The sequence below is a fragment of the Oncorhynchus keta genome, chromosome 35, assembly GCF_023373465.1.
Source record: "Oncorhynchus keta strain PuntledgeMale-10-30-2019 chromosome 35, Oket_V2, whole genome shotgun sequence".
NCBI classification, from domain to species: domain Eukaryota; kingdom Metazoa; phylum Chordata; class Actinopteri; order Salmoniformes; family Salmonidae; genus Oncorhynchus; species Oncorhynchus keta.
The window spans coordinates 55,423,248-55,567,426 of NC_068455.1; the positions used below are offsets into that span (position 1 = coordinate 55,423,248).

General features: G+C 43.3%; 3 protein-coding genes and 1 non-coding gene across 11 annotated transcripts; 1 reads left to right on the forward strand and 3 right to left on the reverse strand.

Moving 5' to 3' along the window:
• Positions 1-29,930: 29,930 nt before the first annotated feature.
• LOC118368646 (CAAX prenyl protease 2) lies at positions 29,931-79,314 on the reverse strand. 4 transcript variants are annotated; one of them, XR_004822399.2, is made up of 10 exons: positions 78,944-79,314; positions 76,949-77,051; positions 69,919-70,002; positions 69,765-69,843; positions 69,278-69,445; positions 68,874-68,945; positions 68,679-68,741; positions 68,057-68,453; positions 37,183-37,354; positions 29,931-30,990 (listed from the first exon to the last, which is right to left on the reverse strand). XR_004822399.2 is itself a non-coding variant. In XM_035752914.2 (8 exons), exons 1-8 carry the CDS (start codon positions 79,111-79,113, stop codon positions 68,224-68,226), a joined length of 969 nt encoding a protein of 322 aa, XP_035608807.1. In that variant the 5' UTR covers positions 79,114-79,314; the 3' UTR covers positions 64,735-68,223. The 4 variants fall into 4 exon arrangements, 1 of the variants encoding a protein (XP_035608807.1); XR_004822398.2 differs by lacking the exon at positions 37,183-37,354 and having other exon boundaries at positions 29,935-30,990; XR_008093199.1 differs by lacking the exons at positions 29,931-30,990; positions 37,183-37,354 and adding an exon at positions 39,478-40,652.
• trnaa-ugc (transfer RNA alanine (anticodon UGC)) lies at positions 46,615-46,688 on the reverse strand. Its single transcript has one exon. It is a non-coding gene; the product is annotated as a tRNA-Ala (tRNA).
• On the forward strand, positions 78,798-107,214 carry LOC118368645 (E3 ubiquitin-protein ligase pellino homolog 1-like). Of its 5 annotated transcripts, none has more exons than XM_052497102.1 (8): positions 79,811-80,436; positions 80,985-81,104; positions 94,263-94,463; positions 95,615-95,744; positions 96,007-96,108; positions 96,820-97,071; positions 101,658-101,846; positions 106,381-107,214. In XM_052497102.1, the coding sequence occupies exons 3-8, from the start codon at positions 94,291-94,293 to the stop codon at positions 106,981-106,983; spliced, it is 1,449 nt and encodes a 482-aa protein (XP_052353062.1). In that variant the 5' UTR covers positions 79,811-80,436; positions 80,985-81,104; positions 94,263-94,290; the 3' UTR covers positions 106,984-107,214. The 5 variants fall into 5 exon arrangements, with proteins under 5 accessions (XP_052353063.1, XP_052353062.1, XP_052353061.1 ...); XM_035752913.2 differs by lacking the exons at positions 79,811-80,436; positions 80,985-81,104 and adding exons at positions 86,247-86,602; positions 92,200-92,242; XM_052497103.1 differs by lacking the exons at positions 79,811-80,436; positions 80,985-81,104 and adding an exon at positions 78,798-78,947.
• Positions 107,215-108,663: 1,449 nt separating this feature from the next.
• Positions 108,664-119,887, reverse strand: LOC118368647 (ras-related protein Rab-1B). The gene is made up of 6 exons (XM_035752915.2): positions 119,563-119,887; positions 118,142-118,214; positions 117,912-118,007; positions 117,255-117,350; positions 116,276-116,407; positions 108,664-113,199 (listed from the first exon to the last, which is right to left on the reverse strand). Exons 1-6 carry the CDS (start codon positions 119,574-119,576, stop codon positions 113,005-113,007), a joined length of 606 nt encoding a protein of 201 aa, XP_035608808.1. The 5' UTR covers positions 119,577-119,887; the 3' UTR covers positions 108,664-113,004.
• Positions 119,888-144,179: the final 24,292 nt, after the last annotated feature.

Below are 144,179 nucleotides of genomic sequence, written 5' to 3' on the forward strand. Positions count from 1 at the left end.
GAGCCCTGAAACAAAGTATTGATGAACTCTTTGAACCTGCTTATTTATCCAAAGTTCAGAGTCTGCACAGAACTGCCAGGACCTAGGATCAATGGAGACACTCAAGTTTTTTAAAATCCTGTATCTATTGACACATACATGAAAATAGTCATAGCCTCTAAACCCCCAAGCTGCCTACTGGATGCTATTCCAACTAAACTACTGAAAGAGCTACAGGAGTATGTTGAACATAATAAATGGCTCCCTATCCACCAGGTGTACCAAACTCACTAAAATTGGCAGTATTAAAACCTCTCTTGAAAAGGCTAAACCTTGAACCAGAAAATGTAAAAAACTGTTGGCCTATATCGAATCATCCATTCCTCTCAAAAATGTTACAAAAAGCAACTCACTGCCTTCCTGAAGACAAATAATGCATACGAAATGCTTTGGTCTGGTATTACACCACAACATAGCAATGAGACTGCACTTGTAAAGGTGGTAAAGTACCTTTTAATGGCGTCACACCAAGGCTCTGCATCTGTCCTCGTGCTCCTAAACATTAGTGCTGATTTTGACACCATCGATCACCACATTCTTTTGGAGAGATTAGAAACCCAAATTGGTCTACATGGACAAGTTCTTGCCTGGTTTAGATCTTATCTGTCGGAAAGATTTGTCTCTGTGGATGGTTTGTTCTCTGACAAATCAATTGCAGGTTCTAGAACCACTATTGTTTTCACTATATATTCTACCTCTTGGTGATGTAATTCGGAAAAACAAGGTCAACTTCCACTGCTATGTGGACGACACACAGCTGTACATTCGAAACATGGTGAAGCCCCAAAATTGCCTACCCTGGAAGCTTGTGTTTCAGAAAAGGAAGTGGATGGCGTCAACTTTTTTACTTTTAAGCTCGGACAAACCAGAGATGCTAGTTCTAGGTCCCAAGAAACAAAGAGACCTGCTGTAATTAATATTGATGGTTATACAGTCATCTAAAATAAAACTGTGAAGGACCTCTGCGTTACTCTGGACGCTGATCTCTCTTTTGACGAACATATCAAGAATATTTCAAGGACAGCTTTTTTCCATCTTCGTAACATAGCAAAAAATCTGAAACTTTTTGTCAAAAAATTATGCAGAAAAGCTAACCCATGCTTTTGTCACTTCTAGATTAGACGACTGCAACGCTCCACTCTCCGGCTACCTGGATAAATCACTAAATAAACTTCAATTAGTGCCAAACACTGCTGCTAGAATCTAGAACCCAAAAAATGAATGATATTACTCCAGTGCGAGCCTCTCTACACTGGCTTCCTGTTAAGGCTAGGGCTGATTTCAAGGTTTTACTGCTAACCTAAAAAGTATTACATGGGCTTGCTCCTACCTATCTCTCCGATATGGTCCTTCCGTACATACCTACACGTACGCTACGGTCACAAGTCATTTAGCAGACGCTCTTATCCAGAGCGACTTACAAATTGGTGCATTCACCTTATTGCATCCAGTGGAACAGCCACTTTACAATAGTGCATCTAAATCTTTTAAGGGGGGTGAGAAGGATTACTTTATCCTATCCTATGTATTCCATAAAGAGGTGGGGTTTCAGGTGTCTCCGGAAGGTGGTGATTGACTCCGCTGTCCTGGCGTCGTGAGGGAGTGTGTTCCACCATTGGGGAGCCAGAGCAGCGAACAGTTTTGACTGGGCTGAGCGGGAACTGTACTAATGTTTAATCAAACACAACAGAACACTGGAACAAAACAATAAACGTTAATAAACGAAACAGTCCCGTGTGGTAACAAACACTGACACGGAAGACAAACACCCACAACTCAAAAGTGAAACCAGGCTACCTAAGTATGATTCTCAATCAGGGACAACGATTGACAGCTGCCTCTGATTGAGAACCATACTAGGCCGAACACAGAAATCCCAAATAATAGAAAACCGAACATGGACAACCCACCCAACTCACGCCCTGACCATACTAAAACAAAGAAATAAAGGAACTAAGGTCAGAACGTGACAGATTAATTGACTTGGAGTTTGCCAAAAGGCTCCTAAATGGCACCTAAATGACTCTAAGACCATAGGAAACAAGATTCTCTCCTCTGATGAAACCAAGATTGAACTCTTTGGCCTGAATGCCAAGCATCAGGTCTGGAGAAAACCTGGCACCATCCCTACAGTGAAGCATGGTGGTGGCAGCATCATGCTGTGGGGATGTTTTTCAGCAGCAGGGACTGGGAGACTAGTCAGGATCGAGGGAAAGCTGAAAGGAGCAAAGTACAGAGAGATCCTTGATGAAAACCTGCTCCAGAGCACAGAGGACTGGGGTGAAGGTTCACGACCCTGAGTACACAGCCAAGATAGCTCAGGAGTGGCACGTCTCTGAATGTCCTTGAGTGGCCTGGAATTGAACTTAATCGAACATCTCTTGGAGAGACCTGAAAATAGCTGTGCGGCAATGCTCCCCATCCAACCTGAGAGAGCGTGACAGAATTGAGGCTCATGGCTGTAATCGCTGCCTAAGATGCTTCAACAAAGTACTGAGTAAAGGGTCTGAATACTTATGTAAATGTGATATTTCAGTTTTTTGTTTTAAATAAATTTGCAAACAAAAACCTGTTTTTGCTTTTTTTATTATGTGGTAGAGTGTGTAGACCGATGAGGGGGAAAATGATTTAATACATTTTAGAATAAGGCTGTAACGTAACCAAATGTGGAAAAGTCTGAATACTTTCCGAATACGATGCATAGCCTTGTTTAAAAAATATATATTTTATTTAACCTTTATTAAACCAGGTAGGCCAGTTGAGAACAAGTTCTCATTTACAACTGCGACATGGCCAAGATAAAGCAAAGCAGTGCAACATGGGATAAACAAACATACAGTCAATAACACAATAGAAAATCTGTATACAGTGTGTGCAAATGAAGTAAGGAGGTAAGGCAGGCAATAAATAGGCCATAGTGGCGATGTAATTACAAGTTAGCAATTAACACTGGAGTGATCGATGTGCAAATGAGGATGTGCAAGCAGAAATACTGGTGTGTAAAAGAGCAGAAAATATATATATATGGGGATGAGGTAGGTAGTTGGTTGGATGGGCTATTTACAGATGGGTTGTGTACAGCAGCAGCAATCGGTAAGCTGCTCTGATTTGATGATGTTTAAGTGTTTAAGTTGAAATGGTGCAGGAATAGTGCTCCTGTTGTCTTTGTGCTTGCTGTAACCCTGTGGTTCTAAATTAGTAGTTGTTTAGTAAACGGTTGAAAACATTAACTTGCTTGACCATGCTGCAGGTCATATAGCTGTTTATTACATGCAATATTTGCTTTGTGGACTTTACCGGACAGATGTTGCTCTCCGGTTTTGTGATGAAAGAAACGTATGTGCAGTTGAATTTATTCCTCCACTGTGTGACTGTTGTTTTTTTGTTGTCTCAGCCTTATTGTATATCATGGTGGGTATGAACGAACGAGTTATCATAACATAGGTTGTAATATGGATTTTTTTACTGGCTTGGCTTGCCCACTGATTTAACCCACACACCGCTACTGCCCACATGCTCAGTAAGATTTATAACTCTTTAGCACCAAACACAGATCAGATCTCCTCCAGTCCTGAGAGAGGGCCATAAATCTTGCCTGTCTAAGTAATTAGTTCTCTCTCTCTCTGCAAGATGTTTATACATATACTGCTGTAAATGTGTATGCTGTTATGTGAATATCCCTGTATAGATGCTATGCCATTCTTTTTTGTGTAGATATTCCTATTGCATAGCTTAAAAACATTGTATATTTGTTCTTACCTTTCAGAACCACAAGTCCATCCTTTGTAACCTGAAGATTTCTGTGTGTGGGTGTGAATAATAGTGTGTGGTGGTAGTGAAGATAATCAAAGTCCTGGACTATGAAGCATCCATACTGTTCTTGCCAGACTGCCTGTAGCGAGTCAATACCAATTATATCAGCATTAACTTCTTCGATATAGGGGGCGCTCTTTTAATTTTGGGATAAAAAAACGTTCCCGTTTTAAACAAGATATTTTGTCACGAAAAGATGCTCGACTATGCATATAATTGACAGCTTTGGAAAGAAAACACTCTGACGTTTCCAAAACTGCAACAGATATTATCTGTGAGTGCCACAGAACTGATGCTACAGGCAAAACCAAGATGAAATTTCAAACAGGAAATGCCCCAGATTTTGAAGGCGCTGTGTTCCAATGTCTCCTTATATGGCTGTGGATGCGCAAGGAATGATTCTACACTTTCTGTCGTTTCCCCAAGGTGTCTGCAGCATTGTGACGTATTTGTAGGCATATCATTGGAAGATTGACCATAAGAGACTACATTTACCAGGTGCTCGCTTGGTGTCCTCCGTTGCAATTATTGCGTAATCTCCAGCTGCGTGTATTTTTCCATTTGCTTCAGAGGAGAAACCCAACTGCCACGAATGACTTATCATGAAATAGATATGTGAAAAACACCTTGAGGATTGATTCTAAACAACGTTTGCCATGTTTCTGTCGATATTATGGAGTTCATTTGGAAAAAAGTTTGGCGTTGTAATGACTGAATTTAGGTTTTTTTTTTCTTAGCCAAATGTGATGAACAAAACGGAGCGATTTCTCCTACACAAATAATCTTTTTGGAAAAACTGAACATTTGTTATCTAACTGAGAGTCTCCTTATTGAAAACATCCAAAGTTCTTCAAAGGTAAATGATTTTATTTGAATGCTTTTCTTGTTTTTGTGAAAATGTTGCCTGCTGAATGCTAGGCTTAATGCTATGCTAGCTATCAATACTCTTACACAAATGCTTGTGTAGCTATGGTTGAAAAGCATATTTTGAAAATCTGAGATGACAGTGTTGTTAACAAAAGGCTAAGCTTGTGAGCCAATATATTTATTTCATTTCATTTGCGATTTTCATGAATAGTTAACGTTGCGTTATGGTAATGCGCTTGAGGCTATGATTACGCTCCTGGATACGGGATTGCTCGACGCAAGAAGTTAAGTACTAGCGGGTGAGGGCATTCACAGCCAACCGCTCAGACGGGCTCCAGCTAGCTATTTTTACATGATCCTTCAAGCCGGATTTAGAGAACAACAGTTTTTGCATGATCCTTCGTATCATCGGATTCTGACCTGGCTACAGTGAAGATGTTCCAATACCCAAATGAGGAGTCATTTCTGCGCAACAGGATGCAGACGAGTTATCCTGCAATCCTAAGCCGTATGGGGCTGCTGTCACCACCCACAACACACACACACACACGAAGCCGTTGCTTCCCAGAAGATGAGCTGCTAAATTTATGCACCTCTCTCATCCTACAATCGACCAGCCCTGCTCCAAGTCTACTCAGTGGTCAGGGAGTGACAACACCCTCACCAGTTTGGAGCTGCTGAGTGAATAGGAGTACCTGAGCAGCAAGAGATCAGGAGGGCGTACTCTAGGCCCTCCAGGCCTGAGTCACCGCTGCGGGAGCACCGGCACCGCTGTTACTCTCCTGACCACCACCGCTCTAGGCCTCCCCGGCTAGAGCCATCATCACCGCCACGGGAGCGCCACCATAGCCGATATTCCCCAAATCGGCCCGTGTACTCCCTTGAGATAGAGTACTCCAGCCTGAGCGTTAGCGACCCCCCTGGAGCTTACGTCATACCTACCAGAGGGTCGGGAGCGCCACTGGACCACATGGTCCCTAGCCCAGGTGGATCATCAGGCTCCTTCCCACTAGAGTCAAAGATACCAGTTTCTCCAGTAGGCCCAGAGCTCTACTCCTCTCCTAACCCTCATTTAGTTTCCATGTCAGGTCCAGAGTTAGTTTTCCTATCAGGTCCAGGATCAGTTTCCCTGTCAGGTCCAGGATCAGTTTCCCCTTTAGGTTCAGAGTCAGTTTCCCTGTCAGGTGTAGAGTCAGTATCCCTGTCGGGCCCAAAGTTATCAGCACTAGGATCCCAGCTTTCAGCCATTCTAGTTTTGCTGTCTCCAGCTCTAGTCAGCCCTCAGTCCACTGCTCCGCCAGGCTATAGGTTCTCTTCCTCATTAGGTCTGCAGCCTCTGACCTCAGTTGGTCCACAGCCCCCAGCCTCAGTCTGCAAACAGTCAGCTCCCTCAGTGCTACACGCCAAACCAGCCTCCCACCATACCTGGATTGCAGTCCTCAGTCTTAGCCCTCAGCTCCCTAACCATTCCTTAGCCGCCCGCGTCCTGCCCTGGAAGAATCTGTCCACGCACCTGGGGAACCACCTGACCTCGTTACCTTCCCCTGCCTTCAGATCCCTGATGGGCCTCGGCCAGGGGTCCCCACCTACTCCACCAGGGGAGCCGGCAGTGATGAGAGAGTCACCAACCCGAGAGAGAGAGTCACCAACCCGAGCAGTAGCCAGTGAGCTGTTATAGTTGTGGCAGGCGTGCCACATTCCTCCGCCACATTAGGCTAGCCACCTTCTCCAGCCGTGGCCAGCCTCCAGCACCCACAAATGGGCCCCAGATGCCCTGTACCAGCTGAGCCAGAGGATCCTCCACCACACCCATGGCATTCCCTGGGGCAGCCCAGGACTGTCCCGACGTCTCTGTGCACCCTCTTAATGGTGCATCCCCTAAGCCCTTTATGTGGACCAGAGCCAGCACCCTATTGGCCATCTAGTTCGGCCAGATGCACAGTAGGACTAGACCTCACGTTGTCTGGTCCCTTCACTGCTCTGCCCCTCTGCCTTGCCTGTACTGCTAGATAGGACTCGGCCCTTTCAGGACTAAGCCCCCATTGAGGCCTTTTAAGATGTGTGGATTTCCGTAAGAAATCCAGCGGTGGCTGTAAAAAAGGCCATGCATGTGCACGTGACATAGTACCACTTTAAGCTGTACACTCCACAGAGCTGGGCTTTATGGAAGAGTGGCCAGAAAAAAAGCCATTGCTTAAAGAAAAGAATAAGCAAACATGTTTGGTGTTTGCCAAAAGGCATGTGGGAGACTCCCAAAACATATGGAAGAAGGTACTCTGGTCAGATGAGACTCAAATGTAGCTTTATGGCCATCAAGGAAAACTCTATGTCTGGCGCAAACCCAACACCTCTCATCACCCCGAGAACACCATTCACACAGTGAAGCATGGTGGTGGCAGCATCATGCTGTGGGGATGTTTTCATCGACAGGGACTGGGAAACTGGTCAGAATTGAAGGAATGATGGATGGCGCTAAATACAGGGAAATTCTTGAGGGAAACCTGTTTCAGTCTTCCAGAGATTTGAGACTGGGACAGAGGTTCACCTTCCAGCAGGACAATGACCCTAAGCATACTGCTAAAGCAACACTTGAATGGTTTAAAGGGAAACATTTAAATGTCTTGGATTGACCTTGTCAAAGCCCAGACCTCAGTCCAATTGAAAATCTGTGGTATGACTTAATTAAGGATTGCTGTACACCAGCAGAACCCATCCAACTTGAAGGAGCTGGAGCAGTTTTGCCTTGAAGAATGGGCAAAAATTCCCGTGGTTAAATGTGGTTATAGAGACATAACCCAAGAGACTTGCAGCTGTAATTGCTGAAAAATGTGGCTCTACAAAGTATTGACTTTGGGGGGTGGGGGGGGATAGTTATGCACGCTCAGGTTCAGTTTTTTTGTCTTATTTCTTGTTTGTTTCAGAGGGTAGATGTGTCTGCGCGGAAGTGCAGACCCTGGTAGCAGGTCGATGGCACAGTCCCAGGGGCGATGAAGGAGAAGAAAGGTGGCACAGGTCTTGGAGAATACCTCCCCCAGGTCCTGGTATACCTCCGGGATGTTGGGCTGAAGGGAAACCGCATGACTCTCAATCGATGTGGAACCACAGGGGATGGGGAAGTAGGTCCTCCGGCATTCGGGTGACCAGTCTGTGATTCTCATCCTCGACCATGAGATGGTGGGGTTACGGCATTGAAGCCAAGGGAGGCCGAGGATGATCTTGTGACCTGGTGCACTGGTGATGAATGGGATGTTCTCCTGATGAATGGACTCCACGGTGAGGGTGAGTGGTTGGGTGGTGTGTGATGGTTCTGGATCCTAGTGGCCGATTATCAAGGCCTTGAACCGGGAAAGGAGAGGAGAGCTGGTGTGAGATGTTAAGAATGGAGGCAAGGGGCTGGTCAAAAAAAAGTTCCCCGTGGCACCAGAATCCACTAACGCTGTAGTCACAGTGCTGTACATGAGGGACAGTCAACTAGTGCGATGGACACAAAAAAGAGTTTAGCAGAAAGCGATGAAGATGGAATACTCACTCCTGCCCTATGAGGTGGAAGATCACATAACCGTCCCTCTGCTCTTGTGGATCCCGGATTAGAAAGAGCCGGACACCGCTAAAACTGGTGCCCTCTTTGACCACAATACAAACATAGCCCCAGCTGTCTACGTGAGACCCGTAGCTACATTGGTTCAGGCTCTGATCCAAAGTGTTCCCTGTGGGAGGGGGAGGGAGGGAAAGTGGTAAGAGTACCAACGCTCCCGTAGTAGGTTATCCTATCAGGATAAAGGTAAGACCCAGATGCAGATTGTGTCAAAGTAACAATGTTTATTACAGCAACATGAGCAAAGGTACAGGATGGCAGGCATGCTTAGGGTCAGGGTCAGGCAGAGTGGTCAGGCGGGCAGGCTCAGGGTCAGGACAGGCAAGGGTCAAAACCAGGAGGACGAGAAAAGAGAGCCTGGGGAAGGAGGTGATACAAAACGCTGGTTGACTTGACAAACAAGACGAACTGGCAACAAACAGAGAACACAGGAATAAATACACAGGCGATAATGGGGAAGATGGTTGACACCAGGAGGGGTTGGAGACAATCACAAGGACAGGTGAACCAAATCAATGCGTGACATATCCAGACGGATGGCCATCGCAATGAGTGCATTCAAAGAGCGTACTCGGCAGCAGGCTGGTCCCCCTGCCGGAGTAGGCGCTCACCCCCTTCTCTGCCCGCCGAGGGATGATCGAAGATGCATTTGAACAGAGCCATGAACCCCTCATATGAATCTAGCTTCTCCTCTCCTCTCTCCCAGATGGCTGTGACCAATTCCAAAGCCTGCCCAGTCAGCAGAGAAATAATCGTGGCAACCTTGGACCTCTCGGTGGTGGGGGCTCTCTTCTGGTGCGTAAAGTAGAGGGAGCACTGAAGTAGGAAGCCACGGCAGTTAGATGGGGTGCCGACATATTTATCCGGGAGGGACAAACGGGCATCGCTGCCCTTTACGGGTTGCTGAATTGGCTGTTGTGCTTGCTCGCTGGGTCGACTGGTTATAGAGTATCCTCCACTAGTTGACGGTAACGCCTCCCGTGTATGTTCGAGATGTTGCACACTGCAAAGAACCTCTCCCATAGCCGTCCCCAGTTGTGCCAGCTAGTCCTGGTGTTGATGTAGAATGTATCCCTGCTCGTCAACCGTCTGGGAGATAGTTTGTTCTCCTGCTGATTCCATTGTTTGAATCAGTATTCTGTAACGAAGATGCTGTGAGTCGAAAAACAGGTGCAGAAGAAATGTTTAATAAAACAACAAACATGGAACGAGACAACTTGACAGAAGCGTCTTTGCATAAACACAGGATCAATACTGACTGGGGAAGGAACCTTTCGGGAGTGCCAGATATAGGGGAGGTAATAAGTGAGGCAATGGAGTCCAGGTGTGCCTCATGATGACATACATGTGCGTGTAATGATTGATGCCAGGTGTGTGTAATGATAGATCCCAGGACCGGTGGTTAGTGTACAGGCGACGGTGAACGCCGGAGAGGAGGATCGGGAGTAGACGTGACACTACTGTTAAGCAATGGGGAGAGATTCTAGAAGTTTCATAGACTGTCCTTGATGCTCCCGCATGCGCAATAATATTTATGACTCTGTGGCACCTGACATAAATCTTGCCTGTCTAAGTAATTAGTTCTCTCTCTCTCCAGCGAGATGTTACACACATACTGCTATAGATGTGTATGCTGTTATGTGAATATCCCTGTATAGGTGTCTATGCAATTCTTTCCTGTGTAAATATTCGTATTGCATAGCTTACAACATATTAGTTCTTACCTTTCAAAACCACATGTCCATCCTGTGTAAACTGAAGATTTCTGTGTGTGAATACTATAGTGTGTGTTGGTGGTGAAGATGTCCTGGTCTAGGAAGCATCCATACTGTTCTTACCAGACAGCCTGAAGAGAGTTAGAACCAATTATAATAATTATAATGAACACAAATATAAATGCAACATGCAACAATTTCAAAGGTTTCAGTTCATATAAGGAAATCGGTCAATTGAAATACATTCATTAGGCCCTAATCTATGGATTTCACATTACTGGGCAGGGGTGCAGCCATGGGTGGGCCTGGGAGGACATAGCCACATCACTTGGCAACCAGTCCCACCCACTGGGGATTCAGGTAAGCCAATCAGATTGAGTTTTGCCCCACAAAAGGGCTTTATTACAGACAGAAATATTCCTCAGTTGGAAATACTACCAAATTCTCTAAAACGTCATTGGAGGCAGCTTATGGTAAAGGGGGATACCTAGTCAGTTGTACAACTGAATGCATTCAACTGAAATGCATCTTCTGCATTTAACCCAACCCTTCTAAATCAGTGAGGTGCAAGGGCTGCCTTAATCAACATTCACATCATCGGCGCCCGGGGAACTGCCTTGCTCAAGAGCAGAACGACAGATTTTTACCTTGTCAGCTCAGGGATTCGATCCAGCAACCTTTGAGTTACAGGTCCAACCCGCCAGGCTACCTAGAGAAATAAAACATTACATTATCTGGCAACAGCTCTGGTGGACATTCCTGCAGTCAGCATGCCAACTGCACTCTCCGTCAAAACTTGAGACATCTGAGGCATTGTGTTGTGTGACAAAATTGAACATTTTAAAGTGACCTTTAACTGTCCCCACCACAAGGTGCACCTGTGTAATGATCATGATGTTTATATGCCACACCTGTCAGGTGGAAAGATTATATTGGCAAAGGTGAAATGCTCACTTATAGGGATGAAAACAATTTGTGCACAAAAATTGAGAGAAATAAGCTTTTTGTGCGTATGGAAAATGTCTGGGATTTGTTTTGTTTCAGCTTCTGTGAAACATGGGACCAACACTTTACATGTTGTAAAGTGCTCTCACCTACCAAGTATTAGTAGGTGAGAGCATTCACAGCTGACCACTCAGACGGTCTCCAGCTAGCCGTTTTTACACGTATGTTCAAGCTAATCAAATCAACGTTGATTTATGATACAGCGCAGTGTCAGCTACACAATACAATGAAATGCCTACTCACAACTTAACCTCTACCGTCGAGCAATCCCGTATCCGGGAGCGTAATCATAGCCTCAAGCGCATTACCATAACGCAACGTTAACTGTTCATGAAAATCGCAAATGAAATGAAATAAATATATTCAAACACAAGCTTAGCCTTTTGTTAACAACACTGTCATCTCATATTTTCAAAATATGGTTTTCAACCAAAGCTACACAAGCATTTGTGTAAGAGTATTGATAGCCTAGCATAGCATTAAGCCTAGCATTCAGCAGGCAACATTTTCACAAAAACAAGAAAAGCATTCAAATTTGAAGAACTTTGGATGTTTTCAATGACAAAAAAGGACCGGCGCCGACAGAGATGGCCGCCTCGCTTCGCGTTCCTAGGAAACTATGCAGTTTTTTGTTTTTTTACGTGTTATTTCTTACATTAGTACCCCAGGTCATCTTAGGTTTCATTACATACAGTCGAGAAGAACTACTGAATATAAGATCAGCGTCAACTCAACATCAGTACGACCAAGAATATGTTTTCCGCGACGCGGATCCTGTGTTCTGCCTTACAAACAGGACAACGGAATGAATCACATGCAGCGACCCAAGAAAACGACTCCGAAAAAGAGGGAAACGAGGCGGTCTTCTGGTCAGACTCCGAAAAAGGGCACATCGCGCACCACTACCTAGCATTCTTCTTGCCAATGTCCAGTCTCTTGACAACAAGGTTGACGAAATCCGAGCAAGGGTGGCATTCCAGAGGGACATCAGAGACTGCAACGTCCTATGCTTCACCGAAACATGGCTCACTGGGAAGACGCTATCCGATGCGATGCAGCCAACGGGTTTCTCCACGCATCGCGCCGACAGAAACAAACATCTTTCTGGTAAGAAGAGTGGCGGGGGCGTATGCCTCATGACTAACGAGACATGGTGTGATGAAGGAAACATACAGGAACTCAAATCCTTCTGTTCACCTGATTTAGAATTCCTCACAATCAAATGTAGACCGCATTATCTTCCAAGAGAATTCTCTTCGATTATAATCACAGCCGTATATATCCCCCAAGCAGACACATCGATGGCTCTGAACTAACTTTATTTAACTCTTTGCAAACTGGAAACCATTTATCCGGAGGCTGCATTCATTGTAGCTGGGGATTTTAACAAAGCTAATCTGAAAACAAGACTCCCTAAATTTTATCAGCATATCGATTGCGCAACCAGGGGTGGTAAAACCTTGGATCATTGTTACTCTAACTTCCGCAACGCATATAAGGCCCTGCCCCGCCCCCCTTTCGGAAAAGCTGACCACGACTCCATTTTGCTGATCCCTGCCTACAGGCAGAAACTAAAACAAGAGGCTCCCACGCTGAGGTCTGTCCAACGCTGGTCAGACCAAGCTGACTCAACACTCCAAGACTGCTTCCATCACGTGGACTGGGACATGTTTCGTATTGCGTCAGATAAAAATATTGACGAGTACGCTGATTCGGTGTGCGAGTTCATTAGAACGTGCGTCGAAGATGTCGTTCCCATAGCAACGATAAAAACATTCCCTAACCAGAAACCGTGGATTGATTCGCGTGAAACTGAAAGCGCGAACCACTGCTTTTAATCAGGGCATGGTGTCTGGTAACATGTCCGAATATAAACAATGCAGCTATTCCCTCCGCAAGGCTATTAAACAAGCTAAGCGTCAGTACAGAGACAAAGTGGAATCTCAATTCAATGGCTCAGACACAAGAGGCATGCGGACCAGGATGTCTTGCTCCCAGGCAGACTAAATAACTTTTTTGCCCGCTTTGAGGACAATACAGTGCCACTGACACGGCCTGCAACGAAAACATGCGGTCTCTCCTTCACTGCAGCCGAGGTGAGTAAGACATTTAAACGTGTTAACCCTCGCAAGGCTGCAGGCCCAGACGGCATCCCCAGCCGCGCCCTCAGAGCATGCGCAGACCAGCTGGCCGGTGTGTTTACGGACATATTCAATCAATCCCTATACCAGTCTGCTGTTCCCACATGCTTCACGAGGGCCACCATTGTTCCTGTTCCCAAGAAAGCTAAGGTAACTGAGCTAAACGACTACCGCCCCGTAGCACTCACTTCCGTCATCATGAAGTGCTTTGAGAGACTAGTCAAGGACCATATCACCTCCACCCTACCTGACACCCTAGACCCACTCCAATTTGCTTACCGCCCAAATAGGTCCACAGACGATGCAATCTCAACCACACTGCACACTGCCCTAACCCACCTGGACAAGAGGAATACCTATGTGAGAACGCTGTTCATCGACTACAGCTCGGCATTCAACACCATAGTACCCTCCAAGCTCGTCATCAAGCTCGAGACCCTGGGTCTCGACCCCGCCCTGTGCAACTGGGTACTGGACTTCCTGACGGGCCGCCCCAGGTGGTGAGGGTAGGCAACAACATCTCCTCCCCGCTGATCCTCAACACGGGGGCCCCACAGGGTGCGTTCTGAGCCCTCTCCTGTACTCCCTGTTCACCCACGACTGCGTGGCCACGCACGCCTCCAACTCAATCATCAAGTTTGCGGACGACACAACAGTGGTAGGCTTGATTACCAACAACGACGAGAATGCCTACAGGGAGGAGGTGAGGGCCCTCGGAGTGTGGTGTCAGGAAAATAACCTCACACTCAACGTCAACAAAACTAAGGAGATGATTGTGGACTTCAGGAAACAGCAGAGGGAACACCCCCCTATCCACATCGATGGAACAGTAGTGGAGAGGGTAGAAAGTTTTAAGTTCCTCGGCATACACATCACAGACAAACTGAATTGGTCCACTCACACTGACAGCGTCGTGAAGAAGGCGCAGCAGCGCCTCTTCAACCTCAGGAGGCTGAAGAAATTCGGCTTGTCACCAAAAGCACTCACAAACTTCTACAGATGCACAATCAAGAGCATCCTGGCGGGCTGTATCACCGCCTGGTACGGCAACTGCTCCGCCCTCAACCGTAAGGCTCTCCAGAGGGTAGTGAGGTCTGCACAACGCATCACCGGGGGCAAACTACCTGCCCTCTAGGACACCTACACCACCCGATGTTACAGGAAGGCCATAAAGATCATCAAGGACATCAACCACCCGAACCACTGCCTGTTCACCCCGCTATCATCCAGAAGGAGAGGTCAGTACAGGTGCATCAAAGCTGGGACCGAGAGACTGAAAAACAGCTTCTATCTCAAGGCCATCAGACTGTTAAACAGCCACCACTAACATTGAGTGGCTGCTGCCAACACACTGTCATTGACACTGACCCAACTCCAGCCACTTTAATAATGGGAATTGATGGGAAATGATGTAAATATATCACTAGCCACTTTAAACAATGCTACCTTATATAATGTTACTTACCCTACATTATTCATCTCATATGCATACGTATATACTGTACTCTACATCATCGACTGCATCCTTATGTAACACATGTATCACTAGCCACTTTAACTATGCCACTTTGTTTACTTTGTCTACATACTCATCTCATATGTATATACTGTACTCGATACCATCTACTGTATGCTGCTCTGTACTATCACTCATTCATATATCCTTATGTACATATTCTTTATCCCCTTACACTGTGTATAAGACAGTAGTTTTGGAATTGTTAGTTAGATTACTTGTTGGTTATCACTGCATTGTCGGAACTAGAAGCACAAGCATTTCGCTACACTCGCATTAACATCTGCTAACCATGTGTATGTGACAAATAAAATGTGATTTGATTTGATGACGAGACTCTTTGTTAGATAGGAAATGTTCATTTTTTCCAAAAAGAAAAAGTCACTTACAACGCCAAACTTTTTTCCAAATTAGCTCCATAATATCGACAGAAACATGGCAAACGTTGTTTAGAATCAATCCTCAAGGTGTTTTTCACATATCTATTCGATAATCTATCAGTGGTGGCAGTTGGCTTCTCATCAGAAGCAAACGGAAAAATACTGCAGCTGGAGATTACGCAATAATTGCGACGGAGGACACCAAGCGACCACCTGGTAGATGTAGTCTCTTATGGTCAATCTTCCAATGATATGCCTACAAATACGTCACAATGCTGCAGACACCTTGGGGAAAACATGGAAATGTAAGCTGACCCCTAGCTCCTTCACAGCCATATAAGGAGTCATTGGCATGAGGCGGTTTCAAAAAATGGCACTTTCTGATTGGATTTTTATCTGGGTTTTTTCTGTAACATCAGTTCTGTGGCACTCACAGACAATATCTTTGCAGTTTTGGAAACGTCAGAGTGTTTTCTTTCCAAAGCTGTCAATTATATGCATAGTCGAGCATCTTTTCGTGACAAAATATCTTGTTTAAAACGGGAACGTTTTTCATCCATAAAATTAAAATAGCGCCCCCTATATCCAAGAAGCTCTCCTCGCAAAAAGTGCAATGATATTAAACTATATGTAGGCTATTTGCATTTACATTAGGCTATAGCCTACAAATAGCTGTACCACGTAGTCGTAGGTCTCTTAGGCTAAACTGCAAATTGTTTTGTTTTTCTTGAACTGGCAAAATAACAGATCATTCCGCTATAGTTCAGCACTACAAGTTGGTTCAACTTCTTTAACATTGAATGATCCTGACACTGTACTTTCAGAATCACGAAGGGCACTCCAATCATTTAAAATGTTGCCTATGCCTAATACTCCTACTCATCACTTAATAATAATAATAAATAATATTACAAATAGAATATGATCACTTCTCACAATGGTGCTCGTTTTATAACATTAGATCAAACGTGAATCAATGTGTTGCAATATCACATCATGATTAATTTGTATTTTGCATAACAGAACCAAATACGTAGAATGTATGCACACATGACTGTAAGTCGCTTTGGATAAAAGCGTCTGCTAAATGGCATATATTATTTATTATTATAATGGCATGGTAGCTCTTTAACGTTACTGTTACACCAAAAACATAACATTTAACATTACATTCAGATTTTGTGATGGTTAACTGAAGCTGAAAAGTCTTGTGTTTCTGTTTTTTGTTTCTCGTGCAAAAACTCAACAGAATGAGCGACTAGGCAGGATACATGCTTTGATTTGAAGCAACATACAAGAAAGACGTTTTTTTTTAAAAACCATCTGCTATAATTCGCTCATGAAACAGTAATTCAAGAAGATCAAAATGCATAGGCTATTTCCATGAAACTGATTTGAGATCAATCAAATGATTGTCATGCAGATGCAGTATCACGGGTAAAACTTAAATAATTATAATTCACGATTGAAAGTGATGATGACCTATTTTGAAATGAGGTATGCCTAACTTGGTGTTTGAGGGTATTAAAAATGTTATTGATAAAATATGTGTGGGCAAAAGCAGACATTGCAATTGAAGGATGCATTTTATGCATATTCTATATAATGATAGGCTATTCAATAGGCTAAATCTGTCGGTACAACCTTGGATTGAGGAAATGCAGACCTCATTTTTTTTTATGCACTCCCTCATCTAAAACAGTAGCACTACACCACTGGCCATTATAGGTTATTGCTGCCCAATACCAGTAATCAGAAAACATGTATTGATTGGATTTGAAATTATAGATTTAACCTTGAATAACTTAGAGAGATTCCATGTTTCTCATCATGTCTCAGATGACACATGATATGTTAAGGTTGTCACCAAAGCTGTTGTCATGATTGTCCTGTGAGGATCCAAATAGGTCAGATCAGGTATGCAATGATTTCAACCAGATCCCCTCTCTTAACAACTCACGCCCTGTTGTAAATCAAGGTAGACGATTCAGGTCTCCCTCTCCAATGTTCACCAGAGGAATGTTCTTGGTTTCACGCACGCGAAAACTTTAACAATATTTCTAACATAGAACGTGGACAGTGGGAAACGTGGGGAATGGTCAGAGGTGATCTATAGAACATTAATGTAATTTCGTTTGTTAATTTGTGATGTCATTGAAAATGTTACAATATAAATACTGTAACTTGGAAAGTATACACACTACATGTATGACGTGTCCATCCTATGCACTGTGCATGAAATAAACAATTATGAAAGTGTTTTTGTTAAGAGAGGGATGTGATTTTAGGAGCCATGAGAAATCATTGTTTTACATAAACTTTGCACAGTGACAAATCACTCCCCTGAGTGAGGTCAGAGAGCATGTCAGCCTGATGGAACCGCCTCTTTTGAACAAAATGTATAAAAATTATGGGTTAAGAATTAACATACCAGACCAGAAAAGCGTTGAGCTGCAACTGCATGTTTAAAGTGGTCTGAACTTTGAATCTCAACACAAGGTAGAGACGATAAAGTCACCTCACAGACAATCACTGGCACGGCTGATTAGCTGTCCTAAGTAAAGTGTCTGGAACTATTCTACTATTCTGCTCAAACCATCATATTACGCTCCTCTCATCACCCCACTGGGAACCATCGACACGGCTGACTAGCCTATCTTCAAAGAGGCATCTTCAGGAGCAAATGGAAGGAAAACCACTGGATAAGGGACAAGCGCAGAGGAGAACAACAGAACTTTCTGGAACACCCTTTTGTACAATCAGATGCTTATAAGCATGCCACGAAAATGCCCAACCTCCTTTCCAATGCGGCCTGGTTCCGAGAGAGATACATGGCAAACCAAGGCATTTCATGTAAATCCATTCATGATTTCTTTTTTTTATTTCTTTTCTTTTTCTTTTCTTTTTTAGAACTTACTCCAAGCGGGCGGCGGTTTTGTGTGCAAAGTATAGGAGTACTGTAAGTGAGAGTAGTTTCTAAATGTACCAACATTAAGTTTGTGTCTGTCTCTCTCTCGCCATTTAATTAGATGTGAAATAAATTAAACCAATTTGTGTAGTACTAAATCATAAGTAAGCCTTGGGTTTGTGCAGATGCAAAGAGGTTGCAAACGTTCAGAATGATGATATGATACGAGGTTATGATTAATAAGTTCACTGTTTACAGATGTGATAGGTAAATACCTTTTGTCACGCCCTGACCGTAGAGAGCTTTTTATGTCTTTATTTTGGTTTGGTCAGGGTGTGATTTGGGTGGGAATTCTATGTCCTTTTTCTATGTTTTGTATTTCATTGTTTTGGCCGGGTATGGTTCTCAATCAGGGACAGCTGTCTATCGTTGTCTCTGATTGGGAACCATACTTAGGTAGCTTTTTCCCACATGGATTTTGTGGGTAGTTATTTTCTGTTTTGTGTTTCTGCACCTGACAGGACTGTTTCGGTTTTCATTCATTCTCTTTGTTAATTTTGTTATTTAGTGTTCAGTTCAAATAAAAGTATGAACACTTGCCATGCTGCACCTTGGTCCTCTCCTTTCATCAGCCGTTACACCTTTAGAGTTTAATTCGGGAGATGGTAACTCTTTAAAGAACCACTCTCGTGCTGCCCCAGATCCTAAGGAGTTAATTGTTACATTATTAAATTACTCGGGTAACAATTAAACATATTTATGTAATTAGATAAACAACAGTCTTCAGATTCATGTTCAAGTCACGACACTGTCAATCATTCTAACTCAGCTTTGCTGATCCTAAGGGAGAAGGTAAGGAAAGTGAGCAGACATTTTGGATCTCATGATGAGTGATACATGGACACTTTCAACTATAATAATAATAATAATAATTGAATGGGTGCTTATATTTGTCCTATTTATTATACGCATTAAATATGTTTTTTGAATATCCCACTCCCCTTGAGACACCCTTGGAGAGTGGGGTCATGGCCAGGGTCAGCCATTATCAACGGCGACCCTGGAGCAGTTAGTGTTAAATGCGTGGCTCAAGAGCACATTGACAGATGTGTCAACTTGTCTGCTCTGGGATTCAAACTAGCGACTTTTCGGTTACTGGCCCTACACTCTAACCTGCTAGGCTACCTACAGCTTTCAACAAGTCAACACTGACTATACTATCAACTCTCATGTTCCCACACTTTGACAGGATTTCAAAACACACAGGTCATGATAATGGCAAACACAGCCTAAGTACTGGCACCATTTACCAAGAGAACTAAAAGATTTTCAAAACCACAACAAGCCACTGATCAGTCTTTTATCTTAGTGAGTGTGGATATTGGCCCTGAAGTCATTTTTGTCCCTGTTCTTTAGAGCGACACATAATGGCAATCTCCGTTCATTAGAGTCATTATGACTTAAAGGTTGATCGGAAAACAGAACCGACCGACTCGTATCTTGGAGAGGACAGCTAATGAATGCAGATGTGTCTACCACAGGACTTTTAACAAACCGTGGCAGTCAGCAACAGCTGTTTGTACTACGGAACTAAGTGTTGACGTGTTTCCAACGAAATTGTACACACTGTACGCCATTACCGTTATTACCAAAACAGTAGATGATTTATGGATTATCATGACCTAATACGGATGGTGCATAAAATCCATTAGCCATTCTCAAAAATGTATTGCTTAATTCACCAGATCTGAACATTGTATACATAATTCATGATAAAGCGGGTAATGAACCAAAATGGAGACGCAGTTGGAAGATTTATGCCTCATTAAAGGAGAAACTTACAGCATATGCTACCTTTGTCATTACACTAGAGCAGTAGTGATATATATTTCCAATATATTGGTCTTCCTTATGCATTTGTATCGGTCCATAGGGAGCAGTGACAATGTAATAAGAAAAACACTGATTTACTGGAAAATACTGCTAGGGGACTTACCTCCCCAAAAGCCATTGAAAATCTCACAGAGAAAATATACTCTCTCCGATACAGGCGACAATAACAACAGGGAATGAATCTCCCCAAGCAGAGGAGGAACCTATTCAAATCAAAATAAAAAATATAAAAAAATTACCACATACACATGGTTAGCAGATGTTATTGCCAGTGTAGTGAAATGCTTGTACTTCAAGTTCTGACAGTGCAGCGATCTCTAACAAGTAAATCAACAATTCCACAACAACTACCTAATACACAAAAATCAAAGTAAAGAAATAAGAAGAAGATATAAATATAAATATAAATATAAGCAACGACAGAGCGGCATAGGCAAGATGCAATAGATAGTATAAAATGCATTATTAAAGTGACTATTGGTCAATATGAGAGAGAGAGAGAGAGAGATGCCGTACCAGGCGGTGATACAGCCCGACAGGATGCTCTCAATTGTGCATCTGTAAAAGTTTACAAGGGTTTTAGGGGACAAGCCTAATTTCTTCAGCCTCCTGAGGATGAAGAGGCGCTGTTTCACCTTCTTCACCACACTGTCTGTGTTGGTGGCCCATTTAAGTTAGTCCATCTTCTCCACTGCTGTCCCATCGATGTGGATAGGGGGTTGCTCACTCTGCTGTTTCCTGAAGTCCACGACCATCTCCTGTGTTTTGTTGACGTTGAGTGAGAGGTTGTTTTCCTGACAACACACTCCGAGAGCCCTCACCTCCTCCCTGTAGGCTGTCTCGTTGTTGTTGGTAATCAAGCCCACTACTGTTGTATCGTCTGAAAACTTGATGATTGAGTTGGAGGTGTGCATGGCCAAGCAGTCATGGGTGAACAGTGAGTACAGGAGGGGGCTGAGCACGCACCCTTGTGGGGACCCAGTGTTGAGGATCAGCGAAGTGGAGATGTTGTTTCCTACCTTTACCACCTGGGGGGCGGCGCTTCAGGAAGTCCAAGACCCAATTGCACAGGGCGGGGTTGAGACCCAGGGCCTCAAGCTTAATGATGAGCATGGAGGGTACTATAGTGTTGAATGCTGAGCTTTAGTCAATGTTCAGCATTCTTACATAGGTATTCCTCTTGTCCAGATGGGATAGGACAGTGTGCAGTGGGATGGCGATTGCATTGTCTGTGGACCTATTGGGGCAGTAAGCAAATTGAAGTGGGTCTAGGGTGACAGGTAAGGTGGAGGTGATATGATCCTTGACCAGTCTCTCAAAGCACTTCATGTTGACAGAAGTGAGTGCTGCGGGGCGATAGTCATTTAGTTCAGTTACCTTTGCATTCTTGGGTTCGGGAACAATGTTGGCCATCTTGAAGCCTGTGGGAACAGCAGACTGGAACAGGGAGAGATTGAATATGTCCATAAACACACCAGCCAGCTGGTCTGTGCATGCTCTGAGGACGCGGCTAGGTATGCCGTCTGGGCCAACAGCCTTGCGAGGGTTAACACGTTTAAATGTCTTACTCACGCCGGCCAAGGAGAAGGAGAGCCCACAGTCCTTGGGCACTGTATTATTCTCAAAGTGGGCAAAGAAGGTGTTTAGTTTGTCTGTAAGCAAGATGTCGGTGTCCGTGACGTGGCTGGTTTTCTTTTTGTAGTACGTGATTGTCTGACATGACTGACATTTTGCTTGTTTGATTACCTTGTATGATTGCCTTTTCTTGTTTGATTCCCAGTCACTTTTCCATGGTTAAATGAGGTGGTACGCGCTTTCAGTTTTGCGCAAATGCCACCATCGATCCATGGTTTCTGGTTAGGGTAGGTTTTTATAGTCACAGTGGGTACAACATCTCCTATACACTCACTCACCGAATCAGCGTATACATCAATATTATTCTCTGAGGCTACCCGGAAACATATCCCAGTCCGCGTGATCAAAACAATCTTGAAGCGTGGATTCTGATTGGTCAGACTAGCATTGAATAGTCCTTAGCACGGGTACTTCCTGTTTGAGTTTCAGCCTATAGGAAGGGAGGAGCAAAATGGAGTTGTGGTCATATTTGCCGAAAGGAGGGCGGGGAGGGTCTTGTATGCATAGCGGAAGTTAGAGTAGCAGTGATCCAGTGTTTTTTCAGCACGAGTGCTACATTCGATATGCGGATAGAATTTAGGTAGCCTTGTTCTCAAATTTGCTTTGTTAAAATCCCCAGCTACAGTAAATGCAGCCTCCGGATTTATGGTTTCCAGTTTGCATGAAGTCCAGTAAAGTTCCTTGAGGGCCGTTGTAGTACCAGCTTGAGGGGGGGATAAACAAAGATAATTCTCTTGGGAGGTAATACAGTTGGCATTTGATTGTGAGGAATTCTAGGTCAGGTGAACAAAAGGACTTGAGTTCCTTCTCCGTCTTCCTCTTCTCCGCCGGCGTTGTTTTGGGTCAGCCTCTGGAGACACTGTTTTATTGTTTAACTAGGACCCGGAATTTGTCCTGGTTAACTCATGTCCTGAAACAGACATTTCTCATCAGAAATATATCGAAATATAGACATTTAATCATAGTGGTTATACTTCACACCAAAATGACATATTAGTGATATGGCCAAATGTATGTGGACACCCCTTCAAATGAGTGGATTCTGCAATTTCAGCCATAACCGTTGCTGACAGCTGTATAAAATTGAGCACACAGCCATACAATCTCCATAGACAAACATTGACAGTAGAATGGCCCGGACTGAAGACCTCAATGACTTTCAACATGGCATCATCAAAGGATGCCACCTTTCCAACAAGTCGGTTTGTCAAATTTCTCTGCCCTGCTTGAGCTGCCCAGGTCAACTGTAAGTGCTGTTATTATGAAGTGGAAACGTCTAATAGCAACAACGGCTCAGCCAAGTGGTAGGCCACACAAGCTCACAGAACAGGACCACCGAGTGCTGAAGTGCGTAAAAATCATCTGTCCTTGGTTGCAACACTTACTGCCGAGTTCTAAACTGCCTCTGGAAGCAACATCAGCACAAGAACTGTTCATCGGGAGCTTCATGAAATGGGTTTTTCATGGCCAAGCAGCCGCTCACAAGCCTAAGATCACCATGCGCAATGCTAAGCGTCAGCTGGAGTGTTGTAAAGCTCACCGCCAGTGGACCCTGGAGCTGGAAATGCGTTCTCTGGAGTGATGAATGACCCTTCACCATCTGGCAGTCCGACGGACAAATCTGGGTTTGGCGGATGCCAGGAGAACGCTACCTGCCACAATGCATAGTTCCAACTGTATAGTTTGGTGGAGGAGGAATAATGGTCTGGGGCTGTGTTTCATGGTTCAGGCAAGGCCCCTTATTTCCAGTGAAGGGAAATCATTCAACACTACAGCATACAATGACATTCTAGACGATCTACTTTGTGGCAACAGTTTGGGGAAGGATCCTGTTTCAGCATGACAATGCCCCTGTGCACAATGCGAGGTCCATACAGAATAGTTTGTAGAGATGAATGTCTTCCCATACATATCCTGGACTTCACTTGAAACTTGAAATGATAGACTATTACTTATTACAGTTTTACTGTTGGGTGGTCTCACGGTTCTGAATCTGGTATAGATTTCAAAGACATATAAATGCATTGCTTATGTGTCAGCATTTCTGCTGAGAGCGGGTTAGGAGGGCAACTATTACCTCTGCAGACATCTCTATAGATTCTTTAAAACTAGGTTAGGGAGACATTCTGAAAACATTAAATCAACAGTCAGGAAATTCCTATTGAACTCTCTGCAAATATCAGCAGAAACAATGATTGGGGAACATTTGATGTAGGTTTGAGTTGTTTGTGTGCTGCTGTAAAAGCACACGTTTACAATCATCTTATGTTCAGTGTCTTAGCCTCAGGTTCAATTCAGTTATATCATCCTGTGCCAACATGTGATGGCCAATTCCATAAAGGGCAGTTATGTAATATTAGGCCACATCTGAAACAATGTTATCTATGTAATGCTATGTTTCCAACATGGATGAATCACATTCAGTTTTCCGACCCCATCACCATTGCGATGACAAAAAACGGCAGACATGACAGACATGTAGTACCCTATAATGTTCGTGTCATATAATATAATTGGAGGTCCGGGTCACATGCCCCAGCCTATCACAATAGCTACGATGAGGTCATCATCCTATCCACCAACCATCTAGCATCCTATGGCGATAAAAAAAATATATATATATGTTTTTCATTTCAGCTTAACAGAACCTCAAAGACAGCAGTACTCAAGTTCCTGTGCAGTTAGCAGGTGAGAACAATTTCAATAACACACCATCATTTAAAGAAACTGTCCAGTTTCCATATTTCTATTAATATTTCTATCTTTTAATTACAATTTGAGTGAAATACCAGTCAAAAGTTTTAGAACACTTACTCATTCAAGGGTTTTTCTTTATTGTTACTATTTTCTGCCAAGAGTGTGCAAAGCTATCATCAAGGCAAATGATGACTATTTGAAGAATTTGTTTTACACTTTTTTGGTTACTACATGATTCCATATGTGTTATTTCATAGTTTTGATGTCTTCACTGTTATTCTGCAATGAAGGAAATAGTAAAAATAAAGAAAAACCCTTAAATTAGTAGGTGTTCTAAAACGTTTGACCCGGAGTGTATCTTAAAATGCAGAATTTCGGTGTTAGAATGGTATGGACGTACCTCATCCACAGGATGGTGTGGGCATATACCAGTTATTAGAAATATTCATGCGATGAGATCATCCTCTATTAGAAGCATTTTTAAACAATCTTTTTGAGGTGGTGTTTTTTAAGTATTATTCTCCAATTTATGCTTGACCACAAATACTACAACAACATTATTTGGCTATGAGTTAACAGAATATTAACTTTCAAAAGTGTGATTTGGCATATATATTATTATTATTATTATTATTATATTATTTTCACTGGACAATTATTATAATGTTGGATGCTAGTGATTTTCTGTCGAGTGCTGGTATGTGCCCTTTCATAGATAAGGTGGGGATTCTTTCCATCCATCTCATTAGAGCTTTCAGTAGAGAAGAGGGTGATGACTGAAAGCACACATCTGGTTTTCTGTCAGACACACACACACAGGACCATCGCCGGGACCTAATCTACTCCAGATGATGATCCCCAGTGACCCCTTTCCTATACCCCATTTGCACCCCTCCCCAGGCACCCTAGGCTCAGGTCTGGGGAAGAACAATGTCACGTAGGAGTGGTAGGACACCTCCAAGCGCTACATTCCCCAGCGTATGGGGCCCCCACTCATGTTTTGTTTTTTTATCATCCAGAGTTTAAAGGAAGCTGCTGTGTTCACTCAGGGTTTGACCCAGGTGTCTCTGACCTCCATAAGAACAAGAAACATAGGAGGAGTGCACAACCAATATTAATTGGACTGCAGGCTGTCTTGGTGTGGTTGAGGTGTGAATACATAATATCTCCAGCTGACATTGACAGGTCGGATGTTACTGGAGAGATTTGGGTAGGTTACTTTTTAAATGTAATCCATTACAGTTACTAGTTGCCTGTCTAAAATTGTAATGAGTAAAGTAACTTTTGGATGACCTAAACCCAGTAACGTAAACTGATTACTTTCAGTTACTTTTGGATTACTTCTAAAACACATAAGAAAAAGAAGATTATTACCAATTTAATAACATTTATCGCAGAACATTGTGACCAAAATGTATTTAAGCCCTGTATACCTGCCTCTAAATTGTGTCCTTCATCCTGGTCTTGTCCATTTACACCTATAAGATCTGATTACATTCAGACCACAATGTGTCTTTTAATCATGAGAAATAGAAATATGAATTCTTCGTTTTAACATCATGCACAGTGTAATCACACATTTAGTCCATCAAGTAGTTTAAGTTTATGCAAAAAAAAAAGTGCAACTAGGTGCAATAAACCCACATGTCAGACATGGCATTGCAGTAGGCCTATTCTGAACTAGCCTACTCAGATGATAGAAGGCAGAAATTGCTGTGGTATTGCAGCAAGAGGACATGCTCTAGATGAGCATCAGACATCCTGTTTCGCTAAGGGGTAAACAGGTTTCCACCATAGCTGAAAAGGCTCTCAACTGGGGCACTGGAGGGCAGAGTTGTAATTCAGAAACAAGTCCTGGACTATGGGGAACGATTTCAAGGAGTCCAAAGACTTGTCTTTATCTTCGAGGTACTTCCTCACCTCGTCCTCTGCAGTGCCACTGACCCTCGTTGCACCTCCGAACACAAAAAAAATTGTCTTCTGACTCCCTTATCAAACTCTTCGGAGTGTGTGGCCTCCATAGAAGCTGCTTCTTGAACTAATGCTCTCCTCATCTCCTCTCTCTTTCCAGGGTTGGGCCAACACAGTTGAACATTTGGCACGGTAGCGGTTGCCATTTTTGCTTCATGGGTGCTTAAGCATAGGTCCAAACCGGTGGTCAATAGCCTCAATGGCCGCAGTGATTATGTGTGCAGAGAATGTCGCAGGAGGTATTTTCTCTGAGAGCTTAGACTTCAAGTTTAGGATTGTTGGGATAAGAAAGCCAAGAAAATACTTATTCTCTCCCTGAAGAAGATCAATAGAGAAGGATGGAAGGATGTCTATGGTGGTTTATATTGTTAGTCTAGAAATACATTTTATTTTATTTTAATAAATGCACTAATACAATATTATACTTTGAGTTATGCTTGAATAATACAGGCATTTATTTGGGTTGAAAAAACAATTGAACAACAGGAAAACTGCAGTGTGGCTTTATTGATTTTGGTAGCGTGTTACACGGAAACCAAACCAGCTGCGTGCGTGCGCCATCGTGCATAAATCAAACGCGATCACGACATGCAGGTTAAAATGTCAAAACAAACTCTGAACCAATGACATTAATTTGTGGACAGGTTGAAAAACATTAAATATGTATGGCTAGTTGGCTTGCACTTGCTAGCTAATTTGTCCTATTTAGCTAGCTTGCTGTTGCTAGGTAATTTGTCCTGGGATTTAAACATTGAGTTGTTATTTTACCTGAAATGCACAAGGTCTTCTACTCCGACAATTAATCCACACATAAAACGGCCAACCGAATCGTTTCTAGTCATCTCTCCTCCTTCCAGGCTTTTTTATCTTTGAATTTATATGGTGATTGGCATCTACACTTTTACCACGACAACCGGCAAAATATTTTGTCTTTCAATCACCCACGTGGGTATAACCAATGAGATGGCAAGTGGGTACCTGCTTCTATAAACCAATGAGGAGATGGGAGAGGTAGGACTTTCAGCGCAATCTGCGTCAGAAATAGAAAGGAGTTCTATTTCAGACCTTGGCATCGCAGACGCTTGTTGGCGCGCGTGAGCAGTGTGGGTGCAATAATTTAATTTCTACATTTATTTTGCGGCGGTCGTCTGGTCTGGCATGTTACTCTGAAACCATAGCTAGCTAGCTAACTAAGTTAGCAACAACCTTGACAGTGAACATCTTATGTTGGGTTATAGAGTGCAACTAGCTTTCAAAACATATTTTTTACTTTTGATTTAGCTAGCTAGGCTACGTAGCCCAGTGTATCTCACCCAACTATCTACAACTGATTTATCTTAGTTAAAATAGATTGAATTAGTGAAATTGTTAATAAATTAGCACAATAGCATACTGTGATATATTGCTACAGTAGCTAGCAACCGACAGAGCAACCTTAAGTGAGCCTCATACCACATAGTGTAGGAGAGTTGGCAAGCAAATGAGCAAACTAAACAGTCTAGCTAGCTAGACATCTGACTAACTAGCTAGCTAGTACCCTTTGAAATCTCTGACCTATGCTGGAACATTGGTAACATTGTGAAGACAACCTGTCTGTCTACAGAGACTAGCTAGCTAAGCAAGCTAACGCGCCACATCTGCCAATCGTCATCCTTACCTCCAAGTGTTTCTTCAGGTTCAAAGTTGTCTCTGGATGTCAACAGCAGCTTTAACTGTTACATTCCTGCACTTTTCTTCTTTGAACACAAATTGGTCTTTGAAACGGCATCCAAAAGATGCACTGCGTTGGTGCGCCATTCCTTTTTCTTTTGTGACTGTGTATGTTGCTCAGATGGGAAGATCAAAGTATCACTTTTTTGGTTAATGACTGATGTTAATATGACAGGTAATTAAGAAAACAGGCAATTGTTTCATGGACATTTTTTTCTACAAACATCCCTTTTCCAAAAGTCTATGTAGATCAATAATCTGATTACAATATTTTTTTGCTGGTAACGTAACGGATTACAGTTAGTATTTTTTAAATAATGTATTGCATGTAATCAGTTACTCCCCAACCCTGCATGCATATACACACAGCCATGCAGTGCTATCAGCGCTGAAAGGATCAACATATGGTGTTTCATAACGACAGAGTCCCGTGAATCTTAATACAAGCTGTCACGGTCTACAAAAGCCAAGCACTGATGTGAGAAGAATAAAGTACACAGAAGATGAGATAAACGCTAACACTCAAATGTCATATGGACTGTGCTTACAGTACATATTATCTCCTTTTGTGACATAGTGTGTTATCAAGTGTTTTGACATGCATCAGCACATAACGTTACAGGCTTGCTTCAGAGCTATACGAAACACTCTTTGCGCATTTCTGAGTGCCTCCAAGACGTATGATATCTACTAATGGTCTAGTTCAGGGATGGGCTCTGGGGGTGGGGGCCACAAAAAAACGTAATGAGGGGTGGTGGTGGCTCACGAAGAGAAAAAACATTTTAAAGTCAATTTCCTGCTATTCTAAACATTTTGCCTGGGGCCGAGAGAAGATTTAGCAATTCTATAACTAATTTCATGCAATTCTACAATTTTTTTTAAATTTACCTAACCTTAGTCGTTTCACTTAAATTATCCTAACCTGTTGTTTGTTCACCGTACCACCAATGTCAATTCTCCCCGTAATTCTCTTTTGTTGTTACGACACAAGTAACCTCGTCAAGATGGCAGAAATCAGCTAAAGAGGGGTGGGAACCCGGTGTAAATCAGTTACGCCTCGCAACACGTCAAACCAATCAAATCCCTCGCATGGACGGAGCACCGGAGGTGCTCACCAGATTTGTGTCGTAAGAGCAACAGTGTGTGAGGACAAAACATGTAAACAAAACAGCACGCTACAATGTTTGCAGCATGCTGGTTTTCACGGCATTTCTCTGTTATTTTGAGATGCGCTAAAGCAGCAGCTGGCCAAATTAATATTCTGGGGTGATGTTTGGCAGGGCAGGCTAGCATGAGGGACAAGAAGTAGATAGCCACAATGAGGTTTGTTTTGAGAAAGGTCAGCTAACCTTGTAAGCTAACTAGGTATAACTAGCTACCGTTACTAGCTAGTTAAATTTATCTCACGATTATAAAGCTAACAAACTTGGTATAAAAACAGCATATTATTGACCTAGAAGGTTAGTTGTATTTGCCCAGTATCTTAGCTTATCCAGGGCCTAGTGATACATAGATCAACCACGTACTGTCTATCTCCCTCAAACTCAACTCTGGACCTCGAAGTCAGTTAGTTTTTTTCATTATTCCCTTCAAATCAGGCACTGATTTAGACTTGGGACACTAGGTGGATTAATTATCAGGTAGAACAGAAAACCAGCAGGCTCCAGACCACGTAGGGTAAGAGTTGAATACCCCTGTTCTGTCTACTATGGGAACAATTGCAACCTTTTTGCAAGCAACATTGCTAAAATGATTCAAACAAAATTAACCTCATAATGTGTTATCTGTAATGCACATCTTCTGTAGCCTATTTGTCATCTCCTTATTTTCATACTATACTTAAATTAAAGGGTTAGATTTGCACTTACCAATTGTATATGCCTGCACTTAAAAGGCATGTACAAAATCTGGTATATGATTTGGCTCATATACATTGTCTACGGGTATCATTTTAAATCCAGAACAGATAGCTCAACATGTAAACAATGTGTGAATTTATGTAGCTTTTCTCTGCTTCAGATGACAGATCCCCACGAGGCCAGTAATGCCATCATACCATAGTCCTACGGCTGCACTGGCGATGCATGCCATATGATAAGCTGCAAAAATGAATTCAGTTAGCCCGATATACTGAGACAGAGTGACAATCAAATAAAACAGATCGGAGATCTTACAAGACAAAAAGGACAATATTCATTAGAGAAAACACAGAAACACAGACGCATTAGAGACAGAACCCCTTCCCCTCTGTATTGCAGGATTGTGATATGTGATTAAACAACATTGGCACTAGTTCATTTTGAATAGTTTGACAATTCAAACAAGTTTAGTAACTTCACTTCAAAGAATCAACACTTCATCAATTCAACGTTTACAAATAAGCTGACTGGTATGTCTAAACAACAGTAAATCATTGAGTAGTAACAAGTAGGCTATTATTACTAAAGCATGATTTAATAATAATAATAATATATAATAATAATAATATGATTTCAGGTAAGCAAGAAAACTCCATACCAGTGGTGGCCAACCTTGCTCCACTGATCCCTGATCTATTGGGTGAGCAGAGATTCTGTTCCAGCCCAGCAATAGCACACTTGATTATCAACTCATTAGGTTTGATAAGTTACATCGTGCGGTGTTATTGCTTGGCTGAAAGAAAGCCATGCACGCCCAGCAGACCTCCAGCGTGGTTGGCCTGCTCCAATTGTAATAGGTTTAGACATTGTGTGTGATGTTTACCTTTATTTGTGTATACAACATGTGCTAACATAGGTAGGCCTACACCATGTTAGCAAATGTTGTATACACAGTTTCTTTCTCAGAAGGTGTTAAAGTTCACAGTTAGCCATTGTTGTGTAAATGTCAGCTCAAAAGTACTAGTGGCCTGGCTTTGGACACAAGTGGGAGCAGGTCTGCCGGAGCCATGGCCCACAGAGACACGAGTGCCAGGCGGTGTTGATGGAAACAGAAAAGTCTGACCCTTTGAGTAAAACACTCGGGTAAATCCGGTATGAAAATGTGCCATTAGACTCTTGGGACATTCATTCGACCTCTCTCTTCATCTGCAAACACAGCTTTCACAGCTTTCACAGCTTTCCATATCTGAGGACAGAAAACGTCACAAAGAAACAGGATTCGATATACTCAAATTAGAAAACACTGAATATTATGCTGCTATTATTTCTCTCTCCTCAAAGTTTTTCACTATAGGGACTGGAACTGGAGAATCTTTTCATAATGTCCTCCCACAAAGTGACCTGTCCTATTCAGTAGCCTACACTCTCCCTTTACTGCCAGGTGGAGCTGCAATTTCACCCTCTTCCATGGTGTTATCTGCAAATGCGTTTGGAGATTGTGTTTTTAATTTACAGTGAACACATCAAAGATAGCAAGCTAATAGAAAGTTAGCTTGCTGATGGCATTTAATTCACTAAATTAAACCGTGTGTAAAGTTAGCTAGCAGCTCGGTTGAGTTAGCCAATAAAGTGGCCTACTAGTATGTAATACATCATATTTTATCCTAAATATATTTACTTACTTGAATAAGTTCTCCCACTGTGGATGAATGGAGACGAGGAAAAAAAGTGTGTTTGTCACCAGAGCGGTTTAGAACGTGTTGTGACGTTTGACTTTACCAGTGTAATCCTCTTTCAATGTCAATAAATATACATCTTAGACTGTCGGGCCACACCTGATAACTTGAAAATGAACTCTTGAAACTAATATATGCAACAACGCTCTACAAAATGTGTCCTACCCAGTGGTGTAAAGTACTTAAGTAAAATACTTTAAAGTAATACTTATGTAGTTTTTGGGTGCATCTGTACTTTACCATTTATATTTTTGACTACTTTTATTTTTACTTCACTACATTCCTAAAGAAAATAATGTACTTTTTACTCCCTACATTTCCCCAGACACCCAAAAGTACTAGTTACATTTTGAATGCTTAACAGGACAGGAAAATGGTATAATTCACACACTTATCAAGAGAACATCCCTGGTCATCCCTACTGCCTCTGATCTGGTGGATTCACTAAACACAAATACTTTATTTATAAATTATGTCAGAGTGTTGGAATGTGCCCCTGGCTGTCTGCAAAATAAAAAAAGAACAAGAAAAGTGTGCCGTCTGGTTTTCCTAATATAAGCAAATTCTAAATGATTTATACTTTTACTTTTGATACATAAGTATATTTTTTAAAATAGATTTACTTTTGATACCTAAGTATATTTAAAATCATATACTTTTAGACTTTTACTCAAGTAGTATTTTACCAGGTGACTTGACTTTTACTTGAGTAATTTTCTATTAAGGTATGTTTACTTTTACTCAAGTATGGCAGTTGGGTACTTTTTCAAACCCTGGTCCTACCTGGACTGAAAACAACAGTGATGCACATAGCACACAGCAACCCGTCTTTGGGCGTGTGGGGAGAGGGTTCTTGAAATGTAACATTCAATTCAAACCATTCGGAACGGTTCTGCCATACATAATTCTCCAGACCACTAAAGGAGGTGTGACGATGTGATTTTAGAGGTATGGCAACTCGAGACTGACACAATCAGCCACCTGGTCTCAGAGAAAGATGCATAATACTAAACATCCTCCAAGATGTACAAGTTGTCATCCAATTTGTATGCTATTGTATGGCCAGGATACTATACTTCCTCTAATTCGTATTATACTGAACAAAAATATAAACACAACACAAAGTGTTGGTCCCCTGTTTCATGAGCTGAAATAAAACATCCCCAAATTTTTTCATACGCACAAAAAGCTTATTTCTCTCAAATGTTGTGCACAAATTTGTTTACATGCCTGTTCATGAACATTTCTCATTTGCCAAGATAATCCATCCACCAGACAGATGTGGCATATCAAGAAGCTGATTAAACCGCATGATCATTACACAGGTGCACCTTGTCCTGGGGACAAAAAAAGGCCATGCTAAAATGTGCCCTTTTTTCACACAACACAATGCCACAGATGTCTCAAGTTGAGGGCATGCGCAATTGGCATGCAGACTACAGGCATGTCCACCAGAGCTGTTGCCAGAGATTTTAATGTTAATTTCCCATAAGCTGCCTCCAACTTCATTTTAGAGAATTTGGCAGTACGTCCAAAAGGCCTCACAACTGCAGACCACCTGTAACCATGCCAGTCCAGGACCTCCACATCCGGGTTCTTCACCTGCTGGATCGTCTGAGACCAGCCACCCAGACAGCTGATGAAACTGAGGAGTATTTCTGTCTGTAATAAAGCCATTTTGTGGGGAAAAACTAATTCTCAGTGAGTGCGCCAGGCTCCCAAGAGGGTGGGTCTATGCCCTCCCAGACCTACCCATGGCTGCACCCCTGGCCAGTCATGTGAAATCCATATTTTAGGGCCTAATTTATTTATTTCAACTGACTGATTTCCTTTATTAACTGAAACTCATTGAAATTGTTGCATGTTGCATTCATATGTTTGTTCAGAAGATATTGTACGACAGCGATTCTATTCATAATGTAACTTAACGTAACATATAATACTAATGAGTGTCACAGATTTACAGAATAATACGAACTGCCCTGAGACCATGTTGCAGCAAATGTTATGGAACTATACAGTTAAATGCTCTCAGTATTGACCCGTGCATCATAGCAATAGAAACAGACTAATATTGGAATTTGGACATAAAAGTTCTAACTTGTTCGGAGTTTGCACATATCTGAAGTGCACTTATTATGAGTTGTCTGTAATTAGATTAATATATTTTCTTTTAACAACATTTTGGACCAGACAAAAATTCATCTTTGTCCGCAGTGCTGACACCTGTGTTTTTCAGAGTGTCTGGGCGTTTGCCACTTCCATAATGAGACAAAGAGCCTTAGCAAGTACCTGTCGCTCTCTCTCTGGAATGTGAGTGTATCTCTAAAGGTGTGTGTGTGTGTGTGTGTGTGTGTGTGTGTGTGTGTGTGTGTGTGTGTGTGTGTGTGTGTGTGTGTGTGTGTGTGCACTTGTCACACACTGAAAACCTAACAAGAACATCAGGCTCCCCTAACCCAATACGTATGCATTGCATGTTCCTTCCTTCAGAAAAAGAGGAACATTTCAACATCAGATCTAATCCGCTTTAATACCGACTTCTCCATCTAAGCTGGAAGCGCTCGCCATGTTAGTCAAACATTTCACAGGATATTGAATCACCTCTATGCCAAATCTGCTCAAAGACATTTCTCTCTACATGAGTTTTGGATATTTCTTTGTAATGCACTTCCCATTGGCTGTTCAACCGTGGGTATGGGATGCCAATGCCAAGACAAAGGACTTTGACATTCTCCAGCGGCTTGGAGACAACACATGTAACTCAGGCTATCACAAGGCTGGTTTTGCTGTGTAGTGGGATTGCGAAAATAGAATCAAACAAAATACTGATCTAAGATGAGTGGTGACATCAGTTTGGCCTCCAGGAATATGTGCACTTGTGCATGAGATCAGCACTAAATGGGGGTTGACACATTAAGTACGTAGCTGTAGGTTGTACAATTTATGAATGATGGAGTGATTTTACAATTATCTCTAGTATTTGAGTTCCTATGAGACGAAGGGAAAGGAATGTCATCACATTACTGGCGGATGGTGGAACCATATTGCAAAGGAGTTTTAAGATTGCAGTGCGTGAGAAAGGCTAACATACACAGGCATGCATTATCAACTATGTGTGTGTGTGTGTGTGTATGTGTGTGTGTGCGGCATGCAGCTTCTGTTTTTCTGTTTATTTTCCTCCTGTCTTTCTTACAATTCATGACATTCTGTCATGAATTGCGCCTCAGGAAACGGACGTGAGAAAGGGATGAGTTATTGTCTGAGTTGTCGAGTACTGCCTGGATGGTGCATCTCCATCCCATATGAAACATTGGCTGTAACTGCAGCGTTCTACAGAGATAGTACATCCTCTTCATTGTGTCACACACAGACACACATTCTGATAGATGTCCTGAGACAGAAGTGTTTTCCTTCCTTGTATAGATAAATTATCTTTTTAGATGCTCAATAAACAAATACAGCTACTATCGCAGAGATGCATCTAAAACACGTCTCCACTCTGATGAATTCGCAAATTGTCTAAAATGACTTCCAAGACCAGGAGGAACAGTGTGCCCGGGAGAGTGTAAGAGACAGAAACAAACATATTGAGCTCCTGTATATTACTCCTAAGGCAGGAATCTATCCTGGAAAGACTACACAACCTATACACAACACTACAGACCTTAGACTAGAAATAAGATAACTAGGACATTTAAAACGGCATTTTTCCAGTCAGTTCACAAGGTCAGGGAAAACTCCTGATCCAAATCATTCCTTATGAAAAGAATTGCTGTAACTCACGAGTGGCGCAGCAGTCTAAGGCAGTCTACTGCATCTCAGTGCTAGAGGCGTCACTACAGACCCTGGTTTGATCCTGGGCTGTATCACAACCGGTCGTGATCGAGAGTCCCATAGGGCAGCACACAATTGGCCCAGCGTCGCCCGGGTTAGGGGAGGGTTTGGCCCGGGTAGAACATCATTGTAAAATAAGAATTTGTTCTTAACTGACTTGCCTAGTTAAATAAATGTTTTAAAATAAATAAAACAATTCCCATGTCAGCACTTGACCATCTTGACTGACCAATCACATGATGGAGAGATTCCATTCCCACAGAAGCTCCATTCTCCTGTCTTGCTAATTAAAGGTGGAGGTATGTATAGTGAATGCAAGGTATCTCCACAAAGTGAATGTGTAGATCCCATAGGAAAGTACTCTCCAGTTACTAAGGCTGTGTTTAGAGTTTGTTCACTCAGCCCTGGTCACTTATAGAAGGATATAATTGTCAAAATAGAACTATGCCCCATGAACAAGACAGGCTAAATGCATAAATCTCCTCTTAAGCGGGTGGCGGGCACATACTGTATCAACTGCTTCAAGGTCGTATTGGACCAGTGGGAGCGAGGGCAACAGAACTGCAGGAGGACCGTAAAGGGACTACTCGAAGAGGAAGTATGGTCTACCGCATTGCGAATGCATTACGGCTGGAAACCCCCGAAAGTAAGGAAGGAATTTAGTGCCACATGAAAGAACCGTGACAACAGCCTCTCAGTTCAGACATCACCCACTCCCCAATAAAACATGATTTGATTGGACAGGAATGGTTAAGCAGAATCTATGTAGCAGTTGTTGACTATGAATGAATATGGTCAAATCAACCAGGATCAACCACATTGCGTAATAGACATCGGAGGTCGGCTACTCTATTGGCCTTTATGTAAATGTAATCTAGCATGAAATGTATTACTGCAATTGAAAAGCAATGTGTGTGACTGCTTGTTAGGATAACACTCAAGGAGATTACCCCTCTTGGTGTGTGTAAATACCATGTGTGTGCAGTACCCATATGTTAGGGTATATAGTCTATGGGGTTAAAGGCCGTGTTTCATAAAAAAATGTAATAATAACAATAATGAGTAGTGAATGTATGTATGAATCTGATATGTCAATTCTTTTTCAATCTGACATTGTAAATTGGAGATATAATCAATTATACATTCTGGTCTGCACGCACACCATAAAAATATGAAATAAAAATTTTCCCAGGCTTGACATAGATTGAGGTGAATACTTTTGGAACGCTGAGCCATTGACTGCACCTCATGGCTGTATGCGAGTGGGTTTCTTTTGACAATGAAGTACCGGACTACAGCCATATCGTTTTGAACCTCGAAGACGGTCGGGAGAAGGTAAGTGGGATTCAGCTGAGATTGGCTAAAGTAATGTGTGGTTGGTCAGAAAAGTATGGCAAGTTACCAAGTGAGTGACTTTGATAACTGCCTAGTTCGTTAGATAACTGCATTTTATACTTAGCTAGTTAGATAGCTAGATAATTAACCAAAATGCAACTATTATAAACCATTATTATCTAGCTAGCTACAGTGGCTAAATATCTGTCAGATGTAATGTAAGCAAGATAGTGGCATGTTAGAAACATTGATTCATGGCTAGCTAGCTCACGTTAGCTAGATCACTCTACTCTAATGCCTACAGATATAACTCGGAGGTGAAGCCTACTTTCTGAATTAAGTAATAGAGTTGATACATCAAGACAAATACACTTATAGATTATGATTTAAAAGGTCAAAAGTAAATGCAAGTCTAATGTCCAGAGTGAATACATTATAATTCATGTATGTCATACAGGTGTCTCAACTAAAATATGTGTCCCAGACAAGACTAAAGAATGGGACAACGTGAACATAAGTCGGTGCTTGCTTACGTAGCAGTTTGTATGAATTTCAGTGGTTACAAACAATACATGATGAGAGACTGTTGTTGTGCTCCTAGGTAGGGCCCTTGCTTCCGGAACCACTGAAGGCCCCCGTATTCAATCAGTCAGCTTGAAGGAGATGTGTGTCATCATCCAGGCTCATGTCACAGCATGCAGTGGCCTGATGGGGAGATGGCAATACATGCATTATGTACCTTTCATCACCAAAGCCATGTCAGCATTTACTGCACATGTTGATGAACAATTCCACCCTTTTGTTAGTATCATTGATATATGGAAGTTCACATACAGATATTCAATTCATAATCATGCACTGTAATTACCTCTAGGTTTCTGTGGTGAAAGATTGCTGTGCAAGGTAATGGGCAGCAGCTTTCTTCCCGGGCCCGTATTCACAAAGCGTCTTCAGAGTAGCAATATTGATCTTGGACCAGCTCCCCCTTGTCAATGTGATCATTCATTGTGATATAAAAGGCGAAACTGAACCTAAATCAGCGCTCCTACTCTGAGATGCTTTGTGAACACGGCCCCTGGTCTGTTTGCGTGCTGCTTTCTAGTGATCGCACTCCCTCTCAATCTGATATGCAGCAACGCCAAAAAACATTCAAAAAGAATTTGCCTCGTCAGTCAGTAACTGATGAAACAAGAATGCAATGTGCACCAGCCTATTCAGCCAAATGATACCAAAACAACACAGCCTATTTGCAGTGAAATCAAGAGGGGCATTTTTCTTGACAACTTTTTTTTATTCACCAATGCATCAATAAACAGGCAAGGGAACGAAGTAGTTAGAAAAAAAAGTGTTCACAATAGTCAGTAATAAAGCTAGCAAATATATAGTTGCTCTTTTCTAAAAACCTAGCTACAGTCCACTTAGCTATCTATCTAAGGTGGTGATAGTGGTAGTTAGGTAATGTTAGATAGCTTTCCCCCAGCAGTTTCAATCTAGCAAGCTAGCTAGGTAACTAATTTAAAAAATGTATCAATCAGGTGGATAGCTTATCAAATATAGCTATTCGTTTTACCCTCCAATCTAAAGCTGCCTGATACAGCTTGTCAGTTGTTAGTAAAGTAGCATGAAGAAGTCATAAGCCAACTTGCAATACCAAGTTCATGCCTTTTACCAACAAACATCATGTACACATATAAAAGTGAAAATTACCTTCAAGCAGATCATTTCAGTTTTATTCTAAGACTTCAGGCCCAGGAATAATAACTACTTGTTTGTAGAACTGGTGCCTTCACCAGTTGGATGTAAAAAAGTTGCTCTTATAAGGGCACAAGGCGAGACCCAAATGCAGACACAGGGGGCAGATGGTTGAGCTCCAATATTTATTACACCAAAAGGGGTAGGCAAAAGGCAGGTCGGGGACAGATGAAAGTTCATAAACCAGGTCAGAGTCCAAACGGCATGACCTGGTACTCATAATGGCCACTGGCTGTGATAAAGGCTGCCTTCCACTCATCTCCTTTGCGTATCCGAACCAGGTGGTAGGCATTCCTAAGGTCCAGTTTGGAAAAAAATGGTGGCCCCCTGGAGAGGTTCAAAGGTCGAGGAGAGGAGTGGTAGGGGGTAACAATTCTTGATTGTTATATCATTCAGACCCCGGTAGTCAATGCACGAATGCAGGGTCTTGTCCTTCTCCACAAAGAAAAACCCAGCGCCGGCAGGAGATGCAAACGGACGGATGCCTCCAGTAGCCAGAGAATCCTCAATGTACTCTTCCATGGCCTTGGTCTCCGGGCCAGATAGAGAATATAGCCGACCAAGAGGTGTTGTGGTGCCTGGGAGGAGATCAATGTCACAATCATAAGGACGGTGCGGGGGAAGAAAAGTAGCCCGTGCCTTACCGAAGACCTCCAGGAGGTCATGGTACTCAGTGGGGACGGCAGAGACATCCGTGGCTTTGCTTACGTCCTGAGGGGGACGTCTCAAGGACGGCTGTGCCACTTTTAGGTAATAAGGATGACAAAATGGGCTCCAACCCAGGATGGAGCTCGTGGTCCAGTCAATAACAGGATTATGTTTCTGGAGCCAAGAAAATCTCAAAACCACCCCAACATGCGGGAACCGATGAGGAACTTTATGGTCTCACTGTGGTTTCCTGATACCCGTATATGAACGGGCACAGTGCTATAGGTGACTCTTCCAATAGAGCGGCCGTCCAGTGCCCTTGCATCCATGGGAACAGAGAGAAGTTGAGTGGGAATACCTAATTCAGAAACCATGGTAGCATCCATAAAACGTTCATTAGCCCCAGAATCATTGAGCCCCCGAAGAGACTTAAATTGGTCTCCCCACATCAGAATCACAAAAAAAGGTGGATGGGTGATGGAAGTTACGGGATCTCCAGTCTGGCTCACCTGAGTACTTGTAGCCACTAAAAAGGGTTTCTTAACTGGGCAAGTGGCTATATAATGTCCCGCCCCTCCACAGTACAGACAACAGTTAGAATGCAGTCTAAGTGAGCGTTCCCCAACCGATAACCTAGCTCTTCCAAGTTGCATGGGCTCAGGAGTATCCAACTCACCCGTTGCCGATGATTCTCTGGGAACCTTGGGTGTTTTCGGCTCTCCTCGGAAATACCATCTTCGGGAATTTACGGATTCCTTCGGACGGGCACCAGCATCAGCAGACGAACCAGACCTCCTCCCACACCGGCGTTCTCGTAGGCGCCCATCAATCCTAATCGCCAGGGCGATGAGGGAATCGAGGTATTTCCCAAGCTGGGAGATTGTAGTCGCAGTAGTTTTTGAGCCGCCTCCCTCCAGGGCACCGGAGAATCGAAAACCTTCTTCACTTCTGCCATGAATTCCTCCAGGCTATGGCACACAGTGGATTGCTGCTCCCACTGAGCGTGATTAAAGACGCTATCTTCGATCGGCTAGAGTAGGTAGGTTGAACAAATCCACTAGTAGTAGAAAGGTTACTGGGTGGTTGGGAGGTCTCAGAAGTGGCGGGCTGCCTATGAGCTAACTCACTGATTTGCTCCATTATAGCCTTGAACCCTTGGTCGTGACGTTCCGTCAGGGAACGAAGCCCTTCCTAAAGGTCCAGCAGTAGCTCCTCATGCCTCCCAATGGTGGCTTCCTGCAGGGAGACAGCGTAACGGAGCTGGTCCCAGTCTGCAGGGTCTGTCATGGCCAGTTCGTACTATAAGGGCCCAAGGTGAGACCCAAATGCAGACACAGGAGGCAGATGGTTGAGCTCCAATATTTATTACACCAAAAGGGGTAGGCAAAAGGCAGGTCGGGGACAGGCGAGCGTTCATAATCCAGGTCAGAGTCCAAACAGTACCAGGGAATAGGCAGGCTCGAGGTCAGGACAGGCAGGGGTTCAGTGAACAGGTCCGAGTCCAAACAGTACAGGGGTATAGGCAGGCTCGAGGTCAGAACAGGCAGAGTGGTCAGGCAGGCGGATTCGGCATCAGGACAGGCAAGGGTCAAAACCAGGAGGGCTAGGAAAAAACAGAGTGGGAAAAATAGGAGCTAGTAGAAACGTTGGTTGACTTGGCAAAACAAGACGAACTGGCACAGAGAAACAGGAAACACAGAGATAAATACACCGGGGACTAATGGGGAAAACAGGAGACACCTGGAGGTGGATGGAGACAATCACCAAGACAGGTAAAACAGATCAGGGCGTGACAGGCTTAAATGCTAGGTCGGGCGTAGCTACGTCCGACTTTGGGATCAGAATTTACACCTGTTGCACCAATCAAAAAGTAGACTAATCGTAGTTAAGTCCTGTGTAGGCAATACACGTTCATGAGAATGGATGTTTCATAATGATGGTTGCTAGAAAGCGCCCGTTACTAGGCTGTTACCATCCTCATGGCAGTTCTAAACTTTGCGAAGCATGTCCCATCACTATGCATGCGCATAGTACCCTAGGCTATATATATCCTGACTGAAAGCCCTCGACTTGTCTGATAATCAATCGATATGATTTTGTTTATTTTACGCCGAACGTAGAGTTACGACCCACTGATGACTAACTGGTGCAACTGGCCCAGGTGTTGTCCCCAGTCATCTCCAGCGTCTTCACCTGAACAAACGTCACAGCCAATAATCACAGGCTGTGTCATGCACTTGCTCACTGGCACACGTCCTTCACAATGATTTTATTTTTTGCCATCTACAAATGGTGTATATTCTATTTATACTGGCAAATTTAACTTGCAACGTGGCCTTCAACCTTTCATATCAGTACAAGAGGAAAATGATACAATTTGTGGCACCTATAGCGGAATAATATAACACTAGCTCATTTCTAATTAATGAACGACCTTCTCCCTTTTTGTACAGTATCTCAATATTTGTTCAATGTAAAAAAAGCCACTTACTGTGTACAATCATTCCTTACTGCTCCTGTGGGGATATGTGTGCATGTGTATGAGTGAAAATATGTTCCTGTATGCAGGTGTGAGTGTATGGGTGCACAGACCCCATGTGTCTCTTCAGTCGAGATGGTTGTACTCTGTAATGCTGTCTTATCCCAGGCAGTCTCTTCTTCATGGCATATGGTGGTCTTTCTGCATATCGTATTTTAATGGGCACTGAAGCTCTATCTCCACTTATTTGCATCCTATTCTGTGTCGTGATTGGATTAATAATGAGAAGGAGATGTGGGGAACACAGCCATTTCACCGAGACGTGTGTGTCATCGGTGTGTGTGAGTGAGCGTGTGTGCGCGTGTGGAGAAACGTAAAGCTCCCTCCTTTTTAGGCTCATCGGAAACGTGACTGGCAGAACAAAATGGTTGTTCTATCGCCCTACTTCTCACACATTGTCTTTCACACTCACTCACACTCGCATGCAGACACAGACACTCTGATGGGCCTTGAGTTGGTGTCTTGTAATTAATTTCTTTAGGTTGAAACTGAAGTGCAAGGTTATGAGGTTGTGTGTGGGTGTGCGACTGCGTGAGTGTGTGCATGCTACCATGTGTATGTGTGTTTAATTTAGTATTTGTTTGCATCCATATACAGTACCAGTCAAAGGTTTGGACACACCTACTAATTCAAGGGTTTTTCTTTATTTTTTACTATTTTCTACATTATAGAATAATAGTGAAGACATCAAAACTATGAAATAACGCATATGGAATCATGTAGTAACCAAAAAGATGTTTCAAAAGTAGCCACCCTTTGCCTTGATATTCAGCTTTGCACACTCTTGGAATTCTCTCAACCAGCTTCATGAGTTAGTCACCTGGAATGCATTTCAATTAACAGGTGTGCCTTGTTTTTTCCCACTTTTATTTAACCAGGTAAGCTAGTTGAGAACAAGTTCTCATTTGCAACTGCGACCTGGCCAAGATAAAGCAAAGCAGTGCGACACAAACAACAACACAGAGTTACACATGGAATAAACAAGCGTACAGTCAATAACACAATATAAAAAAGAAAGTCTATATACAGTGTGTGCAAATGGCGTGAGGTGGTAAGGCAATAGATAGGCCATAGTAGCGAAGGAATTACAGCTTAGCAAATTAACACTGGTGTGATAGATAAGCAGATGATGTGCAAGTAGAAATAATGGTGTGCAAAAGAGCAGAAAAGTGTTTTTTTAAACAATATGGGGATGAGGTAGGTAGATTGGGTGGGCTATTTACAGATAGGCATTGTACAGCTGCAGCGATCGGTTAGCTGCTCAGATAGCTGATGTTTAAACATCGTGAGGGAAATATCAACTTTAGCGATTTTTGCAATTTGTTGAAAAGCACGCATTTGAACAGTTGAAAAGCACGCATTTGATTTTTACTAGCGTTTAAGAGCAGTTGGAGGACACGGAAGAAGTGTTGTATGGCATTGAAGCTCGTTTGGTGGTTAGTTAACGCAGAGCCTAAAAAAAGGGCCAGAACTATACAGAATGGTGTCGTCTGAGTAGAGGTGGATCAGGGAATCACCCGCACTGTTAAAGGTTAATTTGTGGAATTTCTTTCCTTAATGTGTTTGAGCCAATCAGCTGTGTTGTGACACGGTAGGGGTGGTATACAGAAGATGGCACTATTTGGTATGGCAAAAACAGCTCAAATAAGCAAAGAGAAACTACAGTACATCATTACTTTTAGACATGAAGGTCAGTCAATCAGGAACATTTCAAGAACTTTGAAAGTTTCTTCAAGTGCAGTCGCAAAACCCATCAAGCACTATGATTAAAACTGGCTCCCACCAGTTACCTCTGCTGCAGAGGATAAGCTCATTAGAGTTACCAGCCTTAGAAACTGCAGCCCAATAAATGCTTCACAGAGTTCAAGTAACAGACACATCTCAACATCAACTGTTCAGAGGAGACTGTGTGAATCAGGTCTTCATGGTTGAATTGCTGCAAAGAAACCACTACTACAGGACACCAATAAGAAGAAGAGACTTGCTGGGGCCAAGAAACACGAGCAATGGACAGTATATCGGTGGAAATCTGTCCTTTGGTCTGATGAGTCCAAATTTGAGATTTTTGGTTCCAACCGCCATGTCTTTGTGAGACACAGAGTAGGTGAACGAATGATCTCCGCATGTGTGGTTCCCACCATGAAGCATGGAGGAGGAAGTGTGATGGTGTGTGGGTGCTTTGCTGGTGACACTGTCAGTGATTTATTTAGAATTCAAGTCACACTTAACCAGCATTGCTACCACAGCATTCTGCAGCGATACACCATCCCATCTGGTTTGCGCTTAGTGGGACTATCATTTGTTTTTCAACAGGACAATGACCCAATACACCTCCAGGCTGTGTAAGGGCTATTTAACCAAGAAGGAGAGTGATGGCGTGCTGCATCAGATGACCTGGCCACCACAATCACCCAACCTCAACCCAATTGAGATGGTTTGGACCGCAGAGTGAAGAAAAAGCAGCAAACAAATGCTCAGCATATGTGGGAACTCCTTCAAGACTGTTGGAAAAGCATTCCTCATGAAGCTGGTTGAGAGAATGCCAGGCGTGTGCAAAGCTGTCATCAAGGCAAAGGGTGGCTACTTTGAATAAAATATATTTTGATTTGTTTAACACTTTTTGGGTTACTACATGATTGCATGTGTTATTTCATAGCTTTGATATCTTCATTATTATTCTACAATGTAGAAAATAGTTAAAAAAATAAAGAAAAACCTTTGAATGAGTAGGTGTGTCCAAACCTTTTACTGGTACTATACATAAGGAGTGTTATTTTCTCCATTCAAATGAATGACAACTTCCTTAAGAGTTTCATTAAGGCAATGACGACAAGAACAGCAATAAAGGGTATTTGCTCTACCGTTTTTACACATTCTGGGATTTTGCACAGGATGCGTCTATTTATTCTGCATCCACTGATACCAATCATTAGCATTTTTTGGGGTCAGTATTTTGTATGACGGACCTTATTTGTTTATTGACATTTGTTACTACAACTCATGAATGCAACTGTACTAAAAATTGTAAAAAACCTTGTGAGGCTAAATATGAGGGAAGTTTTGCTGTGGGAAGTTTGGTTCTAATGGAGTTAATGCCCACACACAAAACACCTTGCAATGAACCTCGTAGCTGAGCTAAAGAGTGTGTTAGCAGCCATTGAATCCATTATAATGAACTGGGATTGAAGGCCTTACATTTTTCCTGACCAGAAATAAGCTCTATGCCAGGGCTCTTCAACCCTGATCCTGGAGCACTGCCCTCCTGTAGGTTTCAGCTCCAACCCCAGTTGTCACTAACCTGATTCAGCTTATCATCCCGTTAACTGTTGGAATCAGGTGCGCTAGATTGCAGTGTAGACCTACAGGACCATGGCTCTCCAGGAACAGGATCGGAGAGCTCTGCTCTAGGCCCTAGTGATAGCCATCACTAGGGCCTAGTCTTTCCTGGCAGGCCACGTGTTCAGGACAAATGTATGGAAAGTCTGATAGATTTATAGTTCATTTTCCTGGTTGTAGAGAATTTGTTTCATTGCTTAGGTTAATGTTCACACTTTCTCTCGATACTCAGCAGTAATCCAGTGTTTCAGCTTTGGCCATGTGGATTATATTACTGCGTTAAGAAGCCGTCAAGGCAAGCCCGTCTTCTCCGTTTGTGTACTCAGGGCCTCCAGAGAATCACTGGAATTCGACCTTCAGAGAGGCTGCCCACCACTGTGTGTTCCGTTCCCCTCGCAAACTGCTCCCCAGCAATGCCTCCCGGCAAACATAACAAAAGGAAGCTAGGAATCATGAGTTCCTATTGGCTGAAAGACGACCTCGAAGAGACGACCAAGAGCGGGGTAGTAGGCCGGGCTAGGGGTCGTCTTACTGCATAGCTTCCCTTCAAATTGAGTTGGGAGGAATGAGTACACTGACCCAGGGAGCCCAAACATTGGTCTTTGTTTTCCCTCTCTGGTTACCATTTATTGGGCCTGTTTATTAGCGTGACTGGGATGACAGCTGGGGGGGATCACATTCTGCAAACCACTTAGTGTCTTTATCTCATTTCCAGATCACGGAAGGGTTGCGACGTTCCCGTTATCTATACTTTGACTGTTTTTTGTTGCGCTAATGTAATTCAGGACCCCATATCTATGTGGCCGTGCACATCTACCCAGCCATACAAACCAGATGGCTTTCACACAAAAACACACTGACAGACAACATGTGGCACATCCAAATTACACAACTACATCAAACCATACACATTCTGTGTGTTTTTAAAGATGTAATTATTTATTTAATATTCCCACTTGCAGAGTGAAAACCCTCTCTGTGTCCTTTAAAAGACCCAGTGCAGTCAAAAACATGATGTTCCTGTGTTTTATATACAGTACCAGTCAAAAGTTGACACGCCTACTCATTCCAGGGTTTTTCCTATATTTTTCCTATTTTCTACATTGTAGAATAATAGTGAAGACATTAAAACTATGAAATAACACATATGGAATCACGCCAAAAGTGTTAAACAAATGCAAATATATTTGAAAAATCTCAAAGTAGTAACCCTTTGCCTTGATGACAGCATGCACTTGTGGGGGGACCGAGGCCCTTAACCAAGCAGCAAGACATTCCTTCAACATATTTTTCACCCGGGGGGAGGGAGAGAACACTAGCCTGTCAGTAAGACACACAGAGAAGTCATGTGAAGCCTAAGGAGTTTGCAGACCCCCATAACAAAAGAAAGACTGACCTGACCCTATCCTGTCCCAGCTGAGAGATGAGGTCGGCATGGGGAAAACCCACACACGCATACACAATACCCACACACACACACACTTTAGTAGAGGCTCTTATCCAAAGCAACTTACAGTATTGTATTATATTTATTTTTATCCCAGGCCCCCATCCCTGCAGGAGGCCTTTTGCTTTTTGGTAGGCTGTCAATGTAAATAAGAATTTGTTTTTAACTGACTTGCCTAGTTAAATAAAGGTTAAATGTAAAAATAAAATCATAAACCGTGGTGAGTGCCAACGTTTTTGTACTGGTCCACCGTGGGAATCAAACCCACAACCTTGGCGTTGCAAGCGCCATGCTCTACCAACTGAGCCACACGGTACCAACATGTACCATCGTGATATCACTGATACATACATATTTTTTGTAACCCTTATTTTGCCAGGTAAGTTGACTGAGAATTTACAGCAATGACCTGTTGAATAGTTACAGGGGAGAGGAGGGGGGGATGAATGAGCCCATTGGAGGCTATGATGCTCAGTCTGTGGCGCTTGTGCAAAAATATATGCATCACGAGACATGACGCATAAGTCAATACATTGCATTCTTGTCTAAAGCTGCAGCGGGCAAATTGGTGATTCATTGGTGTCAGACAGATAGACAGAGAAAGACCGGGTGGCTGGAAGGCAGGCAGACTCCCTAACACTCCTTGGCTAAAGACCTCAATTTTAAGTCATCCAGGGCCATAGCCAAGTTCTGAGTTTTAGTGAGGGGTTCACTAAAAGTTGAAGCTCATTTACCGCGTTTCTATACAATTTAAAACACTCTAAAAATGCTATTTGGAGAACAGCAAAAACAAGCATTGGTTACTGTTGCTTCATTCACCTCAATCGATCTACAAACACACAGCCTGTTAGCTATAAAATTAAATGAAATCACTTGCGCCGAATACAACGGGTGTAGATCTTAACATGAAATGCTTACTTGTAAGCCCTTAACCAACAATGCAGTTCGAGAAATAGAGTTAAGAAGTGTTTTTATGTAACTTCAACAGATTTTTGTGAATTTTCCTATTTTGTGCTATGTCTACATATGTCTATATACAGGGGTACCGGTACTTAGTCAATGTGCAGGGTTACAGGTTAGTCTAGGTAATTTGTAAAGTGACTATGCATAGAAAATAAACAGCAAAGTAAAGTGGGGTAGAGGGGGGCAATGTAAATAGTCCAGTTGGCCATTTGATTAATTGTTCAGCAGTTTCATGGCTTGGGGGTAGAAGCTGTTAAGGAGCCTTTTGGTCTTAGACTTAGCGCTCCGGTACTGTCTATGACTTGGGTGACTGGAGTCTGACCATTTTTGGAGCCTCCTTCTGACACCGCCTAGTATATAGATCCTGGTTGTCAGGAAGCTGGGCCCCAGTGATGTACTGAGCCGTATGCATTAGTCTCTGTAGTGCATTACTGTCAGATGCAGAGCAGTTGCCATACCAGGCGGTGATAGAAACGGGTCAGGATGCTGTTCGGCCCTCGTTTTCCAATAGTCCACGATCAGCTACTTTGTCTTGCTCACATTGAGGAAGAGGTTGTTGTCCTGGCACCACACTGCCAGGTCTTTGACCTCCTCCCTATAGACTGTCTCATCGTTATCAGTGATCAGGTCTACTACCACTGTTGTGTCATCGGCAAACTTAATGATGGTGTTGGAGTAGTGTTTGGCCACGCAGTTGTGAGTGAACAGGGAGTACAGGAGGGGACTAAGCAGGCCCCCTTGTTGAGGATATGCGTGGCAGATGTGTTGTTGCCTACCCTTAGCACCTGGGGGCAGCCTGTCAGGAAGTCCAGGATCCAGTTGCAGAGGGAGGTGTTAAGACCCCAGGTTCCTTAGCTTGGTGATGAGCTTTAAGGACACTATAGTGTTGAACACTGAGCTGTAGTCAGTGAACAACATTCTCACATAGGTGTTCCTTTTGTCTAGGTGGGAAAGGGGAAAAAAACGCTGCAGCCCGTCTGGTGTTCAACCTTCCCAAGTTCTCAGGACACGTCACCCCGCTCCTCCGCTCTCCACTGGCTTCCAGTTGAAGCTCGCATCCGCTACAAGACCATGGTGCTTGCCTACGGAGCTGTGAGGGGAACGGCACCTCAGTACCTCCAGGCTCTGATCAGTCCCTACACCCAAACAAGGGCACTGCGTTCATCCACCTCTGGCCTGCTCGCCTCCCTACCACTGAGGAAGTACAGTTCCCGCTCAGCCCAGTCAAAACTGTTCGCTGCTCTGGCTCCCCAATGGTGGAACACACTCCCTCACGACGCCAGGACAGCGGAGTCAATCACCACCTTCCGGAGACACCTGAAACCCCACCTCTTTAAGGAATACCTAGGATAGGATAAAGTAATCCCCCCCTTAAAAGATTTAGATGCACTATTGTAAAGTGGCTGTTCCACTGGATGTCATAAGGTGAATGCACCAATTTGTAAGTCGCTCTGGATAAGAGCGTCTGCTAAATGACTTAAATGTAATGTAATGAAAGGGCAGTATGGAGTGTGATTGAGATTGCGTAATTTGTGGATCTCGAGGCGGTATGCAAATTGGAGTGGGTCTAGGGTTTCCGGCATGATGGTGTTGATGTGAGCCATGACCAGCCTTTCAAAGCACTTCATGGCTACAGACGTGAGTGCTACAGGGCAGTAATCATTTAGGCTGGTTATCTTGGGCATGCTTTCTTGGGCACAGTGACTATGGTGGTCTGTTTGAAACATGTAGGTATTACAGACTCGGTCGTGGAGGGGTTGAAAATGTCAGTGAAGACACTTGCCAGTTGGTCCTTGCATGCTTTGAGTGCATGTCCTGGTAATCCAATTCCGTATTGAGCGAGTCACTGGTAGTTCATGATTTAGTTTTTGCTTATAAGCAGGAATCAGGAGGATAGAATTATGGTCCGATTTGCCAAATGGAGGGCGAGGGAGAGCTTTAAGTTTGCCTGCATTAAAGCGCCTCCTCTGGATGAGCATTTTCTTGTTTGCTTTAGGCCTTAAACAGCTCACTGAGTGCGGTATTAGTGCCAGCATTGGTTTCTGGTGAGAAATATACAGCTACGAATAATATAGATGAGAACTCTATTGGTAGATCGTGTGGTCTACAGCTTATCATAAGGTATTCTACCACAGGCAAGCAATACCTCGAGACGTCTTCAATATTAGACATTGCGCACCAGCAGTTATTGACAAAGACACACACCCCCGCCCCTTGTCTTACCAGACATAGCTGCTCTGTCCTGCCGATACAGGGAGAAGCCAGCCAGCTCTATATTATCTTGGTATCGGTGACACATAAGACATTACAGTTTAATGTCCCATTGGTAAGTCTTAATCATAGATCGTCCAGTTTGATTTCCAATGATTGCACGTTGGCCAATAATACCGAGGGTATTGGTGGTTTACCTACTCCTCTGCAAATTCTTACACGGCACCCCACCCTCCTCCCTCTTCTTGTCTATCTTTTCTTCACGCTGATGGCGGGATTTGGGCCTTGTCTCGACAAGGCTGCTGCGCCTTCTTCACAACGCTGTCTGTGTGGGTGGACCAATTCAGTTTGTCCGTGATGTGTACGCCGAGGAACTTAAAACTTTCCACCTCCTCCACCACTGTACTGTTGATGTGGATAGGGGGGTGCTCCCTCTGCTGTTTCCTGAAGTCCACAATCATCTCCTTTTTTTTGTTGACGTTGAGTGTGAGGTTATTTTCCTGGCACCACACTCCGAGGGCCCTCACCTCCTCCCTGTAGGCAGTCTCCTCGTTGTTGGTAATCAAGCCTACCACTGTCGTGTCGTCCGCAAACTTGATGATTGAGTTGGAGGCGTGCATGGCCATGCAGTCGTGGGTGAACAGGGAGTACAGGAAAGGGCTCAGAACGCACCATTGTGGGGCCCCAGTGTTGAGGATCAGCGGGGTGGAGATGTTGTTACCTACCCTCACCACCTGGGGGCGGCCCATCAGGAAGTCCAGTACACAGTTGCACAGGGCGGGGTCGAGACCCAGGGTCTCGAGCTTGAGGGGACTATGGTGTTAAATGCCAAGCTGTAGTCAATGAACAGCATTCTCACATAGGTATTCCTCTTGTCCAGATGGGTTAGCGCCGTGTGCAGTGTGGTTACGTCGTCTGTGGACCTATTGGGGCGGTAAAGAAATTGAAGTGGGTCTAGGGCAGGGGTGTCAAAGTCAAATGGACGGAGGGCCAAATAAAAAATTTAGCTACAAGCCGAGGGCCGGACTGTTCGAATGTTCATTGAAACATTTTTAAATGACGCATATAGTCTAGTGAACCTAATTGAACCTACTGAAAACCTAACAAATATATTCCAATATGATCAGATAAATAAAGCAATATTTTCTTATGGCTCTGTCAGTAATCTTTAATTTTCAACAGACACAAAAGACAAATTTCCTTTATATAAAAATCCCCATAACATGAACATTAAATGAAAGAAACCGGTATTCAAGGCACCATCAGTAGCCTATATTTTCTATTTTAGCAAAAGTGGGCTAAATTTACTTCAAAGAAAAAAACAATAATAGCAATTTTCTATCATCCACTCAACTGAAATATTTTTAAAATATAATTGGATTGAAATACAATAAAATAAAGTGCAAAAATCTATTAATCAAAAACAACACTTTGTTTAAGGAGAAGTAACATGCAGTGAAAACAAATATTAAACTTTAACTTTTAAACTTGAACTGAGTAAAAACTCTAAATATGTGATTGCACAGTAATGTTCACTTGTTTGAGGTTGAGGGTGATACTTGGTGGTGTCCCATCTTTTCCACAAGTTCATCAATGTTCGGGGTAAGGCTCTGAGCTGAGGAAATCCTCAGAATTGAGTGGAGGTGTTCAGCAGTAAGTCGACTTCTGTGTGATGTTTTGTTCAAGTTCATCAAAGAAAACAGTTGTTCACACAGGTATGTGCTGCCAAACATAGACAACGTTTGAGCAGCCTGGATGCGCAGCTGGGGCATTGTGTCGGGAGGAAACGGGCGAACTCCGCAGCACCCACTGCCGCATATTTTGCCCTCAGTGCATCATTGCATTGAGGTCAATCAACTCCATTTGGAGGTTTGGTGGTGAGCTTTCCACGTCAACAGCAAATGGGTTACCGAGCAGTTCCAACCTGCTTTTTGTGCTTCAAAGTCAGCAAATCGCGTCGAAAGTCAGCGGCAAGCATACCTATTTTATCAGCCAACTGTGCGCTCGGGAACGCACTGGTAGAGAGCTTCTCTTTCATGGTCTGGCAGCTGGGAAAGTGGCTCAAATTTTCTTTCCGCATCTGCGTCTCCCACAGAGTCAGTTTGATTTTAAATGCCTTCACTGTACTGTACATATCAGAGATGACACGATCCCGACCCTGCAGCTGCAAGTTCATTGCATTCAGATGACTCGTAATGTCACACAGAAAAGCCATTTCACACAGAAACATTTCGTCTCGGAGTTGTGTTGTGTCTTTCCCTTTGCTGTCCAAGAACAGACAAATCTCCTCACGGCTCGAAACATCTTTGAAGCACCTTTCCCTGGCTTAGCCATCGCACCTCTGTGTGATAAGGCAAATCACCATGCTCCGTTTCTAACTCCGTCAGAAATGCCTTGAACTGGCGGTGATTCAAACCTTTGGCTCTGATAAAGTTAACTGTGCGCGTGATGATGCTCATTACATGCTCCATTTTCAAGGCTTTACCGCACAACGCTTCCTGGTGTATGATACAATGATAAGCTGTCAGCTCACCTGTCGCGTTTTCCTCTTGCATCTTTTCCCGTATCTTCGCCACCAGTCCGCTCCTGTGTCCACACATCGCAGGTGCTCCCGGTTGTCAAACCCACGAGTTTTTCCCAAGGCAGCTCCATCTCATTTACACATCTTGACACCTCTTCATACAAATCATGCCCCGTAGTTGTGCCATGCATAGGACGTAAAGCCAAAAACTCCTCTGTCACGCTTAGGCTGGAGTCCACTCCGCGGATGAAAATTGACAACTGGGCAATGTCAGAAATGTCGGTGCTCTCATCCACAGCCAAGGAATATGCAATGAAATCTTTTCCCTTTTTCACAAGCTGCTCTTTTAGATTGATGGACAACTGGTCTACTCTCTCGGCAATGGTGTTTCTGCTCAGACTCACATTTAAAAAGAGTTGCCTTTTTTTTCTGGGCAAACTTCGTCACAAACTTTAATCATGCAGTTTTTGATGAAATCCCCTCCGTAAATGGCCGGGCTGATTTAGCGATCTCTTCTGCCAAAATAAAACTGGCCTTGACAGCAGCCTGGCCTTGTGATTTGGCTTTTTTGAACAGAGCCTGTCGAGATTTGAGGCCTCGTTTTAATTCCTCTGCCTTTGTAGCCTTTGTTCCATGTCCATATTCTTGTTTTTGTCCGCGTGTTTCGTTTCATAATGTCGTCTCAGATTATACTCTTTCAGTACCGCCACACTTTCTCCACACAGAAGACACACAGGTTTTCCAGCTACCTCCGTGAACAAATACTCCGACTCCCACCTTGTTTGAAACCCCGGTTCTCAGTGTCCACCTTCCGTTTTGCCATTTTTGATGGGTATCTGAAAGTTAATTTTACTGTGATGCTGACAACTGCTGTGCCAATAAATATTGAAATGAAGCAGCCTACTGCTCGGTGCGTCACCGTTGCATTGTGGGAAATGTAGTATTGGTGCGTGTAAAAGATCTGCGGGCTGCCGGCTTGCTGCGGTCTGCGGGCCGGTTCTAATAATAAATCAAGATCATCCCAGGGGCCGTAAAAACCTTCTCGCGGGCCGGATGTGGCCCGCGGGCCTTGACTCTGACATATGTGGTCTAGGGTGTCAGGTAGGGTGGAGGTGATATGGTCCTTGACTAGTCTCTCAAAGTACTTCATGATGACGGAAGTGAGTGCTACGGGGCGGTAGTCGTTTAGCTCAGTTACCTTAGCTTTCTTGGGAACAGGAACAATGGTGGCCCTCTTGAAGCATGTGGGAACAACAGACTGGGATAGCGATTGATTGAACATGTCCGTAAACACACCAGCCAGCTGGTCTGCGCATGCTCTGATGGCGCGGCTGGGGATCCCGTCTGGGCCTGCAGCCTTGCGAGGGTTAACACGTTTAAATGTTTTACTCACGTCGGCTGCAGTGAAGGAGAGCCCGCAGGTTTTGGTAGCAGGCCGTGTCAGTGGCACTGTATTGTCCTCAAAGCGAGCAAAAAAGTTTGTCAGTCTGTCTGGGAGCAAGACATCCTTGTCCGCGACGGGGCTTGTTTTCTTTATAATCCGTGATTGACTGTAGACCCTGCCAACATACCTCTTGTGTCTGAGCCGTTGAATTGCGACTCTACTTTGTCTCGATATTGACACAGCTTGTTTGATTGCCTTGCGGAGGGAATAGCTACACTGTTTGTATTTGGTCATGTTTCCGGTCACCTTTCCCTGGTTAAAAGCAGTGGTTCGCGCGAATGCTGCCATCAATCCACGGTTTCTGGTTTGGAAATGTTTTAACCGTTGCTGTGGGTATAGCATCGCCGATGCACTTTCTAATGAACTCCATACGAGTGAGTCACTGGCTATATAAGTACTAAGCCATTTCATCTGACTCTGTAGTTTCATTTCAATAATAAATGGACAGATAATTATGTAATTACATCATAGGGCCAGGAGTTTTTCCTGACTTGACTATAATCCCTAGCAGGAAAAACTCTGGACATTTCAACTTAAACCTAATCATGACACAAGTTCTAAATGGCAGATGCTGAGACAACTGATAACATGGACTAGAATGTCACAAAGAGAATATGTGATGTAAGCATATTATACAATAGAAACAGAGGGAGGAAAGACAGCGTTATTACCTGAGTAGGAATCTGTGTCTTCCTTGATGCATGTCTTAATTCCCTTAACAGCTGTTGCCTCTGAGCCGATAAAAGATGCCAACACTCTCTAATGGAATCTCATATCCTCTGCATGAGGGAGGGACAGTGTGTGTGTGTGATAATATTTAATATCCCCTGCATGAGGGCACTGCGGTCAGCCAAATTTGGATTGCGCCTCGGATTAATGAGTCTGATTTTACAGTGAGCCGGTGTTGCCATTGTAATTAGCCAGCAGGTCAGAGACATCCAGTGTGGTGGATATGAGGCTCTATCCTCACACAGCATTTATCCCCAGGGAGAGGGAGGCGGGTGTGTGTGTGTGTGGGGGAGGGGGGGCTTGAAATGCCCCAACAACAATCCCTCTATTGCCCTATGGACCCTAGAGGCATTTGGCATAGGCTATGGATCATTTGATACGGAGTGGGAAGCCTGTCCACTAGCCTTCCATAGTACAGTAACTACTTGCGCCAGGAAGATAGTTCTAGTTGAAGTCAAAGTTAGACGTCACCCCCCATATTACAAACTATGTGTTGTGATAATTGCGTTGTTTGCTTTACAACCTGTTCATTCACATGCCTTGCGACCGTGATGTATAGGCCTCAAGGCAGACACAATAATACGACAGTGGCAGAATAAATTCAACCACACCTTTGTTTTATCACAAAAATGGATAGCAACCTCTGTCTGGTGAAGTCCACAACGCATATTGCATGTAACAGACAGTTGACCTACAGCATAGTCAAGCAAAGTAATGTTTCCGACATTTTCGGAACACTAAACAACTATTGATTTAAAACCACAGAGTGTTACCACAAGTCACAAAGAAAACAGGAGCTGCCTCAACTATTCCAGCACCATTTCAACATCATCAAATCACCTCTGCCCAGTCTAATACAGTCACAACTAAAAGATACCAAAAACAATTTAGTCCAAGCTAAATATGATGTGGCTGTCCAAGCTTCTGATTTCTGTTTGTGTGTGCGTGCAAGTAGAAAAACATGTTGATACTTTAACTTTTTTTTGTCAAGGGATGCCAAATGCTCACTGGCTTCTCTTGCATTCAATGCTACAAGTGAGGACAATATTATTAGGATTACATGTAAGTCAGTTTTTACCATCCCGTCTTATGAGATTTTTTGAGAGTTTCACATATTGTATCCGAAAATGGTGACATGCCAAATGGTGCTAACCAGAGAAATGTAATTGCTATTTCATTTCCTAATAGGCATAATCCAATATTTGAGTCTCCTGTTGTTCTGAAATCTCAAAGTAATCTGACTTGTATTGAAACTCCGTATGATTTTAAATGCAGAAAAGCTGACATTTTTACATGTTAATATTTGTAGTTTGGTGCAGCACCCCTTATTGTTGGCCCGGTAACGCACATTTTTTATTTAACATTGTTATCAGGAAATATTTAAAAAGCATGGAAATCTGCATATGTGCTGCCACTCCATAAGGGTGAGGATACAAATGATCTTGACAACTATCGCCCCATTTCAAGACTAACTTGTTTAGCTAAGATTCTTGAATCCTTGGTTAATGTACAACTTCGTTCCTTTTTATCTGATACTTGTATTCTTAATATAAACCAATCAGGGTTTAGGCCTGGGCATAGTACTACCACAGCAACCATGCTAGTTGTAAATGATCTTGTCAATGCCTTGTTCATTGACCTGTCAAAGGTGTGCTCATTCTGTTTTACTGGAAAAAAAATTCAAGAGTAGGCCTGAGATATACAACCCGTTTATGGTTTCAGATTTATCTTAGCAACAGAACTCAGGCCATGGTGATAGATGTTAAATCTGAATTTCTTGAGATTCAAAAAGGTATTCCTCAGGGTTTGATTTTGGGTCCATTATTGTTCACTTTGTATATTAATGACATAGGAAACACTTAATATTCATCTCTATGCAGATGAGTTTGGTATTCCTGTGCCACCTCAGTGCAGCAGGCCATTCGTGAACTTCAGCATGAATTTCATTCAGAGATCTTAAATTAGTGTTAAAAACAAGTAAAACAATTAGAGAACAACATGCTGTTCTCTAGGTCACGAAATGTTTACCCCGAGGACCTGCATATTTGCGCTATAAATGGAGCCTAAACTGAGCTTGTTTCTCAATACAAGTATCTGGGTGTCTGGATTGACGACAAGTTGTTCTTCACAACGCATATACAAAAATCTGACTAAGAAGCTAAGATCCAAGATAGTTTTTTTTATATCTAAATAAATCATGCCCTAGTATTAAAAATAGGAGAAAGATTGTTCAAACAACGCTTCTCCCTGTATTGGATTTTGGTGATATTGTTTACATGCATGCGGCACAACCTCTGTTTTAAAACCCTTGAACACAGTCTACCATTCAGCAATACGTTTTATCACAGGGGACTCATTTTAGGACTCATCTTTGTAGTCTGTACAAAAATGTGGGATGGACCTCTGTCTGCGAGAAGAGAGCTGAATTCTCTTTGATTTATTTACAAAGCAATCTGACAGAAACTCACTAGATATGTAACATCATTAATTAAGATAAAAATCATAATTTAACAAACCCGTTCACAGGAATGGACAACACTAGAGGTCCCTTCAGTCTCCACAGATTTGGGAAAATCTGCATTTTGTTTTTATGCCCCAAATTTGTGGAATAATCTGCAAAATTCACTGCAGCTTATATGTGCTGGTGCCACTCAGGCAGTTTACATTATTGAATGAGGACCTCTATGTAGTTGAATGTGATTGCTTTTATACATGTTTTATTTTGCTGAATTTTATTGTTTTATACACATGTATGTTGTTTTAATATTCTGTTTGTATTGTAATGTGTACAGGGCTCTCTTGTAAAATAGATTTTAATCTCAATTGCGACTCCCTGTTTTAAATAAAAGGTCAAATTTAAAATAAATCTTTATAAAAACAGGCGGCAACAATGTCGTACTCGTTTGGACCAGACAAGCCTGGCTTCCCTTGGCATCCAAGAATACACCACTCTTCAAATTATGCCCAACTGACCCAGATTGAGATGAATAAATGGGCCGTTTTTGTATTGCGTAAACAATAATAGTTATTGTGTGATGGCGGAGATGCAATGTTGTGTTCCAAACAAAACAACTACAAGTTCGCTTGCTCTAGTTCAACGGCACAGCTAGGAGCTAAAAAAAAAAAGCACCTTATCGTGGAGGACTCTTCGAGTCATGAAAGTGCATTGATATTACATAGGAACTGTGCACACTGAAGAGGTATGTGGCCACTTGCAGACGCCACTTATTCCTCTCACTCAAACTCGTGTAATTTCTGTGTCTTATGTTGCACACTACACCACATTTTCCATATTACTGAATGTGCCCAGAGTGTTTTCAGATTTCGTTATCAACAAATGCGGAGAAAAGTACAGTAAATGTAAAAGGCACATTACAATCAACAGTGTGATGTTCAAATTCAGTCTTGTGTCAGGTGAACTGTTGCGTCCTCAAATGTAGGTTTAATAATTTCCCCCTAATCTACAAACTGTTCCATTTCAATTGCTACCACGGTTTTGCATATGTTTTTTCATATTTCTTCTGTAAGAAACATTTACATGAAGCTCTATCCATACAGGTCAATTCCCACGAGTTTAAAAGGTTAACTTAAACAATCTGAATTCATTCCTAAACGTAACACTATTTTTTCCCCTATCCCAGGGAACTCCTCTCAAAAACATGTTGGTTTTGTATTTTTAACAATTAGTCCACTGTTGATACAGTACCAAAAATGTTTTGCATGTCAGCAGTCAAGTTTGATGAATTTTACAATCTCATAATGGTGTGGCCGGTGACACTTTGTTTCTTGAATGTCCAATATCTTGAAAACTTGACTGCTGACATGCAAAACATTTGGGGACTGTATCAGAGAACTAATGGAGAAACAAATATAACAAAAAATATATAGTTTTGAGTGGAGTTTCCCTTTAACCCTTGACTTAATAGATGTGAAACAGACCAACACAGAGTTAGGTAACAGTGTCTCAACTTAAAATGTTAAAAACCGACATTTACTTGACTTCACCCATAGACATTCGGAAAAACAGACAAACGTCAAATGTCGAGAGTCAAATTCTTTGTTGACCTGTGCATGGTCATGTCTCCTGGTCTCTCTTTTCAAACAGAGGGCTGACATTTTCCATTGGAAGAGAAAATCGTCCTCCCAGGCACTCATGATGCATAGCATTGACAGTGAGGTTAAACATTCATGTTTTCGGTAAACAGCTCCAGGTGCCCCTGAGAAGGTGAGAATGCACACACTTTCCATCACACACACACACACATTACAGTAAGCCCTCGCCCACACTATCTAATGCCGTTAATACTAAACATCAAACTCAAGCTATACCACAATAAACAAAGTTCAAATGCAGAGACTCCGAGACCATTGAGAGCTTTTGAAGTGACAGGTTGACGCAAAATCTCTAACCCAGGGGTGTCAAAGTCAAATGGACGGAGGGCCAAATAAAAAATTTAGCTACAAGCCGAGGGCCGGACTGTTCGAATGTTCATTGAAAAATTTTTAAATGACGCATATAGTCTAGTGAACCTAATTGAACCTACTGAAAACCTAACAAATATATTCCAATATGATCAGATAAATAAAGCAATATTTTCTTATGGCTCTGTCAGTAATCTTTAATTTTCAACAGACACAAAAGACAAATTTTCTTTATATAAAAATCCCCATAACATGAACATTAAATGAAAGAAACCGGTATTCAAGGCACCATCAGTAGCCTATATTTTCTATTTTAGCAAAAGTGGGCTAAATTTACTTCAAAGAAAAAAACAATAATAGCAATTTTCTATCATCCACTCAACTGAAATATTTTAAAAATATAATTGGATTGAAATACAATAAAATAAAGTGCAAAAATCTATTAATCAAAAACAACACTTTGTTTAAGGAGAAGTAACATGCAGTGAAAACAAATATTAAACTTTAACTTTTAAACTTGAACTGAGTAAAAACTCTAAATATGTGATTGCACAGTAATGTTCACTTGTTTGAGGTTGAGGGTGATACTTGGTGGTGTCCCATCTTTTCCACAAGTTCATCAATGTTGGGGTAAGGCTCTGAGCTGAGGAAATCCTCAGAATTGAGTGGAGGTGTTCAGCAGTAAGTCGACTTCTGTGTGATGTTTTGTTCAAGTTCATCAAAGAAAACAGTTGTTCACACAGGTATGTGCTGCCAAACATAGACAACGTTTGAGCAGCCTGGATGCGCAGCTGGGGCATTGTGTCGGGGAGGAAACGGGCGAACTCCGCAGCACCCACTGCCGCATATTTTGCCCTCAGTGCATCATTGCATTGGAGGTCAATCAACTCCATTTGGAGGTTTGGTGGTGAGCTTTCCACGTCAACAGCAAATGGGTTACCGAGCAGTTCCAACCTGCTTTTTTGTGCTTCAAAGTCAGCAAATCGGCGTCGAAAGTCAGCGGCAAGCATACCTATTTTATCAGCCAACTGTGCGCTCGGGAACGCACTGGTAGCTGGGAAAGTGGCTCAAATTTTCTTTCCGCATCTGCGTCTCCCACAGAGTCAGTTTGGTTTTAAATGCCTTCACTGTACTGTACATATCAGAGATGACACGATCCCGACCCTGCAGCTGCAAGTTCATTGCATTCAGATGACTCGTAATGTCACACAGAAAAGCCATTTCACACAGAAACATTTCGTCTCGGAGTTGTGTTGTGTCTTTCCCTTTGCTGTCCAAGAACAGACAAATCTCCTCACGAAGCTCAGAAACATCTTTGAAGCACCTTTCCCTGGCTTAGCCATCGCACCTCTGTGTGATAAGGCAAATCACCATGCTCCGTTTCTAACTCCGTCAGAAATGCCTTGAACTGGCGGTGATTCAAACCTTTGGCTCTGATAAAGTTAACTGTGCGCGTGATGATGCTCATTACATGCTCCATTTTCAAGGCTTTACCGCACAACGCTTCCTGGTGTATGATACAATGATAAGCTGTCAGCTCACCTGTCGCGTTTTCCTCTTGCATCTTTTCCCGTATCTTCGCCACCAGTCCGCTCCTGTGTCCACACATCGCAGGTGCTCCGTCGGTTGTCAAACCCACGAGTTTTTCCCAAGGCAGCTCCATCTCATTTACACATCTTGACACCTCTTCATACAAATCATGCCCGTAGTTGTGCCATGCATAGGACGTAAAGCCAAAAACTCCTCTGTCACGCTTAGGCTGGAGTCCACTCCGCGGATGAAAATTGACAACTGGGCAATGTCAGAAATGTCGGTGCTCTCATCCACAGCCAAGGAATATGCAATGAAATCTTTTCCCTTTTTCACAAGCTGCTCTTTTAGATTGATGGACAACTGGTCTACTCTCTCGGCAATGGTGTTTCTGCTCAGACTCACATTTAAAAAGAGTTGCCTTTTTTCTGGGCAAACTTCGTCACAAACTTTAATCATGCAGTTTTTGATGAAATCCCCCTCCGTAAATGGCCGGGCTGATTTAGCGATCTCTTCTGCCAAAATAAAACTGGCCTTGACAGCAGCCTGGCCTTGTGATTTGGCTTTTTGAACAGAGCCTGTCGAGATTTGAGGCCTCGTTTTAATTCCTCTGCCTTTTGTAGCCTTTGTTCCATGTCCGTGAACAAATACTCCGACTCCCACCTTGTTTGAAACCCCGGTTCTCAGTGTCCACCTTCCGTTTTGCCATTTTTGATGGGTATCTGAAAGTTAATTTTACTGTGATGCTGACAACTGCTGTGCCAATAAATATTGAAATGAAGCAGCCTACTGCTCGGTGCGTCACCGTTGCATTGTGGGAAATGTAGTATTGGTGCGTGTGGTTCTAATAATAAATCAAGATCATCCCAGGGGCCGTAAAAAACCTTCTCGCGGGCCGGATGTGGCCCGCGGGCCTTGACTCTGACATATGTGCAACCCATCTCCGCTAAACTGTATCAGCACAATGGACAGCGCCCTACACAGTAAAGCAATGCATATTCGGCAATGGATATTAGGTACACTACAAGATATAACGGGTAATTCACCTATTACAAAACAGCCTATGTGAATGCAGCATAATAAACAAGTTTTCCCCCCACAGTGCAGTGCATTTCAAATGCTACTTGCTTGATGAGTGCCTAGCGAATCCTTTGGTTTTATCAATAGCATGCTACCAGTTAGAATAACCGCCTTGGGCGAAGGCCTGGTCTACGTTATTCCAGCCACTCTTCCTATAACCAGTTGCTAATTAATTCAGTTTTTGGACAGAAAACCTGCGGCTGTAGGACTCAAGGCTAACCTGGGCTGGCTCCTCTCTTCCAAGATTGTCAGGAACATTCGGGGATGAAAGGAACTATGAAGCCATCATCCTGGTGGCACTTGTGGAAGGGGGGGGGTGTCTTCACGCCGAACTAGCAGAGCTCGACAGCGTCAACGCTGCGGTGCTTGGCGGCGGCCTTGGTGGTTTCATTTCCGATATCCATGGTGGCAGTGGCAAATTAGTTAGAGCTAAATAGGCCAATAACACGAATGCCTTTTATAGATAGCTAAGAAGCTAACTAAACTATGTAGTGGTGGGGCGAGGCAGAGACGAGTGAAGCAGCTTCAACTGTAAGCCTGACCCGTCCTTATAAATCAAATATTACAGGCGGAGGCGTATCCCGTTATTCACGGAGCCTACCATAGATGAGCAGTGTTCCCCCAGCGTTTTATAAACCCCAAAGGAGTCCTACCAAACCGCCCAGTGGTTTTCCATAACCCCCTACACACAAACAAACTCTGCAGCGCGCTCTTTCCATGGTACCGACACGTTGCAGCGGAGATACAGATTTGGCGCCAACCCGTCACTCATTCACTTGAATTTTTTTGCTATTTTTTTAAATAGGGACATAAAACTAAAACGGAGTTGGCACAAGTCTCAACTGAGAGAGTATTTTAACTTTTTGCATTATTTGTTGGTTTGGCAATGCCACTGTCAGCCAGAGAAACATGCTGAGAAGGATTATTACCACAGCAAGCAAGGTACTTGAAGTCAAACAGACAGGCCTGGATGAGATCTTTAAGGTAAGGCTCACAAAGTCATTTTAGACCCAAGTCAACCCCTGTACCTGGACTTTGAATTACTCCCCTCTGGGCAAAGGTATAGGGCACCCCTCAGCAGGAAAAACAGAACGAGACAATCATTTGTGCCAGGTGTGATATCCCTGCTAAATAGCTCGGGCGAATGTTCCTATTGACTCCGTAAGGCCAGCAGGCTAGTCTTTTCTTTGTTTTATTTCTTACTATTATTATTTTTATTGGTGCGTAACTGTTATTAAAGTGGTATTGTCAATTTTTTTGTGTATTTAAAAGCCACATGACACTGCAACAAAATTTACCCACAGGGACAATACAGTCAGTAAGTAAGTAGAGGGCTAAGGCCCCTTTTGCCCTCTCGTGGAACCGGGCACATCTCCCTCGCTCTTTCTTCTCACTTTCCCCAGTCTGTCTTCAACATTGTCACTAATAATAATAATAATATATGCCATTTAGCAGACGCTTTTATCCAAAGCGACTTAGCCACGGGCCTTGAAAGAATTGAGGAAGAGAGACATTGCGAAGGAAGGGATCAATAGGCAGGTAGTCTGGGTTGAAGAGGCCACTTTGTTTGGGGGGCAGAATGGAGGGATATGTTTCTGGTAGTCATCAACCCACACTGCCCCTGATCTAAACAATTCAGTCACAAACTGGAGGAACTTCATGAAATTTACTTTCAAAGCTGTATGTTTGAAGAGCCTGTAACACTAGGGTAGATTATCACATTTCCACAGATTACTTTATCTAACCAGGCCGACTAGTTTATTCACCATGGGATTTGAAGTACTAGGAACTTGGGTGTTATGACGGTTATGGGCCAATCTACAGTAATACTTCTCTGTGGTTTCTGAGCAACTGAGCTATCACCCTCTGTCTCACTGCAATAATCTGAGAGTACAGTTAAGAGGGGTTAGGATTTAGAGAACAAGAACCACCACATCTGGAAGCTGCAGAAGGAAGGCCCGTAAAATGTAGAAATAACCAGACCCATACATCAGTGTGAATGATAACCTACAGATGGCATTCCAATGGCTGCCAAGACTCAAATCATTGGTGTAAAAACCTTCAGTATTGATACGTCGTAATTCACGGGGTTATTTCATAGTCGTACCCATATTCTGGTGAGGAGGAATCTAAATGACAAACAGGCGAACATATCAAGCTTTATTGGAGTAATGCTGGCAACTCCATAATCAGCTCCTTTCATAAGAGACAGTATGTGGAATTGAATGTGACACAGACATCATAAAAATAAAAAAAACATGATGGGAGTCTCATGTAGGCCGACATCCACGCGTATGACACACACTCACTCTACAGCCAGCTAGCTTCGCCTCTAGCGCTAATTCATTTAGATGAAAATTAACATAGAGATCAACGTTGGAGGACGCAGTGCTGATTGCGTCAGAGAGGCTGCGTGCTTGCGCCCACACCGCCCCGTTCAGATCCGTTTAGAAAAAAATGTAGGGACCGAGTAATGTTCGCTCTCCCTTGAGACGTTTTTCCCGATGCCTGATTCACAGCCCTTGAACATGGGCAAGCCTTAGAGAAATAGAGTTGTGCAAAGTGTACGACAACAGATAAAGAAATGGGTGAGGCACAGTACGATAAAGGCCACGGGGGACTTGAGTGTGGCGCAGAAACTACGCAGGTGGAATAACTAGAACACCATCAGAAAACATCATAAGAATCCATGCTTGATGGATCCAGACCACAGAAATAAAAGATAGGGAATCCTCCTCCCAGGACATATTGGACATATTGTTAAATTCAAAATAACTGTGTGGGGATGACAAACTAAATAAATCAGCATACCGCACACACCATCACATACACACACACTCTCAGGGGAGCTACTACAGTATAATGGGTACTACTTTCAGCAAGCTATAGTTTCAGCCAACAAGGTGTCCTCACATCCCCGTTCTGCAATGGCTGATTACCATGCTCAAAACCTCAGGCCGTCTATGCGTCTACTCATCCCCAGGATGACTATAACAAAGCGACAACAACTTTCCATCGTGTAAAAGTGTCTGCAGCACCACTGAATTGGAGCCTGGCCTTGAACTAATGATTCAATCATTTGCTGGGCTGTTCTTGTGATGACACAAGTGTGTTATTAAGTATGCCAGGAACAATATACACATAGATATTAGTTACACAACTAAAGTATTTGTATAAGGACTGAGAGGAAAGATGTCTTACCTGGTCATTATAAGAAAATCAAGACAAATGAAATTTGATGATCAATACCATATGGACTATAGGTCTAGCTTATATGGTTGGCTAACTTTTAGCACCCAAAAGGACGTTTGGAAATCTGACATCAGAAACAGACTCAATACGATCATTACTCGGTACCTAGAGCACTCAACGACTTGGGACAGATATAGGAATTCAACCATTCAGTCATTGATTTAAGTGAAAAGCACAACATCGGGCACAAAAACACGACAAAACACCCAGAGAGGATTTATAAAATTAGCTAGTTTATTTCTGAATGGCTGAGATTTTTTTTGTTGTTGCAGTGTGCGATTTCTATAAGATCTCATAAAAGATTGTCATCATAAAAACACTGGCCATTCAAGATTGGTAAGTCTCCCCCCAAAAAAATGGCATTGCACACACAAAATACACATGCACATATCAGTACATTCAAGTCCATGTCACCAAAATAGATTTGATTTACAAAATAAAGTCTTCAATAAAAACATCTGAATATTGTTTTGTTTTTTGTGTGTGTGTTTTTTTTACAACCAGGTCAGAGTCACAGCACGTATTCGACGAGTGAAAAATCCAAGCTTCAAAATCATTCTGTTGTGTGGTTTTACTAAAATAGCAGAGCTACATATTCAGTTACAAAAAATATATATATATATATATATATATTCCTGTATCCACTGCTGTATTTCCGCTCTATGCATATACTCTAAGTCACTACTTAAGAGTACTGTTGATACGATTGTTTTGCTAGGACATTTGAGAGAAAAATGAAGAAAAAAAACAAATACAATGCGACAGTTTTTTCAGCAGGAAAGTGGAGTCAACATTTCTGAAGCCTAGTTATGTCTACCGGATTTCAATTCAAGTCAATGACAGGAAAAGGAAGTAAAAGCAGTGGTGAGAAGTAGCCTGAAGTGTGAATCCTAAGGCAGGATCCATACAATACGAGTCAGGGACAATCTTCACGAAAAATCTATTTTCCAAAAAGGGGACAATGTTGATGATGTGGGAGAATGATAAACAACGGTTGAGCGCAGATGAAACGTGATTGTATTGAAACATCTCTCTACGTGTGCTTCTTCTGACCCTACCGAATACAAATTCAACACAGCTTCGACATTGAGGCGTGAATGTGTGAATTTCGACAACAAAAGTAAATCTGTCAGCTACCTGAACCTGACAAGCCTGTCTCTGTAGGGGTAAACATCTCTGAGTCTGCGTACCGGTGATTGATTGAACTCCCAAAATGGTTTTGTAGGGGCTAGGCCAACGCCTCAGGCCAAAACATTCAAGGGCATCATTTTGGATGTGAGACAGACAGCAAGATAGTTTAGAGTTTGACTCGAAAAAGAAAGGCTAGAGTCTTTGTTTAATTTATCAGAGAGAATGCGCAACAGAGAGACAGGTAGCTATCTAAGTTCTTCGGGTCAAACTCCCCTTTCCTCTCTAGGACTATATCCAACTTCTCTATTGGGACGGGGAGCCGTCTGATGAGAGGAAGAGGAAATAACAGAATAAAAAAAGAACTGATTGGTTTTTCAAGTGACGGATGACCACCCATCAGAGTAACTTAATGAACAGATGTGCGAAGGGCCCAGGTTCCTGTGATTCACATTTCTACAGCACAACACCCAGACATGGTACTCTGGCGCTCTCTGGCGTACATTTTAGATCATTACAGCTGGTCTGGATGCATGCACCTTGCAGGTTCATTCAAGAGAATGTATTTTAAAACCTTCAACTTGGGGATATATGGCCCATCTGAGGTCGGCTTAAACAAACAATCTACTCAAAATACTGGCTGATCATTATTCTGATGTCAAAACCTCCGAGCACCATAGTATTTAACATTTCATCTCTAAACGACAGAAATGGGCATATATACTTTTTTATTCACATATATACAGCTATTTCAGATAATTCCCTGATTTTGGTCCTTTTCCATCCACTAAGTTATTGCTGAAGAGCGTAATGTAACTACTTCATAGATTATACAGTACACATGCTGACTGACAACTCCTCGCTGCTGTGGTAGAAAGCTTCACAGATCTATCTTTCTGTCAGTGAATGTTAAGAGCCTTTTGCAAGGGCCTCTTGAAAAATATGGATCCAATTTACACAGTGGAGTCGGTTTACAAAATGATTAGTTAATCCATTTACCTTGACATCACATTTCAAAACATTCAGTGTGATGCAAATCTTCGAGTTTATAAACCACTCTACACTTCTGGTCTAGTCAACTGGAGTTGTTACATAGTATTGCGCCGGGTTCATAAAAAGGGGAAAAAGTCCCCGTAAAAATCCACAAACCATCAAGCATTTCGTTACACCCGCAGTAACATCTGCTAAATAAGTGTAAAATTTGATTTAAAAAAAAAGAATAAAAGCAACATTTTCACCTAAACCAGCTGTCTATACAGTGAAATGGACTACAATGTTCACAGCCTGGTCAAATAAGTAAAGTATTTTTTTTTAAACTATGCAAAGTTTCAGTTGAGATGAGTGAGTAAGTGGATAAACATTGCGATGTAACACTGTCGGAGTCTGTACATTATCTTCTTTTGGAGTATAGCTCGGTGTGCGCGAAGAATGTAAACGCGCCGTCTTGTCTGACATCCGTATTGCACCATGGAGCAGCATGCTAAGTAGTGGGTAGATAGCATTCAAAACTACATATATATGAAAACACCTGAGTGTTCTAGAGGGTTTGAGTCCCTTGAGGGGGAAACGGTCTGTCATCGCACCCCAGCTTAAGGTAATTCCCCCTTTAAACACTCAAATAAAATTAACATGGATAACCCTGGGTAGAACTGTGTGTGAAGCGAATGGTAGGGGCCCAGAGTTTTTCCTGACCAGGTTCACATGGTCTGGGAAATACTCCTGGCCCAACAAATGAGCAATGGTATTGTTAGCTTAGTGATTATAGGCTTCTGTCTGCATGACTTGGAATGGATATTTGGAATGAGCGTCAACTAGAGTGAATGATTGAACACAGGGCTGGGTAAAAGACTGTACCCTTTGTGATATCGCCTAACACGAATTGTCTGGCGTCTTAAACAGTTGGATAGAAAGGCTTTGCAGCCAATTCACATATCAGCTTGAGCTAAAAGCTGAGAGAATCATGGCTAAACTGTCATAGAAGAGATAATGGGGGAAAAAAGTCTGCACGTCCAACCCTTTACAATAGTAACAATCCTGCCCAAACCTCAACATCCCCCACCAATAAAACAAATAAACATTACATTATAGAACATGCAGATGTGTAAATAAATACTCGTATACAGCATCTAGGACCTATGAAAACACGGATGTATTCACCACGAATCTCTAGAGTATTACTACTACAGCGCCTCGCGTCACAGCCAGATAGTGTTCCTTGTTGAGTCTACACTACAGACCACGTAGGCCAGCCTATTGACTGACTGGCTAACTGACTGACTGAAAGCCAATGCGACCTGAACATAAGGAATGGCTATTTAAGTTACCCTGCTCCCCCCCAGCAGCATATATAGTAGAGACAACCCATAGCATTGAGTGTCCATACCTGACATACCCTAAACCCTCACCTCTGCTCAGCTTCCCACATGCCACCAGAGAAATCAGACTCAAGCGGGCATGACCGAAGAGCTAAAACACCCCTCGTTCTTGGACCGCTCCTCCTTTCGGCTGGTGGTGGCGACCCGCTCAGTGGATCGGTCCATCTAATACAGAGGGGTGTTTGGTGGGGGTGGGATCAGGAGACGCAGAGGGAACTGGGGACGGAGGCCAGGGTGCAGACGGGGGTGGGAAGGCCGTAGAAGATGGGGTCTGTGAGGGGGAAGAGGAGAAGAAGGAAAAGGAGGACCCCCAGCAAGTAGCAGGACAGGACGGTGAGACGGTGGGGGTGCTCCAGGGCCATGCCAAGGGCAGGGAAGCCCATGTGGTTACAGAACGAGTGGCACAGCACCGGCCCCACCAGGTGACCTGATGACCAGAGGGGAAGGGAATGACAAGACTGCATATAATGCATACAGGTTGGTATTATACAGTACACAGTAGTGGCGGATGGGGTGAGTTAGCCCCAAACAATGTGAAGCACCTTGAGACACATCATTTATGTAGAGCTTTCACTACCTAAAATAAAATTAATCATATATTAGGCGTGTGTGTGTTTTCTGTACACCAGATAGAGAGAAGCTGTAGGCTCACCTGTCCTGATGAATATGAAGGCAGTGTAAGCTCCAAAGACAGCGGTGTAGGAGAACTGGAATACTGCAAAGCAAACAGCACAACAAGTCATTAACTAACCCCTCCTATACAATCTAATGGTGCATGGGAAAATAAAGGCAGAACAAACTAGCAGCACATGGAAGTGAAGGTAGAGGAACAATGAATATCGTATACCTGCAGCGAGAAAGATCCCTGACAGGGTGCCCTGTCTGAAACGCAGCAGCTCGATCACATGATGGAAGTGGGCTGCGAAGAAAACGGTTGATATTTTGCACAAGCAAAATAACCATTATATTTCAAATAGATGAGAAGGGCACATTATCCTATGAGAGTTCAGAATAGTGCAACTCAATTGATCGCATCCAGCAGTTTACAAAACACAGGTTCAATCGTATTCCCCTTATAAACGCTCATCTTCGCATATGTACACTGCAAATTTAAATGGAGTACATGGCACTGACATATACTTACATAGACACACAGTTTAAGAGCTGTTCTAATTGATTTGCTATTTCTTTCAGTTGGTATCAAGGAAAGATCTAGAAGATCCCCCTGTGCTGTTTTTAGGTGGGACTCACCAACTCCGAAGAAGAGGGGGCAGGTGAAGATGGCAGTGGAAGGACTGGTGCAGGGTACCAGCATGGGCAGCATACAGGCCCTGAACACCAGCTCCTCAGTCAGAGGGGCCACCACCTGGTTCCTCAGCCAGCGCATGTCACTGAGGCACAGAGCCCAGAACCACGGGTCTGTGGAAGGGAGAGAAAGCTTCAGAGATGATGATGATGTACGCGATAATGTGCATGTGAGAGAGATACTGTACACGTCCAGGAAAAATGGATGCACTAAGGGCTGAATCCTACTTTGAGATTGGCACACTGAACTTATAAATCATGCATTGGTGTCAGTGGGAGGTTTGAACAAAACTCAAGTTAAGCGTGCAAATCTTAGGTTAAGATTTAGACCATAATCTAACTTTGACATATAGCAGAAATGAATCGTCTCCACTCCAGGTTAACACAGTAATAGACATATTGGGTGAATAATAATCTCCAGACAGTATCTCACCAAAGGTCACCCGTATCCCATCTATGAAGCCCCAGGGGCAGTCCATAGCCAGCTGGATCAGGGGGCCAACGAATAGCACCTACCAGAGCAAATGTCAGAGGTCAACTAACGGTCTGACCATAGGCAGAGGTTGATCAAAGCGAGTTTCTATTACCATGGTGAGGAGCAGAGGTAGTATGATGGCTGGGATGAGGCCCTCAAAGCGAATGCCCATCAGAGCCAGCAACGAGGGACCAGGCTGTGGAAGAACAAAAGGAGACATACTGATGGAATTCATGGAATTGTTTTCATGTGCATTAGGGATGTGAACGTTTAAACGTTTTAAACAAAATTGGGATCCTTAACGTTAAGAAAATTCGCAAACCGAAAAACAGCTTTGATGTTTTTCTTCCCCCGAAAAATTAAAAGCACAGTGCAGTAAATCCCAAAACCTTATATTCTGTGTTATAGCCTAACTAGACGCTAGGCTATTAAGGCCTGGGGAAAGTTGTGTAATTTAAAGGTAGGAAGTAAACAGCATTGTGGGTAAATTTCCACAACAACTAACATTTCAGTATCCTCGGCCCTGCTTTACTGAGGTTGAGACATTACAAGCCAAAAGAATTGCAAGATACAGCGTTTGATTCATGATAGGACTAGCGCATGGTTTTGACTCCGTCTGCCTGGTGGCCGACCTGCCTATACTGTGCCCCTCTATCTCCGTCCCTCGCTCACTGTGAAAGATGCAAGTGTGTGTTCTCGGAAGTACGGCAACTAAATCAGTCGCCTCGGTTTCAAAAATACTGAATTCCTAGTGGAATCTAATATGGACACAAAGAAATGGGAGTCAATGTGCAAGGAGTCGAGGAATCAATTACTTGAGTCGACACTCCACCACTACGTCATCCAAAGTTTAAGACGCCAGTGCATCGGTTAGCGGGCGCCTAAACCAATCCATAAAAGGCATGCAGCCCTAAGAAAAATGATTCAAACGTTACAAATCTTTTTTTTTTTTTTTTAGATGACTTGAATCTGTAGTGACGGAATTGTTGAGTCCTCTCCTTCAGCCTAACATGTATGCATGTAACTGCATATGACAATGATCTACAAGTCAGATAACAACTGTGCCCACAGTGCGGGAGACGCAGCTGCTCACTCCAACGAGAAGGCGGCCTACCCTATCCCTGTTCTAATTAGAGGTCGACCGACTGATTTTTCAACGCCGATACCGATTATTGGAGGACCAAAAAAGCCGATGCCGATTAAATCTGACGATTTTATATATACACTGCTCAAAAAAATAAAGGGAACACTTAAACAACACAATGTAACTCCAAGTCAATCACCCTGTGAAATCAAACTGTCCACTTAGGAAGCAACACTGATTGACAATACATTTCACACGCTGTTGTGAAAATGGAATAGACAACAGATGGAAATTATAAGCAAATAGCAAGACACCCCCAATAAAGGAGTGGTTCTGCAGGTGGTGACCACAGACCGCTTCTCAGTTCCTATGCTTCCTGGCTGATGTTTTGGTCACTTTTGAATGCTGGCGGTGCTTTCACTCTAGTGGTAGCATGAGACGGAGTCTACAACGCACACAAGTGGCTCAGGTAGTGCAGCTCATCCAGGATGGTACATCAATGCGAGCTGTGGCAAGAAGGTTTGCTGTGTCTGTCAGCGTAGTGTCCAGAGCATGGAGGCGCTACCAGAAGACAGGCCAGTACATCAGGAGACGTGGAGGAGGCCGTAGGAGGGCAACAACCCAGCAGAAGGACCACTACCTCCGCCTTTGTGCAAGGAGGAGCAGGAGGATTACTGCCAGAGACCTGCAAAATGACCCCCAGCAGGCCACAAATGTGCATGTGTCTGCTCAAAATGGTCAGAAACAGACTCCATGAGGGTGGTATGAGGGCCCCGACGTCCACAGGTGGGGGTTGTGCTTACAGCCCAACACTGTGCAGGACGTTTGGCATTTGCCAGAGAACACCAAGATTGGCAAATTCGCCACTGGCGCCCTGTGCTCTTCACAGATGAAAGCAGGTTCACACTGAGCATGTGACAGACGTGACAGTCTGGAGACGCCGTGGAGAACGTTCTGCTGCCTGCAACATCCTCCAGCATGACCGGTTTGGCGGTGGGTCAGTCATGGTGTGGGGTGGCATTTCTTTGGGGGGCCCATTTCTTTGGGGTGCTCGCCAGAGGTAGCCTGACTGCCATTAGGTACCGAGATGAGATCCTCAGACCCCTTGTGAGACCATATGCTGGTGCGGTTGGCCCTGGGTTCCTCCTAATGCAAGACAATACTAGACCTCATGTGGCTGGAGTGTGTCAGCAGTTCCTGCAAGAGGAAGGCATTGATGCTATGGACTGGCCCGCCCGTTCCCCAGACCTGAATCCAATTGAGCACATCATGTCTCACTCCATCCACCAACGCCACGTTGCACCACAGACTATCCAGGAGTTGGCGGATGCTTTAGTCCAGGTCTGGGAGGAGATCCCTCAGGAGATAATCTGCCACCTCATCAGGAGCATGCCCAGGCATTGTAGGGAGGTCATACAGGCACGTGGAGGCCACACACACTACTGAGCCTCATTTTGACTTGTTTTAAGGACATTACGTCAACGTTGGATCAGCCTGAATTGTGGTTTTCCACTTTAATTTTGAGTGTGACTCCAAATCCAGACCTTCATGGGTTGATAAATTTGATTTCCATTGATCATTTTTGTGTGATTTTGTTGTCAGCACATTCAACTATGAAGAGAAAAGTATTTCATAAGAATATTTAATTCATTCAGATCTAGGATGTGTTAATTTTAGTGTTCCCTTTATTTTTTTGAGCAGTGTATATATGCTCCAAAATTACTGGCACCCCCGACTGGCAATGCAAACAATACTTAAAATAAACATTTTCATTATAGAGATAAACAAAAAAAATACCAACATGTGAGAAATACTGTACTTTATTAATGTTTCAATGGAACCCAACAAAATCCTACAATTATTTAATACAAAATACATTTCACCAAAATCAAGATTTCATAATTATTGGCACTTCTCATTTAGTACTTAGTGCCACCACCTCTGGCAAGATAACAGCATGGTCTTTTCCTGTAATGTTTGACAAGGTTAAGGAACACATTTGGAGGGATTTTGGACCATTCCTCTATGCAGATCCTTTCATGATCCTTCACAATCTTGGGTTTGCGCTTATTTACTGCCCTCTTCAACTCAGCCCACAGTTTTTCGATTGGATTGAGGTCTAACCCACCATCATATTAACCCACCACCATATTTCACTGTGAGTATGAGGTTCCTCTCCTTGTATGCATCTCTGTTTCGACGCCAAACATACCGATGCTGTATCTGACCAAAACATTCAATTTTGGTCTCAACTGACCAGAGCACCTTCTTCCAATCGTAATTTAAATGACGTTTGACAAACTCCAAGAGCTTGTGTCTGTGTCTTGTGATCAGAAAGGGCTTTCTTCAGGCAACCCTTCCAAAGAGCCTGTGGTTGTGGAGGTGGCGTCTGATGGTGCTTTTTGAAACCTGGCCTGCAATTCTTTCACAGTGATTCTTGAGGATTTTGTTGCTTCTCTCACGATCCTCCACCCTATCCTGTGGGGCAAAATGCATTTGCGTCCTCTACCCGTGAGGTTTTCAACTGTTCCATATCTATTGAATGTTTTAATAATTGCCCTGACAAGGCTCAGTGGTATATTCAATCGTTTGTGGATCTTCTTGTAGCCATTACCAGATTTATAAAGGTCTACAAAGTCTACGACCATGTGTCCCTTCTGAACTGCCAGTTCTTTTCTTTTCTTCCTGGTGTTGGATGACAAAGGGATATTGCATGCGTGTTACCTCATCTTAATACCCTAGTGAAAAAGGAAGTGATGTAATGGCTCAATGTAGTTCCTTAACACTTAGATCAACTTAAATAAAGTGGAATTTAATTCCTGGTTTAATTTTGGTAGATGTTATTTACAATAATAGTTAAGGGTGCCGTTATTTGTGAAACCTTGATTTGCAGGACATTGATTTTGAATTAAATCAATAAATTATTTTGCTGGGTTCCATTGAAACATTAATAAAGTACAGTATTTTTCACGTGTTGGTATTTTGAGTTTCTCTCTATAATTATATTGTTTGTGCATTGCCAGTCAGGGGTGCCAGTAATTTGAGCCCACTGTATATACAGTGGGGAGAACAAGTATTTGATACACTGCTGTTTTTGTAGGGTTTCCTACTTACAAAGCATGTAGAGGTCTGTAATTTTTATCAACTGTGAGAGACGGAATCTAAAAACAAAAATCCAGAAAATCACATTGTATGATTTTTAAGTAATTAATTAGCATTTTATTGCATGACATAAGTATTTGATCACCTACCAACCAGTAAGAATTCCGTCTCTCACAGACCTGTTAGTTTTTCTTTAAGATGCCCTCCTGATCTCCACTCATTAGCTGTAGTAACTGCACCTGTTTGAACTCGTTACCTGTATAAAAGACACCTGTCCACACACTCAATCAGAAAGACTCCAACCTCTCCACAATGGCCAACACCAGAGAGCTGTGTAAGGACATCAGGGGAAAAAAATTGTAGACCTGCACAAGGCTGGGATGGGCTACAGGACAATAGGCAAGCAGCTTGGTGAGAAGACAACAACTGTTGGAGCAATTATTAGAAAATGGAAGAAGTTCAAGATGACGGTCAATCACCTTCGGTCTGGGGCTCCATGCAAGATCTCACCTCGTGGGGCATCAATGAGCATGAGGAAGGTGTGGGATCAGCCCAGAACTACACGGCAGGACCTGGTCAATGACCTGAAGAGAGCTGGGACCACAGTCTCAAAGAAAACCATTTGTAACACACTACGCCGTCATGGATTAAAATCCTGCAGCGCACGCAAGGTCCCCCTGCTCAAGCCAGCGCATGTCCAGGCCCATCGGAAGTTTGCCAATGACCATCTGGATGATCCAGAGGAGGAATGGGAGAAGGTCATGTGGTCTGATGAGACAAAAATAGAGCTTTTTGGTCTAAACTCCACTCATGGAGGTGGCCGTGTTTGGAGGAAGAAGGATGAGTACAACCTCATAAACACCATACCAACCGTGAAGCATGGAGGTGGAAACATCATTCTTTGGGGATGCTTTTCTGCAAAGGGGACAGGATGACTGCACCATATTGAGGGGAGGATGGATGGCTTTAACAAGCTTTAAAGAGCAGCAGTCCCTCTGCAAGCACCCCCCAACATGATAAATGTTCATTTACATTTAAGTCATTTGAGGTCCTTTGGCCAAAGTTGGGATGATCTTTGTGGTATCAAATACTTATGTCATGCAATAAAAATGCTAATTAATTACTTTTAAAAATCATACAATGTGAATGTTTGTTTTAGATTCCATCCCAAGTGATACACACACACACACACAGTTTGCATACACCTTAGCCAAATACATTTCAACTCAGCTTTTCACAAGTAAAAAATCTTATGGCGGTTTTGGAACAATTAGTATTTGGCTTCTTCTAGCAAGTTTTTAGCCAGGGTCAGATGTTCTATAGGATTGAGGTCAGGCTTTGTGATGGCCCCACAAATACCTTGACTTTGTTGTTCTTGAGCCATTTTTGTGACCACGCTTTAACAAGCTTTAAAGAGCAGCAGTCCCTTTGTTTATGGTCATTTTGGCTGTGGATATGGCGGTTTTGGAACAGATGTCGATATAGGATTTGTTTTGCTGTGGATACAGATACTTTTGAACCTGTTTCCTCCAGCATCTCCACAAGGTCTTTTGCTGTTGTTCTGAGATTGATTTGCACTTTTCACACCAAAGTAAGGTCCTCTCTAGGAGACAAAACCTTCAGGTGTTTGGAAATTGCTCCCAAGGATGAACTAGACTTGTGATGGTCTACAATTTATTTTCTGAGGTCTTGGCTGATTTCTTTTATCAGAAGCTTCTAAAGCCATGACGTCATTTTCTGGAATTTTCCAAGCTGTTTAAAGGCACAGTCAACTTAGTGTATGTAAACTTCTGACCCACTGGAATTGTGATACAGTGAATTAAGTGAAATTATCTGTCCGGAAACAATTGTTGGAAAAATGACTTGTGTCATGCACAAAGTAGATGTCCTGACTGACTTGCCAGAACTATAGTATGTTAACAAGAAATTTGTGGAGTGGTTGAAAAATGAGTTTTAATGACTCCAACCTAAGTGTATGTAAACTTCAACTGTACATACATACATATATACACACACAAAGCCATCGATCACATGACACCACTCATTCCTATGTAAAGTCTCATTAGCGCATTGAAGCCAAATTAAGTCGGTTAAAATGGCGACTCATGGAGACATAGCATGTGCAGTTTGAGCTACTCCAGGGCCTTTTCTCATTTGGGCAAAAGTCAGTTTTCCCTCCGATGTGACCCATAAACCGATAAGTGGTTGAGGAGAGTGTCAATACATTAAGTAGGCAAATGGAAGACGGTCCTCCCCTCATGATAGTCTCCTTTTGGCAAGGAAGTGTTTCCAACCAGAGTCCTTTGCAGAAAAGTTTTGAAATCTGTTTTCTCTAACACTGAATATATTCTACTTATTCTTCTATAAAATGTATTTTACAACTTGCAATTTTATTTTTTAGTACTTTATACATATTTTGGGATTCCACCCTGTAAACGTTATTTGCCTGATGACACGCGATTGGAGAAGGGGAGTCTCATTTCCAACAAATGTATTTTCATCCACTTTCCCTCTCCTCAATTCCCTTTGACCTTTTTCAAAAGGTCAACAGGTGTATTAGAAGCAATTATTGGTACTATCATTCCTCCCCCATTATAGTGAAAAGAAAAATTGCAATCTTTGTGTATTTTTTTTGGGGGGGGGATTCTGTTTTCTGAAAACAATGCCTGCATTAATACGGTCGGCCCTGAACTTCCATGGACTCAATGAGAATGGTCGCTCTCCCCTGATTAAAACAGATCAAAGACTTTTTTACCAAATTCGTAGTCAATGCACTTTGCCTTTGTAGGGCAGTATATCAGTCAGCCTATAGCTGGGGTCCATAAAGCAGCGCACAATTGGCCCTGCGATGTCCGGGTTTGGCCGGGGTATTCCGTCATTGTAAATAAAAATTTGTTGTTAACTGACTTGCCTAGTTAAATAAAGGTTGCTGAGACAGTGCTGTGCTGTGACTCACCATCACGCCAGTGTACATTTTCCATGCCCACACGAAGACAGGCGACACGGCAGATACGATCAGGACACTCGTGAATCGCCTCTTGATAACGGCCGGGTGGTCTCTGGGGGGCAAGCATGTGATGGACACAAACAGACATGTCAAAATTACATTTTGTAAACAAACAAACCCCTCAAGAAGCTAGTACAAGAACACTGTAGTTCAGCAGGAAACAAAATAAATGTAGATCATCTACAAGTCCATGCTAGGTAAAGCTCCGCCTTATCTCAGTTCACTGGTCACGATGGCAACACCCACCCGTAACACGAGCTCCAGCAGGTGTATCTCACTGATCATCCCTAAAGCCAACACCTCATTTGGCAGCCTTTCGTTCCAGTTCTCTGCTGCCTGTGTGTGGAACGAATTGCAAAAATCGCTGAAGTTGGAGACTTATCTCCCTCACCAACTTCAAACATCTGCTATCTGAGCAGCTAACCGATCGCTGCCGCTGTACATAGTCTATCGGTAAATAGCCCACCCGTTTTTACCTACCTCATCCCCATACTGTTTTTATTTATTTTATTTTCTGCTCTTTTGCACACCAATATCTCTACCTGTACATGACCATCTGATCATTTATCACTCCAGTGTTAATCTGCAAAATTGTAATTATTCACCTACCTCCTCATGCCTTTTGCACACAATGTATATAGACTCTCCTTTTTTTCTACTGTATTATTGACTTGTTAAATTGTTTACTCCATGTGTAACTCTGTGTTGTCTGTTCACACTGCTATGCTTTATCTTGGCCAGGTCGCAGTTGCAAATGAGAACTTGTTCTCAACTAGCCGACCTGGTTAAATAAAGAAAAAAAAATGTAAAAGGGTTCTTAGATAACATCTACCAGAAAAAGTCTTAAGATAGGCCTATTAAAAACACATAAAAACAGAATAAATGTTGAAGTTAAGACCCCCGATAACTAATATCAACATGTATTTAATTTTGCTGAAATTATTTACATTCGGTAAGTTTAAGAACTATTGCCTAGTGTCTTGTCATTCTGTTCTGTCATCTTGAAGATATTTCCTAATTTCTCTCCCACATGAGATAGACCTACCAACTAGTATTTTTTCTAACTATCAATTTTGTTTCTGATTTCTTAAGTGATTCAAATGCGTCATTCTGTTACAAAATCCGCAACTGAATAAATCTTTAATAGAATGACAGTCACCAACCAGTTGGGTCACCTGCAACTGTCCTCCCTTCCACGGTGTTAATCCACTTCACTTACTGTAGTATATAACCAAAATAGTTTATTTTTTAAACACACGGTGTCATTTTATAGCTGACACCCTATTCTTTCTGCTGACATCTTTTAATCTTAATTCAGAGTAGATATTTAACAGAGGTTTTTTTTTTTAAATGTGGGTCACAAACTGAGGGAGATTCTGTAATTCTGTTACAAAACTTTGCATCTGCACTGTTCTTAAGTCAAATGTTTTTGTAAAATGTTCAGGGGAAATTGTTAAAAGCAGTCCTTGTGCATAGAGTTGTATGGCTTCTTTAAACTTTGGAATCAGTTATTGGTGTTTGGCATGCATTTCAAGGTGAAAAATCGGAGTTCGGCCATCGCTCATCCATATATTTTTATGACATATTCATTCCTTTACACTTGTGTGTATAAGGTCGCTGTTGTGAAATTGTTAGATTACTTGTTAGATATTACTGCATGGTCGGAACTAGAAGCACAAGCCTTTCGCTCCACGCGCATTAACGTCTGCTAACCATGTATGTGTATGTGACCAATAACATTTCATTTGACCCTCAGCGTCATTCTGTTACGATGGAATTTCCCCCGACTGCTGCACGAAAGTCATGCTAGCTATTTATTTCCCTAATTTAGCTAGCTACCACCTAACATGCGCTGACAGCCTAGCTTACTACAGCTCCCACATTCCTTTACTGCATTTTCTACGAATCAAGAAAGTAAAGAAATGTAATAAACTCAAGGCTTACCTGGGTAAGTCACTTCTCCATACGTATAAACTCCCGACGTAGGAGCAGGCAAGCAGCAAACAGGACAGTACAGACACCCAGCATATTCCGTCTGGAGGTACAAACTCGCCATTGCCGCGCCACACTTGGTTTGACATAAAATTTGGCGTTAAATCGTCATCCTCTACCATGGCGAGGGGACAGGGTCAATGGTTGTAAACGACGAGTTTATGTCGTGGTGTCGTAATTCCTTGAACACTTTAATTCGTGAAAAGATTCATAAAAGCAAGATAAGAAAAATGTCAGTTCTCGATCACATATCCTGGCGGTATAATATAACGTCATCACGTTGCGTCGGCTGCACACCTTCCCATGATCAATGCACTGAGGATCAATCATAGGGTGCGTTCGTAAATTCACTTTGGAGTGCTAAAGAGCGCTCAGGGCGCGCTCTGGGCGTTCGTACATTCAGAGCATTGTCAGATTGTCAGTTCGTAAATTCAGAGCGCACATTGGACGCTCTGGCCGAGGAGAAGGGTTGATCCGAGGGTTCTGATCTCACAACGGCAATCAAGCACCCAAGATAACTCCAGACATATATGAGAGAACATCTCCCTCACCCTGACCATTTTCCTCACCCTGGCAGAGCTGGTTAGGCAGTTTTCATGTTATCCAGAGCGTTGGTGACTGTAACTGTTCTGCTGGGAACACTTTAATTACGTTTTTTTGCCGACGTTTACTGACACCGGCCATATTCAACCGGTGTTGAGCGTTCATAAATTCATCAGTTATTCTGCGCTCTGGTACACTCAGACGAGTGCTCTGAAATCGGAGTAGATAGCCAGAGTGAATTTATGAACGAACCCATCGAGTCCCACAGAGGAATGCTGTGCTCGAATACCCATACTAACAAACGGTATACTACATACTTAATGAGTATTAGTTCATTTTGGTATACTGTAAATGAACGGTATCCTTTCAATTGAGCATACTAGCTTCTAGCTTCGCCTGTCTACCGGAAGTTGATGCTGTTGCTATGCAACCTCTTGCTAGCTTGTTAGCGTAACAAATTACTAGCAAGACATTTTATGACTGGGTGTGTTAGAAAAATTGAATTTACGAAGCACCGAGTGTCCATTGAGAACGCACGATGGCTACACCACTTAGCGAAGAATGACGGGAATAATCAAGTCAAACATTGGGTAGTTAATTAGATAGCATATAGTTAATATACTGGCAAGTTTGATGTATTAGTAGTCAACTAATGTTAGGTAGCTAGCTAACATACCGGTACATACTGCTGTAATGATATGCTAGGATGGTTCGCAAGGATAGCATAGCTAACAAATTGTCAGCCAACATATATATGCCATTTAGCAGACGCTTTTATCCAAAGCGACTTACAGTCATGTGTGCATACATTCTACGTATGGGTGGTCCTGGGAATCGAACCCACTACCCTGGCATTACAAGCGCCATGCTCTACCAACTGAGCTACATAAGGACCATAACATGTAAGGTAACTTATTTGAAAAGTCATTAATTTATTACATTGCTCAACATTTTCTTAACATTTTATCATAATTAATTAATACAATTGAATTCCTCTCTCGTTAGACTTCGGCTGCATATTTTTCCACATTTTCTTCAAATCTGAAAACAATGTGAAGCCACGCCTTTTCTGAAGAATTGTATTATGGGCCCTAAAAGCACAGAAATAGTGTCCACTGCTTGTGTACTTCATATTTTGGAGAATGAATTATGACATCTGGGAACTTTTGGCATACTAACTATATCCATTCTATGACCAATAAGCATACTATGTACTCAAATTACGTCAGACATAGCACGGTTAGTGCAGTTAGTATGAATATTCGAACACAACTGAGATGTCATAATACCCATAAAACCTAGCTGTCAAACGGAAATGGTTCCAATTGTTTTCCACCATTCATGTTTCCGACATGGTATTTTAGAAACACTTAAAATAAGGGCTGTGTCGAGTGTTAGGCTTCCCCTAAATGTGATGTTTTAATAACTGTGTAAATCTCTCTCGGACAAGGTGACTTTTATTTACTCTCAGATTCAAAAATGCTAATTAGCATCAAAGTAGACATCATGCAAAACTACAAATCCCTGCAAGCTCCTGCACGTCATCTCTAGCTGGCACCTTTGCTAACAGGTATTGTATCAATTTAAAACTTGCATAAGACACTTCACAGAATTGTCCATTTTAAAAAATGTAGCAAATGTGTTCATTGCTACATTTAGCTAACGTTAGTACATCCAAAGAGTCTTACCTTTTCCTCAATTTGGCAGTCTTGTCCAGATCATCATGGCATTTGTAGTTCTTTATGATAGCCACATTAGCAGCTAATTAGCGTTTCATTTTTTAAGAGGGCACGACAAAGCCCAGGAGAATGAAAAGATTTGGCATGGGTCCTCAGATCCTCAAAGGTTTTACAGCTACATCATCGAGAGCATCCTGACTGGTTGCATCACTGCCTGGTATGGTAACTGCTCGGCCTCTGACCGCAAGGCTCTCCAGAGGGTAGTGCGTACAGCCCAGTACATCACTGGGGCCAAGCTTCCTGCCATCCAGGACCTCTATACCAGTCGGTGTCGGAGGATGGCCCTAAAAATTGTCAAGACGCCAGCCACCCTAGTCATGGACTGTTCTCTCTGCTACTGCACGGCAACCGGTACCTGAGCGCCAAGTATAGGTCCAAGAGACTTCTTAACAGCTTCTACCCTAAAGCCATAAGACTCCTGAACAGCTAATCAAAGGGCTAACAAGGCCCCTGTTTTACGCTGCTGCTACTCTCTGTTTATTATCTATGCATATTCATCTTAACTATACCTACATGTACATATTACCTCAATTACCTCGACTAACCGGTGCCCCCGTACATTGACTCTGTACCGGTACCCCTGTATATAGTCTCTCTATTGTTATTTTACTGCTGCTGTTTAATTTTTTAATTTTTTTTTATTTACTTAACACTTTTTTAAACTGAACTTATTGTTGGTTAAGGGCTTGTAAGCATTTCACTGTAAGGTCTACCTGTTGTATTCAGCACATGTGATAAATAACATTTTATTTGTTTGTAGTCCACCTGTGGTAAATTCAATTGATTGGACATGATTTGGAAGGCACATACCTGTCTATATAAGGTCCCACAGTTGACAGTGCATATCAGAGCAAACGCCAAGCCATGAGGTCGAAGGAATTGTCCGTAGAGCTCCAAGACAGGATTGTGCCGAGGCACAGATCTGGGGAAGGGTACCAAAACATTTTTACAGTGCCAAGCGTCACATCTGGAGGAAACCTGGCACCATCACTACCGTGAAGCATGGTGGTGGCAGAATCATGCTGTGGGCATGTTTTTCAGCAGCAGGGGCTGGGAGACTAGTCAGTATCGAGGCAAAGATGAACAGCGCAAAGTACAGAGAGATCCTTGATGAAAACATGCTCCAGAGCTTTCAGGACCTCAGACTGGGGTGACGGTTCACATTCCAACAGGACAACGAACCTAAGCACACAGCCAAGACAAAACAGGAGTGGCTTCGGGACAAGTCTCTGAATGTCCTTGAGTGGCCCAGCCAGAGCCCAGACTTAAACCTGGAGTAGAGGTCGACCGATTATGATTTTTCAACGCCGATACAGATACCGATTATTGGAGGACCAAAAGAAAGCCGATACCGATTAATCAGGTTTTCTTAAATGTATTTGTAATAATGACAATTACAACAATACTGAATGAACACTTATTTTAACTTAATATAATACATCAATAAAAATCCATTTAGCCTCAAATCAATAATGAAACATGTTCAAATTGGGTTAAATAATGCAAAAACAAAGTGTTGGAGAAGAAAGTAAAAGTGCAATATGTGCCATGTAAAAAAGCTTGCTCAGAACATGAGAACATATGAAAGTTAGTGGTTCCTTTTAACATGAGACTTCAATATTTCAAGGTAAGAGGTTTTAGGTTGTAGTTAATATAGTATTTATAGGACTATTTCTCTCTATACCATTTGAATTTCATATACCTTTGACTATTGGATGTTCTTAGAGGCACTTTAGTATTGCCAGTGTAACAGTATAGCTTCTGTCCCTCTCCTCGCCCCTACCTGGGCTCGAACCAGGAACACATTGACAACAGCCACCCTCGAAGCAGGGTTACCCATCGCTCCACAAAAGCCGCCGCCCCTCTGCAAGGGGAACAACCACTCCAAGTCTCAGACCGAGTGGCGTTTGAAACGCTATTAGCGCGCACCCCGCTAAATAGCTAGCCATTTCACATCGGTTACACCAGCCTAATCTCGGGAGTTGATAGGCTTGAAGTCAGAAACAGCGCTGTGCTTGCTAAGAGCTGCTGGCAAAACGCACAAAAGTGCTGTTTGAATGAATGCTTACGAGCCTGCTGCTGCCTACCATCGCTCAGTCAGACTGCTCTATCAAATATCAAATCATTGACTTAATTATAACATAATAACACACAGAAATACGAGCCTTTGGTCATTAATATGGTCGAATCCGGAAACTATAATTTCAAAAACAAAACGTTTATTATTTCAGTGAAATATGGAACCGCTCAGTATTTTATCTAACAGGTGGTATCCCTAAATCTAAATATTCCTGTTACATTGTACAACCTTCATTGTTATGTCATAATTACGTAAAATACAGGCAAATTAGTTCGCAATGAGCCAGGCCTGCCCAAACGGTTGCATATACCCTGACTCAGCGTGCAATGAATGCAAGAGAAGTGACACAATTTCACCTGCTAACCTGGATTTCTTTTAGCTAAATATGCAGGTTTAAAAATATATACTTCTGTGTATTGATTTTAAGAAAGGCATTGGTGTTTATGGTTAGGTACAGTCGTGCAACGATTGTGCTTTTGTTAAATCATCCCCCTGCGTTGCATCGATTATATGCAACACAGGACACGCCAGATAAACTAGTAATATCATCAACCACGTGTAGTTAACTAGTGATTATGATTTATTGATTGATTGTTTTTTATAAGATAAGTTTAATGCTAGCCAGCAACTTACCTTGGCTTCTACTGCATTCGCATAACAGGAGCTGACAAGGTAAAAATCTGTCGTTCTGCCCCTGAACAAGGCAGTTAACCCACCGTTCCTAGGCCGTCATTGAAAATAAGAATGTGTTCTTAACTGACTTGCCTAGTTAAATAAAGGTGTCCAAAAATTAATCGGCCATTCCGATTAATCAGTCGACCTCTACTCTGGAGAGACCTTAAAATAGCTGTGCATCAACGCTCCCAATCCTACCTGACAGCGCTTGAGAGGATCTGCAGAGAAGAATGGGAGAAACTCCCCAAATACAGGTGTGCCAAGCTTGTAGTGTCATACCCAAGAAGACTGAAGGTAAATGTTGCAATTCTTCAGCCATTCCCGAACCTGAGACCAAAAACAAGCTACATACATTTTGGACAGTACCAAAACAAGACATTATCTAATGATTCTGTCTCTTCACAGCAAAATCTTCAGAACAGGATGGTTGTATCCCCCATATAAATAACATTATAATGTTTGCAAGAATATTGTATAATAATTCAATTGAAAAACAGCTATACATTTTGTGGTCCATAAAATGAAACTGGTATGCTTTTTATACAGTACCAGTCAAAAGTTTGGACACATCTACTCATTCCAGGGTTTTTCTTTATTTTTTACTGTTTTCTACATTGTAGAATAATAGTGAAGACATCAAAACTATGAAATAACACAAATGGAATCATGTAGTAAGCAAAAGAACCAGCCATGATCATGTTCTAAGTGCCCAAATCAGTGTGTAGCTTCGTTGGTTTATATTACATATCAAAATATGTTTCGCTTAGCCTTATCACATAGCTGAAGGACTCTGACCATAGCCTATTTATTCTGGTTAGGTGTTTGGCAAATGATGTTATTTGGGGAGGCCTGCTTGCTGAGAAAACAAAATCCTATATACGCATGATGATAATGGGGAACAAGATGGCTCACAACTCCCTCAGACTTTGGAGTGCAAGTATACATTGTGGAACCTGGAAGTGTAAAAATATTATTGAGCAGGTTTGGTTCCATTATGGCCTCTTGTCCAACAGACACAAAAATATATATAATTGTTTAAGATAAAATAAGCTGTATAGATAAAGATCTTAGAAATTAACAAAGGTCCCAGTCTAACAAATCTGTGTTAATTTGCTATATGCTATATTATGTTCACAGTATAACACAAACACTCACACACACACACACACACACACTCACACTCACACACAAATCAAATCCACATTTATTGGTCTCGTACACATATTTTGCAAATGTTATCGCAGGTTTAGTGAAATGCTTTTGTTCCTAGCTCCAACAGTGCAGTAATAGCCTACCGAACAATACAAAGCATAGACTTAAGAAATATTTAAAAAATATTAGAACGAACAATGTCAGAGTCTGGAATATAAATACAGTACCAGTCAAAAGTTTGGACACACCTACTCATTCCAGGGTTATTCATTATTTTTCTTTTTAATTTTCTACATTGTAGAATAATAGTGAAGACATCAAAACTATGAAATAACACATATAGAATCACATATCAACCAACAAAGTGTTAAACAAATTAAAAGATTATATTTGAGATTCTTCAAAGTTGCCACCCTTTGCCTTGATGACAGCTTTGCACACTCTTGGCATTCTCTCAACCAGCTTCACCTGGAACCCATTTCATGAAGGTCAGGACAAACACGTTGTTTCCAGAGGCAGTTTGGAACTCTGTAGTGAGTGTTGCAACCGAGAACAGATTATTTTTTTACACGCTAAACGCTTTAACACTCAACACTCGTTCTGTGAGCTTGTGTGGCCTACCACTTCAGGGCTGAGCTGTTGTTGCTCCTATACATTTCCATATCACAATAACAGCACTTACAGGTGACCTGGGAAGCTGTAGCAGGGCAGACATTTGACTAACTGACTTGTTGAAATGTAGACTTTTGGCCATGTAGTGTATTTTCTGTTATTTTTCCTTGGAAAGTGGAAGCACATACGTTTTTAAGCAAGTCAACAGATTGCTCTTTCTTCAATTTTACAACCTCTATTATCACATCTCCCTATAATATAGAGCTGGAGGTGTTTCTTTAAAAAAGAAAATACATGATCATTCACACAGAATAATCTACACACTGCCTTGGCAACTGTACCTTCCTGAACAGCGCCTCTTTACAGTAGCCTACCAACTGTAATGTACAAGCATCATGCGCATGGGCTGGGATCAGCAGGTAGGTGGAGCCAGCACATTGTGCAAATCTTACGCAAGAATCGCGGAATCCTGATCAACCGCAGAGAGGCAATAATGTGGGCGATGGTGTGTCGGCGTTACTCCTGTGTTTTTTCCAAGGTAGAGTGCTAAAGAGAGATGGGCGTGACAACGGGCTGTCTGGACCACGAATAGTCTCCGGGAGGAAAGAGCATCTCGCAGTCTCCGATGTACCCGATGACAACGGAGAGGCAATGCCGACTGTCCGGTCCAATGGTTGTTCCATCCAACATACCTTCGCAGGTGGTGTTTTAACAACGGCACGACGTCCGATATTGAGGCCGCACGGGGATTGACACAATCCCAAAGGGAATAAAAAAATCTAACGGACCTCCTTCGGCACACATTAGCGGGTATTTATTGATTCATTTGCCAACCTGTTCAATTAGGCTACTGTCCATCAATGTGTGTTTCGGTGCTGAAGTGGTTTGAAAATTGGCCCGTCTTATGTCTTTTTTTATTTTCTTACATTCATGATAGCAGATCGTATAGGCTATTCTGTTGTCTCTGCGTGTGTGCTTGCGTGCGTGGCGATGTCTTGTTATTGTAGTATTTATTGTCTGTGCAGTGGATTCCCTCGTGTACTTCCCTGCCTCAAAGACTGCTGTGCTATGGAGCAGAGAAACGTTAAAACAAATAAGCAATTATTACAATGGGTAGGCTATTTAAAAAAAAAACTAACCTCAGTAGGCCCAAAGATATTGTAATTATCTGCCCATCATAATCACTTTTCACCATAACATGTCATTTTTTTTTATATCTTTCAGCAAGCCTACATTAAACAAGGTTTTAATAGCTGCAATTTTTATATCCAACTGAAATGTCATCTTCCATGCTATTACGGCTATGATTATAATGAGCAAAATGACAAGTCCTTGATTAAAATTATTGTGTCTCCTTGGCTATAGCGATCATAGGCGTCCGTCGTGAGCATAACAGAGGGACACGCAATCCTCTGCAATCTGGCCCTTGAAGGCACAGAGCAGAACCAGCCATGATCATGTTCTCAGTGCCCAAATCAGTGTGTAGCTTCGTTGGTTTATATTACATATCAAAATATGTTTAGCTTAGCCTTGTCGCATAGCTGAAGGACTCTGAGCATAGCCTATTTATTCTGGTTAGGTGTTTGGCAAATTATGTTATTTGGGGAGGCCTGCTTGCTGAGAAAACAAAATCCTATACGCATGATGATAATGGGGAACAAGATGGCTCACAACTCCCTCAGACTTTGGAGTGCAAGTATACATTGTGGAACCTGGAAGTGTAAAAATATTATTGAGCAGGTTTGGTTCCATTATGGCCTCTTGTCCAACATACACAAAAATATATATAATTGTTTAAGATAAAATAAGCTGTATAGATAAAGATCTTAGAAATTAACAAAGGTCCCAGTCGAACAAATCTGTGTTAATTTGCCATATACTGTATTATGTGCACAGTATAACACAAACACTCACACACACACACACTCACACACAAATCAAATCCAAATGTATTGGTCTCGTACACATATTTTGCAAATATTATCGCAGGTTTAGTGAAATGCTTTTGTTCCTAGCTCCAACAGTACAGTCATAGCCTACCGAACAATACAAAGCATAGACTTAAGAAATATAAAAAAATATTAGAACGAGCAATGTCAGAGTCTGGAATATAAATACGGTACCAGTCAAAAGTTTGGACACACCTACTCATTCCAGGGTTATTCATTATTTTTTACAATTTTCTACATTGTAGAATAATAGTGAAGACATCAAAACTATGAAATAACACATATGGAATCACATAGCAACCAAAAAAGTGTTAAACAAATTAAAAGATTATATTTGAGATTCTTCAAAGTTGCCACCCTTTGCCTTGATGACAGCTTTGCACACTCTTGGCATTCTCTCAACCAGCTTCATGAGGTAGTCACCTGGAATGCATTTCAATTAACAGGTGTGCCTTGTTAAAAGTCAATTTGTAGAATTTCTTTCCTTAATGCTTTGAGCCAATCATTTGTGTGACAAGGTAGGGGTGGTATACAGAAGATAGCCCTGTTTGGTAAAAGTCCATATTATGGCAAGAACAGCTCAAATAAGCAAAGAGAAACGACAGTCCATTATTACTTTAAGACATAAAGGTCAGTCAATCTGGAAAATTTCAACTCGTGGTCGAATTGCTGGGGAAAATAACTACTAAAGGACACCAATAAGAAGAAGAGACTTGCTTGGGCCAAGAAACACAAGCAATGGAGTCCAAATTTGCGATTTTTGGTTCCAACCGCTGTGTTTTTGTGAGACGCCGAGTAGGTGAACGGATGATCTCCGCATGTGTGGTTCCCACCGTGAAGCATGGAGGAGGAGGTGTGATGGTGTTGGGGTGCTTTGCTGGTGACACGGTCTGTGATTTATTTAGAATTCAAGACGCGCTTAACCAGCATGGCTACCACAGCATTCTGCAGCAATACCCCATCCCATCTAGCTTGCGCTTAGTGGGACTATCATTTGTTTTTCAACAGGACAATGACCCAACATCCCTCCAGGCTGTGTGAGGGATATTTGACCAAGAAGGAGAGTGATGGAGTGCTGCATCAGATTACCTGGCCTCCACAATCACCCGACCTCAACCCAATTGAGATGGTTTGGGATAAGTTGGACCACAGAGTAAAGACAAATCAACTAACAAGCGCTCAGCATATGTGGGAACTACTACAAGACTGTTGGAAAATCATTCCAGGTGATGCTGGATGAGAGCATGCCAAGAGTGTGCAAAGTTGTCATCAAGGCAAACGGTGGCTACTTTGACAAATCTCAAATATAAAATATATTTAGATTTTTTAACACTTCATTGGTTACTACATGATTCCATATATGTGTTATTTCATAGTTATGATGTTTTCACTATTATTCTACAATGTAGAAAATAATAAAAATAAAGAAAAACCCTTGAATGAGAAGGTGGACTGGTACTGTTTACGTGTATATGATGGTGTGTATACAGTAGACATTATGGAGACACACGCACACGCACACGCACACACACACACACACACACACACAAACAACAGGTTTGCAGCATCTCATTCTCAATTTGTATGTTCCATATAACCAGTTTCCTATTCTCCATCATGTACTGTAGTTTTGCTGTGGTCTTGCTGTGCTTGTTAAAGAGGCCTCAATGTTCTCCTGCTGTGTCCTCGCTAGAGCCTACTGGGAATCTGTCTGTTTTGTTTCTCTTTTGCCTGCCCCTGCACCTCCTCCTATTCTTCCTCTTCCCCCTATAGGGTAAATACACAACTTCATTAATACTGTTTACAACTTCAAAGAGTAAATACAGACAATTCTAATGAGTAAATTCCTCACACTTAAGCATAATCCCATTCAAAATGCGTGCTTCACAGTCTTAAATGGACTTCTGTCTACAGTCGCACAGATGAATCCTGCATGACTGATGCTTACTCATACAGGCAGTCCGTAAGCTAGTTGTCTGCTGTGACACGTGGGAGAAAGAGAGAGAGACAGACTGAGAGAGCGAGAGAGGGAGGGATAGAGAAAGACAGTGAGGACGAGTGACGGGGGAGAGAGGAAGAGAGGAGAGTGGGATAGCAAGAGGGTGAGTAATGAGGAAAGGAGAAAAAGAGAGGGTGAGAGAGAGAGAGAGAGGGTGAGTCAGAGTGTGTGTGGTACCGGTGAAGAGGTGATGAGGTAACTGAGCGGCCCACCTGTGTGTCTTCTTGTAAAGCCAGAGTGGTCAAGCAGGTAGGTGGAGGTGGCAATAACACAGAGAGATTACATAACGTATACTTACCGACAAAATACTATGAAGTCTTAAGGGGAACCTTAGGCCAAGTGTAGGCCGAAGCCATTTGAACCATTGAGATATACGTACAGTGCCTTGCAAAATAATTCGGCCCCCTTGAACTTTGCAACCTTTTGCCACATTTCAGGCTTCAAACATAAAGATATAAAACTGTATATTTTTGTGAAGAATCAACAACAAGTGGGACACAATCATGAAGTGGAACGACATTTATTGGATATTTCAAACTTTTTAACAAATCAAAAACTGAAAAATTGGGGTGCAAAATTTCCGAGAAGATACAGACAAAACACTTGGACTAAGATGTGGTATGGGATGGATGGTTGAACCTGGTAATGGATGATGTTGTTGTCTCAGAGTTTGACTAAGCACTCTATTGGGATACCACAGGCTCTATTATGCCTGTGTGCCAGCTTGATGTTAAAGGAGGATTTCTTTACTCAGAATATTTGTCTCCTAGTGTAGAATATTGTGTGAGTGATTTTTCTAACCTGGTGAAGGTGGAACCCTCTTGAAGTTTGTTGGAAAGACACACACAATCTCACACGCGCGCACACACACACTTTCTCTCAGTCTCTGAGGTAGTATGTTGTTCCCTCTCCATTAATGGCAACATAGCACCCACTGCACTGCACAGCACTAGCCCGGTCACAGACTTTATCAGGCAGGCCCATTAGTACACAACACCAGTGCTATCGGGCTTTGTGTCTGCTTCGATAACAGGTGACACCTTGGCCACCATAGACCATGACCGACAATTGACTGGCAATCAATGCAATAACTCAGGTTTTTCCGACAGAGTCGTATGTCCTCATGTGCCTGTGCATACTGTGTAGGTTAGATAGCCTCTGTCAGCTAGCATTGGACATGTTTGGGAATTGTGGTGTGTGATATGAATTTAAACATACCAGTAGAGTAGAGTTACGGCATATCTCAGTTTATCTCCTGCCAAACATCTTGCTTTTCTTAGCAAGGTGCTAAATCTGAGTCCCTCGTTGCCATGTTTTCGTCGTGTTGCATACCACGATAAAATGTTGCAGATAGTATCACAGCTACCCTGACAGTACGGTCATGTGCAGCGGAAATGTATTCCCAGTGATATCCAGTATCAGGAAGAAGCTGACATGAGGCAATACCATGGAATTCACTGCAGTACACTCTGAGAGAGAAAAAGGTGCTATCAAGAACCAAAATGGGTTATTTGGCTGTCCCCCTTGGATAACCCTTTGAAAAACCCCTTTTGGTTCCAGGTAGAAGAACTCTCTTTTTTGGTTTCACCACTGCTACAAATGTTAAACCACAAACCATCACTGAATGGAAATTGTTGCCTCTATAATCATATGCAATTGATATGATAGTGGCTACATTTCTCTAGATATGGGAGAAAATAAAAAAATAAGTGCAAAAAGATGCCTGGAAAGGAGTCAAATGTGATCAATGTTGTCAGGAATTCATATTTTATTCCTGAGATCACTTCCTGGTGTGTATATTTAGCTCTCTGTTCATTTGTTACTGGATGGAGATAGAAGAGCTTCACCCCTCCATTTCACTCCTCTCTCTCTCTCTCTCTCTCTCTCTCTCTCTCTCTCTCTCTCTCTCTCTCTCTCTCTCTCTCTCTCTCTCTCTCTCTCTCTCTCTCTCTCTCTCTCTCTCTCTCTCTCTCACACACACACTCACCCTTCCTCTGCAGTAGGAGGAGAGAGAATTGTGGGTGAATTGTGGTGAAGAAGAGGGAGGGAGGGAGACATTTGGAGAAAGGGGGGAGCTAAGGTTGAAGAATGTTCTTAATGAAACCAACCAAAGATAATATAACAAACGTTAGATTACGTTGTGATACCCTGTGTAATAACTGCAATGGAAATCGTGAAACACGTCACTATGTTTCATTGTTTTCCTTTGTGTCTGTTGACCTGTGTATTATCGGTGGTCGCTATTCCTTTCCGGTCCCTATAGCTACCATCCCAGTCTTTTACTGTGGACTGAATTTCTATCTCTCTTTATCTCTCTCTCTCTATTATTCCATTTCCCTTTGTCTTCCTTTGTCACACAGATTTTCTTTGTTCCTCTGTCTCTTTCTCTCAATAACCCCCTCCCACCCTCTACCTCTCTCTCTCTCTTTCTCTCTCTCTCTGTCTCTCACCACTCCCAGGTTGTGGCAGTGGGTTGATTAGAAAGTGCGTGGCAGAGAACAGGTAATCCATCACCCTGCCAAACCCCTACACCGGCGAGCATGCGCACACACACACTGTCTCACACACACACCGCCCACGCACACTGTGTGTCCCCTCTCTCAGTCCCGTCGTCTGTCTGCCTCCATCCCTCCTATTCTCATTGTCCATCTCTGGTTTCCCATTTTGCCCTTTGGTTTTAGTGTCATGCTTTAGGTCTGTCTGTGCTTGTACACATCAGTGCAAGGTACCTTGTATCTCCACCTCTCATTTCTCTCCACCTCTCAATCCTCCTCCTCCATCCATCCATCCATCCGGCCATGCCGCCATGGTTTTTCTATTTCAGTCTCATCCTCCCCTCCCTACTCAACCCCTCCCCTCCCTCTTTCTTTCACTCCCTTTACCTCCCCTGTGTCCATTCTTTCTCTCCATCCTACTCCTATAACACTCCATCTCCCAGCCATAGCAATGGAGAGCCGTAATGAAATGGCGACCGCCTGCCTAAATCTGCTCTCTGTCGTCCATCATCTCATTACGAGGAGATGTTCTCTGTGTTGGCCTCCGATTAGACGTGTTTATATCGAATAAAGTCTAATGTTCACGTCGTGATGCAATTGACATTTCGCCGGAACAGCTGTGGTCCCCATGCTCTTGTCTGGTCTGGCCATTCATTTTGAGGGATGGCGCTTTGAGGTTGGACTGCCCAAACTCAAGATTATATAGGATATCAGACACATAGACAGAATGATAATGTCAGTTCTAGTTCATCTATTTCTGTGATCAGACTATTTGTACTTCTGGGGGAAGATAACATATAGCAGAGTTGAATTGATAATAGGGTATTTAAAATAAACATTGGCATAGAACCTGTGTTTGCCTCATTGCCAACACAGACAGGGAATGCAGAGATTTTTTTGACTTGTGTACATTTGCAAATGTCAAGGGATTTAAATGTAAATAGACATTTTACTGTATATGTGCACCCACTGTTTGAGGAGATAATCATCTTTCCTTTATTCACAATTCATGTGATGTGATGCTTGTTTCTGTAAAGCACCACTGGAATGTATCCCTGTGCTATTATACAATTGCATTAGACCATCATAAAAACATATTTTTAGTCCAATTCCTTTAATGCCAAGTGCTTGTTTTCATTTGACAGTGCTCCCAATCGAACCATTGAAATGCCACAGCCAGCCAGGCAGCCATAAACCTTTTGTAAAAACTGAAAACCAATCATGTTGAACCCAGAGAAAAGTTGCAGCTCTCACAGGGTTTGTTAAGAATCTCGGACACGACAGAACATCGATTGATGGTTATCTGGTTGTTAACTTTAAAAGCTTTGGGAAACATGTTCTCTTGTTTTGAGTGATTCTTGGCCCTACAAAGGACTATAGTAACACTTGCCAATGGCCATAGAACTTGAGTTCATTTAACAATGGTAGGATATGTCAGACAGAGACACAATGTGGTACAAGCTGAGGCTGTAGATTTAGGCGTTTAACTGCCTGCATGAAAATGCTTGGCTCACTTGTACCCATCTAGTCCTATTCGTTTTGCCTGTCTAGCGTGCGCGTACACACACACACACACACAGGCATGCACGCCCGCACACACACACAGGCATGCACTCCCGCACGCCTGCACACACACACACACACACACACACACACACACACACACACACACACACACACACACACAGGCATGCACGCCCGCACACACACTCTGCAAATGCACCAAGTCAGCAAAGAAGAGAGAGTACTTCTGTTTTGTCACATAATGCAGTGTGACAATTAAACTTCTAAGTATAGCGACATCATCATGATGACTGTCTGAGTAGGACCACAAATGCTGCGTCTTTGTTTAAAGGCCATGTATATTTGAATATTGAACTCTTTGATGCGCTGATGATACATCGGTGACTGCCTACAGCTGTATCCTTGTCTTGGTGCACTGATTGTCTTGAGTGTCTCTTATATCTCTTTCTGTCTCTCTCGCTCTCTCCCTCGCCTTTCGCTCCCTCCCCTTCTCTCCCTCCCAGCTGTGAGCCCACATTGTGGCCGGCGGGCATGGTTTTGGAGGGTAGCTCGGAGGCCCTGTGTCCCCCGCCCTCACTGGAGCTGCGCCCGTCCTGCAACAAGAGCCAGCCCTCGCCTCCCCTGGGCTCATGCTCCACGCCCCACGACGGACTCTTCCCCGGGGACAAGGAGCCCGTCAAATACGGGGAGCTCATCGTCTTAGGGTGGGTTACCTGTCCCTCTGTGTGTGTGTGTGTGTGTGTTGGTGGGTGGGTGGGTGGGTGTTTCTGTGCGTGTTTGCTTATGTGTCTTCAACAGTGGTTAATATGTACAACAGTTGCCCATACCATTCATCTCATCCCAGACTGTGTTATACACGCCATGCCTTGAAGAAGCGTTATTTATATGGACTCATAAGTCTCAGTGGTTGTGTGTACACTCTTAAGCTATCCTTGTCAGTTAGAAGAAACCCCCCTTCCTACCTTCTTTACAAAGCCAAAAAGACTAGCCCTTGCAGCTCCTAGACACACACAGTATCTATCTTTCTTTCCGTTTCAGTGGCTCATAAAAAAAAGAGCTCATTTGACTCCCTTACAATGATGCCATTGTAAGAGTCTTGGGGCAGAATAGGCAAATTACACCCTCAACTGCCGAGAGAGAGAGAGAGAGAGAGAGAGAGGGGGGAGAGAGAGAGAGAGAGGGGGAGAGAGAGAGAGAGGGGGAGAGAGAGAGAGAGAGGGGGAGAGAGAGAGAGGGGGGAGAGAGAGAGAGAGAGAGAGAGGGGAGAGAGAGAGAGAGAGAGAGAGAGAGAGAGAGAGAGAGAGAGAGAGAGAGAGAGAGAGAGAGAGAGAGAGAGAGAGAGAGAGAGAGAGAGAGAGAGAGAGAGAGAGAGAGAGAATTGTAGACTCATCTTACTCACTCATACAGTGATGGTATATAATAATTGTGGATAACGAGTAAGGCTGACTATTCTATGTATTTTATTAAGAGGGAGTGTAATGCCAGCTGCAGACATTTTATGAGCCCTATCCAATCATGACATGGGCAGGTAATAGGCAGGACATAGGCAGACTAACCCATATAGGGAATATTCCCCTCAGAACCAAATGAATCTTTATGGATTGAGATTCAAGCCATTTGGTCCAGTTTTAAAGGAATAGTTTACCCCAAAGTGTGTCACATGTTCACATCTCATAGGTAATCTAAAGTTTTTGTCTAATTTGTTGTGTAGATCCAACTATATGTATTAGGACAATACATGCAAGCCTCAATCCCAACTGGATGGGGAAGATAGGCTGCCAACTAATACAAATGTAAAGTATATTTGGTTGTATATTGAAAAAGTGTTTTATATTATGGCCCATACTCTACTCAGGCACAATGGTTCCTTGGCCAATGGGGACAAGGGGCGAAGGAGAAGTCGCCTGGCCCTCTACAAGAGACCCAAAGCCAACGGGGTCAAACCTGATGTTATCCACAATGTCTCCACCCCTCTGGTGTCAAAGGTGAGAGGTGACTCTCGATTTAGACAGTCTTTCACAGTTTGAAACACTATTTAATAATTCTACAAATGTTTACTCATTAACTCTAGAAATGTTCTGTGTGCAGGAATGAAAAGTACAAACTGTATGTACGACTCTGTTTATATCAACGCTTACCACATATGGTACTAATACATTCCCAAGCAGGCAAAACTTTTGGGATGCCCTTTCCTGAGTAGCTGGCTATATGACCTGGTTCCTGTATGTGTGTGTTCTGCATCGACAGGCCCTCAGCAACAAAAGCCAGCACAGCATCTCTTACACCCTGTCCAGGAGTCACTCGGTCATTGTAGAGTACACTCATGACACCAACACAGACATGTTTCAGGTGAGTCCTCTTTTATATTACCTACACATGACATGCCAAGTCAGCCAGAGCCCCAACACTTCAGCACGACAATGACCTGGAAACTGACAGCCGAGTGTGTGCATCCTAAATGACATTTCCTATTTAGTGCTCTACTTTTGACCAGTGCCCATAGGGGTCAACGTCTGTGCATCACATAAGGAATAAGGGTACCGTTTGGGGGCGCACACCGTCAGAAGAGGAGCGAGGAGAGGGTTTATTTCCTGTGTGTTAGATAGCAGACTCCCGCTCTCCCTTCCCCCTCTCCTTTCGGACAGCGACAGACTGCTCTAGCTGTCTATCTCTCATCCCAGTGATGAATGAAGGAGTCCAAACTCCTGCGGGAAGAATGGATCTGAGGTGCTGCAGGCTCCAGGGCTGCGGTCCCATCTGTTCATCTGTCTGCTCTCTCTCTCCAACCAGGGGCTGTGACAAGGCTGCCATTTTATCTCCTGGCAGCCTGGGAGGAAACAAAACTTGTTTGCTGGTATGTTGTGGGCATTTCTCCACAACACTCCAGATGATACCCTGATCCCTTCAGTGGGATTGAAATGGAATTGAGTTTTTCTACCACCCTCTTCCCCAAAGACATGTTTCCACTCATATACCCTATTCTATTCTACTGTACTTTATTCTATAATTCTATTAACCATGAATCTCCCTCTATCTCTTATGGCCTACCTCACCCTACAGATCGGGCGATCTACAGAGAGCATGATTGACTTTGTGGTGACGGACACAGCGGGCAGCAGCACCAGTGGTGGTGGCGGTGGGTGGCAGGTCCAGGGGGCGGCAGGCGAGGGGGTCGGAGGAGGAGGAGGGGGGCAGTCGGCCCAGAGCACAATCTCCCGCTACGCGTGCCGCATAATGTGCGAGCGCAACGCCCCTTACACGGCCCGCATCTACGCCGCCGGCTTCGACTCCTCCAAAAACATCTTCCTGGGGGTGAGTCGTGGTGATGGCCACAGTGTGAGTGACAGCATGGGCGACATCACACCCCGACCATGTCATCGCGGTGATGAGCGTCACCACGTGTGATATACTGTGGAGGTTGCTTGAAGTCCGGGAGGAAATGGTGGTGTGGTGTGTAGGAGTTGTTAGTGGGTGTGTGAATGTTCACCATGTGGTCTGCTTCTTGGGCAATATTTATTCGAGGTGTATATTCATACACAAATTACCCGTCTGTACTGGACAAACAAATTAGAAATCTCTTGGCCCCATCCTATGCACACACACACACACACACACACACACACACACACACACACACACACACACACACACACACACACACACACACACACACACACACACCACTGGTGCGTCTTCTTCGCCTTAGGGCTATTGCCTCTCATTGGCTGGTTGGCCCAGCGCCCAACCACAAAAACAGCCCTAGCCTCACTTTGTTTAGAGATAAGACTATCAATGGTAAATATCAATAGACACACGTCCTGGACTGCCAGGCCGCATTTGCTTTCAGGCTCTGAGGGCCAGGGCTTTTTTAATGGATTGGATTTATGAGAGCATTGTTGGATTCTATACACACACATTCACACAAACCGCAGAGAAATGGGAATTATGGGAATCAAGGAGCCGTGATTAAATTGATACAGTGTATGTGTGCAGTGGTGGGAAAAGTACTCAATTGTCATACTTGAGGAAAAGTAAAGATTGCTTAATAGAAAATGAGTCAAGTAAAAGTGAAAGTCAACCAGTAAAATACTACTTGAGTAAAAGTATAGAAGTATCTGGTTTTAAATGTACGGTGGTGGAAAAAGTACTAAATTGTCATACTAGAGTAAAAGTAAATGCTAGACTTCAAATTCCTTATGTTAAACCTGTCTAGGACAGGGGAACCCTGTTCCACTAGCCGGAATCCCTCGCCAAACCAATGAAATTGCAGGGCGCCAAATACCAATCAACAGACATCTCATAAATCCAATTTCTCAAACATACAAGTATTAGGTACCATTTTAAAGATAAAATTCTCTTTAATCCAGCCACGATTATGTTAGGTCACCACCAACTCACAGAAAAACCCTGCCATTTTTCCAGCCAAAGAGTGGAGTCACAGAAAGCAGAAATAGAGATAAAATGAATCACTAACCTTTGATGATCTTCATCAGATGACACTCATAGGACTTCATGTTACACAATACATGTATGTTTTGTTCGGTAAAGTTCATATTTATATCCAAAAATCGTATTTTACATTGGTGTGTTACGTTCAATAGTTCTAAAACATGCAGTGATATTGCAGAGAGCCACATGAATTCACAGAAATACTCATAATAAATGTTGATGAAAATACAACTATTATACAGCGAACTTTAGATACACTACTCCTTAATGCAACCGCTGTGTCAGATTTCAACAAAAACTTTACAGAAAAAGCATCATCTGAGAACAGTGCTCAGAGCCCATACCAGCCAGAGAAATATCCACCATGTTGGGTAGTCAACATTATTCATAAATAACATTATAAATATTCACTTACCTTTGATGATCTTCATCAGAATGCACTCCCAGGAATCGCAGTTCCACAATAAATGCTTGTTTTGTTCGATAATGTCCCTCATTTATGTCCAATAGCTTCTTTTGCTGGGGTGTTTGGTAAACAAATCCAAAGCGCGATCTGGTCCATTCAGACGAAACGTTCAAAAAGTTATATTACAGGTCGAAGAAACTTGTCAAACTAAGTATAGAATCAATCTTTAGGATGTTTTTATCATAAAAGTTCAATAATGTTCCAAACGGAGAATTCCATTGTCTGTAGAAAAGCCATGGAACGAGAGCTAACTCTCTCGTGACCGGGCGTCTTGAGCCTGTGACACTCTGCCAGACCACTGACTCAAAGAGCTCTCATCCGGTCCCACTTCAGAGTAAGAGCCTGAAACAACATTCTAAAGATGGTTGACATCTAGTGGAAGCCTTAGGAAGTGCAATTTGACCCATATCTCACTGTGTATTCGATAGGGATAAGTTCAAAAACTACAAACTTTTTCTCTGGTTTTTGCCTGCCATATGAGTTCTGTTATACTCACAGACATCATTCAAACAGTTTTAGAAACGTCAGTGTTTTCTATCCAATACTAATAATAATATGCATATATTAGCATCTGGGACTGAGTAGGAGGCAGTTCACTCTGGGCACGCTATTCATCCAAAAGTGAAAAGAAGAAGTTTTAAGTAAACTAGACGGCACAATTGTCTTAATTTACAGACAGCCAGGGGCACACTCCAACACTCAGACATAATTTACAAATGAAGTATTTGTGTTTAGTGAGTCCGCCAGATCATAGGCAGTATGGATGACAATGCGTTATATTGATAGATGTGTGAATTGGACAATATTGCTGTCCTTCCTGAGCATTTGAAATGTAACAAGTACTTTTGAGTGTCAAGAAAAGGTATTGGAATAAAAAAGGTACATAATCTTCTTTAGGAATATAGTGGAGTAAAAAGTTGTCCAAAATATAAATAGTTAAGTACAGATACGCACATGCAGTAAGTCGTTTATTGGGGTATGTGAGTGACGTGTGTGTTAGAGCTGGGAATTGCCAGCGACCTCACGATACAATACTATCACGATACTTCGGCGCCGATACGTTATGTGTTGTGATGCTCACGATTCTCACACTTCTGTATGTCCTGTGTTATGATTCAATACTGTGATTTTATTGCGATTTGATGTCCCAAACCTATTTCCCTCCGCTGCAGGGGGACAAGAGAGAGCCATAAGAAAACTAGTGTTGATCAGTCACGGATATAAAAGTGCTGAAAACAAATTGGCTCCCTAATTTAAAAAGAAGATGAAGAACAAGCTATGAAGGAAAAATACTGCAGCTTTGGTGCCGCTACAGCCAACTAGTGCAAAAATAATATCCCGATATGTAACACTATCCGTCAAACACTTCTGTCTATATCTGCGTGCAAGTATGTGCACATACGCTTGTGTTTGTGCGTGTGATTGCCCGCACGTGTGCATGGGAGTGTGAGTGTTTGCTGAAAACCACTCCAATCAGCAAACACAACAATACACTGCATTAAAATTACAGTGCAGTGGTCCAGTGCAGTGAAGTAGACGGGGGTTGCTTGTGTTTGATCCATTCTGGCAGAGGCACTCAGTTCCCCCCCCTTCTCCCTGTCTTCCCCCACACCCCTCGCCCATACAGGAAATGAGTTATCGAAGGGGTTCTGCGAGATGAACATGGAGTGTAAATGGAGAAAGAGAAAGAGTTGGCACGGGAGAGATGGGGAGGCCATTTGGGGGGGGGTGAAGGGAGAGGGAGGGAGAGGGGCCATTGTCATTGTGGAAGACATTGGAGGCAGGAGTCCAGCTGTACTCATCTCCATCGATGGGAGTCGGCCCTAGGGTCAGAGTCAGACACACTGTGCTGCCACACCGCCAGTCTGCCACTGACCTCTACTAGCATTTGATTATGAGGGGCAGGAATGGCGGCCATATTGGATTAGATGAAGGAAGGTGGTAATGTTTTTGAAACGATTGACTGGTCAATGTTCGTCGCGTGCCAACAGTGACCAAGGGCAATGACAGGATAGTTCATATACCAGACAGAGTTATGATGTACTTACATATTCTTTAGTGGATATCACACAAGAAATAGGTGTTTATTCTTTAAATGGTTTTCGTTGACTACAGATATACAACAAAATGATGGCATCGATGACAACGATAGCATGACACCACATGCGACCTTTTGACACTGCAAAGGACAAACAAATAAGACAATGTGTCCACGTCGTGACATCATCATGCGATAACATCCAGATGACGAACCAAACCCCACCACATAGACTTGCGTAATTCATCTTAGCATCATAGCATGTGGCCGGTGCAAGACATACAGGAGAGAAACCTCAATAGCTGCTGTCAATGAAGCGAAGGCTGAATAACCTCCGCACGGCTCCCTCCTCTACAACTGGCACACACACAATGTCCTTGGCAGACAGCGGAGTCGGGCAGGCAGCTTGGCCCACTGCTACTGTGGAGGTGGAGAGGGAGCGCGGGATGGAGAGAGAGTGGGAGGGATGGAGAGCGGGAGAGAGAGAGGGATAGATGGATGGATGGAGGTAGGTAGAAAAGTAGAAAGGAAGTTTATTCAAAATATTAGGACATAAATGTTCTGAAAAGCTTATACAATAACACTGGTTGAATGGCTTGTCGTCAAGCCTGCTTTGAAAGGTATGCCCACTGACAGAAAATATCATAACACTGTCACTGCAGGGACTGAATGCCCTGCAATGTTTGTGTGCGTGTGCATTGCTGTGTGTTCGTCAGTATAGTGGTCCTACTCTGGTCTAAATATAGCAGTGCAGAAAAGCAATGTTAGCTGTTTATTTTCTCTCTCTCTCCCCCACCCATCTCTCTCTCTCCCTCTCCCTTACTCTCTTTCTGCCTCTTCGTCTCCTTCTACCCCCTTCTCTCTCTCTTTATCTGTCTCTGCTTTTATCCATCACTGTCCCTCACCTTGGCTCTCTGTCTGTCTGTTTGTGTGTGGGTCTCACAGGAGCGGGCTGCCAAATGGCGAACGTCAGACGGCTTGATGGACGGACTGACCACCAATGGCGTGCTGGTGATGCACCCGGCGGGAGACTTTGTGTCGGAGCCGGCGCCAGGCGTGTGGCGGGAGATCTCGGTGTGCGGGAACGTCTTCGCCCTGCGGGAGACGCGCTCGGCCCAGCAGAGGGGAAAATTGGTGAGGGGGAGGTCGTCATCAGTGGGGGTGGGGGGGGGGGGTAATAAAGCCTCAAACCTGTCTGGTTATCAGGACTACTGTTATATCTGCAGTTATCTGTTATCTGATAATCACGTGTGTGCGTGTATCGTCGTGGCCAAAAGTTTTGAGAATGACACAAATATTAATTTCCACAAAGTTTGCTGCTTCAGTGTCTTTAGATATTTTTGTCAAATGTTACTATGGAATACTGACGTATAATTACAAGCATTTCATAAGTGTCAAAGGCTTTTATGGACAATTACATGAAGTTGATGCAAAGAGTCAATATTTGCAGTGTTGACCCTTCTTTTTCAAGACCTCTTCAATCCGCCCTGGCATGCTGTCAATTAACTTCTGGGCCACATCCTGACTGATGGCAGCCCATTTTGCATAATCAATGCTTGGAGTTTGTCAGAATTTGGGTTTTTGTTTGTCCACCCGCCTCTTGAGGATTGATCACAAGTTCTCAATGGGATTAAGGCCTGGGGAGTTTCCTGGCCATGGACCCAAAATATCAATGTTTTGTTCCCCGAGACACTTAGTTATCACTTTTTCCTTATGGCAAGGTGCTCTGTCATGCTGGAAAAGGCATTGTTTGTCACCAAACTGTTCCTGGATGGTTGGGAGAAGTTGCTCTTGGAGGATATGTTGGTACCATTCTTTATTCATGGCTGTGTTTTTAGGCAGAATTGTGAGTGAGCCAACACCCTTGGCTGAGAAGCAACCCCACACATGAATGGTATCGGGATGCTTTACTGTTGGCATGACACAGGACTGATGGTAGTGCTCAACATTGTCTTCTCCGGACAAGCTTTTTTCCAGATGCCCCAAATAATCAGAAAGGGGATTAATCAGAGAAAATCACTTTACCCCAGTACATACCTTTTGCAGAATATCAGTCTGTCACTGATGTTTTTCCTGGAGAGAAGGGGCTTCTTTGCTGCCCTTCTTGACACCAGGCCATCCTCCAAATGTCTTCGCCTCACTGTGCATGCAGATGCACTCACACCTGCCTGCTGCCATTCCTGAGCAAGCTCTGTATTGGTGGTGCCCTGATCCCGCAGCTGAATCAACTTTAGGAGACGGTCCTGGCGCTTGCTGGACTTTCTTGGGTTCCCTGAAGCCTTCTTCACAACAATTGATCCGCTCTCCTTGAAGTTCTTGATGATCCGATAAATGGTTGATTTAGGTGCAATCTTACTGGCAGCAATATCCTTGCCTGTGAAGCCCTTTTTGTGCAAAGCAATGATGACCGCACGTGTTTCCTTGCAGGTAACTATGGTTGACAGAGGAAGACACCACCATCCTTTTGAAGCTTCCAGTGTCTTCCAGTGTGCATGACAGAGTGATCTCCAGCCTTGTGTTAACGAGAGAATCGCTGACAGGATGTCAGCTGGTCCTTTTGTGGCAGGGCTGAAATGCAGTGTAAATGTTTTGGGGGGGATTCAGTTCATTTGCATGGCAAAGAGGGACTTTTCAATGAATTGCAAATTATTTTATTTTTTTCACCTTTATTTAACCATGTAGGCTTGTTGAGAACAAGTTCTCATTTGCAACTGCGACCTGGCCAAGATAAAGCAAAGCAGTGTGACACAGACAACACAGAGTTACGCATGGAGTAAATAATAAACAAGCCAATAACACAATAAATGGGTCAATGACAGAGTAGAAAAAAGAAAGTATATATACAGTGTGTGCAAAAGGCATGAGGAGGTAGGCAATAAATAGGCCATAGGAGCGAATAATTACAATTTAGCAGATTAACACTGGAGTGATAAATGAGCAGATTTTGATGTGCAAGTAGAGATACTGGTGTGCAAAAGAGCAGAACAGTAAATCAGATAAAAACAGTATGGGGATGAGGAAGGTAGATTGGGTGGGCTATTTAAAGATGGACTATGTACAGCTGCAGTGATCGGTTAGCTGCTCAGATAGTTGATGTTTAAAGTTGGTGAGGGAAATAAAAGTCTCCAACTTCAGCGATTTTTGCAATTCGTTCCAGTCACTGGCAGCAGAGAATGATCAGTGAGATATACCTGCTGGAACGTGTGCTACGGGTGGGTGTTGTTATCGTGACCAGTGAACTGATATAAGGCGGAGCTTTACCTAGCATAGCCTTATAGATGACCTGGAGCCAGTGGGTCTGGCGATGAATATCTAGCGAGGGCCAGCCGACTAGAGCAATAAGGTCGCAGTGGTGGGTGGTATGAGGTGATTTGGTAACAATAGGATGGCACTGTGATAGACTGCATCCCGTTTGCTGAGTAGAGTGTTGGAAGCTATTTTGTAGATGACATCGCTAATGTCGAGGATCGGTAGGATAGTCAATTTTATTAGGGAGGTGCGAGTGAAGGAGGCTTTGTTGCGAAATAGAAAGCAGATTCTAGATTTTATTTTTGATTGGAGATGTTTAATATGAGTCTGGAAAGAGAGTTCACAGTCTAGCCAGACACCTAGGTGTTTATAGTTGTCCACATATTCTAGGTCGGAACCGTCCAGGGTGGTGATGCTAGTCGGGTATTGAGTCTGCCGATAAGAATACGGTGATTGACAGAGTCAAAAGCCTTGGCCAGGTCGATGAAGATGGCTGCACAGTACTGTCTTTTATCGTTGGCGGTTATGATCACTCTTCATCTGATCACTCTTGTGTCATTCTCAAAACGTTTGCCCACAACTGTATGTGTGTGTGTGTGTATATATATATATATATATCGTAGAATAATAGTGAAAACATCAAAACTATGAAATAACACATATGGAATCAAGTAGCCACCCTTTGCCTTGATGACAGCTTTGCACACTCTTAGCATTCTCTCAACCAGCTTCACCTGGAATGCTTTTCCAACAGTCTTGAAGGAGTTCCCACATATGCTGAGCACTTGTTGGCCGCTTTTGGCCCTTCACTCTGTGGTCCAACTTATCCCAAACTATCTCAATTGGGTTGAGGTTGGGTGATTGTGGAAGCCAGGTCACCTGATGCAGCACTCCATCACTCTCCTTCTTTGTCAAATAGCCCTTAGACACCCTGGAGGTGTGTTGGGTCATTGTCCTGTTGAAAAACAAATGATCTAAGCGCAAACCAGATGGGATGGCGTATCGCTGCAGAATGCTGTGGTAGCCATGCTGGTTAAGTGTGACTTGAATTCTATGTAAATCACAGACAGTGTTACCAGCAAAGCACCCCCACACCATCACACCTCCTCCTCCATGCTTCAAGGTGGGAACAACACATGCGGAGATCATCTGTTCACCTACTCTGGTGGTTGAAATCAAGAATCTCAAATTTGTACTCATCAGACCAAAGGACAGATTTCCACCGGTCTAATGTCCATTGCTCGTGTTTCTTGGCCCAAGCAAGTCTCTTCTTCTTATTGGTCCTTCGGTAGTGGTTTCTTTACAGCAATTTGACCATAAAGGCCTGTTTCACACAGTCTCCTCTGAACAGTTGATGTTGAGATGTCTGTTACTTGAACTCTGTGAATAATTTATTTGGGCTGCAATTTCTGAGTCTGGCAACTCTAATGAACTTATCCTCTGCAGCAGAGGTAACTCTGGGTCTTCCTTTCCTGTGGCAGTCCTCATGAGAGACAGTTTCATCCTCGCGCTTGATGGTTTTTGCGACTGCACTTGAAGAAACATTCAAAGTTCTTGAAATGTTCTGGATTGACTGACCATGTCTTAATGTAATGATGGATTGTCGTTTCTCTTTGCCGATTTGAGCTGTTCTTGCCATAATATGGACTTGGTGTTTTACCAAATAGGGCTATCTTCTGTCTACCACCCCTACCTTGTCACAACACAACTGATTGGCTCCAATGCATTATGAGGGAAAGATATTCCACAATTGAACAGGCACACCTGTTAATTTAAATGCATTCCAGGCGACTACCTCAGGAAGCTGGTTGAGAGAATGCCAAGAGTGTGCAAAGTTGTCATCAATGCAAAGGGTAGCTACTTTGAAGAATCTCAAATAAAATCTATTTTAATTTGTTAAACACTTTTTTGGTTACTACATGATTCCATGTGTTATTTCATAGTTTTGATGTCTTCTGTACTTTTCTGCAATGTAGAAAATAGTCAAATAAAGAAAGACCCTTGAGTACGTGTGTCCCAACTTTTGACTGGTACTGTATATATATATATATATATATATATATGTGTATATATATATATATATATATATGTGTTTGTGTGTACGTGGTTAAATTACGGACTCCACAGTCAGGCTAAACATCTGATGAGCTTTAGAGTTTCCCAATTATGAGTTATGAATGATGTTTTGTGAATCAATCATTAAAGTTTGTTTTGATTCTTGATGGTACGCGACAGGGTAGGATGAATACAGTGCCATAAAGTGGTCGTAGGATAGGGAAACAAAAAAAAATGTATTAGTCAAAGGCACAGAAAAAGGAAACAATGTATGCAAATAATTATGGTTTGACAGTTACAGTATTGTCTGTACCTGTTTACGAATCCTCCTCTTAATCCTCCTCCCCACCCCGTTTCCCTCCAGGTGGAGAACGAGTCCAACACCCTGCAGGACGGCTCTTTGATTGACCTGTGCGGTGCCACCCTCCTGTGGCGTACCCCGACAGGCCTGCGCCGCACCCCCACCCTCAAGCAGCTGGAGTCCCTCCGCCAGGAGCTGAATGCCGCCCGGCCCCAGTGCCCCGTGGGTTTTAACACCCTGGCCTTCCCCAGCCTGGCCCGGCGAGAGATTGTTGACAAGAAGCAGCCCTGGGTCTATGTCAACTGTGGTCACGTGCACGGCTACCACAACTGGGGCTACCGGAAAGACAAGGGCCACAACGTGGGCCCGGGGGGGACGGCTCCGGCGAGTACCGGGGAGAGGGAGTGCCCCATGTGCCGGCGCGTGGGCCCCTACGTGCCCCTGTGGCTTGGCTGCGAGGGCGGGCTGTACCTGGACGCTGGGCCACCGACGCACGCCTTCTGCCCCTGCGGCCACGTGTGCTCTGAAAAAACTGTGGCGGGCTGGAGCCAAATCCCGCTGCCACACGGAACACACGCCTTCCATGCCGCATGCCCCTTCTGCGGCACCTGGCTGACGGGCGAGCAGGGGCACATCAAACTCATCTTTCAGGGGCCCGTCGACTGAGGCGGGAGCTGAGTGGCTGAGATAGGGGGCAGGCTAGAGGGAAGGTGGACTGGGGAAATGTCTAAAAGGACTGTCTGTAAGGAAACGTGAAGGGACAAAAATAGCCAAGACTGTCGAAATGACGATGGCCTGAACGGAAGAAGAGGCAAACGTGATGGAAGTAGATGATGCATAAATGGCATTTGAGTTGTATTTTGGGGGGAAGATGTAAATAAAAGGTGTTGAAATGAATACGTGACTGGTGTTTGGTGATCTTTGGAATACTGATTGTAGGTTTAAAAAAAACTGTCATCCGACGCATAGTTTCATCATTAGATGTGATTTCAATATTTGAAAATGTGAAATTCATGGTGAACTAGCTTTTGTTTCAGTTAATCCAGATGAATCAGATCTCATGATAAAACGATTCATTGTATCAGTGTGTTTACAGATCTAAAACAATGGGTTTAAAGCACTTGAATCCCCATTGACTCCATGTTAGAGCTCGATCTGCAAACTGTTTCTATCCTGGCGATTGACTCCTTAGATCGGATTCATCTGAATTCCTACACCAGGTCACCAAAATCAGCTAATTGATGACGTGATTGCCATCCACTTGAGGAAACCTATCTAGTGAGGTTTGATTTTAACCTTCGCCAGGGTCCATCTCTCTCTTTGTCTCCCCTGAGGAGCGTCTGGTACCCAGCTCCCAGTCTGCAGCGCCGCCACCAACGCTATAAATAACTCACTCAAGGTCACCAGCGCCCCACCACCACAGGGCCACGTCAGGAGAAGAGAGGGAGGGAGGGGGGAGGACGAAGGACAATGGGTCAGTTTAGTAATGAGATTCCACATACTGTAGGTCAGGTCACTGAGCACATCACGCTCAAAATCAGTACAATTTGCACTATAATCATTTTAAATAATGGCCTAATTCTAAGCCTGAAATGCTATACATTTAGACCAATGTCTGGGTGAAAATGATGCATTTGCCATATCACACAACCATACAGTAGCGTCATTGAATTCAACATACAATATGAAGTTTTGTACACACATTCCTGCAATTCTCCACTGGAATGACTTCTAGCTTTATCATTATGTGATGCAAATAGCGCTGGAAAGGGATTAGCTGGTATGTTTTTGCTGAGAGGGTCTTCTTCACTGCAGACACTGTGCCGACTGCAGCAGTAGTCCTAAGAGGGATGTCTGCAGTACTTTATATTAGACCGACTAAAAAAGAGCCAGCATTTCCCTGCCCACACTCCTCCCCAGCAATATGTGAATTATTCCATTTGAAGCATCTCCATATTGAACACATTCCTTCATACTCATGCAGTGTTAAAGTAGAGTACACCTTTAGATGAGAAGCTGCCTGGGTCTTCTTCAGTCTGTTTATTTTTGTGTGTGTGTCTGTTTATTTTTGTGTGTGTGTGTGTGTGTGTGTTACAAGTCAAGGACAAAGTAGAGATGACAGGCAGGCTGCGAGGCAGATACTGGATGTGTTCAGGGTACTGAGCGACCACATGCAGAGGAGACACACACACACACACACACACACACACACACACACACACTAGCAGACATGGACTTGTATGTATTAACACGTACACATTCACACACACACACACCTAACAACACCGGTGCGCTGATAACACAGAGTACATGTGGGAAATGAAAAAAAGGGACAGTTTACCCATGTTGACATTGATCTTTTTTTAATTATTATATATATATTTATAATATGTACAGAAGAAAAAAAACGCAATGAAAATCAGCGGTGAGACAGAGCACCAAAGTGGACAAGCGAAAAACAGAAAAGGAACAAAAAAAAACAAAAAAAAGTGCAGACGACCAGGAGAGGACCTGCACGATGCTCGGTATTAAAAAGAACAGCGCGTGTTCCTTTATTAAGCCACGGAAGAGCAACAAAGTAGTGTGACAATGACATGGAAAAAACATTCTAGGAATTCTAGCAAGATTCTAGTTCCGGCATAATCACATTCACGAGCAAGCTCCAAACCAGAGCCCGCCCCTAACTCCACACCCCACGTGTTGTCCCACCCACATTTCCTAAACCCTCTTATCCTTCGACAGACCAGACGACACAATATTACCACAGTATATTTTCAATTCATATATTAAAATCAGTAGAATATGAAGACGTCGTGGAAGGAAAAAGCACATTCAGAACAAATCAAAAGTCCATTTTATGTCCATTTTAGCATGTCCGTGTGACCAAGTGTGCGTGCGTCTTGTTTGTGGAGTTTCAAACAATCGTTTCATTCACAGAAGGGCTCATGTAAGATTTGAGGGAAAAGCCAGAAAGCAAGCCTGTGTTCAGAGAGCAGGAATGTTACACACACACAACCCCCCCCCCCCTCACCTACTTACTACTGATCCCTCCCTCCCTTCCTACCAGTGACAGTCAGCTGATTACTACCAGATTCTCAAATTCATCACACCAAACTGCCTAAGCATAAAATGAGCCAGCACAATCCAGTCCGGTTGAGTCTTGCATTGAGTCACAGGGTTTAGCCTAGTTCCCACCCTATCTGTAAGGGCTCTTCTAAAAATACAAGGGCTAAGGCTACTGTATCTACTACCCTACATATAAAAAAAAAAAGAGTCACAACTTCTCTAAACCTGCTGTTCACACTTAATCAGATTCTGCCCTAACATCACTCTTCTAGACATGAATGCCATAGACTGGTTTGGTAGCCATATGCTGCGGACAGCAAGAGCTCACCAACTCATCGGTATTAATTGGACATCGCAGTTTGTAGAGGCTGAAACTGCACTTTGCAATTGCATGGGGAATGCATAGCATACCTCACTACCTGGAGCTCTGAGCCCGGAGGACAAGGCCGTGCCACCTTAAGTGCTGAGGAATTTCAAGTCTCTCTTGAAGACCAACCCGGGAACACCAGGAATGCTACCAAAGTCCAAGCGAGATTCCGTTATCAATGATGAGTAGTTGGAACCGGGTCACAAAGAACATTGTTGGATTCGTTGAGTTTGAATAAATGGATTGGCTTTAAGAGGTTGATGGGAGTTCATATCCGGTCTGCATGGCAAGACCAGTCAGTCCCTCTTAACCCCGAACGCTCAAGCACACAGTCGAACACTTCAACCCAATGAACCAGAACCTAGGACCGCGACCGTGCTCTAGGAACGTAACCATGATGACGTAACACGATCAAACCCAATGACCAAATAGCATGACCATAACATGCTTATATAGTTGTCGTAAAAGTAAGAACCTCTGTCTGCACTTTACATAGCTATAAAGCTATACAGGTACAAGATTAGAACTGTTACACACACACACACACACTACTGGATGATTTCAGACCGTCAAGACCAAGACAAGGGAAAACCATAAAGACAAAAGGAATATCACTTTCCAGGTCTAGTCCAGGTTCTCAGCATGTCACCCTAATTCCCACCAAAGGCAGAGAATAGATCTTCCCGAAGTCCGATTGTAACCGTGCCTACTTCTACAGTCGTAAACGGTCTTGAAAAAGAAAAGGGTTGAAAACTGAGGTTGTAATAATCAACGAATGCCAATTGCCTTTGTTGTCTAGAACACAAACGCTTAGAGGCCTTGTTCACTCTACTGCAGCGCATTAAATTAAAAACCACCAGTGTTGGTTAAGGTCAGGGGTTGAAGGGTTTTCTCCACATCCCTGCAAGGACCCATAGTTCCATAGGAATGTCGCTGAAAAATAACACACTGCCATGAGAACCATGCGGACAGACTGGGAAGGGAACGGCGCAGGGCAGGATACTGTAGGAGGGGGAGATCAGGACAGCCGGAACCATGAACACACATTCTGACTCGCCGAACACTTAATGTCTTAGGCTATATAGAGGCTACAGGAACCAGCAGTTGACAATGAAGAACACTATTCGCGCAATGATCTAAAGAGAGCGCATCTGAGGTAATGAGTTGACATGTGGTCATAGTGCAGTATTGACACGTCGGTCTGAGTAGGGACTCCACTTGAACATAATTAGCTAGGTCAGGACACCTTGGGCCATTTAAACCGTCACGCACTGGCTACGCTTCTTAACAACCACACGAACTGACATGAAACCGTGACAACCATAAAGGAAATGCACTGTGGGACACGTGACGACAGAGAGGGGGGTGGAAACACGGTCTGAGAAGTCGGTCATGGCCAAGGCAACGAGAACCTGTGGTGCGACTGTGACATGCTACACAAGTTAAGCATGCGGTCAGTATCTTTAAGGAGACCAGTAAGGCACAGGAGGGAACAGTAGCTTTCATAGACAAACTCCCCCGACCCGGTCAAACCTAGCAACAACCAAAAAACATCCCAACCGACCCACCCACCCAATAACGTAAGTTTGACAGCATTTCAAGCAAAAAGAAATATCAAATAAAATCATTGTAATAATACCTATGAAACAATATGAATAATAATCTATTAAGATGAACACAGAATGTAGGATATTGCCAATTTGTGGTGTCAGAGTAATGTCCTACTAAACCGTTGTTGAATATCAGTTGCATTGCCCAAGCCCTTATCTACGCCCGCCCGCCCCTAACCTAGTACTACAGTATGTCATGCCCCGTTATCTGTGTGTGTGTATGTAATGTCTGTGTATGTTGAAGAACCACTTGGGTATATTTAAGCAATAAGGCCCGAGGGGTTGTGGTATATGGCCAATATACCACGGCGAGGGCTTTTTTTTTAGGCAAGACGCAACGCAGAGTCCCTGGACACAGCCCTTAGCCGTGGTATATTGGCCATGTCACAAACCCCAGAGGTGCCTCATTGCTATTATAAAACTGGATACCAACGTAATTAGAGCAGTAAAAAGAAATGTTTTGTCACACCCGTGGCAGACGGTCTGATTCTCCACAGCTGTCAGCAAATCAGCATTCAGGGCTGATTTATAATGTAAAATATAGTGTCATGACGACTTAAAGACATACAAACATGACCTAAGCATATCTCACGTGTTATTTTTTTATCCTTAAATATGTGAAATCCTAACAGGAGTGATGTGGGCTAACTAACACCATATACTACAGAACCGAAAAGAAATGTCTTGCGCTCTCCCTTTCTCTCACTACATCCTCCATTCTGCATGTGGCGGTGATGCCTTCATTCAGAGGCAGAAAAAGAGAACGATTAGAGGTGCTTGGGGGAAAGCACAACAAATGGGCATCCCCATCATGTAATAACATGTAATGACTCACCACCGCCTCACTAGAATATTAGTACGCTGGTAGTGGCACACAACTGTCTGCTTTCTTTTCCAATGCCAATTCAGTTTGTATAACGGATAGATAGTCATAAATACATGAGTGTTACTATTGCATTTGAGCCATAAAACGTGGACCAGACGGTGCACGTGACTCAATCTATGCTGTAGACAGACTTAAGATGACTACAAGGTCCCCCAACATATAAAATAGGCCCAATAGACAGATGACTACTGTAGCACACTAAACTTAATTTTGCTATATGACTTCCACTGGGTTGCAATGAAAGACATAGCCTGAAGGAAAGAGACCCATACCTGTGACTATCTCGAATGGGAGAATCACTCCGACCCACTTTCAATGTGTGTGTGTGTGAGCGATAAGAGCTCGCCAGAATCTAAAACCTAATCTTCCATCACCCAGTTCCCCTCTAAATCAATACCAATCTTTTCTCAGATCTGTTTACCTTCCTGCCTCATCACTCAACAAAAATGAAAAAAAAAATAATAATCTTCAACCCCCCCCCCCTCACCCCTACCTACCTAACTATTTTTCCCCAATCGCTTTTTTAGGGGAGAGAGTTTAAGTCAGTCTGCAGTTCTAGCCCTTCAACTCCTCCCCTCCATCTCAACCTCTCCCTGACCACCCATCCCTCACTTAACCCTGTTCCCATTGGTTCTCTGTAGGGTAAGACAAAGGGAGATGGAAGGGAGGCTGAGGGGTGAAGAGTGGAGGGAGAGGAGGTGAAGCCCCGGGCAGAGAGGGACGGGAGGAGGTGGTGAGCATCCAGAACCGGGTCTGGTTTAACAGCATCCCCCGCCAGACTGCCTAACCGGGGTGCTGTCTATCTTCAGGTTGGGCTTGTCCCCGCCGGCCGTGGCCCCGGGTCCCATCCTCTTCTTAATCTCAGTAGCCATGGTCATGAAGGCCTGCTCCACGTTGGTGGCGTTCTTGGCACTGGTCTCCAGGAATGGGATGGCCAGGGAGTCGGCAAACTCCTGCAGGCGGCAGACAGGAAGAGAATAGATAGGGTTTAAACATAAATATAAAAACATACAAAGGTAATGCCCAGCTGTTGTAGCAATGACCACGTGGAAAATAATAATAATAAAAAAATGTAAAACGTATTATGTTCATTAAATATAAAGCAATATGATACTTCAGGGAGGGACAAAAAGGATTTTAAATGTAGGTATTGTGTGAAGTGTCTCTATGTGAACAGCACGTTCTGTAATTTTGCATTAATGAAAATTGTAAATAAAGTTAATGATCCAATATTACGCTATTGATCACCTCAGGAGCCAACTCGATTTTGTATTCCCACATTGATGAGGAAATAGCTTTCTAGAGAAATCGACTGCTCAAAACAAAGAAATGAACTGTTTTGTGTAGTGCCTGAAATGTAGTATGTTTTGTGAAGTGCCCAGAACCTTTTGATGGTTGAATCATTTCAAAATTACAAGCTTTATGTCTGATATGAGTTTCCATAACTTACAAGCTAGGTAGTATGCCTTCGGGATATGGTTTCGCTATTACTTTCCTGAAAACTGTGTGCGCCCAAACCATTCAAAAGATATGATACATTTGACCGGAGATAATATCTTCTTTGCTTGAGGCATCACCACAGACCCGGGATCGATCCCTGGCGGTGTCACAACCGGCCTTGACTGAGAGTCCCAGAGGGCTGCACACAATTGGCTCAGCATCATTCGGGTTAGGGGAGCGTTTGGCGGGGCTTTACTTGGCTCATCGCGCTCTAGCGACTCCTTGAGGCGGTCCATGTCAGCCTGCAGGTGCTTCGGTCATCAGTTGAACGGTGTTAAGCGCGGTTTGGCGGGTCATGTTTCGGAGGACGCATGACACGACCGAGCCCGTTGGTGAGTTGCAGCGATGAGACAAGATCATAATTGGATATCACGATATTGGGGAGAAAAATATTATATCATAAAATAGCGGACTGCGAGAAGCCTATTTGTTTGATACACCATATATACACAAAAGTATGTGGACACCTTCAAATTAGTGAATTAGGCTATTTCAGCCACATGTTCAAAATTAAGTACACAGTCATGCAATCTCCATAGACAAACATTGACAGTAGAATGGCCTTACTGAAGAGCTCAGTGACGGTCACGTGGCACCGTCATAGGATGCCACCTTTCCAACAAGTCAGTTTGTCAAATTTCTGCCCTGCTAGAGCTGCCCCAGTCAACTGTAAGTGCTGTTATTGTGAAGTGGAAATGCCGAAGAGCAACAACGGCTCAGCCGCGAAGTGGTAAGCCACACAAGCTCACAGAACGGGAACGCTGAGTGCTGAAGAACGTAGTATGTAAAAATCGTCTGTCCTCGGTTGCAACACTCACTACCGAGTTCCAAACTGCCTCTGGAAGCAACGTTAACACAAGAACCGGTCGTCGGGAGCTTCATGAAATGGGTCTCCATGGCCGAAAAGCCCCACACAAGCCTAAGATCACCATGCGCAGTGCCAAGCGTCGGCTGGAGTAGTGTAAAGGTCGTCGCCATTGGACCCTGGAGCAGTGGAAACATTCTTTGGAGTGACAAATCACGCTTCACCATCTGGCAGTCCGACGGGCAAGTCTGGGTTTGGTGGATGCCAGGCCAACGCTACCTGCCCACATGCATAGCGCCAAATGTCAAGTTTGGTGGAGGAAGAATAATGGTCTGCAGCTGTGTTTCATGGTTCGGGCTAGACCCCTTAGTTCCACTGAAGGGAAATCTTAACACTACAGCATTCAATTGCATTCTAGACGATTCTGTGCTACCAACTTAGTGGCAACAATTTGGAGAAGGCCCTTTCCTGTTTCAGCAGGACAACGCCATCATGCAGAAAGCGAGGTCCATACTGAAATGAGATCAGTGTCGAGATCAGCGTGGAATAACTTTATTGGCCTGCACAGAGCCCTGGCCTTAACACCATCGAACACCTTTGGGATGAATTGGAAAGCCTACTACGAGCCAGGCCTAATCGCACAAGTCCCCACAGCAATGTTCCAACATCTAGTGAAAAACCTTCCCAGAAGAGTGGAGGCTTTTATGGCAGCAAAGGGGGGGCAAATCCACATTAATGCCCCTGATTTTGGAATGAAATGTTCGACAAACGGGTGTCCACATACTTTTGTATCCAGGTAGTATAACAAACAAGCTTGTTCAGTCATGTTACCATATTAGCTAACAATCTGGTAACTGGACAGGCACACGTTTGTTTTAAGATGGCGCAAAGAGATTGTGAACCCAAAAGTATCCCTTTTTTATTCTAATAAAATAAATAAACATGATTTGGGTAGGGTGTAGCCCTGGAAAGACTTAGGCTATGCCATGTTGTCTTCAGGAGATTTTCTGTTGAATGGATTTCCTTCACATTCGCTGATATAAGGAATAGATGTTCCATTGACTTACGATGGGATATCCTATTACAGGATAATTAGTGTGCTTATCAGCAAGAACGGTACTGTTATTCCTCACTTTTTAGTATGTCACTTCTTCACTGATGTAGCTACTTCTTTGAAATCTATTATGCGTACTTGCGCCTTCGAAAATAAATATGACAAGAAGCTATGCATTTTTTTAGCCATTCGTGCACGTAATGGACATGTTGATTGTATGTCATAAAAAGGAGAATAGGCTATACTGAAATGTCCCTTGCCTCAATTATTCTGTCCTTTTAGTCGTGTGCACAAGCTGCTATGCAGATATGGTAAGGGGACTCTCAAAAGTTCGTAAAAGTAAAATATCTTGAGTGAATATTTTAAAATCCCTTCCACTTGGGAAACACACCTCCCTACAGGACTTTCTTCAAGCCCTATTTTTAAAGGGATTGTTCACCCACATTATTATTTTAAAATGTGTGTCTTTTTTTCCCCCCACACAATTCTGAGTAGATCGAATCTCTTAATGTTCATCCCAAAGTGCACCTGATGGATGCATTCATGCAGCAGTTGAAATTACATTTTTCTTCTGGGGGATGCCTCCAGAACCCTCTATTAGGGTTCCCGCTCTGGCTTTGGGGTAAGCCCCCAATGTCCTCAAATCATAGAAATGCCCCTGTAGCCATACCTTGGCTGTTGTGTAGTCCACCACTTTCTTGGTGGTGAGGTCACACTTGTTCCCCACCAACAGCTTGTTGACGTTCTCGCTCGCGTAGCGGTCGATCTCCTGCAGCCACTGCTTCACGTTGTTGTAGGACTCCTACAGCACACAGGACAGAATGAGATTAGTCACACAGTGTATGGCTGCCTATCCTACAGGCAGGTGAGAAACAGTGGAATTTTTTTTGTGATTTTTACCCATAAGAGTCTAAGCCCTGTCTAGGCCGGGGGAGGGAGGGGTTCTACTAAGCTATATGGAATTGTTTTAAGAAGGTCATACCAATGATCATTTTGATATTTTACTTTGAAATGTAAGACCTCTTGAAGTGTAAAAAAAAATTCATAAATTGTATTTGTCCTTACTGCTATTAGCCCATACAAATGCATTGAATAACATATTCACTACATGGAACAACAGACAGTCTCCCAAAAAAAAGGAACTTAGTTCTGAAGTGTCTGTTTTATATCTGAGAGACATTAAAAAAAAAGAACATTTTATATACTTTTTTTTGTTAATTTATTTAACCCCTTGTTTTTGGCACTAAACAGTTTCCATATATACTTCCATTCATTTTTCAACTGGTACAGGGAGACATTCAAAAGAGTCTTGTAAAAGACTGTGGGCGAAACCGTTCGGACGATACAGTTGACTTTGTAAGAATGACTGATTTTCGGGGGCCTCTCGTGGTCTGACAAACACCGCTCCAGCTCTGTATCACCTTTCACCGCAGATGCGGAAGTGCGACATTGGCGGATGCGGTGGATTGAGAGGCATCCAATGCTAGCTTAAACTGAAAGATTTTTTAACAGGGATTTCTTATTTTATTAGGCCAATTAGACCTTTTAGAAAGTCAAAAGAACTTGGGAAGTACAATATTTGACTACAAAAACACACAGAGTATTAAGCTTAGTTCTAAACATTGATCCCCCTTGAACTAATAACCCACCTGATCTGTGACATCATAGACCACGATGATGCCGTGGGCACCCCTGTAGTAGCTGGAGGTGATGGTGCGGAACCTCTCCTGACCAGCAGTGTCCCACTGGAAGAGAGGGAGTGGAGAATTACAAAAGAGAGCGGGAGGGGTGAGATAGTCGTTTAATGCAAACCAACAAAACAGGCTCATTGAAATAACTAAACACACACACACACACACACACACACACACACCTGTCATCACCCAAGTTCCATTCATTCCTGTCTTGAAAACACTTGGAATAGCACTAGAACCTGATCCCAGGCCTGTTTAGCCTTAGGGCGAGGTGTTAAACTACACACCAAACACAGGGCGTAAAACTAAGCAACATAACTAGGTTACTGAACCGTTTCTCAAATCTAATCAAGCCTTTATAACATCAGGAGTTGGCGGCAGCGGGGGGGGGGGCTCCTCCTGTTTTACCAGATGTATTCGTTTGGAATGGTACAGCCTTTTCTCCTACCAAAACAGTATCCGATTACATCCTATTAGACTATAACAGTTCACAGAATCACGCGAGCGGTGCAAAATAGATCACACGGCTGTGAGCGGTGCAAAAGCCTCAAATGTTCATCATATGTGGGTGTGGGTAGCGGCACGTTGCAGTGTTGATCGTGTCAGACTCACAATCTGCAGTTTGATGGTCTTGCCGTCCAGCTCGATGGTGCGGATCTTGAAGTCTACGCCGATGGTGCTGATGTAGCTCTCCGTGTAGGTGTCATCCTGAAGAAGAGGAAGGAGTTACAGACGGCAGGAGAGACAGAGAGAGATTCTGGAAGCTGCATTTTGACAAAAGGCACCGACACGACACTTACTAAATAACCGTGTACAGTTATTCATACGGTGACGATACTTACAGCAAACCGGAGCAGAAGACAGGACTTTCCCACACCGGAGTCACCAATAAGGAGGAGCTTGAACAGGTAGTCACTGAAATTAAAGCATCCAGCATTAGACCAAAGACTAGACATACTAAACAGTGTTGCTACTTAACTCCAGTCATAAGCCCTACTGATGTTATGTTGTGTCAGTTTCTTCCACTTCGGACAGAATTCTAGGCTAAGGCCCAATAGAGAGGAAGTGTGGGGAAATACACTCCGGAGAAACACTCCCGAGGCAACCAACCGATTGACCAATATCAAGTTGTGTTCAAGCAACTACTTCTAAATAGGACATTTAAGCAGGGCCACAGCCAGTACACGGTGAACTCATTCACCAATACGGAACTCTCAGAAATGTTTGTGAGCAAGTAAATATTATGCTGTAGTACTTTCACATCAACTCTCTCAGCAAAACAAGGTCACATGCATTTGACACACTTCCACTGCACAGAAGTGGCGCAATGACAGAGCTATTCTTGTGTCTACTGAAATTGAGATGTGGCATGTTTTTCTGCCAAAGAACGTCCAATGCTATGGAAACTAACACAGGCTGCATGTATGTGGCAATCTCTTCCCCAAACGCAGCCTTTGATGTGATGTGGCGATGTCTCCCACATTCACGAAGATAAGTAACGTTAACGTTATTCACAGAGGCTTGTACAACAAATCACCTATGATTTCTGAGTCGGCGTCCATAAGCTTTCTATGTACCGAGACGGCATATGCTGGCTAAATTGCTATCACCCGGCACATAGCCAATCTATTCGTGAAGTTAGCAAGTAGAAACCTGTTTTGGCCCTAACATAACGTTAGTTAGCTAGCTAACGTTACACACCAACGTTAGAGACAAAGGAGAGAGCGCCATCAGAGAACGGAGGGTGTGTTTGTGTTAATGACAAAGCGATCTCAAAGCAAGCATTGGTGTTTGTTAGCTCGATCTCCAAAGGCAGCAAGACAGCTTTGCTACTGTAGGTTAGTGGGCCAGTATGACGTTTCAGCACCACGTCCTATTCCTCCGGTCGCTACCGCACAGAGCAGGGGATCTGTGCGCGCGTTCTCTCATTTCAGGGCCACACACACACACACACACACACATTAGTGACAGATGTTTGAGGGACTAACTAGCTATGCCCATTGACAACAATTACATTCTAGCTAGCTATTTGTATGTAAAACGTATGCTAGCTAGCCATCTATCGTTAGCCGACAATGTGGCACGAACAAGCGATCAGCTGACGTTGGCTGAATATTAGTTAAATAACGCTCGACTCACATTTTTGGAATTGCCCTAATACAATAAAACTACAATAACGTGTTCGATCTATGCATATAAGATTACAAAAGGAAAGAGAGTGTAAAATATATGAGTGGTTGTGTTGGCGGTAGAGTCTACTCACTATTCTGGATTCATGATTTGACTGACGTTCGGGATATGTTTCTCTCGGCGATTTCACTGTTCCTTCCTCCTCTCTCTCGCTCCGCTTTCACAGGCAAATATGGATTGTCGGTCTCAATATCCAAGGCACTTGGATGTCTTTCACCGTATTTTCTAACTCCCCTTGTCCTTCTTGGCTGTCTAATCGTTACGAGGCTATATAACGTTTACAGACATTCCTATTTTCGTCTGATTTGACAGGTTATTTTCTTCTTTTTCTTTCTTTCTGTGTCCGCTCTTCGCTCAAAGTACAAGCTGGCTGCGCAGGTGCGGCAGTGACATCAAATGACGTGGCACTACGGACAAATCTAGAATGTGTCTGAATGCTGGAAGTTGTAGTTCAAAGTCTGCCTAGACATGGGGGACTTTGTATTTATTTAACCTTTATTTAACAAGGCAAGTCAGTTAAGAACAAATTATTATTTACAATGACTGCCTACCAAAAGGCTGGGGGGCTGGGATTAAAAATGTAAAATAAATTAAGTAAAAATATTGTCACATGCGCCGAAAACAACATGTAATCAGTGTTAAGAAACTATTTACTTAAGAACAAATTATTATTTACAATGACTGCCTACCAAAAGGCTGGGGGGCTGGGATTAAAAATGTAAAATAAATTAAGTAAAAATATTGTCACATGCGCCGAAAACAACATGTAATCAGTGTTAAGAAACTATTTACTGAATAAACTGACGTAAACAATAAGGAAAAAAAGAAAAGAAGAAGAAAAAACAAAAACGTAAAATAATTCAAGAGCAACAATACAATCACACTAACGAGGCTATATACAGGTGGTACCGTGACTCTGTAGGTACAGTGACTATGCGTAGATAATAAACAGAGAGTAGCAGCAATGTAAACATGGGGGAGGCCATGCAAATAGTCTGGGTAGCCATTTTGTTAGCTGTTCAGGAGTCTTATGGCTTGGGGGTAGAAGCTGTTAAGAAGAGTTGGTGCTCCAGTACCTCTTGCCGTGAGGTAGCAGAAAGAACAGTCTGTGACTAGGGTGGTTGGAGTCTGGCAATTTTTTATGCATCCTCTGACACCGCCTGGTATAGTGGTCCTGGAGGGCAGGAAACTTGGCCCCAGTGATGTACTGGGGTTGAACGCACTACCCTCTGTAGTGCCTTGCAGTTGGAGGCCGAACAGTTGCCACACCAGGCAGTGATGCTCTCGATGGTGCAACTGTAGAACTTTTTGAGGATGTGAGGACCCATGCCAAATCTTGTCAGGAATAGGCATTGTAGTGCCCTCTTCACGACTGTCTTGATGTGTTTGGACCATGATAGCTCGTTGGTGATGTGGGTACCAAGGAACTTGAAGTTCTCAACCTGCTCCACTACAGCCCCGTTTATGAGAATAGGGGTGTGCTCGGCCCTCCGTTTCCTGTAGTTTTCCTGTAGTTCACGATCATCTCCTTTGTCATGATCATGTTGAGGGAGAGGTTGTTATCCTAGCACCACACTGCCAGGTCTCTGACCTCCTCCTATAGGCTGTCTCATCGTTGTCGGTGATCAGGCCTACCACTGTTGTGACATCGGAAAACTTAATGATGGTGTTGGAGCAGCAGCACGGCCAGGTGGACTGGGGACCGCAAGGAGTCATCATGTCAGTTAGTCCTGAGGCATGGTTCTACGGCTCAGGTCCTCCGAGAAAGAAAGAGAGAAAGAGAGAATTAGAGAGAACACACTTAAATTCACACAGGACACTGAATAGGACAGGAGAAGTACTCCAGATATAACAAACTGACCCTAGCCCCACGACACATAAACTACTACAGCATAAATAATGGAGGCTGAGACAGGAGGGGTCAGGAGACACTGTGGCCCCATCCGAGGACACCCCCGGACAGGGCCAAACAGGAACGATATAACCCCACCCACTTTGCCAAAGCACAGCCCCCACACCACTAGAGGGATATCTTCAACCACCAACTTACCATCCTAAGAGAAGGCCGAGTATAGCCCACAAAGATCTCTGCCATGGCACAACCCAAGGGGGGGCGCCAACCCAGACAGGAAGATCACATCAGTGACTCAACCCACTCAAGTGACGCACCCCTCCTAGGGATGGTATGAAGGAGCCCTAGTAAGCCAGTGACTCAGACCCTGTAATAGGGTTAGAGGCAGAGAATCCCAGTGGAAAGAGGGGAACCAGACAGGCAGAGACAGCAAGGGCGGTTAGTTGCTCCAGAGCCTTTCTGTTCACCTTCCCACTCCTGGGCCAGACTACACTCAATCATATGACCCACTGAAGAGATAAGTCTTCAGTAAACACTAAAAGGTTGAGACCGAGTTTGCGTCTCTTACATGGGTAGGCAGACCATTCCATAAAAATTGAGCTCTATGGGAGAAAGCCCTGCCTCCAGCTGTTTGCTTAGAAATTCTAGGGACAATTAGGAGGCCTGCGTCTTGTGACCATAGCATACGTGTAGGTATGTACGGCAGGACCAAATCAGAGAGATAGGTAGGAGCAAGCCCATGTAATGTTTTGTAGGTTAGCAGTTAAACCTTGAAATCAGCCCTTGCCTTGACAGGAAGCCAGTGTAGGGAGGCTAGCACTGGAGTAATATGATCAATTTTTTTGGTTCTAGTCAGGATTCTAGCAGCAGTATTTAGCATTAACTGAAGTTTATTTAGTGCTTTATCCGGGTAGCCGGAAAGTAGAGCATTGCAGTAGTCTAACCTAGAAGTGACAAAAGCATGGATTAATTTTTCTGCATCATTTTTGGACAGAAAGTTTCTGATTTTTGCAATGTTACGTAGATGGAAAAAGGCTGTCCTTGATGAGCTTTGAGGTCACTATGGTGTTGAACGCTGAGCTGTAGTCAATGAATAGCATTCTCACGTAGATGTTCCTTTTGTCCAGGTGGGAAAGAGCCGTTTGGAGTGCAATAGAGATTGTGCGCTGAACAACTGTCAAGTGTCTTCACTGACATTGGGGCCGTATGCAAGTTTGGCTGGGTTTAGGGTTTCTGGAATAATGGTGTTGTGAGCCATGACCAACCCTATCAAAGCACTTCATGACTACAGATGCGAGTGACTGATGTGGTGTACTCTTCAATGCCATTTCAAGAATCAAAGAACATATTCCAATCTGTGCTAGCAAAACAGTCCTGTAGCTTAACATCTGCGTCATCTGACCACTTCTGTATTGAGCTAGTCACGGGTACTTCCTGCTTTAGTTTTTGCTTGTAAGCAGGAATCAGGAGGATAGGGATTGTCAGATTTTCCAAATGGAGGGCGAGGGAGAGCTTTGTACTCGTCTCTGTGTGTGGAGTAAAGGTGGTCCAGTTTTTTTCCCTCTAATTGCACATGTAACACGCTGGTAGAAATGAGGTAAAACAGATTTAAGTTTCCTTGCATTAATGTCACTAGGAGTGCCGCCTCTGGATGAGCATTTTCTTGTTTGCTAATGGCCTTATACAGCTCATCGAGTGCAGTCTTAGTGCCAGCATCGGTCTGTGGTGGAAAATAGACAGCTAAAGATACTCTACCTCAGGTGAGCAAAACCTTGAGACTTCCTTAATATTAGATTTAGTGCACCAGCTGTGCTATCTTGCCGATGCATGGAAAACCAAGCCAGCAGTATGTTATCCATGTCGTCGTTCAGCCACGACTCGGTGAAACACAAGATATTACAGTATTTCATGTCCCGTTGGTAGGATAGTCTTGATCGGAGCTCATCCAGTTTATTATCCAATGATTGCACTTTGGCTAATAGGACTGATGGTAGAGGCAGGTTACCCACTCGCCGTCGGATTCTTACAAGGCACCCCGACTACGACCGTCTCTTCTTCATGCAAATTATGTGGATTTGGGCCTTGTCCGGTGTCTGAAGTAAATTCTTCGCATGCGAAAATCTTTGTCCAGTATGAGGTGAGTAATCACTGTTCTGATATGCAGAAGCTCTTTTCGGTCATACAAGACATTGAGAAACATTATGTATGAAATAAGTTACAAATAACGCGAATTGGTTCAGAGCCCGTAAATCGAGAGCCATCTTCTCCGGCGCCATTATATCAGTGAGGGGATTCGATTAATCCAGGACCTGGTGAAAGTTGGTTCCATTCGTTTTGGACAAGGGCTGATTCCCAGGCGTGAGCCAGGTGTCCCATTCAAAGCCTGTGACAAAAGTGGTGTAATTAAGCACGTGGAGTAATGTGTAGGATTATGTGCTTTCACATGCCAAAGTGATTGCTTTTGATAAAAAATGCTTCATCTGCCTTCCTAATGAAAACTAGTTTGAAAATTCAAACATATATTTTATGTAAAAGATGTTCATAACATGACCTAGCAGCGCAGATTACTGTTCGAATTGAGAAGGGCGTTCCTCCCTCACTGCTTTTGCCTGTTCACGTCAAGGGCCATAGACCGGTGCCTCGCGGCATAATCAAATCTGCCCATTACCTCCCGGACCCTTCACCAAATTCGGGGCCGTCTGATTTGTCCAGAAACCGATGGATTGGGCCACAGCCAGAAACGTGGGCAAAGCGGTGGTTTGAAAATTTGTCATTGGCTTTATACTGTGATTGGTTAGAGAAAATCCAATCGCTGATTACTTTGTTTTGTACAATGCTCCTTGTGCCCCTCGTCACCACAAACGACTTCAATGATGGCAGTCTCAGACTAAAGTATGTAGCGAACCACAAAGTAGCGGAATTATTTAGTGTGAGTCGTTAGGCTAGTAATGCCCAGCTGTTGTAATCTGCCTGCAACACACACACACAGAGATAGACTGTACATATTTTATTAGGATCCCCATTAGCTGCTGCAAAAGCAGCAGCTACTCTTCCTGGGGTCCACACAAAACATGAAACATAATACAGAATGACATAACACAGAACATCAATAGACAAGAACAGCTCAAGGACAGTACTTCATACATAATTTTTTTTTTTTAAAAGGCACACTACATATCAATGCATACACACAAACTATCTAGGTCAAACAGGGGAGAGGCGTTGTGCCGTGAGGTGTTGCTTTATCTGGGGGGGTTTTAAACCAGGGTTGGTGTTTATTCGAGCAATATGAGATGGAAGGAAGTTCCATGCAATAAGGGCTCTATATAATACTGTACGCTTTCTTGAATTTGTTCTGGATTTGTGGACTGTAAAAAGACCCCTGGTGGCATGTCTGGTAGGATAAGTGTGTGTGTCAGAGCTGTGTGTAAGTTGACTATGCAAACTATTTCAGATTTTCAACACATTGTTTCTTATAAGAAGAATAAGTAATGCAGTCAGTCTCTCCTCAGCTCTTAGCCAAGAGAGACTGGCATGCATAGCATTTATATCAGCCCTCTGATTATAATGAAGAGCAAAATGTGCCGCTCTGTTCTGGGCTAGATGCAGCTTAACTAGGTCTTTCCTTGCAGCACTGGACCACAATACTGGACAATAATCAAGATTAGACTAAACCATATAAAAGTGTTAAGGTGATTTGAATTGATTGATATTTGATATGTTGAGTTGTGCACTGATCTCTAACCACAGAGCTAACACATTGAATAAATACATTCAAACACGCTTGGATTACTGTAGTTGACAGAACATAAAACACCAAACTGACTGAAACACAAAAACAGCAGAGCACGGTTTAAAGAATAGATTATCTGTCACAAAAAGCATCTATAAAAACACCCACAGCTCTTTCATTATCCACTGTCTTCACGGCAGATCCACATTTAATACCCAACAGATATCCTTCCTCCTCCTTCTCTTCCTTGGGTGAGTCCTCGTCCTCTTTCTTGGGTGGAGTTTTAGCAGTAACCACAAACCCACAGGGGTGGGCAGGTACATGTTCCCTACCGTGGCCTCCTCAAAAATCGAGACCGCTGTGTCCTCCGTGCTCGGTGGCACCCCATTGGCAGCCTACAGGCCATGGTTTATGTATTGGGCCTCCTGGCTAGCCTCCAGTGGTGGCAGCTCACACAGAAGGGCTTTCAGCCTCTCCCCAAGCTCCCTGAAACCAGGCCTCTGTCCCAGTTCCATGTTCCAAAAACTCAGCATCACCTCATACCTGGGGGGAGAGAGATAACTAGATATATAGTGCAGAAAGAAGAAGAGAAATGGAGAGAGACAGAACAAAGGAAAAGTGAGACAGTACAGTACCAGAAAGAGGGAAAGGAAGATGGATTGAGATAGAGAAGGGGAGGGAGAGAGGCAGGGGGGACATCTGATTAATTACACAGACAATGTCACCTCTGTGTACATGCTCAACACTCAGTTACAGCCTATTGTGCTTAAGGCTCACATTGATTTAATTAGTAAGGGCTGAATTACAGGGGCGGTCCCGAAGCTAGCCAATAAATATTAAGGGGAGAAACCAGCAGCATGTTACTTTGGGGCTCCCAAGTGGTCTAAGGCACTTAATCTCGGTGCATGAGGTGTCACTACAGTCCCTGGTACGATTCCAGACTGTATCACATCCGGGTGTGATTGGGAGTCCCATAGGGCGGTGCACAATTGGCCCAGCGTCGTCCGGGTTAGGCCGCCATTGTAACTAAAAATTTGTTCTTAACTGACTTGCCTAGTTAAATAAAGGTTACATAGTTACATAAAAACATTTTTATATTATTTTTACAAAGTTGTCAACAACTCTTTGTGAATCTGAAAACTGGGTGAATCACTAAATACAGCAAATTATGTGTGAACGTTGGTGCAAAAAAATATGTTAACGTATGTTCATATTCCTTTAAATATAAATCACAGTTCTCAATGAATTATTGCACTCACACATTCAACTGCAAACAGTGGCTAATGGCTACAGTATCTATGGTCACAAAACTAGCATCAGCTGCTGTGAACATGCACTGAGCTACACAACAGAACATGTGATGTCACACTACTAAACTAGACTAGAATAAAGCGAGAACTCACAGTTTCTCATCACACTCAGGTGGTTTGAGTCGGTGTCCAGTGTTCAGCATCTTCAGGAGCTGATAGTTGTGGACTCCAGGATACGGTGTCCTTTCCCTGGATACTATCTCCCACATGGTGACCCCAAATGACCACTGTAGCAGACACACGCACAAACACACACACACACACACACTTTCTTCAATTTAAACATGATTTGATATAACAGCCAGTTATAAACATGCATTCATTATGATCAGCCTCTGCTAGCGAATTAGTCAGGCCTTTTCATGGACAGGTCACATGGTCAGGAAAAACTCCTGGCACTACTTACGAGTCAGTCAGATGCCAGTGATCTCTTAGTCATCCGAGTCAGGTGTGACTTACCACGACACTATTGCTGTTAAAGATGGACTCTAATAGGCTCTCTATGGCCACCCACTTGACCGGCATGCGGACGGCCACTGTCTGCCTGTAGTATTTGTTGCTGTATATCTTCTTGGAGAGTCAGCCACACAAACACACGCAAGTCATCCCCCAACCTAGGAAAGTCACACACATGTATGCAGGCAGGCACGCAGACACACACACACACACACACACACACACACACACACACACACACACACACACACACACACACACACACACACACACACACACACACACACACACACACACACACACACACACACACACACAGCAATTATGACAGGTAGTCAACTACATTATCACTTTTCATACATATACTTACAGCAACAAAGAAAACATGTTCAACATTGCATGATCATCTGTAGGCCTATTCATTATGGCTTGCTTTGTATCAATTGAGTTTCCAACAACTGTATCCATCCATCCCACAATTCTAATATCTATGGCTTTATACTATGTCCTTGAACACCCTTATCCATCCTCATTGAAATTGTTGGTAGCGTCCATCTCAAAGTAAGTCCAAGCTGAATACAAATGGTGTGGGCAGATGCAGTCTTCCTTTGAACAAGGAGGCCTTATGTGGGGCTCCCATGTAATGGGAGTGAATGGGACTGAATGGCATCCCCTGGTGTACTCACATGCAGTTGCAGTTTCGTGCAGCCAGGTCCCTGTACAAAACCCCCTTCGAACTCAGATACTCCATCCCTACTGCAATGTCAACCATGAAGCGCAGGAGACTCTGGTGGGGCACAAACTGTGAGGAGGGGAGAGGTAATTATTTATAATACACATATTAGTCAGAGACTTCTCTTCCAAGATGGCGTAGCAGTCAGACTTTGTCTTGTCCCGTGTATATATCGATTTCTAAGTATATATTTCGTATATATTTTTTATATTTTTAATCTCAATTTCAACATACTGTTCTGCAACCCGCCTCACCCAATGTGGTATGGATCTGCTATTTTTTATAGCGGAACCCCCATCAGTAGCAAGCCAGCTAACTAGCTACGAGCTAGTAGTCAGTTAGCCACTGCTAGCGGTCATCACCGTTAACTAGGACATCAGCCAGCCTCAGCCCGGTCAATTCCTTACAGTCTGCACAGAGAGATATCAACCCTGAGCATATCGGACAGATTTTTCTCTATCACATCTCTGGATTCCTACCGCAGGCTCTGAACCTTTACACCGGATCATCGCAGCTAGCTAACTGCTATCCGACTGGCTACTCCTGGCTAGTGTCTATGTCCCGAAGCAAGCACCAGTTAGCCTGGAGCTAGCCTGGAGCTAGGCCCAAATCCCGGCTAGCCGAAGAGATCCATCAGACATTTCCTGGGCTTCAATCCCTTTTATGCTAATTGGCCTGGACCCTTTGCTTGCCGACACGGAGCGCCGCCGATCCATCACAACTGGTCTGCCGACGTAGCTGTTCGAGGGGGTTTCAACAGGCTCGCCCGTTGCGACATCCCCCTGACGCCCATCTGCTAGCCCCGGCCTGCTATCTGTCTGAATCGCCGTGTCTCCAGCTCGCCTAGCTACTCACTGGACCCTATGATCACTTGGCTACACATGCCTCTCCCTAATGTCAATATGCCTTGTCTATTGCTGTTTTGGTTAGTGATTCTTGTCTTATTTCACCCTAGAGCCTCCAGCCCTGCTCAATATGCCTTAGCTAGCCCTTTTGTTCCACCCCACACTCATGCGGTGACTTCACCTGGCTTAAATGGTGCCTCTAGAGACAAAATCTCTCTCATCGTCACTCAATGCCTAGCTTTACCTCCACTGTACTCACATCCTACCATACCCTTGTCTGTATATTATGCCTTGAATCTATTATTCCGCTCCCAGAAATCTGCTCCTTTTACTCTCTGTTACGAACGCACTAGACGACCAGTTCTTATAGCCTTTAGCAGTACCCTTATCCTACTCCTCCTCTGTTCCTCTGGTGATGTAGAGGTTAACCCAGGCCCTGCAGCCCCCAGCACCACTCCCATTCCCAAGGCACTCTCATTTGTTGACTTCTGTAATCATAAAAGCCTTGGTTTAATGCATGTTAACATTAGAAGCCTCCTCCCAAAATGTGTTTTATTCACTGCTTTAGCACACTCCGCCAACCCAGATGTCCTAGCCATGTCTGAATCCTGGCTTAGGAAGGCCACCAAAAATCCAGAAATTTCCATCCCTAACGATAACATTTTCCAACAAGATAGAACTGCCAAAGGGGGCGGGGTTGCAATCTACTGCAGATATAGCCTGCAGAGTTCAGTCATACTATCCAGGTCTGTGCGCAAAAAATTAGAGCTTCTACTTTTAAAAATCCACCTTTCCAGAAACAAGTCTCTCACCATTGCCGCTTGCTATAGACCCCTCCTCAGCCGCCAGTTGTGCCCTGGACACCATATGTGAATTGATCCCCCCCCATCTATCTTCAGAGTTCGTACTGTAAGGTGACCTAAACTGGGACATGCTTAACACCCCAGCCGTCCTACAGTCTAAGCTAGATGCCTTCAATCTCACACAAATTGTCAAGGAACCTACCAGGCACAATCCTAAAGCCGTAACCATGGGCACCCTCTTAGATATCATCCTGACCAACTTTCCCTCTAAGTATACCTCTGCTGTCTTCAACCAGGATCTCAGAGATCACTGCTTCATTGCCTGCGTGCGTAATGAGTCTGAGGTCAAATGGTCATCCCTCATAACTGTCAAACGCTCCCAAAAACACTTTAGCGAACAGGCCTTTCTAATCGACCTGGCCCGGGTATCCTGGAAGGATATTGACCTCATCCCGTCAGTAGATGCCTGGTTGCTCTTCAAAAGTGCTGTCCTCATCACCATAATAACAATTTTAGATCTAACTTCATATATCTAAAACTTTTTCCAAATGTAAAAACATTTGATCAACTTACCACAAAATCGTTTTGTTGAAATTTCTACAAAAGTTGTGATGACACAGATGACATTTTCTGTTGAGCAAGAGCAGTGGCAGCTAGGGAAAGTGTTGGGAATGTTGTTTTTTGGGGGGGTGGGGAGTGGGGGGGAGTTACCCCCCCATTTTCCACAACTCTGCTGGGGTTAGAGTGTTGGACTAGTAACTGGAAGGTTGCAAGTTCAAACCCCCGAGCTGACAAGGTACAAATCTGTCATTCTGCCCCTGAACAGGCAGTTAACCCACTGTTCCTAGGCCGTCATTGAAGATAAGAATTTGTTCTTAACTGACTTGCCTAGTTAAATAAAGATAAAATTAAAATAAAATATGCTAGAGTGGCTAATGCTAGTCCCGGATGTTGCATATGGTGTTCAGCCATCAAGTTGCAGAAGTCTGTTTTTTCATCCCTTGTCTGATAGATTCAAAATAATATCTGTTTAATTAGATGTATTCAGTGGTGTAGTGGAGGGTACACACAGGTATACGTTATATACCTACTTATATATACTGAATTCCCCACTGGTACGGATTCGTTATCAAAGTAGTGTAGTGGAGGTATACCCCATATCAATTAATAGGGTTGGTGGAACAGATTTGAATGTGTTAGCTTAAAATGTTGATAAACTATTATTTCTTCACATTTTCAGCGCAGCAATGTACACACGGTCTACACATGAATGTTCCAAAATTCAAATTGCAGGAAAACACTGTTCTAAGGAAGACAAGAAATATTACAAATATGTGTTGTGATAATTGCATTATTTACTTTTATAACCTGTTAGTTCATATGCTATGCGACCGTGATATATAGGCCTAAGGGCAGAGACAATAACACACTGTGGCGGAATAAATTCAACCACACCTTTATTTCATCACAAAACCAGAGAGCAACATCTGTCCGGTGAATTCCACAAAAGCATATTGCATGTTTCCGACATTTTTGGACCACTTAACAACTACATTTAGAACCACGGGGAGTTTTTTTTATTTCACCTTAATTTAACCATGTAGGCCAGTTGAGAACAAGTTCTCATTTACAACTGCCGACCTGGCCAAGATAAAGCAATATTTCAATATCATCAAATCACCTATGCTTAGTCTAATACAGTGACAACAAAAAGATACCTAACAAAAATGTAGTCCAATCAACGTAAGCTATATATGTTGTGGTTGTCCATGGTTCTAATTTCTGTGCGTGTACAAGTAGAAAAAAAACATGTTGACTCACATTACTTGTAGAGAAATGCCAATGCCATCCTCCTCTCTTTCATGTTGTGGAAACGGTCTATCACTGTCAAACAGTACACACTTTTTTGTTGTCCTAGGCTACCTTGTTAAAATGCTTGCTAGCCTAACTTCTTAGGCAACGTTAGCTAGTTAACATTAGCCTACTACATCTAGCTACATATTGAACTTCCATCCTTTTAGCAGACCAGGTGCACAACAATGTATGAATTTATGGTTGGATCAGAGTCACCGTTATAATCATTGGCCAGTATGGAGAATTAAGTAAAACCACAAGTCCAAATTCCTATCTCCATCCATTGCCAATTTAGGAAAGGGCCCATTTTAATTAGCTAACTAGCCGCCAGAGGACAACAACACAACAATTCAAGTTGTTTCTGTGAATGACGTATGCTCTTAATGCAATTTGATAGGAGAGATGCCAAATCCAAGCTGGCTGCCCTTGACACTTTCTTTTTGGTGCGCCAGGACCATTCACAGTTGAGCCCGCTCAGTTAAGCTCACTCAGTTTAGCTCATTGCTAATTGGCAAATGTTGTATTTTTTTTTTTGTCAAAAGAGGCCAAATGCTCACTGGCTTCTCTTGCATTCAATGCTACAGGCGGTAACAATGTCATATTTGTTAGGACCAGACAGCATCAGATAGATGGCCTACACGTAGAGAGACAGAGGGGCGCTGTTTCGCTCACTCCGGTGAGATACATTCAGACTCTTGCAAATAAATGATTTAATTGGTACATTTTCTGCAGAAGCCTGGCTTCCCTTGGCATCCATGAATACACACCACTGTGGGTTGCTAATGTGATTAGGCTAATACCTTTGGCTGCTAGACAATGAAAGAATGTTGAAACAAAACCAATAGAACAGGAGAAGGCATATGAGTAATTCTTTATGAAAATAATTGCCTCCATGTTTCTATGGTGGAATTTTGGCTATAGGCTACTTTGAAGCAAGGCAAGGTAAGACATGCCTCATAATTTGAAGTAAAACGTCCAGGTTTCAAACAATTAAGGAACAGGACAAATATAGTGGTGTTAATGATATGCCTAACTGTCTTCTGGTAGATGGAACGGCTTTCCCAAAAGCCTTCTCTATTAATGAAATGTTAGGCATAGCTTACTTTGTCGCTAGTTATCTTTCAGAATAATATCATGATAATTCGCATCAAGAAAGTGTCCGACTCCATCTCATGTGCTACAGAAACACCACTAATCAAACAATAGCACTAGGTGCCTTCACACTTGACTTAAAGGGTAACTACTCTCAAAAAGCACAATTTATTAGATTTTTCCCTCCTGATGTGGTATATGCATTATTATGGACTTAAAAAATATATATATGTTCTAACAGAAAAACAACAAAATTTGAGAATTTCTGACTCAGTTTACCTGTTTCAATAGTAGGCCTACTATTAGCCTCCTGCACATTACAGCTTGGGTTGGCCTGACTGTGAAAGACCAACATGGGATTAATCATTGTAGGTCATTTAGAGTGTATGTCACTGTTTCTCATATAGGGCGCCTTTCCTTCACCGTTTGGGCTGTTTGGAAGAATTGTGATAAAATTAGAGTCTACACACAGTTCTCCAGGCACCACTGCATGTACTGTTTTGTTTAGCATGAAACCCTTTTACAGAATATTATTCAAATCAAATCAAATTGTATTTGTCACATGTGCCGAATACAACAGGTGTAGTAGACCTTACGGTGAAACGCTCAATCAAGAGTGTCCATGAAATGCTCAATCATGGACACTCTTACTAACAGTTGTGGCTGCTTTGCGTGATCTATTGTTGTCTCTACCTTCTTGCCCTTTGTGCTGTTGTCTATGCCCAATAATGTTTGTACCATGTTTTGTGCTGCGATCATGTTTTGCTACCATGTTGTTGTCATGTTGTGTTGCTTCCATGCTGTGTTGTCATGTGTTGCTGCCTTGCTATGTTGTTGTCTTATAGGTCTCTCTTTATGTAGTGTTGTCTCTCTTGTCGTGATGTGTGTTTTGTCCTATATTTATATGTTATATATTCTTATTTTTAATTCCAGCCCCCGTCTCCGCAGGTCTTTTGCCTTTTGGTAGGCCGTCATTGTAAATAAGAATTTGTTCTTAAACTCACTTGCCTAGTTAAATAAAGGTTAAATAAAATTTAAAATGCTTACTTACAAGTCCTTAACCAACAATGCAGTTTTAATGCTGCGCCACTCAGGAGCATAATCAATCAATCACATTTATTTTGTAAAGCCCTTCACAGTTTTAATAAGAAAGATGAAACATTTATTAAGTCAAGTTAGTGAGATTTAAAGTAGAATACATGTATTTTTCACCCCAGATGCAATTAATGTAATGATTGGTGCATTAAATTATATGTTCATAAAAAGTGCAATTGATAGACAAAAAAATATGAATATCAATAAAACAAATTGGATCTGAATGCTCCCGCTAATCACCCTGTTCTGTCTTGCTCTCTCTGTGCCCGAGGGCACCCTGGCCTGATGATTCCTGGCTGTGCCTGTCCCCAATCCACCTGGTCGTACTGCCTATCCTGTGCTGCTGATTACCTGGCGTGCCCTGGACTGTTCCCTGACTACCATCCCCCTTGCCACCACGCCCACAAACCTTGACTTCCTATGACATGAAAAGCCATCTGATCTTACAGTCTTGAAGTGCTTGCACCCTCTATTAACTGTGGGTTTTAGGCTGGATATCTGTAGAACACGTTGTGACAATTTGCTGATGTAAAAATGGTTTTGCAAAATAAATGTGATTGATTGAAGTGTGCTTTCTTCTATTTCGTGATACAGGACATAATCAGATAATATTGACTTAAAAGATTTGTTCAAAGAAATCCTTCATCACCATCATCAAAATATCACAATTTCCTCACCAAGACCAGTATACGTCGGCCCCTTCAAAATGGTGCACAATCCAGTTTGTCTATGTTCCTATATATCAATCTATGTATCACAAAAAATAACAAAGCACACTTCAATTTTTATTTATTTAACAAGTCAGTTAAGAACAAATTCTTATTTTACAATAACAACCGACCTCGGCCAAACACTCCCGGAACGACGCTGGGCCAATTGTGCACCGCCCTATGGGACTCCTGGTCACGGCCGGTTGTGATACAGCCCGGGATCGAACCAGGGTCTGTAGTGATGCCTCTAGCACAGAGATGCAGTGCCTTTGATTGTGCTCCAGAGTGGCGCAGCGGTCTATCAAATTTATTTTGTAAATCCCTTTTTACATCAGAAACCTTTGTGCTAGAGCTGTCGACAAATGTGGTCTGGCATGAAATCAAAATACTGTGAAGCGCACAGACAGTCTATTTACAGTAGCGACAACTCCTTTCCCTACTTTCTCTTCATATTTGTATTTTGACTAAAATGATGATTGTATTAATCTTAGCAGTGTAATGTAGGCCTAGTAAATTACGATGCATTATACAACGGGTGGGTCTAATCCTTGAATGCTGATGACTTAAGGACCCAATCCAGTGTCTATTCCACAAGTTACCACCGGCTAATAATATGATGTTAAAATGCCTATTTACTCTGTTCCATCTCACGGGCCAATCCACTGTCTCATCATCCCAGGCAGGGAAGTTATAAACTTGATCTCCACTATAAAAAGCATCTAGACATAATCAATATACTGTACAAATACATGTCCATGGAAAAATTGAAAACGAAAGTCTTTCCAGCTTCAGTTTTGAAGTTATTGTGTTAGCTGTGTTGTTGGCTAGCTCCTCTGAACAACAGTGTCCTAATGAGAGAGAAAATGTTCTATGCCAGGCGAAATTGTGCCTCATTAGCTCATTCTTCTGGATGTATCCAAATAATTGTCACTAGAAAACAGCTTAAACAAATGCAGCTACTGATGTTATTCTGTCTGCACTGTTTCACCTGACTGTAAATTAGCCGTAGTTGGCTAGCAAGCAAGCAACGGATAATAATGCTGCCAGCCAGTAAGGCAATGGAACATTTAGAACGAACAGCTGGGTCGCGTCCATAGAGTAGATATAGAAACAAAAGACTGAACAACTGGGTCATGTCCATAGAGTAGATATAGAAACAAAAGACTGAACAACTGGGTCGTGTCCATAGAGTAGATATAGAAACAAAAGACTGAACAACTGGGTCATGTCCATAGAGTAGATATAGAAACAAAAGACTGAACAACTGGGTCGTGTCCATAGAGTAGATATAGAAACAAAAGACTGAACAACTGGGTCATGTCCATAGAGTAGATACAGAAACAAAAGACTGAACAACTGGGTTGTGTCCATGGAATAGATATAGAAACAAAAGACTGAACAACTGGGTCGTGTCCATAGAGTAGATATAGTAACAAAAGACTGAACAACTGGGTCGTGTCCATAGAGTAGATATAGAAACAAAAGACTGAACAACTGGGTCGCGTCCATTTACATTTACAAAGTCAATTTGTCCATGGACGCTCTTATAACAGAAAGACTGAACAAACTTGGTGTCCATTCACCTTATGACATCCAGTGGAACAGCTGGGTTGTGTCCAATAGTGCATCTAAATCAAAGTGAACAACTGGGGGATTAGATTTAACAAAAGACTGAACAACTAGGTATTCCTTAAAGAGGTGGGGTTCCAGGTAGATCTCAACTGGGAAGGTGGTGATTGACAAAAGACTGAACCTGGGTCGTGAGGAGTGTGTTCCACCACTGGGGAGCCAGAGTAGATATAGAACAGTTTTGACTGGGCCATAGAGGGAACTTAGAAACAAAAGACTTCCTCAGTGGTAGGGAGACTGAACAGGCCAGAGGTGGATGAACGAGTGCCCTTGTTTGGGTGTATACAGGACTGATCAGAGCCTGGAGGTACTGAGGTGAACCGTTCCCCTCACAGAAGGCAAGCACCATGGTCTTGTAGCGGATGCGACTTCAACTGGAAGCCAGTGGAGAGAGCGGAGGAGCGGGGTGACGTAGATTTAGAGACTGAACAACTTGGGAAGGTTGAAACACCAGACTGAACAACGGCGTTCTGGATGAGTTGTAGACTGGGTTTAATGGCCAGGCAGGAGCCCAGAAACAACAGACTGAACAACTGCAGTAATCCAGAGGGAGATGACAAGTGCCTGAACAGGACCTGCGCCGCTTCCTGTGTGAAACAGGGTCTGAACAACTGCGGATGTTGTAGAGCATGAACCTACAGGAACAAAAGGCTGAACAACGCCGTTGATGTTAGATTGAGAACTGAACAAGGGTGTTGTCCAGGATCACGCCAAGGTTCTTAGCGCCTGGGAGGAAACAAAAGACTGAACAATGGAGTTGTCAACCGTGATGGCAGAAAAAAGACTGAACAACTGGGCAGTCCTTCCCCAGGGAGGAAGAGCAACTGGGTCTTGCAGAGTAGATTCAGACTGAACAGGTGGTGATCCGTCATCCACACTGATATGTCTGCCAGACATGCAGAGATGAAACAAAAGACTGAACACCTGGTCATCAGAAGGAGGAAAGGAGAAGATGAACAACTGTGTGTCGTCTGCATAGCAATGATAGGAGAGACCATGTTGAGGTTATGACAGAGCCAACTGACTTGGTGTATAGCGAGAATAGAAAGAGGGCCTAGAACAGAGCCCTAGGGGACACCAGTGGTGAAGAGCGCGTGTCCATAGAGTAGAGACAGATTCTCGACGCCACCTGGTAGGAGTGACCTGTCAGGTAGATACGCAACAAAAGACTGAACAACTGGGCCGTGTCCATAGAGAGATGCTGAACAACTCGGAGAGGGTGGAGAGGAGGATCTGATGGTTCATAGTAACAAAAGACTGAACAAGCCGATAGGTCTAGAAGGATGAGAGCAGAGGAGAGAGAGTTAGCTTTAGCGGTGCGGAGCGCCTCCGTGATACAGAGAAGAGCAGTCTCAGTTGAATGACTAGTCTTGAATGACTAGTCTTGTCCATAGAGTAGATACAGAAAACAAAGACTGAACAACTGGGTTGTGTCCATAGAGTAGATATAGAAACAAAAGACTGAACAACTGGGTCGCGTCCATAGAGTAGATACAGAAAAAAAAGACTGAACAACTGGGTTGTGTCCATAGAGTAGATATAGAAACAAAAGACTGAACAACTGGTAGATATAGAAACAAAGACTGTGTCCATGGAATAGATATAGAAACAAAAGACTGAACAACTGGGTCGTGTTCATGGAATAGATATAGAAACAAAAGACTGAACAACTGGGTCGTGTCCATAGAGTAGATACAGAAAAAAAAGACTGAACAACTGGGTCGTGTCCATGGAGTAGATATAGAAACAAAAGACTGAACAACTGGGTCGTGTCCATAGAGTAGATATAGTAACAAAAGACTGAACAACTGGGTCGTGTCCATAGAGTAGATACAGAAAACAAAAGACTGAACAACTGGGTTGTGTCCATGGAGTAGATATAGTAACAAAAGACTGAACAACTGGGTCGTGTCCATAGAGTAGATACAGAAAAAAAAGACTGAACAACTGGGTCGTGTCCATGGAGTAGATATAGAAACAAAAGACTGAACAACTGGGTCGTGTCCATGGAGTAGATATAGAAACAAAAGACTGAACAACTGGGTTGTGTCCATAGAGTAGATACAGAAAACAAAGACTGAACAACTGGGTTGTGTCCATGGAGTAGATATAGTAACAAAAGACTGAACAACTGGGTCGTGTCCATAGAGTAGATATAGTAACAAAAGACTGAACAACTGGGTTGTGTCCATAGAGTAGATACAGAAAACAAAGACTGAACAACTGGGTTGTGTCCATGGAGTAGATATAGTAACAAAAGACTGAACAACTGGGTCGCGTCCATAGAGTAGATACAGAAAACAAAGACTGAACAACTGGGTTGTGTCCATAGAGTAGATATAGAAACAAAAGACTGAACAACTGGGTCGTGTCAATAGAGTAGATATAGAAACAAAAGACTGAACAACTGGGTCATGTCCATAGAGTAGATATAGAAACAAAAGACTGAACAACTGGGTCGAGTCCATAGATTATATACAGAAAAAAAGACTGAACAACTGGGTCGTGTCCATAGATTATATACAGAAAAAAAGACTGAACAACTGGGTCGCGTCCATAGAGTATATATAGAAACAAAAGGCTGAACAACTGGGTCGCGTCCATAGAGTATATACAGAAAAAAAGACTGAACAACTGGGTCGCGTCCATAGAGTATATATAGAAACAAAAGGCTGAACAACTGGGTCGCGTCCATAGAGTATATACAGAAAAAAAGACTGAACAACTGGGTCGCGTCCATAGAGTATATATAGAAACAAAAGGCTGAACAACTGGGTCGCGTCCATAGAGTATATACAGAAAACAAGGACTGAACAACTGGGTCACGTCCATAGAGTAGATATAGAAACAAAAGCCTGAACAACTGGGTTCGCGTCCAGAGTATATATAGAAAAAAAAGACTGAACAACTGGGTCGCGTCCATAGATTATATACAGAAAAAAAGACTGAACAACTGGGTCGTGTCCATAGATTATATACAGAAAAAAAGACTGAACAACTGGGTCGTGTCCATAGATTATATACAGAAAAAAAGACTGAACAACTGGGTCGCGTCCATAGAGTATCTATAGAAACAAAAGGCTGAACAACTGGGTCGCGTCCATAGAGTATATACAGAAAACAAGGACTGAACAACTGGGTCACGTCCATAGAGTAGATATAGAAACAAAAGCCTGAACAACTGGGTCGCGTCCATAGAGTATATACAGAAAACAAGGACTGAACAACTGGGTCACGTCCATAGAGTAGATATAGAAACAAAAGCCTGAACAACTGGGTTCGCGTCCAGAGTATATATAGAAAAAAAAGACTGAACAACTGGGTCGCGTCCATAGATTATATACAGAAAAAAAGACTGAACAACTGGGTCGTGTCCATAGAGTAGATATAGAAACAAAAGACTGAACAACTGGGTCATGTCCATGGAGTAGATACAGAAACAAAAGACTGAACAACTGGGTCGCGTCCATAGAGTAGATATAGAAACAAAAGACTGAACAACTGGGACGTGTCCATAGAGTAGATATAGAAACAAAAGACTGAACAACTGGGTCATGTCCATGGAGTAGATACAGAGACTAAAGACTGATCAACTGGGTCGTGTCCATGGAGTAGATACAGAAAAAAAAGACTGAACAACTGGGTCGTGTCCATAGAGTGTCCATTGAGTATATACAGAAAAAAAGACTGAACAACTAGGTCGAGTCCATAGAGTAGATATAGAAACAAAAGACTGAACAACTGTTTCATGTCCATAGAGTAGATACAGAAACAAAAGACTGAACAACTGGGTCATGTCCATGGAGTAGATACAGAGACTAAAGACTGATCAACTGGGTCGTGTCCATGGAGTAGATACAGAAAAAAAAGACTGAACAACTGGGTCGTGTCCATAGAGTGTCCATTGAGTATATACAGAAAAAAAGACTGAACAACTGGGTCGAGTCCATAGAGTAGATATAGAAACAAAAAACTGAACAACTGGGTCGAGTCCATGGAGTAGATACAGAAAAAAAAGACTGAACAACTGGGTCGTGTGCATAGAGTAGATATAGAAACAAAAGACTTTACAATTGGGTCGTGTCCATAGAGTAGATATAGAAACAAAAGACTGAACAACTGGGTTGCGTCCATAGAGTAGATACAGAAACAAAAGACTGAACAACTGGGACGTGTCCATAGAGTAGATATAGAAACAAAAGACTGAACAACTGGGACGTGTCCATAGAGTAGATATAGAAACAAAAGACTGAACAACTGGGTCGTGTCCATAGAGTAGATATAGAAACAAAAGACTGAACAACTGGGTCGTGTCCATAGAGTAGATATAGAAACAAAAGACTGAACAACTGGGTCGCGTCCATAGAGTAGATACAGAAAAAAAAGACTGAACAACTGGGTTTTGTCCATAGAGTAGATATAGAAACAAAAGACTGAACAACTGGGTCGTGTTCATGGAATAGATATAGAAACAAAAGACTGAACAACTGGGTCGTGTCCATAGAGTAGATATAGTAACAAAAGACTGAACAACTGGGTCGTGTCCATGGAGTAGATACAGAAAAAAAAGACTGAACAACTGGGTCGCGTCTCTGGCAACAAGACCAATGGAAACCCTATATTTGTTTCGGGACTATATCTTGATGAAGGATGAAATAGTATGAATAAATGAATCAAAATAAAGTTTTTAATGAAAATATATCAATCATTATTTGAATATGTTGGTAACCTCTCAGGCCTAACAACACCATGCCAATATATCCTCCAAACATCGGCTTCTCTGGCATTATCATTTACATTTACATTTAAGTCATTTGGCAGACGCTCTTATCCAGAGTGACTTACAAATTGGTGCATTCACCTTATGACATCCAGTGGAACAGCCACTTTACAATAGTGCATCTAAATATTTTAGGGGGGGGGGTGAGAAGGATTACTTATCCTATCCTAGGTATTCCTTAAAGAGGTGGGGTTTCAGGTGTCTCCGGAAGGTGGTGATTGACTCCGCTGTCCTGGCGTCATGAGGGAGTTTGTTCCACCATTGGGGGGCCAGAGCAGCGAACAGTTTTGACTGGGCTGAGCGGGAACTGTACTTCCTCAGTGGTAGGGAGGCGAGCAGGCCAGAGGTTGATGAACGCAGTGCCCTTGTTTGGGTGTAGGGCCTGATCAGAGCCTGGAGGTACTGAGGTGCCGTTCCCCTCACAGCTCCGTAGGCAAGCACCATGGTCTTGTAGCGGATGCGAGCTTCAACTGGAAGCCAGTGGAGAGAGCGGAGGAGCGGGGTGACGTGAGAGAACTTGGGAAGGTTGAACACCAGACGGGCTGCGGCGTTCTGGATGAGTTGTAGGGTTTAATGGCACAGGCAGGGAGCCCAGCCAACAGCGAGTTGCAGTAATCCAGACGGGAGATGACAAGTGCCTGGATTAGGACCTGCGCCGCTTCCTGTGTGAGGCAGGGTCGTACTCTGCGGATGTTGTAGAGCATGAACCTACAGGAACGGGCCACCGCCTTGATGTTAGTTGGGAACGACAGGGTGTTGTCCAGGATCACGCCAAGGTTCTTAGCGCTCTGGGAGGAGGACACAGTGGAGTTGTCAACCGTGATGGCGAGATCATGGAACGGGCAGTCCTTCCCCGGGAGGAAGAGCAGCTCCGTCTTGCCGAGGTTCAGCTTGAGGTGGTGATCCGTCATCCACACTGATATGTCTGCCAGACATGCAGAGATGCGATTCGCCACCTGGTCATCAGAAGGGGGAAAGGAGAAGATTAATTGTGTGTCGTCTGCATAGCAATGATAGGAGAGACCATGTGAGGTTATGACAGAGCCAAGTGACTTGGTGTATAGCGAGAATAGGAGAGGGCCTAGAACAGAGCCCTGGGGACACCAGTGGTGAGAGCGCGTGGTGAGGAGACAGATTCTCGCCACGCCACCTGGTAGGAGCGACCTGTCAGGTAGGACGCAATCAAGCGTGGGCCGCGCCGGAGATGCCCAACTCGGAGAGGGTGGAGAGGAGGATCTGATGGTTCACAGTATCGAAGGCAGCCGATAGGTCTAGAAGGATGAGAGCAGAGGAGAGAGAGTTAGCTTTAGCGGTGCGGAGCGCCTCCGTGATGCAGAGAAGAGCAGTCTCAGTTGAATGACTAGTCTTGAAACCTGACTGATTTGGATCAAGAAGGTCATTCTGAGAGAGATAGCGGTAGAGCTGGCCAAGGACGGCACGTTCAAGAGTTTTGGAGAGAAAAGAAAGAAGGGATACTGGTCTGTAGTTGTTGACATCGGAGGGATCGAGTGTAGGTTTTTTCAGAAGGGGTGCAACTCTCGCTCTCTTGAGGACGGAAGGGACGTAGCCAGCGGTCAGGGATGAGTTGATGAGCGAGGTGAGGTAAGGGAGAAGGTCTCCGGAAATGGTCTGGAGAAGAGAGGAGGGGATAGGGTCAAGCGGGCAGGTTGTTGGGCGGCCGGCCGTCACAAGACGCGAGATTTCATCTGGAGAGAGGGGAGAAAGAGGTCAGAGCGCAGGGTAGGGCAGTGTGAGCAGAACCAGCGGTGTCGTTTGACTTAGCAAACGAGGATCGGATGTCGTCGACCTTCTTTTCAAAATGGTTGACGAAGTCATCTGCAGAGAGGGAGGAGGGGGAGGGGGAGGAGGATTCAGGAGGGAGGAGAAGGTGGCAAAGAGCTTCCTAGGGTTAGAGGCAGATGCTTGGAATTTAGAGTGGTAGAAAGTGGCTTTAGCAGCAGAGACAGAGGAGGAAAATGTAGAGAGGAGGGAGTGAAAGGATGCCAGGTCCACAGGGAGGCGAGTTTTCCTCCATTTCCGCTCGGCTGCCCGGAGCCCTGTTCTGTGAGCTCGCAATGAGTCGTCGAGCCACGGAGCGGGAGGGGAGGACCGAGCCGGCCTGGAGGATAGGGGACATAGAGAGTCAAAGGATGCAGAAAGGGAGGAGAGGAGGGTTGAGGAGGCAGAATCAGGAGATAGGTTGGAGAAGGTTTGAGCAGAGGGAAGAGATGATAGGATGGAAGAGGAGAGAGTAGCGGGGGAGAGAGAGCGAAGGTTGGGACGGCGCGATACCATCCGAGTAGGGGCAGTGTGGGAAGTGTTGGATGAGAGCGAGAGGGAAAAGGATACAAGGTAGTGGTCGGAGACTTGGAGGGGAGTTGCAATGGGGTTAGTGGAAGAACATCATCTAGTAAAGATGAGGTCGAGCGTATTGCCTGCCTTGTGAGTAGGGGGGGAAGGTGAGAGGGTGAGGTCAAAAGAGGAGAGGAGTGGAAAGAAGGAGGCAGAGAGGAATGAGTCAAAGGTAGACGTGGGGAGGTTAAAGTCGCCCAGAACTGTGAGAGGTGAGCCGTCCTCAGGAAAGGAGCTTATCAAGGCATCAAGCTCATTGATGAACTCTCCGAGGAACCTGGAGGGCGATAAATGATAAGGATGTTAAGCTTGAAAGGGCTGGTAACTGTGACAGCATGGAATTCAAAGGAGGCGATAGACAGATGGGTAAGGGGAGAAAGAGAGAATGACAACTTGGGAGAGATGAGGATCCCGGTGCCACCACCCCGCTGACCAGAAGCTCTCGGGGTGTGCGAGAACACGTGGGCGGACGAGGAGAGAGCAGTAGGAGTAGCAGTGTTATCTGTGGTGATCCATGTTTCCGTCAGTGCCAAGAAGTCGAGGGACTGGAGGGAGGCATAGGCTGAGATGAACTCTGCCTTGTTAGCCGCAGATCGTCAGTTCCAGAGGCTACCGGAGACCTGGAATTCTACGTGGGTCGTGCGCGCTGGGACCACCAGATTAGGGTGGCCGCGGCCACGCGGTGTGGAGCGTTTGTATGGTCTGTGCAGAGAGGAGAGAACAGGGATAGACAGACACATAGTTGACAGGCTACAGAAGAGGCTACGCTAATGCAAGGAGATTGGAATGACAAGTGGACTACACATCTCGAATGTTCAGAAAGTTAAGCTTACGTAGCAAGAATCTTATTGACTAAAATGATTAAAATGATACAGTACTGCTGAAGTAGGCTAGCTGGCAGTGGCTGCGTTGTTGACACTACACTAATCAAGTCGTTCCGTTGAGTGTAATAGTTTCTACAGTGCTACTATTCGGGGGCTAGCTGGCTAGCTAGCAGTGTTGATTACGTTACGTTGCGTTGAAAGAACGACAATAGCTGGCTAGCTAACCTAGAAAATCGCTCTAGACTACACAATTATCTTTGATACAAGGACTGCTATGTAGCTAGCTATGTAGCTAGCTACGATCAAGCAAATCAAACCGTTGTGCTGTAATGAAATGAAAATGTGATACTACCTGTGGAGCGAAGCGGAATGCGACCGGGTTGTTGTTGGCTAGCTGTTAGCTAGCTAGCAGTGTCTCCTACGTTAAGGACGACAAATAGCTGGCTAGCTAACCTCGGTAAATTAAGATAATCACTCTAAGACTACACACTCTAAACTACACAATTATCTTGGATACGAAGACAGCAAAGACAACTATGTAGCTAGCTAGCACTACACTAATCAAGTCGTTGAGTGTAATAGTTCCTACGGTGGACGTTAGCTATGTGGCTAGCTGCAGTAG

Bases quoted from the DNA above. Each gene is read 5' to 3' on its own strand.
- LOC118368646 (XM_035752914.2), bottom strand. From the start codon at position 79,113: ATGGTAGAGGATGACGATTTAACGCCAAATTTTATGTCAAACCAAGTG. The intron at 77,052-78,943 runs GTAAGCCTTGAG...CTTGCCCCCCAG, and splicing joins TGGAGAAGTGACTTACCCAG to AGACCACCCGGCCGTTATCA. The intron at 70,003-76,948 runs GTGAGTCACAGC...GTTCTTCCACAG, and splicing joins AAATGTACACTGGCGTGATG to CCTGGTCCCTCGTTGCTGGC.
- LOC118368647 (XM_035752915.2), bottom strand. The intron at 116,408-117,254 runs GTGGGTTATTAG...TGTGTGCTGTAG, and splicing joins TCTATGATGTCACAGATCAG to GAGTCCTACAACAACGTGAA. The intron at 113,200-116,275 runs GTATGGCTACAG...TGCCGCCTGCAG, and splicing joins TGGACTACACAACAGCCAAG to GAGTTTGCCGACTCCCTGGC.
- LOC118368645 (XM_052497103.1), top strand. From the start codon at position 94,291: ATGGTTTTGGAGGGTAGCTCGGAGGCCCTGTGTCCCCCGCCCTCACTG. The intron at 97,072-101,657 runs GTGAGTCGTGGT...TGGGTCTCACAG, and splicing joins CCAAAAACATCTTCCTGGGG to GAGCGGGCTGCCAAATGGCG. The intron at 101,847-106,380 runs GTGAGGGGGAGG...GTTTCCCTCCAG, and splicing joins CCCAGCAGAGGGGAAAATTG to GTGGAGAACGAGTCCAACAC.